The sequence below is a fragment of the Crotalus tigris genome, unplaced genomic scaffold, assembly GCF_016545835.1.
Source record: "Crotalus tigris isolate CLP2741 ecotype Arizona unplaced genomic scaffold, ASM1654583v1 scf7180000018073.2002930, whole genome shotgun sequence".
In the NCBI taxonomy this organism is placed as follows: domain Eukaryota; kingdom Metazoa; phylum Chordata; class Lepidosauria; order Squamata; family Viperidae; genus Crotalus; species Crotalus tigris.
Window position 1 is genome coordinate 850,915 of NW_024096808.1, and position 144,179 is coordinate 995,093.

General features: G+C 36.9%; 1 protein-coding gene across 1 annotated transcript; it reads left to right on the forward strand.

Annotated features, from left to right (window-relative positions):
* Nucleotides 1–50,767: 50,767 nt before the first annotated feature.
* On the forward strand, nucleotides 50,768–116,302 carry MAN1A1 (mannosidase alpha class 1A member 1). The gene is made up of 12 exons (XM_039347422.1): nucleotides 50,768–52,028; nucleotides 70,323–70,419; nucleotides 85,759–85,874; nucleotides 97,354–97,434; nucleotides 97,957–98,051; nucleotides 101,321–101,444; nucleotides 103,242–103,335; nucleotides 105,983–106,098; nucleotides 107,431–107,650; nucleotides 109,606–109,778; nucleotides 111,049–111,164; nucleotides 111,425–116,302. The coding sequence occupies exons 1-12, from the start codon at nucleotides 51,408–51,410 to the stop codon at nucleotides 111,543–111,545; spliced, it is 1,974 nt and encodes a 657-aa protein (XP_039203356.1). The 5' UTR covers nucleotides 50,768–51,407; the 3' UTR covers nucleotides 111,546–116,302.
* The last annotated feature ends 27,877 nt before the right edge of the window (nucleotides 116,303–144,179 follow it).

The following is a 144,179-nucleotide window of genomic DNA, read 5'->3' on the forward strand; positions in this document are numbered from 1 at the left end:
TAAATCCTTCTTTTGTTTCATTTCATTTTCATTGTAAGTCATACAATCCAATTACTCATAGTTCCTTAATATTTCCAACTTTGGCACACTTATCAATTGCCCAGAGTCATTGGGAATCCAGCAACATAAATACCAGTCTCCAACTGTATGGACAACATCTTGCTTGCAGGTTCTACAAATTTCAGATTGAACTTGATCATAAATCTCTTCTGCATCAATGATTGGAGTGTAAACTTGGATAATTGTGATATTAAAATGTCATCTATGAAGTCTAATTGAAATTGTTGATCTTACTTTTATTTTACTTTTATCTTTTTTTATAGTTTCAGTTTTTTTCTTTTTCTTTATATTTATTATTGATGATTTACATTTTACTATGCTGCTTATTACTATTAGCTACGCAGAATATTGTTTAAATTGATAGATGTCATGGAATGGAGTATGGATTCCCAGAAGAGAAGAGTGCAAGCAAGATGTTGTCCCAGGAGGGAAAGAGTGCCTTCCAAAGGAATAAGAAGTAGATCAGTTCAAATGGTTTGTGTGAGAGAAAGGGGATAAAGACAGCCTCTCCCTAATAGTTCTCTGAGCTGTAGATAGTACTCGGTGTAGCAACATTCTGTCAATAGGTGTGGAACAATAAAGAAATATGCTTGGAAGAATCCCCATGAATCTTTCTTTGGCTTTAGAGCCTAACAATGGGATACAAAATCTGTAAATAAATAAACAAAATGCCCCTTTCATACCTGGAAACCACCACTGCCATCTTAATGTGCAAGTTAAAAGTTACCTAAAAGTGGAATACGAATTTAAGTCCCTCATACCTAGGCAAATAAAAATTGAAGTATATTTATGAGACAGGCTGAGGGAAATGTGCAATGCTATTAGGAATAAGTAGTATGTGGATAAGTTTAGATTTTATATAATTTGGCTGATAGTTTGGTGTTTTTTAAAACATTTGAAAATAGCTATGGGTGATCAACACAAGACCAATAAATAGTCAGCAAACCAGATGGCCATTTTCTTTAGTGTTGCTACAGAGAATATCTTGTTCATAAAAAAAAAAGCATGCGAAAAGCTCTGCTTCCAATTACCTTCTGCTTTTACATGCCTTTTAAATGCTTCTTCCTAGCTAATATTTTCCCCAAGTTGTAGCTATTTTGGCACTGGTGTGTTATAACTGTATATCTGATTGCCTAATAGTGATTATCAGACCCCATTTTGATTAGCTTTTTCAAACAAAATGTGAGTGATCTCCCATCCTCTTCTTTGTCTGGAAAGGCTCCAAAGAACCAATCTACTCACCGGTTCTTCAGCCTTTGCTGGGGTCATCGTCTCTGCTCTTTCAGAAATATGTTTAGTTCATCATGCTTCCCCCAGAAGTCTGAAAAAGATTATTTAAAGGATATCTTTCAGTAGAACGTTTGACTTGGAGATTTGGGGTGTAAGATTTTTGTTTTGGAAAGGATTGCAGGTAACTTGACAGATCACATTTTAAACTGAAACTCTTTGATCTTTATTGTTCCTTAATTTTCAACTAATATGTGCAAGCTACCTTCTATATAGCAGGGGTCCCCAACCCCCAGTCCGTGGACTGGTACCAGGCCACAGCATGCCAGCAACCAGGCCATACATACAAGCAAAGCCCCATCCGCGAGATGCAGGCAGCACACAAAACCACGCATTCTCTGGTCCACGAAAATACCTCTCTCCACGTAACCATCCCTCGTGCCCGAAAGTTTGGGGACCTCTACTATACAGCTATGACTATGACCTTCAATTTGATCTGGCATTTTTTATACATGCCTTAGCTATATCATGTTCAGACTTTGAACCTACCTCACATAAAATTACTGCAGAGAATGTCCCAAAGATTTAATTAGTAAAAAATGTGGCAGGCAGATTACTAGGGCTATAATTCTGTGGACATTGAATTGTGGCAAGTTATTGTTTTATTGTTAGAGAATGAAATTCCAGCATTATATGCCAGGTTGTTGGTATTATTCTTCATCAATACTGCAAGACAAGAAATCAATAGACAGGTGGTCCTTGTTTAACAAGCATTTGTTCAGCTATCCTACTAATTTGCAACAGTGCTAAAACATTGGTAGTTATGACCAGTCCTCAAAATATTGGCTCTCCGTTGCAATTTGGGTGCTTGGCAACTGGCCTGGATTTCCAACCGTCTCAGCATCTCATGATCATATGATTGTGATTTGCATCCTCCTCTGCCAGCTTCCCACAAGTCAGTGTGGAGGCCAGCAGGAAGTCACAAGTTGCTATCACTTGAGGTCCTTGTTTAACAACCTACATAGTTTTTGCTTAATGAAAGCAATTGGGATTGCCAGAACTGCTGTCGCTGAGCAACAATATCATATGATGTCATACTTTATAACCTCATTGCTTAGTGATGGAAATTCTAGCCCCAATTATAATAATTAAACAAGGACTACATATTGTCCTCAACTTACAACCAGTCACTTAACATCCAAAATCACGATGACCTCTAAAAAAAGTTACTTATGACCCATCCACAAAATTATGACTGCTGCATCACTCCCATGGTCACATGATCCCAGTGTGGGTACTTGGCAATGGGCTCACATTTACTAATGGTTGCAGCACCCCGTGGTTACAGAATCATGTTCTGTGACTTTTTTTGCAATTTTCTGGCAAAAAATATCCATTGGATAAGCTGGATTACAACATGTGATCATCTTAACAATCACTGTGACTCGCTTAAGAACCATTGTAAAAATGGTAAAAAAGTTGAGGTTGCTCACATTGTGACTTGACTTATGACCACAACAACTTATAACCAAAACTGTAGGCTCAATTGTGATCAAATGGTGAAGATTTATACTATATTCGATGAAAAATTTGGAAATTTTAATCTTATTCTATTATTAATCTTATTCTATTATGCTTATAGATTCTTATTCTGATGCTTATAGATTCCCTGGTTATCTCTTATATATACAAACAATTATATATATATATAATTGTTTTAAAATTAAAAACAAAGGAACCGAACATTTCCTCTATGACAGAGATATAGATGACATCCCAAAGATATGTTCTTAAAAAATGATTATCAAAGCAACTTCACGACACAGCAAGTAGAACATGATGAGACTGTGAAAAAAGAACCCAGAATGTCAGATGTACATATGAACAGGAGGAAGGAGGGTAAAGAAAAGAAACAAAAAGTTGAGGTATCACAGAGAAGTATTTTATTTACTTAAATTGAAACAAAGGCAGAAAAGATGTGTGCATTTTATCCTGAGTCCCAAGGATAATTGTTCTGGAATTGGTTATTTAATATCTTAAAATGCCAATATGAAAGATTTCATTTAATTCGTAGTAGTCAAGAGAACACATATAACAATGTGTAAATTAATGACCTTATTATATTTTGCCCTGACTGTGAATCCATTAGTCACCTAACTCAAATGAACTCCAATGGATTATGCCATGGGCATTGGTACCAAAATTTTGCTAATAGATGTCAGGAAAGAGCATTAAGAAACACCGCTGCATTGTCCAAGCCACTCTATCTTGCCTTTTGGAATTGAGGAGGGAATGGGAAAACGAGGCTGAAAAACATAATACCCTGGGCTAGTTGTATATAATGAGGGCCAGTAAGTACACCAAGTATTCTTTCTTTCTATCCCATTTGTTGTCTGCTCTGCCTGGCAAATTCTATGATGAACTGTTCATCATTGAACCTTAAGATGAGGTCTATCAAGAACCAAAAGTAGGATAATGGAAGCTAGGCTGAATCTTTATCAGATGAGCTTTGAGTGCATGAAATAAAAGGAACAATGACTGTTTTGCCTTATCAACAGCCATATTTTTCTGTTCCAGAACTAAATTCTTTCAGAATTTGCCATTTTTTTTTAAAGTAATGCATGGCTGTCCCATTCACAAATATAACAACACTATTTCATATATCCAAGCTGCATTCAAAGTAGCAAAACCACTACTTTTAAATCTGCACAGATGTTCCAATTGTACTTAGTGTGCTGGATGTTCTTCAACAACAATTCCATGTTTTCATATGTTTCTTTTATGCGTGCAGCAAGCCAACCAGTACTGAAAGGCATACATTGCCATTGTGTAAAAATAGAAGATCTCTATAAAAATGGTATGTGATAGATTAAATTATAAGTTATATATGCTGTATAAGAAATATATAAGATATACCCAAATGTGTTCATGAAGCAATACGTTTGTTTAGGATCAAAATGAGGGCTCCTTGGTGAGGGCTCTGAGTTTGGTTGTTTTCTTACAGATGTTTCATTACCCAAACTAGGAAATATCATCATCAGAGCACCAAGGACCCCTCAGACTATTTAAATTTCTGAATTTAATACATACTCCATTTAATCCTCCAGGGAAAGATTGAAGGCAAACGAGGTCCAGGCAGAAGAAGAACATCATGGTTTCAAAATCTAAGGGACTGGTTTGGACAAAACTCAGCAGCACTTTTTCGTGCGGCTGCTCATAAAAACAGGATCGGCAACAGGATAGCCAATGTCCGATAACAGATATGGCACAAGAAGAAGAAGAAGAAATGTAATCCGTTTTTTGAATTATCAAGAAAGATACAAGTATATATCTGAGGGGAGGGGAGTGAAAACCTTGGATAGTGAGTCACTGCCAAGGTGTGGGACACAGCATTTACCCTTCCTAAATTCTCCTCATTTCATTTCTGACATCTACTTATCTATTAACTGTTGTTCTTCTCCCTAAGCGAGACTTTAATAAACTTTTACATTCTTTGTGGGAAATGACCAACTTCTATCTACTTGTAGCTGCTAAATTGTTAATATTCTGACACTAGCCTTTAGAAGTTTTCATTATTATACAAATTAATAATAATAGGCAAGGTGATGAGATTTAGAAAATGAATTAAGAGTATACTTTCAAATATGGCTACCCAGAGATATTGTTGGTGAAGGTCAGGGAATTGGGTCCATGTAAACAAATAAAGAATAAGACTTTTTAAATTTAATTCAGATATGCATTTTATTACTTATCTTTCCCATAGCCCCATACTCAAATCCCCTGCATATCAGCATGAGACTTTTTTCTAGCACATTTAGAGAGATGAGGAAGGAGAAAGAAGAAAAGTGTAAGTGGAGAACTTAGGATTTCAAGGGTTACTTTCAGGAGTTATTTTTTCCTATTAGTAATTGGAATAGTTCTTTGTCACCCTGACAGGGAAATCTTCTTGTGCCAGGAATAATTTTGTCTTACAGTGCATCTTTTCAGACGCATTATGAGGGTGAACCATTGAGCATTGAGAGGGGCCACAGGAAAGTAGGAGCAAACATTGCTTAAAAGAAAGAACAAAGTTAAAGAAGTTCCTAACTCTGCTATTTTCTCCATTGCTGAAACCAAAAGAGCCCACACATGAATCTCCTTGAACGGAGAAGATGGTTCTACAAGCAGGAAACAGAAGCAAAAAGGGGAAACAGACATGAAAGGAACAGCTCTATTGCTGTCATTTTCTTTCAACAAGTGAAATGTATGATTTTTTTCTCAGTCATCTGGAATTTCTCAAACAATCTCAGAGGCGTCCTTCTCTTTGTCTCCTAGAATACTTCTGAGAAAGTGAAGAGGCACTCTATCACCACCCATAATTTTTTTTTCTTTCCCATTTTTTTTTGTTTCTTCTTAAAGACATCTTGTCTCTACAATCATGTTTGCCAAATGACCTGTCTTATTTACAAATGGCAGCAACATTTATCATAATCAGACTCATGCTTTTCCCCGATTTTTTTTCCCTGCTTTCATTTTTGCATCTGCCTTTCAGCCCCTTCTGGGATAATTGAGGATAGTGAGGAAAAAATTTGGATCCAACTCACAAATTGCTGATGCTTTTTTTGAAAACAATATGGCAAAGTGGTTTTGGTTTACTATTTTTACATCATGTTCCTATCCTGCCCCACCTTCCTATCCTGCCCCACCTTCTGATGCTCAGAGCAGCATATTTCTTTAATCCTCCTCCAATTTTTCCCCTATAACATTAACCTGTGAGGTCCAATAGATTAATAGACAGTGGCTGCTCCAAGGTCAGCTTCAAAAGTTCCATGGCTGAGCAGGCACTTCCATCTTCCCAGCCCAACTCCTATTCTGTATACCAGCCATTATGTCACACTGGCTCCCACTTTTAAAAAGTGTCCTAAAGATTACTGGACCAGAGCTTATTTAACCTAATTTTTGAATAAATATCATTGGCTACATTCACATAGCATATTAAGCCATAAATCATGTAACTGAAGTCATACACTAAGTCAAATCTGAAAAAAAATCATGATTAGCATGATCGTATATAACAGATCATTTTCAATGTAATATTCTCTGTCGCTTTTTGTCTTTTAAACCCAATACCTCAGTGAAAAAGAGTGTGCCACAGAACTTAAATTAAAAACTGGGAAGAATATTTTAAGAGACTCGGTGACTGACTTAAATGAATAATTCCAAGTTCTGCCATTTCAATTTGATATTTGATCATGAAAATACCACTACAGTTCTTCTAGAGCAGGGGTCTTCAAACTTGGCCCTTTTATGACTTGTGGACTTCAACTCCCAGAATTCCTCAGCCAGGCATGCTGGCAGAGAAATTCTGGGAGTTGAAGTCCACAAGTCATAAAAGGGCCAGGTCTGAAGACCCCTGTTCTAGAGCCACAACTATGCAGCTGGAAACATTAACAGAAACAGCAAATGCTTTCCTTAATATCGTGTGACTACAGACAGGCAATGGCAGATTTCTAGCAACACATTATCCCACTCTCAATAATGGCTATCATTTTTGGCTGCATAAAGCCTGGGTTGCAGATGTCAGCTTGTTTCTATCACAAAATATAATAACTGCATCAGGACTGTAATAGATTGATTTATCACTATCATGTTTTTTATTATTATTATTCAGTTTCAAATGGCTATCATTACTAAGGTACTTTTAGTGATTACACACATATTTATAAGAATATTTTCTGTGGGCTTATAAGAAAACACCATTAGAGCCATGGAGTTTTCAGAGATCATTTGGTCTTTGTTAAGAGGTATGGAATTTCTCATTCCCCATTTATGATAATTGTTGCCTGTAATTGAGAGCATCTGTTGTGTTTACTGCACAAAGCCTTGCTTTCATATGGCTTTGCCATTTTCTTTAGGCCAAAAGCAGATTTTTATCTTAGTAACAGGCAAACTCTATGTTTATCCAAATGTATCATAGCAAAGAAGGATGCCAAGGGGCCCTACATTTTCTATCAATTCAAGGAATGAAACGGGGGTGGGGGGAAATTCACTTAGTTTGCTTTTTCATACAAATTGCACTCTTGTAAATATAGTTGAATAATTAAACAAGCATTCACGGTGAAAAGGTATACCTTTCTATCTTTGCAGACTTTAAAAATGAAATGATACAAGGACTGAATTCAGAAAAATTGTATTACAAAATTATAGAAACCAATCAGATTCGCCTACCTTTCCCCACATTTACTTCACAAATCTCAAGCTACTCATTGTTGTTATCTAGGTCTATGTTTCTTAAACTCTTTTTTCCAAGAACCTCTTCTCATTTTTAAAAAAATTATGTAAAGCTTTTGTTTGTGTGGGTTACATTTCTTTGTAGGTTTTAAACATAGGCTCTAGCAAAATTCATACAAAATCACTATAATTCATATTGGTGCAATATATTCTTTAATATTATTGGCACTATTTATCAGGAAATGTTTTTTTTATCTTTCTTGCAGTCATTGCAACCAATGCAACTGGCTTATATTTATTGTTATTTTTCACATTAAAATTAAAATTAGTACAGACTATTTATTTATTTTAAAAGCTTTGTAATACAGTGCTGTAATTTGGGCAAATGTGAAACATTCATAACTGTGCGCCTGTCCCATCCTCCCCTTCCCCTTCCTAAGCTAAAGGGATCTATCCTACTCAAAATAAAGAAGAGATGGATTAGATCCCAAGTAGGCTATCAGTAGAAGAGGATACAAGTCCTTCAGGGTTGAACTGTGGTGTCTTTGGTGCTCTCAGAACGTGGTTATTTTCTTGCAGACATTTCTTTACCAATCTAGATAACTTCTTCTGGGCTACAAAGGAGTGGGTTTTGCTCTCCATTTATATACAGTAGCTTGCCTTGTCAGAGTGCATAGGGATGTTGTTTTCTCCTTGGTAGTTCCTTGATTAAGCTGTTGTTTATTGCTTGATTGTTTGTCCCAGTTGTAGTTCCTTGATTAGGGTATTGTTTATTGCTTGTCTGGAGTTGTTTCTGGTGTTAATTCCTGTTTATCTTGATTGCTGGCAAGGAGGTGTTTTGATCTTTTGGTTTCTTTTTTGGCTTTATTGTTCTTTTGAATAGTGTGTAGATTGGTTTATCTTTGCCTTCTTTAATTCTGGATGTAGTTGCGCTAACGCAGACAGATCTGGTCTGCAACTTGGGGGTGCTCCTAGATTCATGACTCCGGCTCAAAGAGCAAGGGGCAGTTGTGGCTAGGAGAACCTTTGAGCAACTTTGGATTGTGCATCAATTGTGGCTTTTCCTGGATCAGAAGTCCCTGTGCTCAGTCATTCAGACCCTAGCTATCTCATGACTGGAGTATAGTAATGCACTCTACATGGAGCTACTCTTGAAGACCATTCGGAAGCTACAGCTGGTGCAGAGTGCAGTAGCACAAGCAGTTCTTAGGGTCCCTGGAATGGCCTACATAACACCACCTCCATGAGTTGTGTTGGCTGCCAGTCTGTTCCAGAGACTGTTTCATCCCACTGGGGTTGGCCTGCCACACCCATGCTGGCAAAGGAGGTATTGTGCAGGCCCTGTCAGCCCAATTATCCCAGCTGTCAAGATCTAGAAGGACCTTCTCTGCAACTGCACCTGCCCTGTGGAACATCTTGCCCCCAGTGTGAAGTAAGCCGCAACCCTCCTGACCTTCCAGAAGAGTTTAGACCAGCAGTTCTCAGCCTGTGGGTCACGACCACTTTGGGGGTCGAACAACCCTTTCACAAGGGTCGTCTAAGACCATCGTAAAACACATATTTCCAATGGTCTTAGGAACCGAGACACCGCTCCGCATCCATTTCCGCATGGCCTCCTCCGCCATTTGCAGAGAGAGAGAGAGACAGAGAGGCACTTTCACTTCCCTTCTCTCTCTCTCAGGCGGACTTACCTCCTGCAGGGCTCCTGATTGGCCCTGCGCCCAGGTGCCCCACCCCCTGGAAGAAGCACTCTAGGGCCTCGTGGCCTTGGAGCCACCCAGGGAAGCCCCGGGATCCCTGCTGGGAGTGGCCCACTGGAGGCTCTGCTGAGCGGGCCAGCCCTCCCGTAAGCCGCAGCCCAAGGGAGACCAGCCCCTGTGATCCCCAGCCAGCCCATCCATTGGACCCGCTGGCCGGGAAGGCACACCGGAGTCCAGGCTGCCGGGAAGATTACCTAAGCAAATTACCTCTGAAACTGGTAGAAGCAGGCCCTGCTCCTGCCATAAATATTCTCTCCATTCAGGAGTTACCTGAATCTCCCCTCAATGTGGCTGCAGAAACTGCCACAGATCACACTCTTACACGTGTCATGGGTCTTGTCTGGGTGGCCTGACAGAAGTCCAGGTACAGAGTTCCAGAGCTTTTAAGGGTTGCCTGTTGTGGGGCAGCAGGGTAGTTATCCCAGCCTCATTGAGACCTAGAATCTTGGTCTCTCTGCATGACGGTGATCCTGGCATTGTCAGAATGAAAGCGCTTGCACGCAGCCATCTCTGGTGGCCAGGGTTAGATAAGGATATAGAGGCTCAGGTGCATGGGTGTCAGTTGTGCCAGCAGTCATGTCCAGAAATGCCTCAGGCCCCAGTTCATAGGTGGGAGGAAACTATATCACCATGGTCCAGAGTGCATATAGATTATGCTGGGCCCTTTCAGGGGCAATTCTTCTTGGTTGTTGTTGATAGCCATTCAAAGTGGCTAGAGGTTGTTCCTGTTTCCTCCACTACTACTGCCAGGACAATCCAGATGTTGAGAGGCATTTTTGCAGCACACGGCCTTCCAGATGCTCTTGTTTCAGATAACGGTCCTCAATTCACTTCTTCTGAGTTTCAGGCTTTCCTTCAGGTCAACATGATCCATCATATGACTTCGGCTCCTTTCCACCCCTCCATCAACAGTATGGCTGAATGTATGGTGCGCATCACCAAGGATGCCCTCAAGAAACTGACTTATGGTGACTGGCATCACAGGTTAGCTGACTTTCTTCTTGCACACCACACCACACCGTGTACTTCCACTGGGAAGAGCCCAGTTGAACTCCGCTGGGGTCGCAGACTAATAACTAAACTTGACAGATTGCACCCTGATCGGGTGGCGCCTTCAGTCTCACAGCCACGGGCACCTAGGTGTTTGCAAGTGGGTGCTCCAGTTTGGACCTGGAACTACGGGCCCGGTCATCTTTGGATTCCAGCTGTGGTCTGCAAGGTCTCTGGACCTTTGTCCTACCAGGTGTCCATGATGGCCGCGTTCTCCGGCGGCACATAGATCAGCTGCATACGAGACTGGACTCTTCCTCTTCCACTCCTGCTTCTTCTCTGGGGGGGAAGAAGGGTTATAGTGTGCATGTTGAAGGTCGCTGTCAACAGTCAAGGGCAGATGAGGAGGCCGGGGGGAGGCTCCTCATAAGGTTCCACAAGTGTGCCCAACAGGAATTCATGGGGACAAGGAACAATGCCTACACCATTACTTACTCCAGCCAGGGAGTCACACAGGGGGTACCCACACTATTCACACATACACACTACAGCACTCCAGACAGGGAGACTAACGGGGGGTATCAAAACAAATCAAAGACTACAAGAGAACTGGCATCAAACCAAGGGAACTGGCCCAATTCTGCAATTGCTCCCAGAAGAAAGTCACTGGGAAAGGGGGTAGACAGAGAGGCGAATCCTGACTCTGGTACCTTTGGCACACAATGGGGGGCCATAAGGTATTGGGGCACCAAGGCTACCCCGGACAACCCTTCTGCGGGGTTTGGGAGTGAGGACCTATGTTCCCAAGGAAGGTCCATTGTAGACCTGGAGGATACCACAAGTCCACGAAATAATGAGTGGGACTCAGAGGGTCCAACCAGCCTATACTCAGGCAGGTCAACCAGGTACAGGGAGGAGCGAAGTCCTGGTCTGCCAAGCCCGATGGGCGAGCAAGCAGGCCAAGCAACAGAACCAAGAGGGGGCACCTAAACCCCGGTAATTGAACAGGGAAGCCAAGGGTGTTCCCAAGGTCCGAGGAGGTCGCAACAGGTTAAACATCCACCCAAACACCCTAAGGAGTTTGTGACGTTGTTGTCAAGTCAGAGGAAAAACAAGGCAGCAATGCTAAAAATAAATGGTGTAGTTTTGGGTTTTGGAGTGCTCAGTACCATAATTTCCAAAACAATGGCACAGCATCATTCAAGGGTGTGATCCAGGAGTAACATATAAAAATATCCACAGTCCATGCATTTAAATGATGGATTCAGATACCACGTCCCTTCAGAGAGGTCGCACATGTGTGCAGAGTAAGCTTTATCTGGGGGGAAGGGGTGTTGTGTCCTGAGCCTGCAAAAGCATGCTTGGGACATTGCTATGGTCCCGGGCACTTGCAAGCTGCCCGGGACCAGACTGTGTGGCGCCAGCCTTGCGTGCATGCACGAGGCACGAAAGCGCGCCTTTCCTTGTAACCATTTTGCCCGGGGATCCGGTCATAAGATAAGAGGCCTGCAAGTCTCTGAGTTCGTTGTTGGAGTGAGCAGAAGAGAAATAAAGAGCTGTTGGTTATAGAATGCGTACTCTTCATTCGCAATTAAACCAAGGATTAACAGTGTTGGCTGTGCTATAGTGAGTTGACTGGTCAGGCATTTTTTGATAAAATTGCATGGATATCCATTTTCTTAGAAGATGTTGTACAGGTGGTCTGTTTCTTTTTCCCAGTGTTGTGAGTTGTTGCAAAGAGTATACATAATACAATTTCTGTTTTCCTCATACAGGTGGTTTTAGTGGCTTTTTTAATATTAGGCTTACTCCCAAAGGATATGGGTGCTTTACAGATTTTTATTGTAGGACATCTTATGTACTAAAGCAGCCTCAAGAAATAAGAATGTACTCAATTAATATATGAAGTCCTTCCTAAGGCTATTTGTAATCCACTGTGCAGAAATGATGTGGAGTATATAAGATAAAGCAACAGGAACAAAAGAGAATGAAAATACTCATTTTTATGTGGCCTTTACCTACATGTCATTAATATATGCCTCCAGCAAATTACTCAAAGAAAATGAGCCCCGTAACAACAAACACAAGAACAAGAAGGATCTTAATCTCTTTTTAAATTTAAATTTTAAACAGGAGAGTACATATACATACACACATAGGCCTATGTGTGAACTTTCTTTGGATTACAATGATACATGATTAGAAACCAGGATTTCTTTTAACTTTTTGCTGGATGAAGAATATGAAACAAGTATTTGCTCCTATTTAATATGTAGGATACTGTAGTTGTTAGGCAGATTTTCTTTTGTTCATGAACTAAGGTGAAATGAGCTGAAAGCAGGCAATCAAATATGAAGAATACATAAGATTATACACTTGAACAAACTAGGAGTGTCATGGTAGTCTAGAGGGGGTGTTCTCACTTCACAATCAAGAGGCTGTGAGTTCAATCCTGGGAAGCAGCAGATATTTTTGTCTCTGGTCATAATGAGTAATTGTCTGCTGTGAACTCCGTGTAGGCACTGGGAAAGGCATCTGGTCAGTAAACGCTCAGCTCCATTCAGTCACCCTGACCCCACCCCAATGCAAGGGATTACAGTGTCATCCAAAGGGAAAAAAATACAGTTTAAATTAAACATTCATGGGGGTGAAATAATCAACTGGCACTCAACCATCAAAATCCTTTGATAAATACAGAAAGGGACATCTCAAATGAAATGAATTCCTTTCTATTCAGGCAGTTAACAGGCAGGAAAACAATGGTGAGATGAGCTTGCTTTCCCTTTTGTCTTACTGGTTCTTCATGCTTCTCTAATAAGATCAAAAGTTTACCTGTCAAAGAAATGTCAGTTGACAATCTGCTTGATAGAAATGCCAGTCGATATAACTTTAAGTCATTCCTTGACTTTGGACATAAAATGTTATGTATATATATGTAGGTCTTTGGCTGTTCGGGTTTTCTCCCGCGTAAAATTGGAAGTGTCTTGGTGACGTTTCGACGAAGTCCCATTCGTCATCTTCAGGCTGGTGCTTTCAGCTTCGTGCTTTGAGCAGCTGCTGCTTCAGCTGCTGCTCAAAGCACGAAGCTGAAAGCACCAGCCTGAAGATGACGAATGGGACTTCGTCGAAACGTCGCCAAGACACTTCCAATTTTACGCGGGAGAAAACCCGAACAGCCAAAGACCTACATACAAATACCCGCGAAAACCTCAGAAAACATACTATATATATATATATATATATATATATATATATATATATATATATATATTGTCAAAATAATGATCACCAAGAAAATATCTATCAAAAATAGACTTTTAATCCACCAAGCTTTCGTCAAATACATTTGACATCGTCAGGGTTAAAAGGCAAACGCCGGGGGAAGTCTTATATACAGTTGTTTAATGCCTGTTTCCGGCTCTTGGAGCGTGTCATCGGCCCCAGCTGATCGAGTTGAGTCTCAAGCGCACGCCCCACATCAGCATCTATCCTCTTTCCATTGCTAATTTGCATTCTGTCATACGTTACTCCGTTAGCTGTTTCAGAGTTGGGGGTCAGGATCTTTTTGTCTCCCCTGCTCATAACTCCCCCACCATCCCACACACGGCTTCCCTTAGGGAGCGGGGGTGGGTAATTATTTAAATTGCTTCCAATATCCCTGCAAGCCCCAAGACCACTTTGATCTTGTTTATCTATCCCTCGGGGTTGTAACGCAGGCTCATAGTCACCACCCATGCTATTCCTCCTCCCCTCCTCCTTCCCGTGAGTTCTCCTAAATGATCTACTGTTCGTTTCCACGCTCTCTCCCTTGCGCACACTCAAGATGTTTTCTGCCATTGTCCCATTGTCAGTGCCTTGTTGTTCCGTCCATTGTCGGTAAGCACCATTCCCACTCATCCCCAATTCTCCATTCTCACTCCGTACGGGGCTCTTCCCCTTTAATTGCAGTCGCTGTTTCACTCCGCAGCTTTGTGTTGAGAATGTCAGAGGGGGGTGCCTTCCTCTGCTCGACTGCGACCGGGTTATCATAATGTGCCTGGTAGTATCCTCAAAGGGGGATTCATCCTCGTTCTCATCGTCCTCGTTAGACTTTATTATATTCCGTTTTCCTTCCGGTTCCTCAAGCCCCACTCCATCTCCATTCCGTCCCAAAAAGAGTCTGCTCCCGGCGGATCGTGGCAAACCTAGCCGCAGTTGTCCGCTGGAGTTAGTCTGTTGTCGATCCGGGAGGGAGGAGCTGTCAACAGAGGCTCCATTGGTGTAATTACGCAGGGAGGGGGGCCGGGTGGTATTTTGATTACAAGTTTTTTGATTAGGTCCCCCCCACATGTTAGTACGGTTGCTGGCACTCCACATTTTCAGAGCTTGGTGCGCTGCACACAAGTCTACGCGCCGATTGATGGACTCCGTTCCTGAAAACCATGCCTCTTTCAGTAGGCGACCTCCTTTTGTCGTGTCGTTGGCCAAGATTTGGGCATTCTCAAAGTCAAAGCAATGGTCGTATTCTGCTACATGGGCCCAAATCTGCAAATGTTGTTCGCCTCATCTAATAGCCAACCTATGCTCATGTAGACGAGTCTTAAGTCTTTTTGAGGTCTCGCCTACATAATTACTCTGGCACCCCGTGCAGTTGATCTTATAAACTATAGCTGATCTCTCAGCGGTAGGGAACTGGTCCTTGGGGCGCATCACTTTAGCTCGTAAGGTCTGGGTAGGTTTGTGGGCTACCTGTATATTGTGGGGTGCCAGAAGCCTGGCTGTGGCTTCTGACACATTACTAATGTACGGTAGAGACACCCGTACGGTTCGTGTCCGGGGTTCCTCTCTTTACTGTCCGTTTCGGGGGTCTGATACCATACTGTGTCGCTTAATAAACCTTAGGGGGTACCCATTCATCCGGCATATGCGGAATAGATGTTTTCTTTCTTCTGCCTTAGACTCCATGGTGCTGCAGTGCAATTGCACCCGTTTAAACAAGGTCTTAATGCAGCTGGCTTTATGGGAGGCCGGATGGTTGCTATGGAAGTGGAGGATTCGGTCCGTATGGGTGGGCTTCCGATAGACCTTGGTGTTCAAAGTTCCATCTAAGGAACATTGGACCAATACGTCCAAAAAGGCTATCGAGCCCCGGATCTCCTCCTCCACCGTAAATTTAATGTCCGGATATATTGAGTTTAACACTCCCAGGAACCGGAAGGAAAACGGAATATAATAAAGTCTAACGAGGACGATGAGAACGAGGATGAATCCCCCTTTGAGGATACTACCAGGCACATTATGATAACCCGGTCGCAGTCGAGCAGAGGAAGGCACCCCCCTCTGACATTCTCAACACAAAGCTGCGGAGTGAAACAGCGACTGCAATTAAAGGGGAAGAGCCCCGTACGGAGTGAGAATGGAGAATTGGGGATGAGTGGGAATGGTGCTTACCGACAATGGACGGAACAACAAGGCACTGACAATGGGACAATGGCAGAAAACATCTTGAGTGTGCGCAAGGGAGAGAGCGTGGAAACGAACAGTAGATCATTTAGGAGAACTCACGGGAAGGAGGAGGGGAGGAGGAATAGCATGGGTGGTGACTATGAGCCTGCGTTACAACCCCGAGGGATAGATAAACAAGATCAAAGTGGTCTTGGGGCTTGCAGGGATATTGGAAGCAATTTAAATAATTACCCACCCCCGCTCCCTAAGGGAAGCCGTGTGTGGGATGGTGGGGGAGTTATGAGCAGGGGAGACAAAAAGATCCTGACCCCCAACTCTGAAACAGCTAACGGAGTAACGTATGACAGAATGCAAATTAGCAATGGAAAGAGGATAGATGCTGATGTGGGGCGTGCGCTTGAGACTCAACTCGATCAGCTGGGGCCGATGACACGCTCCAAGAGCCGGAAACAGGCATTAAACAACTGTATATAAGACTTCCCCCGGCGTTTGCCTTTTAACCCTGACGATGTCAAATGTATTTGACGAAAGCTTGGTGGATTAAAATTCTATTTTTGATAGATATTCTCTTGGTGATCATTATTTTGACAATATGAATACCCCCAAGAGTCGCATTTTTGTTTTTATTTCTAATATATATATATATATATATATATATGGGAAAATATTTTCTCCTAGACTTTTCAAAATACAAAACAATTATTCTGATTAAGTTTGGCTGAATTTCTTATTGTCTCAAGTGAATAGTATTAAAAACATGAAAAAGTGCATGTTTTTGCCTCTTTTAATCAGATTCTTTGAATCTTTAAATGTACTTCACTGTTACACAAGCCATTGGCATGAATGGATTCTGGCAGAGATAGAAGGACTATAACAAGATACAAAATACCGGATTCAAAGGTTTTGTAAATATGCGAGTTAAAAAAAATTCATAAATCACACTTCACCCAAATGGTCTGTAATATACTACATATGAAATAATCTCTGATCTAGTCACTAACCACTGAACTGTGGAATTAGGAGGTATCACAAGATTTGTTTAGTCTAACTCTCTGCAACGTGCAGGGAATCCAATTACTGTAAACCATCCTTGAAATATGGCTCTCCAAATTCTTAAATTATTTGTTAAAAATGGAGTACCATAACTTATAGGTAGTCTATTCCATTGTTGTATAGGTCTTACTATCAAAGAGTTTTTCCCTTATGTTTAAGTGAAATAGACAAGAATTGCTACTTCTATTTATTATTTCTGGGAATAGAAAATAATTCTTGACCATGTTCCCAATGGTACTCTTTTATGAACTTAAATACTGATATGTTTCCCCTCTGTCTTTTTTTTCTAAACTGAACATATGTTCCTTCAACCTATCTTCATAATACATGTCCTCAGTTTCTTGAATAATCTTTGCCATTTCTCATCTTCCTCTGAAGCTGTCAATGTCCTTGTGGTGCCTACAACTATAGAGAACTCCAAATGTGGTCTTCATGCTAGTGAAGTGTAGAATAAAGCAAGGATTTCACATGTCTTTGATGTAATGCTTATTCTAATGCAGCCCAGAATGGTATTAAAGATTCTATCAGCTGTCTTACACTATGGCTCAACAACCACACATCCAGATCCTTCTCCAATGTAGCCATAAATCCCAAACTTACATATATGATCTGCGTTTCTCCTCCATATATGTAATGTCTTTTTGAAAGATATCTCGTTCCTCTTGGACAATCTTCCAACCCATCCAAATTAGATTGCAATTTATTCTATCATCGTGGATGTTGGTTAGATCTTCAATTTTTGTAACATCTAAAAATCTGACAAGTAACACTTGACTGTTACACAAGTTCAACATAGAAATTACATCTGTTCTGGTTGTCTGGGCATGCTTAGCCAGCCAATTGTGGACTCATCTTACTGAAATGCCAAGTCATTGATAATCTCATAAAAAGTCATCAAGAACCTCATCCCAAAAAATTGGCTTAAATTAAAATAGATAATATTCACAGCATTTTCCTTACCCAATAGATACCTTATCAAAAGAGATTTGTTTCACATGACTTGTTTTTGACATTGCTGACACTTAGGACTCACAGCATTGCCTCTCAAGGTGCTCACAAATCATCTGGTTTATTATCTGCTGTAACATCTTTCCAGATATTGACATTAGATTTACTGATGGATAATTGTTGGATCTTCCTCTTTTTTTAAGGGGAGGGAACTGATTTGCTCTTCTCTAGTCTTCTGGCACTCTTCCAGTTCCCTATGAACCCTCAGAGATAATTGGCAGAGGCCCTGATAGTTCTTCAGCCTTCTCTTTCAGTACTCCAGAGTGTATTTCATCACGGCCTGAGGAGTTCAAGCCCACATTAATGTTGTCAATCAACTACTGTTATTAATAAGAACCAATAAAAGAAGAAGAACCCTAATATTTACCTCAAACTTTTGAAAAAAAAAAACCTGTCATAAACTTGTCAACTTATGTGACACAGTTAGTTTTCCAAAAATCTAAGTAATTGAAATATTCCATTCCAACCACTTCATGATATATTTTTGTTCTTGAAGTTTCAGTATCAGCTTTAATAAGTCTTCATTTACCTTTTCTAACTGATTTGGCAGTATACAATAGGCTCCAAGAAATTATCCACTCAGTTTGCCTTTTTATCATAACTCATTGTTTCAAAATTTACAAATTTGCCCACCATCTTGCAATTTTTGACACACAAATCCCTGTCCACACTTATTAAGTCTAATGTTCTGTGAGTGGGAATTATTCCACTATATTTCTGTATTTCATATTATAACAAACTTGCCATTGTGCATTGTAATATTCATATTATCTTGCCCATACTTCATCCATTAGTAAAATATACATGATAATGGGTTACACTTTCTCTGCTCAGTGTCTCCTTTCCTTTATGCCTGCAGTTCCATTGTTTCTTTGTTAAATTATTTGATTCCAAAACACTATTTGCTGCTGTATTTAATTCATTAGATGCAAATTGATTCCTCACTAATGGGCTTATGTATCCTACTTTCCTGTATTTCAGCCAAAAGCACTCCAAATCAAATCAACTAGCTATTGTTCAAAGATATACTTTACCCCTTAGTATGATGAATTCTATCTCTGCAAAGTACCCCTTCATCCCTGAAGTTTGCACCACTGCTGAAAAATCCAAATTCTTTCAGTTATAGTAGTCTTGCAATATGTTCTTTGAAAAAAAAATAGTTTTGTCTTACAGGGCTTTTGCTTTCAACATGAGGGTCCTGATGAAAACACCATCTAGGTTCCAAGATCTTTCACATTCCTCTCCAAAGCCAAGAAATTGCTCTTGATATACAGAGGTCCTATCTTGCAGTTTCATTTGTGTGAGGTCAGCAGATGTAATTGAGCTTTGCCAGTCTTTCTGTCACATCTTAGATTTGCTTCCAAGGACACAGCATGCATCTCAAGATGAAAAAGCCAGATGATAAATAGGAGATTCTCTGCCCCATAAGAGATGTCATCTACAGACATTACTAGATGGCTCCTGTAGCTCATTCACGATTGTAGAATCCGGAGACATTCATAGTTAGAATCAATGACCATGATCCAGAGGAATAATTATTCTTCTCTTTTTATTAAACCTGCATGCTTCAGGTAGATCTCATAAACTACTGCTTCCAGCAACAACTGTTAGAAGTTACAACAGTCCTGAAAAAACATTTTGCAAAAAAGGCACCATTTATGACCTTTGCAACATCTCTCTCTCAGACACATGTTCATCATTACACTTAGTACACATTGTCCTCTGCCTGACTCTTTTCCCCTTTCCCCATAGAAAGATTGTTTAAACAAGCTGTCTCTCCCTGCTTTTCTCTACAGTGCAGCTTTTCCCCAAAAGATTGCAAGTTAACAAGTTAATAAGCTCCTTCTGTGACCCTAATTAGCTTGCAGCTGCTTCTTGTAACTGACAAGACTTTAATCTCTTTCATAACTTTTGCTTCCTAAGCAACTGAGGATCAAAATCAGGAGTGCATTAGGCAAACAATCAGTAGCATTTATTTCAATGTGTATTCACTACTCTGTGCCTGCTTACTCTCTTACAATCCCTTTCTCTCCAATAATTGTTAAAACATAACTTAATTGTCTTTCTGCTAATTTTCCAGCACCAGGATGAGTATTCCACAGGGCAGGGGAATGGGGAAAAAGAAAGCAGAAATAAAATTGTAGACACAGTTGTAGTCACATGCTTTTCCACTTAAAGGGTGCATCACTTAGCAACTATCCCAATCGTGATCACTAAACAAGGATTGTAAGTCCCTGCTTCAGTTCATCCTATTATTCAAGATGTGTAGAGGAGTATGGCAGTTATCTTGAAGGAAGAATTCAACAATGGTTATGGAAACATCTGCTTAACCTGGATAGATAGAGGGGGTAAGGATTTTATGTAAGAAGGGTGAAAGAGAATTTCTGTCAGGCTTTCTAGATTATATTATTATTCGCTATGACAACAGAGTAGTTCTTGCAATATCTGTTTCCTGATCTCATCTGTCTCAAAAGACTGACAAATAGTAGTTATTTTGACTGAAAAAAATGTAGGGATGATGGGCTAGCCTCCAACTCATTGATCTTTGTCTTCCAAGCTTCCAGCAGCTGACACGTTGTCAAGGTGAAGTCTGCTTTATCTTTGAAAAACGGATGAACATAGCCCATCTATTGCAGGTGAGTGCCAGGACCCGATATCCTATATTTCCTATATAGGGGAGGGAAGCAGGTAGATTTGTTAAATTTCACATGCCATTACAGAAAAGTTTATTTGGTCCAGGAGATGGGGAAAAACTTGTTAAACAAATTCAGATTCCACCTTAATTATACTAGGTATAAGTCAATCTGCAGAATTGTTTTGGCAGGCTTTCTAGATCCTGTTGCACTAGCCCACTAGCAACAAAGATCATTCTAAAAATCCAAGTGGTTCTTGTTTCTGTTTGTGCAAATTTCAAATGACTTTATATCAGCAGGCATTTGGCAGCTGGCTTAAAATGGTCAGAAGTCCACTACTCTAGAAGTGACTTCTTCTCCCTTCCCCATATATGCCAGAATACCCCTGTAAATAGGTAATACATTGATTGGTCCTCAGATCTTGTTTTTTTTTTTAAACAAAAACAAAAGACAGAAGTCATGGCATATGCACAAATGTTTTAATAGTTATGTAAAAGAAAAGAATATTTTGCATCTGATGAATGCAGTGTGCGTACAACCTGTATCCCAAATATTTAGTGGCCAGTTTTATATCATAGCCAAAGCTATAGGGCTTTCCAGTACACAGTTTAATGTGCACCTTTGAAAAAGCTCTTGGGATCGACAAATTACAGTTCACTATGCCTTGAAATTGCCAAGCATATCCCATATTAATGATATCACTGGACAAGAAAGCTTAACCTTGGAAAGGGATTAATAGTAGTGAAGAAGATCAGCAGGATGTGCAGATTTCTAAGCTAGATTTCCCTTGCCTATATTCAAAAAAAAAAACTTTTTAAATAAGAAATGCCATAGATAAGAATACATGTAGCTGCCAAAGCATCCAAACCAGTGAGGTTTATTGAAAGATTGGGGAGTTCATGTCTGAATTCTGAAGGAGGCAGACTGTCTAGTTATGTGAACATAATTCATGAAAGATGCTGAAGCCAAAGTGCCGAATAGTAATTAGTCAAGCAATCATTAAAATTGGAGCTAAGTTGAAATTAGTGATTATATTTACATCCTGTCCCTTTCTCTGGAAATTCAAAATGCTACAGTACATGTGAAGAGCTCTCCTTTTTGTAGTCTCAAAATAAAACATGTAAAAGAGATAGTAGTTACTGAATGAGCTCAGTAGTCAAGTGGAATTTGAATCCAGGTTCCCAGTTTTATATTTTAATTACACTGGCTTGTTTTTGAACAAAGCTTTATGTAGCAACTAAGCATTTTCCCCAACCTTATGGTTTCATCCTTCTAAGTATAGTACTAGAATATTTTAGTAGCACATATGGACTGGGGACCAGAAAACATATATTGGTTTTATAGGCAGTGCTAGATACAAAGATAGGTCTAAAGAAGGGGTGATATTATAGACTCTCTTTATAGATCTATACGAATTAGAATTTGCATATGATTACACAGAGCAAGTAGGCATTTCATCAGATATAATACATCATGTGCCTAGTGAAATCAATGAGACCATTAGGATGTAACTACAGATAATCCTTTGCTTAATGACAGTAATTGAGACTGGAATTTCTGTGGCTAACCAATGAAGTCATAAATTATGACATCACATCACCATATCACTTAAAGATGGCAATCCTGGCAGTCCCCATTGCCACTATTAAACAAGGATTGGGGTTGTTAAGCAAAGGCCTCATGTGACCCTCATTTGTGACTTCCTGCTGCCTTCCCGCAAGCAAAGTCAATGGGGAAGCAGGTAGGAAGTTGCAAGTCCCAGACAACTTTGCAAGCAGGTCAGAGAGTCAGTGAATACTAAGCGGTGGGGTGGGGTGGGGGAGATGTTGCAACAAGTGTGTTCTGTCGGCAGAGAGATTTTTGCACTACACCATGAGAGTGCAGATAGTCTGAAAAGGTTTTGCCGTGAAGTCACAAGAGTGCATGTAGACTGGGGAAGGTGTGGTACAGAGCCACAGGAATGTATGCAGATTTGGGTGCCCTGTGGAGCCAGCAGGAAGTTGCACATCCTGGATAATTTGCAAGTGGGCCAGAAGGTTGGTAAATACTATCAAGTGAAGGGGGATGCTGCAGCGAGTGCATGCAGGCTGGGGACATTCTGCAGAGCCACACAACTGTGTGCAGACTTGAGAAGGGGTGCTATGAAGCTGCATGTGTGCAGGTTGAGGAAAGGATGATGTGCTTCAATTGCATGCTACTAAGGATGAGATCCCTGAAATTCGTGGGATCGCATATTCCTTAGCAGGACTCCTTGGGAGAACAAGCAGTGGGAGCAACTTGCAACATTTCCTGCAGGCTTCCCTATTGACATTGCTAGTGTGAAGCCACACAAAGGATGCAAACTGCAATCAGGAGATTATGAGGCAGTGCAAACATTTTAAGTGCAAGCAGGTTGCAATCACATGTTGCCTATATGAGACAATGGGCACCAGGTCGTCAAAGATAATAGGGCTTTGAAAGAAGAAAGGCAGGATTTCATGAACATTGTGTCTTTCTAGGGGCAAATTTTCTTCTATTTTCCCAGAGTCTTGCTTGTCTCCAGTATATCAGGAGTCCCCCACCCATAGGCCACGGGCTGGTACTGAATCTCAGGCCATTGGAACCAGGCTGTGCAAGCGGTGAGCAAGTGCACTTGTGTATGCAGCTCCACTTGTGGGAATGGTGAACCCATGCACTTACGTGTGAAGCTCCATTTGTGCAATCAGCTGGTTTCCTGCCCCTGCCACTTGCACACATGGAGCTGTGCAGGCAAGCGCATGTGCCCACTGCTCATAGAACCATCCCCTCTGCCCCACCACCACCACTGGGACCGCAAAGCTGGAAAGGTTGGGGGCTGCTGCAGTATATTTTCCCAGCTTAAGTATCAGCATTCCTTGGCCTTGGAAATGTTTTATGACTAAGCTGAAAGTATTAACTTTCCTGAGAAGATGTATATGGAGTAGGGGCTTTTAACTTGGCTCAGCTTCTTATTTAGCTTCTTACACATTCTCCTTGAAATGTGTCAAATAATATATAAATGTTTTTGAAATAAGGATAAAAGGAAAAACAAGAATAGGTCTGAGTACAGAAAAAGCCAAGGTGTTCTTCAGTAATGGCTACATTACAGGTATCTTAAGTCTGTTTTAAAAAAAACCTTACAACAGTAACACAATTACATTCCTAAAGCCGAGTGAGATAGAAACAAATAATATCCTTTTTGAGCTCTTCAAAACTCAATATGGACTATCAGTTTTGTTCTCAAAGTGCCAGGCATACTGATCACACAGCAGGAAATATATTGTTTTATTTTATGATAATGAACATACTTTGATTAATTGTTCATCTAAAATTGTCTATTAAGATTCTTTCCATGTTTATTGAGGAAAACAAATATAATTTGCCTGTGGTAATTATATAAGTAAATGTCATGTAACTCTGTCCAAAGCAAAACGCTACAGGTACTATCAAAAAGGAGGGGTGGGATCAGCCGACTTTAAGTATTTTTTTTCAACTTTTCCTCTGAATTTGGTCTGATTTCAACCCATCAAAACAACAAAAGCATTGACTTCCGTTATGCGTTTTCCACGCTAATCAATAACAGGCATAAATTAGACAACTTTTGATTTGATCCTAATAATTTTTTTTTTCTTATGTGCTAAAGAAGGCCCAAACCTGTGGCAGATGTACAAGCTTACTCTCTTTATTTTATGGAGAAAAAAAATAAAGCTGAAACCTGAAAAACCATTTTTCCTTCATAGAAATTCACCTTTGAGACGAAGCAATCAGCTCTGAAAATAAGATTTATCTTCCAGCTTTTGCACATTTCCATGCAAAGCTCCCAAAAAGGGAAGTTGCATAGTGATCAATGAACTTGAGTGTAAGGTAAGGCCACCCAATAATTGCTTTGGCATAGATTCAATGTTCACTGTACCATTCAACCGGCAATTCTAAAAAGGTCATAAATCAGATCAAATATATATTTTTTCCTTGGGACCGTTCAATCATCGAGATAAACTGTAAACTCACATTATGTTCTCTCCTCCTCCAATGCAACCAGAGAAAAGCAGAAGTTTCCCTTTTAAAAAAAAAATCAACAGCACATTCTAATTTTAAGTTCAAACATTAAATGCTGGCAAATTATAGATTTTCAAATATACATCACCATTATTGAGAAAGTGCTGATAAGATGAGAAGTTGCATGGTCATGTTAACTAGCTAAAATTAACATCTCATGCAAACACAAATATTTGATAGCTTCAAACAAGCCAATTTAAAAAAAAACATAAGCCCCTGTTATGTTTGATTATAGTTTGCCTTCAGGCAAAATGATAAGTTATTATTTACTTTAAAAAGGAGTGAAATGTTCCCTTCTATTCCTTGTTGCCAAGATTTCTGATATGTAGAGGTAATCCTCAACTTATAATTGGTCGCTTAATGACCATTTGAAGTTCCAATAGATCTACCTGGGAGATATTTACAACCTGCATTTGAAGTTACAACAGCCACCCCCATAGTCACATGATCACTCTTCATGCACTTGGCAACCAGACCATATTTACAGCCATTTGAAGTGTTCCACAATCACATTTTATGTCAGTTTTCCTGAAAACTGTCTTACTCCCAGTTTCTGGTAAAACCACATCTACAGCAAACCATTGGCTCATTTAACAACTGCAGATTTGCTTAACAACTGCTGATTCGCTTAACAAACACTGCAAGAAAGGTCATAAAACTCACTGGGAATTAATGCCACAAATTACGACCATGATGGGCAGGCCCTCTTTCATTCATAACTCAAGTACTATCTGTATTCTTTAATATACACATATAGTAAACTTCATCTTTGCCTCACCCTTTTCTCCCTTATTTTTTGGAGGGAGGGAGGTACTTAACAAGATGCCATTTCTGTGTAAATAATGCAAGTAGAATACAATACTAAGAGACAGCAAATACTGCTGAATAAGTTGTTTTGCTTGCATCCCATATTTATGTAATCTATCTATATACTATTAAAATTCTGCTCATGACCTTTAACTGGACAAAACATTGCATGATAGGGCAACAATTTTTGAATGAACCAACTCAAATAGGATAACTTACAGAATGTGTCCAAAATCTGGAACCCATGACTTCTAAGGGAACGTAACTTGGCAAAACCAAGTCTTCAGGACCTTTCTAAAGAGTGTCAAGGTGGGAGCCAATCTTTTTTCTGCAGGGATTATTTCCCACAGGGAGGGAACCACCATGGGAAAGACCCATCTTCTTGCTCCTACTAGATGAATCTTCTTAAGAGAGGGAACACATAACATTCCATCTCCCCTCTCCAGTGGATCAGGTAAATGTAACTAGGAAATTTTTTGCCAGATTCCCAACTGTTTTTCCACAAGCAAAGCAAATGGGGAAGCTGACAATAATTCCAGGCAGGCAAGAATTTTAATGATTGCCAGGCTATTCACTATTGACAGAGTTCACACATAACACCAAGCTATAATGTACTACATTCATTTTTGGGTTAGCATGGTAAATGATTCCACTCTTCATATAATAGCAAGATGTGCAAATAAGATGGCTATATTTCTTGAATCACCTAGACATTAAATGTTCCCTGAAACATTATCTTTTAACAGACATGTCTAGGAGTGAATAAAGTATTTGCTAGTCCTACTAACTAACCAGACTAGAGCTCAGAGTAGATTAAAGGTGGAGAGAAAGCATATGAAAATCTACTGATAGAAATTTGGAAGGATTTCCACACTAGTGATTTATAATGTCATCCGAGCATCTCCATGATAACAAATCACTTATGCAGACAGGCTTTATATCACCATAGGGATGGAGAGGTGACACTATAAATCACAAGTCAAGAAACAGTTCTAGAGATTCGAAGCAGATCAGCAAGGCTGTCTCACTCCCAATTGTTTAACATTAGCAAAGGCGAAATTAATATTTTCTAAATATGTACACAGAAAAAAGCTTGTAGCAATTAAAATATCTGTAGAACTGAGTTCTGCATTTGTTTTCCTATGAGTTCTCATTCATTTTAATGAATGAATACTGTATACTATAGAAATTAATTCAAAAGAGAAGATAATTTTGGAGAAATACTTAGACACGTGATTCTTGTACTTTTATAACTATTAGGTAGTCAATCAGTATATAGGAATGTTTTCTAAATCAAGTAATTTTCCATTAAACTGCATCCTCCCTGTCTTTCAACACTTTAAGCATACCCATATAAAAAACACAAGATGATACTATGCCGACTGTGTTTTTCACCCCAGTAATGATACTCAGGGGTGAGATTCAAATAATTAAACAACCGGTTCTCTGCCCTGATGACCGTTTTTTTGTTGTTGTTGTTGTTTGTTTTTTTAATTTTTATTAAATAACAAAAAAAGAAAAAGTTTAAAAACATTGAACATGATAAATCAGACTTGACCAACATCTCAGTTCATTCCTATTCATAATTAATTAAACTCTATACAAAAACATCACTCTAAACTCAATCTTAACTTATCTCATCACATTGACTTCCAAATTTTTTCCCCCACCATTTATAAAATTTATTCCATATTTGGTAAAAATCCATAACATCCTGATTTTTGAGTCTTTTAGTTAACCTATCTAATTCTGCGCAATGCCTAATTTTATAAAGTAAAATTTCCTCACTAGGTACAGCTGTATTTTTCCAATTCTGAGCGAATACTATTCTTGCCGCTATAACCACATGAACAAATAAATACATATCCTCTTTACTAACATTTTCTTCAACAGTTCCTAACAAAAATGTCTCAGGCTTATACTGAATATTTTGTATGCTCATTTCTGTTACCCATTTCCAAACCATACGCCAATACCCCTGTGTTTCCTTACATGACCACTACACATGAAAAAAGTGCCCCTTTCTTTTTTACATTTTCAACATAAGGCTGAGTATCCTTTATACATTTTGGCTAGTCTTGCTGGAGGGAGATGCCATCTATAAATCATCTTAGATGAATTTTCTTTATAGGATGACGCCAATGTAATTTTATTGTTTCGCATCCATACCTGTTGCCATTGATCCAAATTAATATTATGTCCTAAATCCATCGCCCATGTCACCATTGTTTCTTTAACTTGTTCTTCAAATAACCTGATGACTGTTTTAAGCATAAAAAAAGATATAACAAAAGGTAGTTTATTATTTCATGCAGTTAATACTTAAATAAGAACAATAAAAGAGGTACATAAAAGTAGATTATGTTATAAGAAAGAGTTTTAAAATATTAATGAAAAAATATTAAATTATACCTGACAAAAACCAATAAAACTGTTATTTAAGATATTTCCATATTACTTCTTGATTGGCATCCTCACTTGCAATTTTCTTCACTTTTATCTGAGTATCATGGGCTGTGTAATTTATCCTTAACCATCTTTTCACTATAGGAGTAGGATCCTGGTTGTGGTAGGAAGCCATGAGGTTTGTCGCACTAATCGTGCCGGTGCCACCACTCATGGCAGGAGGCTGAATGGTACAGCATGCCAATCACATTGCTGCCGCTCACAGCAGGATGCTATGCAGTGCATCATATTGATTGCACTGGTGCTGCTGCTCATGGCAGGAAGCCACACTGCGCATCACAGATTGCACCACTGCCACTGCTTGCGGCAGGAGGCTGTGCGTTGCATCACGCTGATCGCGCCAGTGCCACTGTTCATGCCAATCAGCACGACAAACCTTGCAGCCTCCTGCAATGAGCAACAGCACCAGCACAATTGGCACGAAGAGCCATGTGGTATCCTGCCCAAGCAGCAGCAGTGTTACAATCAGCACAAAGAGCAATGTGGCATACTGTCATGAGCAGTGGCAGAGGCACGATGTGCCATGTACCATGTGGCCACAAGTGGCCACAGAAGAACTCAGATTTATCATAACCGGTTCACTGAACTCAACAAAAAATTAGGTATTGGTTCTGCTGAACCACTATGAACCAACTGAATCCCATCACTGATGATACTGTTTTCTAAGCTATCCTGGAAAAGTTGCTGAAGTTCTCTTTCCCTTTGAAAAAATACTTCAAGATAAGACAAATATTTTCCAGGAGAAAATGTATGCTATGGTGCAACTAATTCAAATGACAATGAATTTAAATCACAATGAGATTAAAAATAACTTTGATGGTATAAATGAACACATTTTTGACCTAAGCTTACAATTTAAAAAATTCTCAGAAAATGATGATAATGAACAAATAAATCAGAAAATAGAACAAAAACTAGAGGAAAGTGATTCAAAGATATAATATTGGAAATGGAAGAGATATTTCATTTTTCAGAACAACAAAACAAACCTGAAGACAAGAAAGAAGATTTGATAAAATAGACAATAGCACTGTCAGGAGAACTACTAGAGTCTGGGAGACAAAAAATGGAAGGAGAAATTGAGGGAGAAGAAAAGTGGAAGCTTCTAATGAGTATAAATGAGTAAAACTCCCCCTCAAAAGACCTTACTCAACTTGTTTTTCCCATTCCCAACAACACCTATAAAAATACAGGAAGAATCATATGGCAAGCTGAATATACTGACTTGGAAAGCTGCTAGAGGAAAAGGCAAGAGCCAAACTCAAGAGAGATAATTTGACTTACCAGATGGAGTACTACATGACTAAACACTTGTTTGAATATTGTTAAAAGAACAGTTAAATTTTGGATACAAATGGGTTCTATAGTAAGAGAGATGTGATTTATAAGTAGAATAGTATGGCTTTATGATATGGAAAATATAAAAATAATGAGATGATTTAAATGAATGAAATGTTTTGGATATTCAAATGTAACCAACTTGGAGAAACTTATAATTGAAAAGAAATGTTTTGAAATACTGAAGGGAACCTAAGCTTAAACAAGAACAGATGAGAACCAGATTTAAGAGAGATGACTTGACATACCAGGTGGAATATTATAAGACCAAGCATTTGTCTAAATATGGTTAAAAGAATAGTTAAATTTGGTAAATGGTTTTACAGTAAGAGAAATGTGATTTATAAGTAGTATAGTATTTTTTTTCTTTTTTTCTTTCTTTTTTATAATATGGGAAATATAAAAATATTGGGATGATTTAAATGTATGAAATATTTTGGATATTTAAATGTAATCAATTCTGAGAAACCATAACTGACAAGAAAAGTTTTGATTACTGAGGGGAAACTAAGCTTAAATAAGAGTTCTGAAAACAGGACCTATAGTGATAAGATGATTTTTTTTTTGCAAATGCAACTGTAAAATAAGCTGATTAGAAAAGACATTACATACTAATATTACATTACATATTCTAATATGAAATATTAGAAAAATGTTTATATTTAAATTTGTATGTATTGATAGTATTAAGAATTATATTTGCTTGAAGTTGGCAAAAGGAGAACACTATTGGAAGAAGAGAGGACCAAGGAAAAGTATTTCTAGTTAATATGTTCATTATGAAAGTACAGAAATTAACTACTATTGATTGTTGTTAAATATTGAACTCAGACAACACATTGTTTTCTAAGCACTAAAGATGATTATTCTAAAAAACCAATAAAATATACTATAAAAAATGATGCATCATGGTCTATCATATAATTTAAGGTAATATTCTCTTTTCTATTTATATGAACACAAATTCCAAATGTAGTGAAGGAAACACAAAATTAAAGATTTGAAATTCATATCACATAATTCTGTATTGCCATTACTGTACCCTTATATTTTATCTTTTTAAATTCATGCTACTTTGCTTTTGTGTATAATCATTCCTGAAAGCTAAGTAGACCTGTATTAGATCATATGATTAAGTCAATAGCATGGCAAAAGAAAAATGCAACACACAATCAAAGCGCTAACTCTTAACAATCATTTTCATAGCAATAAATGACAAGAATGTTAACATTTCATCTACCCAAAATAAATGGTTCCTGTTTCAGTTTACTATTTTCAATAACTTGTGTATGCCAATGTCTGGGTGTATAATCATTGTATTTCCATTCTTACATTTCTGTTTTTTTTTAAAGAAACTGTTTTAGCTAGAAAAAAATACCAATGCTGTGCTCTCATGCCTTAAGGCTAAAATCACTTATACCACACTCTTATCCACTATGCAGCTCAAACTCATGCTTTGTAAGTAATGCTTTAAAATGGTTCTTTTTATTGTTCATTGGTTTAACACTAAGGAGTCAAGCGTTTAAAATATGCGAAAATGGCAGGAAATACCACCAAAAAAGTTGTATTGTCATATTTGTCTTGATAAATGTGTTTGTTTAGTTTGTATATCTGGTTTAATCCACATTCAGGGTTCTTATAAATATACTGGACTTGTCTGGATGTAACATTATACCACTGTTTAATCATGTTTTAATGAATAAACCAAGATCTGTTTTTCAAATGGTGGGCTCTCATACGTGAAATAATTTGTTTCATAAGAAGGCTGATGCAACCTTCACTCTCTCTCTCCTCTCATGGCCTTCTCTGTAAGTACAAACCTTTGGCAATGGCCAGGGAGTTGTCACATTACATACTGTCTGGACACTCATCAGCTATAAAAATGAAAGAAGATGAATGCTTTGTTCCTCAGACTACCTTGGCTAATCTTGGGCACCCTTAAGCAAGTGGGGGGGGAGCAGTTTGAGAAAATGTTGCACATTAAATACTGAGGAAATTATTCCCGTTTGGGTCAGAAAGTACCAGTACCAATACAGTATATACAAAATAACCTAAATTAACATGTAACCTTTCAAATATTATTTATAAATGCTGGCTCTGTGGAAGCTAAAGAATTAGTTAGGGACCACAAAATATGTAACTGGGATGGTCCATGCATTTGGAATCTTGATGCTAACACGAAGTTGATTATTATTAATTATATGTGTATTATACCAGCATCCTATAGAAGGAGGCAAAGATATGGAGGTGTAAACTAATTTTTCTTCCTTCCACGGAGGCAAGCATCTTATCTCTCCCACATTAAAATAAATGAATTTTCGTGAATGATGGCAGAGAAAAGCATTTCTTCATGCCATTCTTCAAAAAAAAAAAAAATTAAGAACATTCATTTCAAATGTTATTTTGAAAAAATTAAGAACATTCATTTCAAATGTTATTTTTTCAAGATCAGTATCTACATGGGCTATCTGCCAAGTAATTGTCAGTCATTTATGTTGAAAAGAACTAGGGTCATTTTAAAGACGAATAGAGAACACAGGCATTTTGTGTTTTCTTCTTTTCGTCTCATTTATTACAGAACTGCTACTTTGACAAAACACATAAGGAAAATGTACTATGCTGTCATTTTAACCACTAAAGGAACTTATCAGATAGCAAAAATTTTGTTAGCACTAGACTTCTGCCATTGGGGGGAAAAGGTTGAATTGTTCTCCTATAAAAATAAGTCTAGCCTCTGAATTTTAAATTGTTTAAGACAAAAAAATACTATCAGGAGGGGTTAAGTGAAAAATCTGCAGATGTCAGTTTGAGTGATTTATTCAAGATAAATAAACCATAGGCAACTGTAACCACCTGTGATAATAGATTATATTTTTGACTGAGCCCTTCACTCATCCTAACATTTTAGTTTCCTCTGTTGTTCTTGTTAGAACAAACTTCAGGAAAATGTTAGAAACGGAACAATAGCCCATTCTAGAAAGAGTGCCAATGTAATCTACAAATATGACAGATATTAGGAGTAATCTGTTACTACATTTTCAGACTAACAAATGTCATTTTAAGACATAACTTTTGTAAGCTATAGTTCACATCATCTAACACACTCTTATCAATCTATACCTTTTGATACCATTTGTTAGTTTAAAAAGCTGCTGCAAGACTTCCTTTTTGGGAACCAAAGGAAATATTTAAGAAGTATAAAAATACTTCTAATTACTGTTGGAAATATGAAAACCATGAAGGGACATTTGCCATACATGCTGGACTTGGGAAAACCCTCCAAAAATATTGGATAAAAAATATATAAAGTAAGATGACGAAGAGAATCTTAAAATATTCAGCTGATACCAAATCTGCCTTTTTACTATAATCTATGTACAGTCAACTAGAAAAGATTCATGCATTAGTTTTACATATAGAAACTGAAATAAGGCTACTACTATATGTACAAAGATGGGAATTTACAAAATACCCAATGAAGGAATGGATTGTAAAGTTGATAGAACTTGCTTAAATGACTAAAATGACTTGTCTGATTAAGGAAGGAAAGAAAAGTGTTTGCTTTCAAAAAAGACTAGAAAATATTTATCAAATGTTTGTTGAAAATGAGTGGGTGATCCCAGGATTTACTGATTCAAAATGGCTTGGGAACATTCATATAGGAAGATGGAACAAAGATATATAACTTGAGAGAGTAGAAATAGTAATAATTATGTGAATGTAACTACTCCAAAGAGATCAGAAACTCCTTCTTCAGATCTCGATCTTTTTTTTTGTCTTCAACTGTTATTCACTTTTTAATTTTTTTATATCTTTCTTTTCTCTACTTCTTTCTTTACATTTCTGTAGTTTTTAATCTCATGGAAAAATCTTTTTCGATAAAAATTATGTTATAAAGACTTCTGGTTTTTTGGCCACCAAAGACTAGCATGGCTTTCTACCTATAATGCAAATCTGATAAATCTGATAAATTCCAATAAATAGTGTCAGGTTAATCAATATATATTCGGGAAAAGCATGCTGGATAAATACATTATACAATAAAAGTTTGCTGTAACTTCTTCTTTATGAGAAATAGCTAGCAGATCTCATTGTTTTAGCCTTTGCAGATATTACAAGAGACAACTGAGCTTACTGGACAGCTTCTGTGTGAAGAGATCATTCCTTCAATCAATCAATCATAATAGAGCTGGAAGGGACCTTGGAGATCTTCTAGTCCAACCCCCTGGTCAAGTAGGAGATCCTGTATCAGTGGTGGCGAACCTATGGCACAGGTGCCAGAGGCGGCACTCAGAGCCCTCTCTGGGGGCACGCATGCTGTCGCCCCAGTCCTAGGCCTTCAGCTGGGTTTTATAAAACCTTTTCGCTTTAAGCCTCCGCCACCGTGTGCAAAAAAAAAAAAGGTTCAATCAATCAATTTCAACTTCTCGCGGGAAAAAAAAGATCTTGCAAAGTTGGAATTGATTGATTGAACTTTTTAGTCCCACCCAGTCTGCCATTACTACTGCAGCCATGCCCACCCAATGGGCCATGCCCACCCAGCACCCGATGATGCATAAGTGGGTTTTGGGTTGCAGTTTGGGCACTCAGTCTCTAAAAGGTTCGCCATCACTGTCCTATATCATTTCAGACAGGTGACTGTCCAGTCTTTTCTTAAAAACCTCCAGGGATGAAGCACCTACAACTTTTGAAGGCAATTTAGTTTCCATCCATTGTTTCTTGTCTTGCCTTCTGGTGCTTTGGAAAATAACTTGAATCCCTCTTCTTTGTAGTAGCCCCTCAAATATTGGAATACTACTATCATGTCACCCCTAGTCCTTCTTTTCTCTAGAATAGCCCATACCCAGTTTCTGCAACAGTTCTTTATATGTTTAATTACATATAATTAATGTGTAATTTTACATTAATCTTCACGCAGAAGAAATAACAGTATATTTCAAAACAATACCATAAGCCTTTAAGTGATGTGTGCAAGGTTATGCAGCCTTTTCATTCCCATGTTGAAGGAATGTCTAAAATTCCCTAGTGTCTTTTTTTAAAGATTCTATACAATATATACTAGTGTCAACCAAATGCATGTTGCTGAATTCTAAATATTTTTCCCCCAGAAAAACAGATTAAATTGCAATGAGGGCATTTGCCAAAAGTTTCCATCCATTTCAATAGAAATTATCTAGAGCTTCTTCTACAGAAACTTTAGCTGAATGAATACAGAATATGTAACATTAATATTCCCTCTGGGGGATTAAAACATATAGCCTCTCAATTTCCACTCATCAACGCATATCAATAGCTGCAATACATTAAATAGGATACAGGAATAACCGGTGTTTTCTTTCATGTCTTATAATAATGCATTTTGTTCGTTGGTTTTTCTGCTCAATTTCATTTTATTCTCGTTTTCCCAAAAATAAAACTGAAGTAAACAGTCTCAGGTTAATATCAGTCCATAGATCCAAAGTATCCCTGGTTTGCTTCTTAATTTTGATCTGAAGCAGTACCTCTGTGAAAAAAAAAAGTTCTTCCACATTATAAACATTATTCTGACAGTTATTTCATTCACTCTTTCTTTTTCAGATCCCTGGTAGGCCACCCTCCAAACCATTGTGTTCATATTGATTTATTTTGTTTTTCTATTTATCATGTCCAGCTTGTTAAAATCAGAGAGTAATGTACTATGAAATCAATGGATCTGGCTGCAATTATTCATGCCCTGGTAACATCTAAACTACACTACTGCAATTAAAAGCTGCCTTTTCAAGAAATTTCAGAAGTTTCCATCAGTATAAAACACATCAGACTGGATGCTTCTAGGGGCCCATTTTGTATAAACCATGTTATTTTCAGTAGAGAGTTTATATTGACTTGGAAAGCATCAAGGACTGAGTTCAGGTTATCGAAAAGATTATGTATACCCATAAGAACCTACTCAGGTGTTATATTCAGCTAAAGTGACCCTGGGCAGTCAGTTCTGTGTAATGGTTAAGACATCAAACTAAAAATCAAGAGACCTCAAGTTCTAGTCCTGCTTTAGTCCCAAAGCCACCTGGGTGACTTTGAGCCAGTTATGGTTTCTCAGACCTAGGAAGTCAACACTGACCTGAAGGGGCATGCGCGCACACACATGCACACACACATACACACAGGTGAATCCACATACACACACTTTCTATTATGATAAATTATATTACTAGTCACAAAAGCAAATCTCGTGGTCCATTATTTTTTTATTATTTCAATGCCTTTTTTGTACTGAAATGAGCTTGATTTTCTATTATTTCTGGATGCTTTTCATGGTGATTAATTTTCATTATCGGTATGATATGATATATGACATATGATAAGATATATGATATGATTCTACTTCAAAATATGTTTTATGCTATTGAACCTGGATGAGAGTAGTGCAATTTTCTTTGTCCTTTTAGACCTTTCAGCAACTTTTGATACTATCAATCATGCATACTCAATGTATACTACTGGACTCAACTGTAGAGATAGAGAATAAGAGAAACTATTTTACAATGATGTCATTCTTTTCTCTATAGACAGTTTTGGTCTGTTGTAGTGGGAGAAGTTAAACCAGACACCATCACCTATGGGCTATTACAGAGGTCATTCCTCAACCCCCTGTTTTTTAATGTCTATATCAGGGGTTCTCAACCTTGGCAACTTTAAGACTTGTGGACTTCAACTCCCAGAATTCCTCTGCAAAGCTGGGTGAGGAATTCTGGGAGTTGAAGTCCACAAGTCTTAAACTTGCCAAGGTTGAGAACCCCTGGTCTATATGAAACCACTAAGGGAATTACAGTTCTTGTATGCTGATAATACCCAACTATTCACTGGTATCCCTTACTAGTGGGAAAAAGCTGTTACATACCATGCCAATGCTGGAGGCTATGAGTTTTCTGTTTTGGCATGCTGACTGCCAGCCAATGAGAAAGTAAGTTGGATGCCTGCCACAGTCCAGTAAAATGAAAGCTCTGGAAGAACTTTCAGAACGAAAGAGTCTTTTTTGCCTATATCTAAAAACAGCAACTGTAAACATAGCCAAAAGCTTGGCCCAGACTGAGACAAGGCATCCAATAAAACAAGTGACAAATCCAAGGGAAAACACAGAATCTCAGTGGGCTGGAATCCAGAGTTCAAAGTGTGGCACGGCCAGGTAAATATGACAGGCTGAAGTTTGAAAAGTTGCTCTCTCAGTGTTTTCTTTCAGCCTAATAAGTAAGCCGAGCTGTGCTGAGGTGCTTTACTCCTTAAGTCTACTGTCCTGCTGGCCTGCTTTTTGGCTGATCTATCTGACCTGCAGAACTCAACCTCTGCTGTTAAGATTTTTAAAGAATGTCTCTGTTTGGGACTGGATGGATAACAGGAGGAAGGGGGAGGGCGGGCAGATAAGGAGCCTGGAGTCTTGCTGGATCTGCCTCAGCCAGAGTGAAATCACTGCCTTAAACACTGTTGGAATCATCCCCCCCCCCCCCTCCATGGGACTATTATCCCTAGATGCAGTTGGCTCTATTTCTTCCTCCTTCTCCTCACAGAAAACAAGACCAGCAGGGTCTATGGAGATTCTCAGCCATCCGGCTCATGGTTGTCCCAAGGATGCTTTTTCAAAAAAGCAGCTGGACTTTGTTTTTCCTTGAAGAAGTTTTGCTCCTCTTCCAGAGAACGAATTGAACTGAAGAAGCTTCTTGGATCATCTTCAGGGGGAAAAAAACTCCAGCTGCCTTTTGAAAAAACATCTTTGGAGCAAGTCCAGCAGCGTCATTACAGTGAAGGTCTGTAGGGGAGAGAACAGGATCAAATTAAAACCAAGCAAGATGGAATTGCTGTTAAGACATTGGGGTCTTCCTTTAGTCGGTATTATCCTTAGACAAGCACTACCACAGCAAGAGGAGGTTCATTATTTCAGGACCTTTCTGGAGCTATGGCTTGAACCATTGGAGGAGAAGAGGAGGCCAGCTTCAGCAACTGCATCTTTATCTGATGCAGGAAAATCTAGTGATTGTAATGCCCTCATCATCACCCACATAAACTTCTGCATCTGTTTTCCATAGGGATGCCTTTAAATTACCCAGTACAATTAATCCCGAATGTAGTGGATCATGCATTAACTAGCTCGGGCTGCTGAAGCTGCAAGCATATTACATCTGAATACAATAATAAAATATTGGGATGGGGTACCTAAATGGGAAAATTTGGATATTTAGAGATGACTAACATATGAAGAAATCATGACTGATAAAAAATGGTTTGAATTTAAGGGAAATTAAGCTTAAACAAAAATTATGAAAATAGGATGCGTGGTGAAATAGAGGATGGTTATAAGAATAATATAAGCTGGAAAAAAATGCTATACATAGAGATTATTATTATTTATACAAATATAAAAAATGCCTATTTAATCATTTATATATTGAAAATATTAAGAATCACATTTTGTTCAAGGTTGAAGGAGAAGGGAAGATCAAATAAATATATTATTAATTAATATACTAATTATGGAACTATCAAATTCAATCATTACTGACTGTTAATTAGTTATTATTGTCTTTTTTTCTTATTAAAATATAAACCAAGACAACACGCTGTACATCAGGCACTGGAGATTGTTATAGTTAAAAACCAATAAAATATTTTTTTAAAAAAAAAATAACAGAGTGGAAAGGACCTTGGAGATCTTCTAGTCCAGTGGTGATGAACCTATAGCACGGGTGCCAGAGTCGGCACTAGGAGCCCTCTCTGTGGGCACACATGCCGTTGCCCAGCCTTGCCTCCCCCTGTGACCCCTTCCTCTCCAGCAACCCCTATGAAGGAGAGTCACCCTCGAGCGTGGCCCACACGGAGCAGCGCAGCTAAGGACATGGCAGCCAGGCAGCATAGACAAGACTCTACCCTCACACCTCATCATGCAGTTGATGCTGCAGGGCATGGGCAGAGGGTGTGGCTGCCATAGCGCTGCTGGGCTGCCTGGGCAATCTGCACCGGGCCCTGGAGGCAGTGAGTGGTCCTGTGGGCAGGTGGAGCGGGGATGGGCAAAGCGGGGGCGGGCAGAGGGTAGAGCAGGGACAGGGCCAGTTTTTGGGCACTTGGTCTCTAAAAGGTTCGCCATCACTGTTCTAGTCCAACCCCTGCTCAGTATAGGAGGTCCTATACTGTTTCAGACAAGTAGCTGTCCAGTCTCTTCTTAAAGACCTCCAGTATTGGAGCATTCACCGCTTCTGGAGGCAGGTTGTTCCACTGATTAATTGTTCTAACTGTCAGGAAATTTCTCCTTAGTTCTAGGTTGCTTTTTTCCTTGATTAGTTTCCAATTATAGCCCCTACCCTGGTTTCTGGTTCAGCTATAAGAACAATTTAAAATACTGGTACTAAGCTATAAAGCCCTTCATGGCTTGGCATTTCAGTATGCCAAGAACTGCCTCCCCTAACTGGATTCAACCTAGCCTGTTGTCATCATGTAGGAAAGGGGCTCCTTGTTGTCTCACATTTCTGGGATGTCAGCAGAACCAAATTTAAATGGCATTGCTTCTTTGCAGTGGTGCCAACACTATGGAATGGTTCCTAGATGAGATCAGACTGCCTTCCTCCCTAATAACTAACTATTCCTAATAATTAGGAAAGTACTAAAATGGAGTTTTTTTCAAAGAACCTTTTACCTGCAACTATTGTTATTACTTTGCTCTCTACTTTCTACTGCTTCTATTGTCACCAGCCAAATGGTACACTGTTCCAATTTGATTGTTGTTTTCGTTAATATCTAATGGCAACAGGATAAGAAGCAAATCAATAAATGGAAAGCATTTTTAAAGTTAGTAGGGGGGGGTAAACAACCTGTAATAATTTAAGTATTTAACTTGTTGTACTTTCCTATAGAATTCAGATCCTAAGTGCCTCCTTCTTCAGGATCACCACTAGTCAGCTTAAGGAAACTTGTTTTGAAAGATGGCATCAAAAGTCTCAAGTAAAAATTTTGTTTTATCTGTTCCAAAGTGCAGCTCATTTTTTTTCCAGTCATTTGATGGATTTAAATGTTTCTGATTGCAACAGATTGATAAGGTGCCAGTGTTCTTTTCCTGAAATGGAAATATAAAGAAAAGGAAAATGTAGAAAGCAGAATATTCGTAGATAGAATAGGAAATATTTAGGACAAACTATGAATACTGCATCCCATTCTTTTGTGATAGCTAAAAATAAGCATTTTCGTAAAACTTTTATCTTTATAAACTCTCCCCAAAACAGCATCCAGCCTTCAGCCAAATGATGACAAGAAAATCTGACAGATTCCTATTCATATGCACCATAAAAATGAATTTATTATTCCAGTCAGAGATCAGGAAAGATAATAAATACCATATGGCCACTCACTAATAAAGAGACTGCAGAAGATAAACTTCACAAGAGTACAGAGGGTCTTTTTATACTCAAGGGATACTTCCTCCACAAAGAAACCGAACCCATATAACACAAATGACAGGGAGATTTAGGATTTAATGAGTAGCTTCATTCAAAATATTCCAACAGCAGGGTATTTTAACACAAACGATTACTGCTCCCATCCTGTCACTAACAAGTGCTAATGGTGCTTTATATTATAATAGCTAAGCACCTAAAATATCTATGATTCAAAAAATTCCCATATATGGTTCTTTTAAAGCAGGACGTGGGATCTACTGCCCTTATGTGGTTGGACTCCAATTCTAGCCTCATGGCTAGTTCTAAGTTAGCAACTGACAGCAAGTTTTCTAGCCTCTTTTTAATGCCTTTTGTCTACCTCAAAAACAAAAAAAAGACATAACTTTTATAGAATATTCAGATTTTTAAAATTTCACAGAGCAAACTCAAAATTCAATATTCTACAAAGTATTATATTCCATAACAACTTGTATATTATTATTATTAGGGGTCATTAAGTCAGTATTTAGTGACACAAAGATAAGTTTTCTCCAGGAGGCTCTGTCATTAAACTCTTCCTTCAGGGCTTACAAGGGAGCACCTATCACCACTAGAATTGAGCCCTTCTACTTTAATAGTAAACATTCTCTTCTTCTCTTTCCTCTTGCCTTTCACAACATTAGAGACTTCTCCAGAGAACAAGGTCTTATATAATGTGTCCGAAATAAGATAATTTGAGTCTGGTCATGTCTGCCTTGAGTGACAATACTGGACAGATTACTCAGAAGCAGAATTAGTTAAAGAATGTATTGTTAAATGGGCACAAAATTTTGATGAACCGGTTCTATTAGATACTTGGAAGATTATTTGGGTGAGGAATGTTAAATTTACACAAGCCCAAAATTTAAGGGAAAATTTTTATAAAATGTTTTAGAGATGGCACCTTGACCCACAAAAAATGTCTCGTATGTATCCTGACTTGCAGCCTAAATGTTGGAGATGTGGATGTTTGGATGCTACTTATTATCATATCTGGTGGTCATGTAAAAATATAAAAGCTTTTTGGATTAAGATATGGTGGAATATTCAAAGAATTTTTAGAAGAAAGATAAAATTTACCCCACAATTGTTTTTGTTAGGTATTGTTTCTGATTGTGATAGCAAAGAGATTATATTGATGTTAAATTTACTCACAGCGGCCAGGTTGTTAGTAGGGCAATGTTGGAAGAAGGAATCTTTGCCTACTTTGCAAGAGTGGTTTCTTAAAGTTTCTTATTTGGCGGAAATGGCAAAGATTTCGGCTTTCCTGAAAGATCAATCACAAGAGAAGTACCTCCTGGTATGGAAAAAATGGATAGATTTTATACAATATAAGTTGGATATAAAAAAATATTATTTAGTTTTTGAATAATTTATATTTAAAATTTAAGATAATTTATAGACATTTTTTTTAATTTTTTAATTTTTCTTTTTTATTTGATTTTTTCTGTTTCTTTTTTCTTTCTTCTTGTATTCTTTTTTTATATATTGTTGTTAATTATTTTATAATTTGTTTAATTAATGTATTTAGATTTGTTTATGGTTTATATGTGTCTTAAGATTTTTTTAAAAAATTTTTTAAGTAAGCCTGTATTCAGCTCTGGGAAGGTTGGGGGAGGGTAGGGGAGGGTTGGGAGGGTTTGGGGAAGGGAATTTTTTTTGTAAAACTTAAAAATTTTCAATAAAAAAAAAATACTGGACAGATTACCTCCATGATCAATTTGTTTGTTTTCCTGGGTAGTCATAGTATGTTCAATATCAAAGAGCAAAAGAGTCAATGTTTTTTTATCTTGTATGTTCAACATCAAAGATCAAAAGGGTCAATGTTTTTTTTTTATCTTGCTTCTTCAAAGTTCAGCCTTTGTTCCCATGAAGTGCTGCAAGGAAAACCTTTTCCTGCATAATTTTGATCGTTGTATGCATAATCATGTCATGGCATCTGAATATCTTTTCCAAAATCTTTTATCACCGACCTACCAAGCTCTAATATGCGGCACATGTATTCAACTGCTGGTTCTTTTACTGATAATAGTCAATCATAAAAGGCAATATCTTCATTGTTTCAAAGGGTGGTTCTTGTACTCGTTGTCATTGTTATAACTAGCTTTAGTGTCATTTTTTTTCCACTACACTCCTTATTTTTAATTTCTACTGCTTGCAGGTCACTTGCATTTTCTACTATTAGAGTGGTATTATCAACACTACACAAGTTATTGATATTTTTTCCTTCAATTTTAAAACCATGCTCAACTTCTAATGCAGCCTCCCTCAATATATATTCAGCATATAGGATTAATAAGCAAGGAGAAAGTATACATCATTTTTACCTCATTCCTTTGTTCACTTGGGACCAATCTGTTTTGCTATGTTCTGTCCTTACTGTGGCTTCCTTATCTCTATATAGATTTTGTATGAGAACAATTAGATGTTCTGGAATTCTCATTTTTCTAAGCATATTCCACAACTTGACATAGTAAGCATCATCAAAGGCTTTTCTATATTCAATGAAGTGCACTTTTTTTGTTACTCTTTGGCTTTCTCAATTACTGTATCCAGCGTGCATCAGTTTTAACATCACTTTTTTATTCTTTACTTTTTCTAAAACCAGCCTGAACATCTGGCATCTCCCTTTCCATTCAGGGCTTTAATCTGCATTAGATGATCTTAAGCATTATTGTGATAGCACATGAAATTAAGGATATTGTATATAGCTTGTGCAATGTTAAGCCCCTTTGGTATTGGTATATCAGTTGACCTCTTCCAATCTATTGGTCACGGTGAAGTTCTCCAGACTTGCTGGCATAATTCGGTTAGAACAGTTACAGATTCTTCTTCTGTTGCATGCCTTATCTCTATGGATATTCCATCAACTCCTCTAGTTCTCTGACTTGGAAATGGCTTCATCTTCTACTATTAGAGATTCTTTTAGATAGGGAATATCTTCAAAGGTATTGTGGATATTAACTTCACTGTACAGAACTTCAGTATATTCCTTCCATTTTTCTTTGATCTTTTTTTAACCTGTTACCTTCTCTTTATTAGTATTCTCTAGCATGCCAAGGCTAAGATGTCCTTCTGAATTTGATCATCTTTTGGAAAACATTCATATATTTCTGTTTCTATTTCCATCTTTAATGTCTTTGCAGATGTCCTGAGTAATAAACAGTATGGTCTTCTGACTGCTGGGAATAAAGTATATGCAGATAGTCCTTGACTTACAACAGTTTGTATAGTGATCATTCAAAGTTACAATGACACTGCAAAAAGTGACTTATGATGGTTTTTCACACTTACAACCACTGCCACATCCCCATGGTCACACGATAAAAATTTGGATGCTTGATAACTGGCATGTATTTATGATGGTTGCAGTATCCCGTGGTTTTTGCGATCTTTTGATAAGCAAAGTCAATGGGAAAGCCAGATTCATTTAACAACCACATTATTAACTTAACTATGGCAAGAAAGGGCAAAATTCCCTTAACTGTCCTGCTTAGCAATGCATATTTTGGGCTCAACTGTAATGATAAGTTGAGGTCTACCTGTACTCTTGGCACACGTTGCCACCATTTTTCATTCATCTCTTTCAGGAACACCTCTTCCTTCAACAAACTGAGGTTGCCTGTATGCCTCTTTGAAGCTTCTCTTGTTTTCTGTTTGCATTGATTTTTAATTATAATTATGTATTTCGTTTTCATGCTCTCACGTTCCCAAAGAATTGTTTTACAGGTGCAGCCTTTGGTACAACAATGGGTGATGAGTACACTGACAATTGTATCTGTATATTTTTAATATAAAATAATTCTTCGTTCCTGCAATAATTTTGGAAAAATGAAAGTGCCTCTTTTTTCAAATTACTTTTAAAATCCCCAGAAATAAGCTTTCCAACTGGAAATTATAATTTGAGGTTTTCTTAGCGGAAGAACTGACTTCAAAAAAAACCTAGTTTGGTTTTCTTGAAATAAGCATGTTGTTTTTTAAAGCAGAAAAATATGGATTTAAAGAAATGTGTTGTCTTCTAATTTTCATTAATGTGTTCTTTTAAAATGATTTTCTATTACAACTTTGTGATTCCCTCCCCAAAGCAGCCATTTTGCAATGGCTCAGATAGCATTTTCTCAAGCATCGAAACATGTCCTCAGCCTCAAAAATACTAAATGAGATACTTTATGTTGGAAGTTTTCTGATTCAAATTATCCAAAGGAAGAAAATATGTGCTCTTCATTTCTCATTATCTATCACATTCTGCTCCTCCTTTTTTTTAAAAAAAAAAAATCCCTCTGTATTCTACTTACATTCACATTTAGATGATCATGTACCTCACAACTGATTTCTGGGCATAGATGAAGGAAAATGCAATTTAATCTGCACTTCTCAAATAAATTCATGAATCAAGCTACACTTCTTCATACTGTATACATCTAAGAATTCTGCTATACAGTATAATTCTTCAACACAAAAACTAATAGTTTCTTGATAATCTTTTCTCCCCCCCTCCCCCCAAAAAATAATTGCATCACTTTAAATTAATCTTATTCATTTTTCCTGAATTTTCCAAGAAGATTCTCTTGGTTTTATTGGTGGAGATTAATATGTCTACTGTTTTTGTCAAAGATATTAAAAAAACCTTTGGATTCAGAAAAAGAAATAATATATGAGGCTGGTTTTTTTTTTTAGTTTGTTTAGAAAGACACAAGTATTCATAATGCCTAATCACACGCATCCCATTTACATTAATCAACCAGTGGCAAGTCTATTCCCTAAGAACTACTATCTCATAAGTGATTGCATTACCTAGATTTTACAGGACTACTAGATTGAAAATGGCAGAACTAATTTGAACATCAGAAGTCACTAGATCACTGTTCAAAATTACTTTCAAAATAACGTTCTTTCTTTCCAAAAGAAAAAGTTAAAGGCATACAAATGACCTCCTTGGCAGCAATAGCAGACCTATAGGTTCTTCAAAAGTACATGGCTCTTTTCTCTATTATTGTTCTTGTTGTCTGTGAGTAAGGTACAAGAGATAAAAGGAATTTAAAAAAAGATACTAATTAGATAGAGGCGTTTCTTCCTCCATGAAAAAAATACTTAAGAAACTTAGCTTATCCTTAGTATTGTTTGATTCATGTACTTACACTTCCCTAACTTGGAGAATAGAATATTCTAGCCTGTTATCAAAAAAAGAGAGTTAATCATAATTATAGAGGTAAATTAGATAGCTTTCATTTTCATACAAGTAAGAAAAGATGTCTGACAATGTGCTAGAGAATAGTTAACTAAACTAAAGTTGGCAGAATTTGCATGACATGTTGATCTACCAAGCACGGTTTGAAAAAGCACAATGGATGGGGTTAAAAAACAGTTGAGCCAAACCCAATAAACCACATTATGACAGTGCATAAGGCAAAATCAGACAATTGAGTTATGATACGCTCAACACTAATCTGATGAAAGCTTAAATTCAATAAAAAATATTCCCAAGAATGCAATCACAGCCTGTCTGAGATAGAAACTGCAGGGGTGTTAAGACATATGGGACAGCTTTGGTTGAAAACTGTCTTTCAGGCATGCTGGTGCCAAATCATGAAAACATCAAAAACATTTCAAATTTGGCTCAAATACAAAATGGAAACAGCACAGTCTGGGTTCTCATATTATGTTAAGTCATAATGGGATTTGTTTGAATTTTATTTAATACATTATATGAAATTTCCCATTACATTTTAATCAACAAATCATGGTTGAACAATAGTTTAAATACTTAGGCCAGGTATTTAAATAAAGGATTTACATGCTTCCAGAAACAGCCTTGTTGGGAAGTTCCAGCGCTATTAAGATAAAGCAGTAGGACTGGAATTCATTTTCTCATACCTATTCCATTAACTGTAGATCATATTCATTAAAAAAAATACATTCCATTTTTTTCACAGATAAATGCTCAGGATAGTTTATAGCATTTAAACACAAAATAACAATGTATAATAAAAACAATGGGGAAAAAGTTTTCCCCCACTCATATACAGATAATTTCCAAACTTAACAAATCACACTAAAATGATGCTTGAATAATAATTTTTAAGCACTAATACATGGCAGAAGAGAAGCAAATAAAGAGTATAATGAATTTCTTTTAGAAGAGCTTTGTAGTTTTTATGGATCCACTGGGAAATATCCTTTAAGTATAGTGACTCACTGCATAGATAGGAAGAAAACAATCTCTCACTGATCAAGCAATATTTATTTATTTAATTACTCAAGTTGCTATTTTAAACCACAATCAAGAAAAAAAGGCAAGAAAAAGTAAAAGAAAAAAAACCATATACAAACATTGTAGGATTGAATAAAAGTTTTAAAGTGATACTAATTTAATGTTGTATATTAAAATATCTTGTATCAAATTAAAATTTTAGAACCATTATTATTATTAACATCAATGCTTAGTAACTGACTAAAGCAGTCAGCATAATATGAATTATTAGGAATAAAGTACAAAAGTTTCTATCTTAATCCAAAAATTCTATCCTATTTAATAAATTAAATTTAAGCTAATATATTAAAACCTTGTGTTAGGAGAAATATAATAACCACAGAATTTAATTAAGAAGACATTCTGGAAACTATATAGAAAGAAAAATAGTCAAGAATTAGGTGTTCAAGGAATTTTTTTGGCTAAATGAAAGAGAAAAATGGATCAAATAAAAGAGAAAATGGATCATAAATGAAGAAACTGAAAAATTTGCGAAATATGGATACAAAATTATGTAAATACACTTTTTCACAAGGCATGAAGTTACATGAAGATATTTGGAATTCTTAAGCATATGGTATAGTGCAGTCTTAGATCGTTCTGATGATCACTCAAAATTACCAGAATGCTTATAGAAAACCCCAAATAAATAATATCAGAAAATGCTAAAGGCTTACCAAACCAAACCACAACTAGGAATACTGAATTAAAACAAATTGTAACTAGAATATACTTTTTTTTTCTTTCCAGATTAGAATTTTGTGTAAACTCAGGCACTATAGGTTTGTCAATAGTATTTTAATATTTAGTGTACAAATTCAGCTATTGTAGCTTATTCAATAAACACTTATTAAACAATGAAACAAACCAGGACTTTGTATGAACTTTTAAGTGCTTAACCAAAAACAGTACCTCAGAGAGGACAGCCGTGCATAAGCAGAGAATGCTTACTCTTTCTTTCATTTCAGATTCATAGACTGCTCTATCAAAACACCAGAAACTGAGCTCAACGTAGAGGAGAAGCTGGTGGTAAAAAAGGAAGCTAGTGCTAAAAAAAAAAAAAACATAGTGATCTACAATACAAAAAAATCATTATCAAAGAGAATATAGTCATTATTAATTTGAAAAGTTATGTTAGGAGTTAAGAGCTCTATTGTCTCTTAGTAAAATTCTACCTACAAAGCAACAGCTCAGAAAATTTGATCTCCCTTTAAAATGGGGAGAAAAGTAGGGTTATTACTGAGTTTTGTTTGCTTTGCTTTCCTCTTCACATACTATTTTGAACATGTGATTGAAAAATAGCAGCAGGAAGTCGCACATATTTTCAAGTTACTGTGCCACAAATGTGGTTTAGTTTCAAAGGCTTCAAAAAGGTTACAAATTTTTGGATAAACAATTCAGTAGCAAAGCAAAGAAACACAAAGAAATGCTCATTGAAAGGATGAATTAGAAATAAAATTCACCAAATTAAAAAGTTCACAATTTAAAAGCCTGGAGAAAGCCCCATTCACTAGTAATCACTTGTTACATCTGTTGCCAGCTAAGTAGGGTAAAGTGGAAAAGGAGTTTCCTCGAAAATAAAGAGGAAAAATTGATGCCCTTGAACATTTTACTTCCTTCTAACAGTTTTCTCCTGTGCATCCATTTCTTGGTTCACAAAACTCAAAAACTAGTATCATTTCTAATATAAAAAATCAGCATCCTTACCCCTCTGCTTACCAAATGCCCCTCCCATCATCGCCTTTAAGCCAGGAAAAATGCCTGACCATGGAATACATTAAGAAGCACTTGCTCTGAACATTTGTAAATTTGCTCATACAGATGTGAGCACTGCCTCATTTTCTAAGATTGCTGGAAGGGCAAATTTAGTAATACATAGATCAGCCCAAGCAGCAACTGTACTTGTGCACAGAAAGAAACATTTTAATCTGGTTACACTTTATGTTTTAACTACAAAGCTATATAGCTATTTCTATGTTGTATCGAAGCATTTAAAATTCTTGAAATATTCGCCGAATCAGAAGTGTTTTGAGTAGCAACCTAACAACTTCGGAAATCTTTCTCTGAAGAATCACTTAAGCTATTAAGTTTCTGAGAAGTGGAGTACTTCCTATTTTAGCAAATGAAAATAATTTATGATGCAAAGGAGGATAATGAAGAATTAGCATATTTTTACCTGCCCCAAATTTTTGAAATAAATCAGGCTGAAAATAAACAAAGAGAGACCTAAACTCTATTATGTTAATGAAGAGAGTTGGGGAATTCAAATTGTCAGTGATGTAGTTCAAATAGGAAAAAACTGTTTCCATGTTGCTACATATGTAATGAAGCCTCAGCTATGTTGGGGAATTCTAGGAGTTGAAATCCACAAATCTTAAAAGTTGCTAAGGGTAAGAAACACTGGTATATACAGTCGACCTTCCCTTAAGGTTCAAGGCAAGTATTATATTGTTATGCCTTCACATACAAGGTTTTACATAATTTCCATTCTTGGACCATCACCACGTAAAATAGAGAAGTTTCCAAGCCACTTAAAGTATGAAAGTCTCCGAGTTCAATTTCTGATAGAGGATTTGAACCTTCCACATCTGGAGAGTTCCTATAAAAAACAAAAATTGGTTACAAAGTACTTCCTGGTAGTCAGTATAATTGAAATAAATCTTACAAGAGTCTCACCTTTACCTTCTAATCTTCCTTTTGCCGTATTCTTTGATACCATCTACAAATGAACCCTTATACATAACATCCTGATTGATTGTTGTTCCCAGATCATTGTAAACCCATTCTACCTTTGCTGTTGTTACTGACAGATCACAAATACTTCCAGAACCCCACTGAGTATGCGCAAAGGTAAGCAGGAAACACAATGAGCAGTCTGTCTTTCCAATAAAAAAAGAAAGAAAGCACCAAGACAGATATCTACGAATGTATTTTTCACCAATGCAAGAGCACAGAAGGAAGAAAAAAAGCTGGGTTTCCCCAAACTACAGAGTAGTTGGTGGTTTTTAGTTTTTGTTGCTTTCAAAGTACCCTACTAGCATCCATCTAGTGCTGCATGATTGATAGGAACATGTTCTTAAGCAGACATGAGTCTAATTCTTCTCTAGTAAACCTCAATGACTTGCAATGAAAGTTAATAGAAGGCTGCATATCAGATGCAGAATAAAAATACAATTTACAGTTCTGGATAAGACTGACAGCTTGCACAATACAATGCTTATTCAATGTAAGTAAGATGAAATACAGTACAGATAGTCCTCAACTTATAACAGTTCATTTAGTGATCGTTCAAAGTTACAACAGCACTGAAAAAAGTGACTTATGACCATTTTCCACAGTTATGCCTGTTGCAGCATCTCCAAGATCATGTGATCAAAATTCAGATGCATGGTATATGATTCATATTTATGATGGTTGCAGGGTCCTGGCGTCATGTGATCATCTTTTGCAACTTTCTGACAAACGAAGTCAATGGGAAAGCCAGATTCACTTAACAACTGTGTTAGCAACTTAACTGCAAAGATTCATTTAACAACTGTGGCAAGAAAGGTCATAAAACAGGGCAAAACTCACTTAACAAATGTCTCAGCAACATAAATTTTGGGTTCAATTGTGGTTGTAAGTTGAGGACTACCTGTATAAGAAAAAACGGAGAGCAGGGAAAGTGAGATTTGCTAGGTTTATATTCTGCCTTTCAAAACTTCAAGGCATGATGTGGGAAACTTTATTTTATCCTATCAATTTGCTGGGATAAATTAGACGAAAATGCGTAATTGTCTAAAGTCACCAGTGAATTTCCACAGCTGAGGGTGGAACTTGTAGATGGATTTCCCATCCAGTCCTTTAACCATTATTCCTCAAAGCAAGGTTCCCCAAAGTGGTCAATATAGGTTTCTCCCCTCCCCCAACAATTGATGGGACTATAGAGCTGTGGTGGCACAGTGGTTAGATTACAGTATTGCAGGCTAATCTGCTGACTGCCAAACTTTGATTCCTACCTGCTCAAGGTTGACTCAGCCTTCCATCCTTCTGAGGTTGGTAAAATGAGGCCCCAGATTGTTGGGGGCAATAGGCTGATTCTGTAAACTGCTTAGAGACAGCTCTAAAGCCCTCTGAAGCGGTATATAAGTCTAAGTGCTTTTGCTACCCTAGGAGTTGACATTATTTGTAGTGCTTTTAATTAAATAGCATTCTTTATATTATTTCATCTTATGATTTATGATGAATGTATTTTTGTGAGGATTATGATCATGATTTATCACTTGTTGCTTGTATGTACACTGAGAGCTTACACACCGGAGACAAATTCCTTGTGTGTCCAATCACACTTGGCCAATAAAGAATTCTATATAAGTTTGGGAGTCAATAAGCTGAAGACTTTGAGGAACCCTGCCTTACAGCAAAGATAAAGAATCCCAGTTTTATAATAAAGTAGCTCTAATGTGCTTCATTGAGAATTCAACCCAGTAGGAGTAGTGAAAGAAATAACTCAATATTTCACTTCCTGGCACACAACCTGCATATTAACAACTCGTTTAGAGTTAGTACTCTTTTTTATAAGTGCCACGATGTTGCTAAAAGAGATAAACTTCGTGCCCCTCCCACCCCGTGCATAAAACAGATACGAAAAGTCTTAAGCCTTTTTGCGTTCCCAAATACTAAGGTTTCCCCCGAGTTTTGCGCGGTTAAACAAACGGCCTTTGCGTATTAATGTTTCTCCATGGAGCACCGACAAAATTCGCCTGAATTAAGGAAAGTGGGGAGCTAAGGAATATCTGGGGCTATGGGGCATGCCTCTGGCATGACGGGCAACCCTCACCGACGGGAAACACGAGGACTGCAGCGGCACCCTCCGTTCGCACGTCCAGATCCGAGAAAGCGCCCGGAGCCTCCTCCGTTATTTCTAACGGAACGTCTCCACGCCCACGTCCCGCCCGCCTCGCCTTTTAAACCCCGCCCCCTTTCTCCAGTAACGTTTCCCTGCTCCGCCTGCTCTGTGATTGGTCCAGCTTACTCCTTCCCCGCCAAAGGGGGGCCTCGCCTTCTTTCCTCTGAGCTCTCTCGGGTGGTGCCCTGCTGCTCTCAGTTCCGCACTCCGTGACCGGGCAAGCGATTGTTCTGGTTGGCACGGGTTAGGCGGTGCCTCGGCGGGAGCAAAGGTGCTCCTTTCCTACGGTCGAGCGCCCCGGGGCGCCTCTGGGGACCGCCTGCCCCTCCTCTCGTCGGGGACCTGACAGCCAGCATTGGAGGCGCCAGCATGGCCAGTCCTAGAGAGAGCAACGGCGGCGGCAGCAGTAGCCGCCCGAGGAGCTGACGAGAGTTTGCCCTCCATCACCCGTTCGCCGTCGGCCGCTTAACCACGGGTCGCCATCGCCTGCCTCCATTCAGCCCAGAGCTCCAGCCGAGCGGGAGTCGTGTTTTTGCGAAGAGGCGGCGGCCGTGGCGGCGGCAAGGGATTCGAGAAAACTTCCTGTCGCTGGGAAAGGACGACGAAGTTGCCCCCGGCAGCGGCTGCCCGAGACGACGGGCACGGGCTAGTCCCGCTCCTAGCCCGCTCTGAGTGAGGCGGCGGCGGGGGCGGCTGCCGCAGGGGAGCCTTGCAAACGGGCCGCCCCGCGGTTGTCCCGCGGCCGTCGTCCTCCTCTAGCCGGAACTTATCAGCGGGGCTGTCATGCCAGCCGTCAGCCTGCTGCCGCTCTTCGGTAGCCCCGCGAGCCCGGGCGCTTTGGGGGGCTCCTTAGGCGGGGGGGCCTTGGGGGGCCCCGGAGGGCGAAAGGTGCCCGGCCCCAGCGGTGCGTTCCGGCTGACGGAAAAGTTCGTGCTGCTGTTGGTCTTCAGCGCCTTCATCACGCTTTGCTTCGGGGCCATCTTCTTCCTGCCGGACTCCCCCAAACTGTTCAGCAACGTCTTCTTCCACTCGACCTCTCTCCAGCAGCCGCCGCCGGGGCCGCCCGCCCAGGGCGATGCGCACCTCCCGCCGCCGGCGGGTGCGGGGAGTAGCAGCAGTTTCGGGGCTGGCGCGGCGGAGGAAGCGGCGGAGAACTTGGCCAAGATCCGCGAGGATCATGAGCGCGCTTTGCGAGAGGCGAAAGAGACGCTGCAAAAGCTGCCCGACGAGATCCGCAGGGAGATCCACCAGGACAAGCTGAAGCTTCTCCTGCAGGACAAGTTGGGCAGGGGAGAGACGGGGGCTCCCGGGTTGCCCGACCTGCCTTTCCGCAAACCTATCGGGGCCGTAGGAACTGAACCCAGCGATCCCGCCGTCCAGCAGAAAAGAGAAAAGATCAGAGAGGTGAGTAACTACTGCAGGCACTGAAATATACAGCCCTCGTGATTTCTTCCCCCCCCCTCCCCACGACCTCTGGAGTGGTCGGTCTCTTTTCTCTTTCTCCAAGGGTAAGTTGGTTTGTTTATTTGCACTCTTCTTAAAACCTTTTTCTTGCTATTCGCGACCTTCAAGACCTGCTTCCGCCGCTTGTTTGCAAGCGAATTAACAGCTATTGTGCTTGGGTGCGGTCCTGTGATGGACACGACATCTTTTGACGTGAGCAGGAACTTCTAATGGGGAATGGATGGGACACGTGTCGCTCTTGTAAAATTGTAAAATTGACAACGTGGGCAGTCTTTGGAGAAAGCAAATTGTACCAACCCTGTTTCTCAAGACCTTGGTCCAAAGCTGAAACATGGTGACAATATACACTGATTTAGCTTTAATCTCTACAGTTGAGAAGCCAAGGCTAGAGAAGATGTGATGAGGAGAATGGTGTCAAAGCCAGAAGAAGGGAAAGAAAGAAAGAAAATGTCTTGTGTTTTTACTTTAATTTTGCTATTAGAAACAACTACTGCTAGAAAGTTTTTTTTGGGGGGGAAAGAAACAATATAATACAGTATAATATGATAAAATATTTCTGTGATCAATTGTCGCTCAAGATTTCTATCCACAACTGTAACATTTAATGGATAATATGGGGGGGGGAATTATTGAAAAACATAGCAGCTTTACAAACTAATTACATTTGCATACCAGTCTCTGAACCAAATTTGTTTAATATTCCAAGATAAAATTAAAGAACTTAAACCTTAACGACATGTTTTGAATTAACAGACTCATCTGTAACATGTTAACTGGTGGATATCATTACCTTAGAAGATAAATATTGCTAAAAGTATAGTACTGTTTGACAACCGGTAGTGCCCGTTTTCTAATGCTGTAAAGTTTAGAGTACTGTCCTCGTCATACCTTGGAATTCTTGGATGTCTTTCCCATAACTAATATGTTCCTATCTGAAGTAAAGAAGAAGTGTGATATTGTTGGCCACCTTGAGTGAATTAGTGTGCTGGGGAAACAATGGTAAAATAGTATTTTAAACTATTATTGGGAATTATACTGTACAGGTAAATCTCATGTTTGTTCATTGAAGGGGTACTAAAACCTTTAAAGCTATAAAGAGTTTTCAAAAAGCCTTTATATGGAATAAAACACCTGCAAATAAAGTAAGTTATGTAGCAGTGAATATGAAATGAACAGGTAGGTATTTACAGGTAAGAGTGATGAATGTTGTAGAAATTATTTAGACTATCCTGCACTTGCAATAAGGTCTATTTAGTGCAAAAAGATCTAGTTAGCATGATATATTAAGCAATATATTCCATAAAATATTTGTGCAATTAAGTACCACTTCATTAATGCTAGGAGTCAAAAGTGCTGAAATAGAAGAATTGGATGAGCTCCCAGGAAGGTATATCTATTATCTAGAACAGTGTTTCTCAACCTTGACGATTTTAAGGCATGTGGACTTCAACTCCCAGAATTCCACAGCCAGCAATGCTGGCTGTGGAATTCTGGGAGTTGAAGTCCACATGCCTTAAAATCGTCAAGGTTGAGAAACACTGATCTAGAACAAATTGCTATGCAGAATCTGGCTTGTGCTATCTATAAAGTTATGTCATATGTGACGATTCAGGATATACTGTAGGGCATTTGACCTCTGATTTATAAGATACCTATTTTCTGAACTTTGGAATAGTAAATAAATCTGATAAAAATGTTCCAAAGGTTGCATGTAACATTAATGATGGATTACATGCATGCCTGCTCAAGTTTTTTTATTTGGGAAATTCAAGATAGTTAATCTCTACAGTTGGTTACATTTATGAGATTAAATTGTCCATTAAATCTGGAAAGTTTCAAATTAAAACTGCTACTGTTATCAGTGACTACTCCATGAATCTGATATTATAGAATTGTAATACTATACCTGTGCTGCATATTTATATGATAAAGAGCATTTTTCAGGCATTTCTGTCACCATCAGTGAAAGATGTTAAAGCTGTCTTCAAAGCTTTTAGAGTCATTTTCAAAGAAGTTGATGAAATTGTATATGTTGTGTTCCAAGAATTTCTGCCTAGAAATTTTTTATCTCTTAGAACAGATTTTCAGAGTAGTGTAGACTTCTTCATTTAGCTCTTTATCTCAGGAATATGCAGTGTGCCAGTACAACATTGTACATTCTAAAATGCTGCCATCATACTCTCTAGCATGTGGCCACTGTGAAGTTTACAAAAAGTAAAAAACATAAAAAGATGCAGCTGCTCTGTGGATGTGCATTTTAATTATAGATGAAAATACTGCATATTGATTTATAATATAATCTAGAATCCTATCTGTAAAATTACAATAGCAGGAGAATTCCCCAAGTGTAAGAAAACAGTTCATTTGTTAGTTGTTACCTGGTAAGAAGCACAACTTAGAGGTATGCATAATTTGAGCCCTCATTGAATTTCATGAGGTCTCTTAATGAAGCTGGAAGAAGATATTATGTGACTTGTGGGGCAGTAAATTTTTATTGTTGCTCTAGAGACAGGCAAAAAAAAAAAAAGAGCCTGAAGAAAATCTGTGCAGACTGTTGAAGGAATAAAAACATTTTAAAATCAAATCTCAGAACATTGTGTTGCCATTTCAGCTGGTTTTTTGTGGTCTTTCTACTGTTCATCAGGGGTTCCCAACCAGGGGTGCTCGCACAGACGATATTCCAGGGGGTGCGAAAACTTGGCCTTTCAAAATTATAATGTATATGCATAATTCGTTGCAGATATTTCGAACTTTTGTAAGGGGTGCGAGAATATGCGGTGTGGGGTGTAGAAAAGGTTGGGAACCACTGGAGTAGATGAACACAAATGTAGATTTTCATGCATGTGCTGTCATCTACTGCAGGATATTTTGCTTGTTCAACAAGTTCAACATTTTGTCATGAAGGCTTTCATTTTCTTGTTAGCATATTTACCACTGGAAAAAATGTAAACTCTATTTAAGCAGTTATCTAGCTTGAATTCTCTTTAAGTGTAATCTCATACAAAATCCTGAATAAGTGAACAAAACATAACCTCAACTTCAGCATGTTTGATGTCTATGTCCCTGAAGTTTCCTTTACTTTTTTGTCAGTTTTAGAGAAGTAATTTACACTGCTTTTTTTGGCATGGGAGAGAGAGTTTTTTATACTCAGGAGTTAACTGTTGTAGAACTTGTAGAAGTCCCAGGTATTTGCCATAGACTGTAAAGGTCTATAAAATTTCCAAATCAGTGAAAAATACTTTTAAATGACCTTCATCAATCTAAAGTCACTTTAGATTTCACTATGATTGCTATCTGAATAACAATGAAAACTAGTTTTAATGGATTAATTGGAAAAAGGGTTTGTCCATTATTCTCCACAGGGCTGGTCAATTGAAAAGCATGTCATTACAGCAATCCAGATAACTTCATTTGCGTTACCTGTGTCTGCATGATATCAACATATTATGTCAAGAATATCATTTCCATAATGCAGTTATATAAAATGATGTAAACTGCTGCAGAATTTTATTCATTGCATTGACATCTGGGAAATGGACGTTGCAGTGATTTTGTTTGGCCAGATTATCCTGTGTGTAATTGATCTATAGATTTAGTAGCATAATTGGCTAAGTGATTTTGCAACAGCTAGAGTATAAAGCATTCAGGTTATAAAAAAGCTTCCCCACTTGTTTATGTATCTGACATAAAGTTTTTCTTCCTATTAAATTTCTACATTATTTAAAAGTTGCCAAGTTCTGGGATCAGTGTAGCATTCTGAGACAAAAATATCTTATATTGAAATCTAGAACTAAGTATTTAGCTTTAGGACATTATCTATCTAAAGGAAGGATATTCCATTAATATGGGCTCCTTTAACTTTCAGCTTTCTACCATGGCAGGGTTTTTTTATGATTCAGTGGTAAAAGTAACTTTTTTCCAGATTTTGAATACATTTCACTAGTACTGCTTCCTGCTGGTTTTCTTTCTTTCACTAGTACTGCTTCCTGCTGGTTTAATTTTTGGTAACATCTCTTCGAAATGTACAATACAAGCATATTGCAGTCTTGAACACAGTCATAATAAAGCTATATGATACAGTCTTATTCTGCTCATGTAAACTTTGAAAATCTCACTTGTTCAACAAAGCTTTTTAGAAAGGATGCATTGAATATACAGTGATTGAAGAATATTTTAGAGTACACTCCTTAGTAGTGCTAGCTGAGACAAAAATATTTCTTTTTTTTTAATTATAAAAACAAAATAAAACTCCTTAAGTTTGCTTTCTAAAGGCTATTGTTTGGGCTACAGTTTTATAAGGTTGCTAAGGCTATGAAATTAATAGGGTTGTGCAGAACCACAGGGAACGTTTAAGTCATGGCAAAACTGCAAGTGAAAGAGTTAGTTTTCAAAACTTTGTGGCAGATCTCTTTGAATGAAAATTCGGAGCAGCCTAATGAAAACCTTCCAGCCCAGGTTATCTGTTTATGTATCAGTTTACCAAATAAATAAATAAATGTATATGGGCAAGTGCAATGAACGTTGCTGCTGAGACTGCCAATTTGTCCCTGAAGTGAAGCAGCTTACCTCATCGCAGTCCCAGCCAATTCTCCCAGTGATTTGTACAGCTGTAGCATAAATGCCATAGCATTTGGAATCTTAAAAAAAAAAAAAGCTAATCTAATCTTGACAAAATAATAGCAAAAAGAATTTAAACTCTAGTAACACAGTATTTTAAATTTCAAAATAGGATGTTTTATCATCAGAGCAAAATGAATTCTACATGTTTTGACCTGATTTGATATTGCTATGTGATAATGTAATTATATTTCCATTTGACTAAGCCATCCCTCCCCCCCCCAAAAAAAACCCATTAAAAATAATGTAGATACTTGACCCTCCTTTTTAACTATTTGAATCTGTAGAAACACAAATTTGTCAGGAAAAGTGCAGTAGAATGGTATCAAATACTCCATCACTCTAATAATTCTTTGTTCTCCCAAGATATATATAATCATATGGATAACTGGGTAAAACCAAAGACCACTGGAGTGATTGATGTTTATTTTTGCATATGCAGAATTAGAATTGACTTTTCTCTTCTTTCCAGTTGTTTGTTCCTCACCTGTGCTAGAAATAGATTGTGTAGAGGTCTAGAACTAGAAAACAGCGTTGCTGTTGTTGTTTCTGTCTTAAAGTTATTGTTGACTCCTGGCAACTGCCTGGACCAATGCCTGCAGTTTTCTTGGCAAGATTTTTGAAAGTGGCATGTCATTGCCTTCTTTCTAGGCAGAGAGAGTAGAAATGGCCTAAAGCCACAGTGGCGAACCTATGGCATGCATGCAACAGGTAGCACGCAGAGCCTCTCTGTGGGCACGCGCATCGTCATCCCAGTCCTAGGCCTTCAGCTGGGTTTTATAAAACCTTTTCGCTTTAGGCCTCCGCTGCCATGTGCAAAAAAAATAATCAATTTCAACTTCTCGTGGGAAAAAAAAAAAGATCTCGCAAAGTTGGAATTGATTGATTGAACATTTTAGTCCCGCCAAGTCTGCCATTATCACCCCAGCCATGCCCACCCAATTGGCCACACCCACTCAATGGGCCACACCCCCGGCACCCGATGATACATAAGTGGGTTTTGGCTTGCAGTTTGGGCACTCGGTCTCTAAAAGGTTTGCCATCACTGACCTAAAGTCACCCAGCTGGCTTCTTGTCTAAGGCAGGACTAGAATTCATAGTCTCCCCATTTCTAGCCTGGTGCCTTAACTACTATATCAGACTGAGTCTCGTAATATAGTTTAGGATGATGCTTTTTTAGGAGCTAAGTAAAATTACTTCTAAAAATATTTTAGACAAGAGTTTTACTCTATATTGAACCAAGTAAACCACTTAATTATTAGAAATAAAATATCACAAGGTTATTGACAATGACATAATATTTCATTGACTAAACTTCATCTGCAGACATGTTTAAGTATTTTATAATATATTTCATTAGCTCTGGCACTGCTAACTGCTGAACAATTATTAAAATACAGCTTTTCCAGAGCTGCGGTATAAAAGGAAGACTTAGGCTTGCTTACATGGTTCTTGTTCTCCACCCATCTGCAGCTTTGAGAAATGCAGTGCATGTATAAGTTTACAAGATTAGAAGTAAAATGTCAACATTATTATCATTGTTAAGCAATTGTTAACACATTTATAATAGTGGTTTATCTATGAAATTTATATAATTTGTATAATATTCAGACTCAAATTGCTAAAATAATTGAGTAACTTTAAAGTCTTGCTTAATTATAATAGTTTGCAGGAAAGATTAAAACCATAATAATCCAAAAATCAAATTCATAAAATACTTCTTTACCAAGCACAAGAACCTCAGTTTTCATTCAGAAATGAGAACTTTAGTTCATTGCTACATTATATTTTCCCAACTGTAAAATAGTTTCAATGTTCTGTCTCTTGCTATCACTGTGTTAATACCTTTATACTTCAAAAAGGAACAATCTTACTTACTTCCTTTTCTTGACAATGCAACAGCTGATGTACCCAAGTCAGCAACTACCCACAGTTTACACATATTTGTTTCCACAAAATATTTCTGTATAAATCATCATTGAGTTGGTATTGACTTTGGAGGCCTATTATCCTAATAATATTCTTTTCTGAGATAAACAACATAATACACAGTCCAGAAAAAGAATAAAATAGGAGGCAACATTATTCAGTATACTTACCTGCATCATATTTCCAAATTTTGCTCTTTGCTGTCATTTTTCAGACTACTGCTATAAACCTCTAAACTAATCTGCTTGTGATTTTTGTATCTAATCTTATTTTATGACAATAATAGCATTGTTGGGAGAGAAGCAATCTTCATAAATATGTTTAACATCATAAGTATAAGGAACCCACATTTGTATTTTAATATTTCTCCTGAGATGTTATCTACACCTGCAACTTTTTCTACATTCATGACTTCAGTTTTTTTCTTGGACATTATCATTTATAGAATGTGTTTCAGTTCCATTCTTCAACATATATTTATTAGTCCAATGCAGGTCTCTAAAATGTACCTCCAGTATATCTTACTTAAGCTTTATTTCAAATAATTTAACCATTTTTGTTTTAATTCTCTTCATTTTGCCTTATTAACCCACTTTCAAAATCCCTTTTTTCCCATCAAATTCTGCATTTTTGTCTCTTAATTTTAATCATTTTGTACTTGTCTATAGCCATATGTTTCTGTAATTAATAAAACATTTATTTACATGTGTTTTTTTTCTAATCCTTAGCCTGTATATTCTACTTTTACTTGTTTCCTTTACTTTTTTATAAGTAGGGGAAACTTTTGTAAAAAGCCTTCCCAGTTATCTGAGATGTGTTGTGATGTGTGTGTAAAGCTATTTTTCTTTCTCATTTTATAAATCCGTGTTCTTTACCACACACACCTTATACATTCCCAGCCTCATTCTTTATATGCCATGGTCATCAACAGATGGCCCTATGAATATTAACCTCCACTATCCGTCATTCCTCTGGTCAGCCAAGATTTTGACATATTTCTTCTCTTGACTCTTCCACACAGGAGGAGGAAAGCTAAGAAAACTAAATAGCATCATGCAGTTGTCACTTTTGTTGTTGTTATTCTGCAGCCACAGTCTCCTTTGTTTCGCTGTAAATAATTCTGAACCACTGTTATTGGTTCCCAGCTTTGGTCCTAACTTGTTAAAAGAAGCAAATCCGAGTAGTGATAATAAACAAACCATGGGCAGAGCCATCTGGATTAATTACTCATAACCCACTGGGAAGCAGAGTCGGGTAAAACTGATCGAGTAGTATATAACAGCATGCTTTTTATTCCTGGGTAATCTAGAATCCTGTTCAACTGTTTGTGGAAACACTACCATTATCACTCTCTTGTTAATAAACATGAAATAGTATTATCGGGTTGTATGTTAATAAATGTGATATAGCATTATACCCAAAATGTTTTCTGTTAACCACCACTTTTGGAGTATTAGGTTAATTGTATTCTTCTATAGGGAATATGGATTAAAATTTATCTTCTTCCATTCCACACAATACTGAGATATTTTTTTGGTGCCCAGACTCAGGAATCCTAACTACGCATGTATAATTGGGCCTTCTATTTTTGATAGTACATACACTGCTATCTGCTATAAGAATGGAACAAGAAAGAACCCCCCCCCAAAATAGATTTTTATGATATTTATTCATATGGATTTTTACATTTTACATCCATGTTTTTTTTAATATTGCTTTTTTATCTCATTGTGCCCTACCCTGAGTTGCTTTTGGTGAGATAGATGGCTGTATAAATTTGAATAATAAATATGTCAGCCCAAGCTGTCCTTCTGCTCTATACCAATTATAAGGCAAAGGGCCTTTTCAGCACATTTTTGCTGCATGCATTAAAAAAAAAAAAAAGAGTTAATCCTTTTATTGCTATATTGATTAGGTCAGGACCTGTGGCACAAATGAACAGAGTGTTATAAAAAGTTGGATTGTTACTAGATGGGATTCTTTGCGTTGCCAGGAAAAGATCAGCTATGGATAACCAGATAAAGTATTCCTCTATTGATTTCATTAAATTATATTGGCCTTTGTGTTATTTAATAGCTGTTGAATTATATTAGTTTTACCTCTTTGGATCAATGAGGACAATAATGTTAGAAAACCATTTGATCCATTTTTTTTCTAATGGCACATATCTAATATGCACACTTGCACACAATTTGATTTGAGTACAGTGTACTCAAGTACCTTGAATACTTGATAAAAAAAACCAGTATCTTCTAATAAAAGTAAAACTTGTCTCCATTGATCCTTATGCAACAAGAGCCACAATATAACAGTGCTGATATCATAGGGTAGGTTTCCTGGGAATTTTCTGAACTTTCAGCAAATTCAGTGGATTGGCTTTCGATTTTATCTTCCTTTACAACTTCCACCAGATGAAATGGCTGCTGTTGGCTGGCTATTGAGGGAACAGCCTGTTGGGCTTATTTTTCTTATTGTTGTCAGTACTGGTAGCATGTTTCTGCTTCCTTTCCCATCATCTTCTACCCTTCCATGGCTGAAATTTAATCCCTGCAGCAAAAGGCAATCTGGGAAAAAGAAGTAGACAATTTTCCTTCAGATTATCTTTAAGAAATAAGGAAATATTTTAGGCAGAAACTGCATTTACATTTTAATTTCTTTGGTCTGTGCATGTTCTTGTACGATGATGCCCTTGTACTTCTAACCATCTACTGAGTGTCCAGATTAGAGCAACATATAAATCGCATCAAGTAAGCAGGCAAATAATAAGCAAGTCAACAATATTATATATACTTTAGTCTTTTATGCACATGCGAGCTTTTCATGAAGATACTTTTTTGCTTTCAAATTGTAACAATTTTTCCTGAGAAATTCTTAGAGGCCAGTAAAACTCAGAACCTGTGGTGGAAAGTGCAGTTGGAGAAGGAGTTGGGGGGAATCTCAGCAATCACACTGTAGCTTCTCTGAAAGGAGACAGCATGCATTCAAGAGAGCAGTCCAAGATAAGAGAGGAGGAGATGGCTCAGAGTAGTCACACCCTAGAATCTCCCAGGGTATATCTATTAAAATTAGAAAGCTATAGCTTTAGCCTGACAAGATTCTATTAGGTGTAAAATAAATAAATAAAGAATAGGGCTCAATTGGATTTGGGCTTAGGCCTGACAGAAGATGATAGAATTTTAACAGCCCAGTGCTACCTTATGATCTTCAGACTTTTGTTCTTATTGTTAAGCCAATTTTCCAGCTGCTGTATATTGTAAATTGGTTCAGCTCTGTATTTTTGGTCCTGCATATTTACAACTGTGTAAGTTTTAAAAATTAAGTGTCTTTGTGTTTCTTTTTTTTTTTCCTAGTAAAGTTTGATCTTTCTTGCCCTCTTGTGAGATTGGGAGTGGGAGAACAGCTGATATCTCTACTTTGTACTCTCAATGCTACATGATAAAGGGGCAATGCTGTAGCAACTATTTCATTATTTCTCTCTTATCTTCCAACTAATCAGAAAAATACTGGTTAGTAGAGAAGACACTAGGGAGTGTCCCCTTGGAAGATGGGTGATAAAATGGCTACTAAGCTGCTACTTCTACGAAGGAGGCAGGGCCACAATAATAAGAATCCCTCAGAGAGTTGATTGGTATTCTCTTGTTTTCATGGATTTTTTTTTTATTAAAAAGAGTCTATTTCAGACAAGTTTAATTTGGATCCCAGGAGGATGCCATTAATAATTTAAACAGTGTTATTTATTAGAGCAACAAACAAAACTTAGAAAAAATGGAGTAAATAACCACACATCCATCCACACAAATACTTCATAATTCTAGCATCTGGCAAAGCAATAAAGGCACACATCTGCAATATATTTAAGTGTTCTGGAGATTACCGCCTGCACGAAGAATGAGCAGTGATAATATGCCTGCAGCTTGTTTAATGTTGGCAAATCCTCCTTCCTTTTTTTCCTAATCTCCATTTAGCTGTGGTTTATTCATCATTGTGAAAAAGACAAAAGCTGTGTTTGTGTTATTAGAGCCAAGCTGAAATGTGCCTCCTTTACAGCTAGTTCACCTGTGAAAAGCAACCTGACAATTATTCAAAAAGCAGAATGCTGTGCCTCTACCTGCTCTCTCTCTCTCTCTCTCTCTCTCTCTCTCTCTCTCTCTCTCACACACACACACACACACACACACACACACACATACACACACACACACTTCTACCTCCCACAGAGCTTTTGGGTGGCAGTAATAACCCATGATGCTTGCCTTCACATATAAGATTGACTGTTGCTACTGTTACATTATTATTAAAAAGTGCCTCCCTTGAAGAAGGGATATGGGGGTTAATGTCATTAAGCACAAGTAAAGATAGTTCAGAGATAAGGAAAATGCTTTTTATTTTGATTAAAATGTATTCTGCTCACCTTTGAATTAACTTCTGTCGTGTCATTATACAATCACAATTTGGTATGATACTTTGCTGACATTAATGATACTGTAATTTTAGTATGTCTTTATTACAAAAGTTCTTCAGATTTGGACTAATTCTTTTTTAATAGCATAAATATTTATCTTTGAATATTTAGTATAGATTAATTATGTTGCCTCAAGTGTTCTTCTGTTTTGGGGGGGTCTGCTTTATTTTTGCAAACTTATTTTGAACTTAATTCTTACGACTGACAATGATGAATTTCAGTGATACCATTTCAGATATATACATTCACCATTCGCCATACTTATTTTTGTGTGTAGTGCCTTTAATGTTTTGTATAGCCCTTAATAGCCCATGTGGCATCATTTAACAGACCTTGACTGTTCTAAAAGTAGCTGAGCAGGTTTAGTACTTACTTGGGAGACTATCAGGGAATCACAGGTTGGTAAAATAGATCGGAAGGCAAAAAAGCATCCCAGAAATAATAACAACTGCAGTCGCCTGGAGATAGTATATAATTAAGAAGCTTGACTTTCCCTTATTCCATAATCATTCATGAAAGAAAGAGTAATATACCTCTTCTAAAACTTTTGTATATTCTGTGAAAGACATTCTTATTGAAATAAGATAATAGGTGGAATTCAGCGATATACTGCTTTTAATCAGCAGAACAAAATAAAGGCAACTCTCCTTCCCCAGTACAGTACAGCCTTGAATCCTGTCCTAAAAAAAGAATTCCCAACCCCTCTGGTAGGATTTAACATTTCATTGGATAATGATTGTAGAGCAGACATGTCAAACTCGTGACATCACATGACGTCGTGCAACATATCGGGACAGTTTTGCCATTGCCGGCAATGGGGTGGGCACGGCTTCCGGATGACGCATCCAGCCCATGGGCCGGCAGTTTGACACCCCTGTTGTAGAGGAAAAAAGCATCCCATTAAATGTAGTCTTTATTTAGAGGCTGCTTCGTTTAGCATCTGTCCCATTTAACAACTTTTTCAGTTATGACAATGATGGAAAAGTAATTTTATGAACAATCCTCGCATTTACAACCTTTGCAGGTCTCTGAAGCAAAAGAAACCAGAAATAAGATCATAAGCACAGCTGGCTTTCACTTAGCAACTGCTTCATTTAATGACAAAGTTGTCAGTCCCAATTGTGGTCACTAAATGAGAACTACCTGTATAGCTACAGTTAGATGGAACTCCAACATTGATCCATAGCTGGAGTCCATCTAAAGTACTCTATAATTGTTTCTTCTCCTGCTACAACATAGTGAACTCTCACAAAATAAGTCTGATATCATAACCAAATCTTCAACCTCTTGCTGAGTCATATCCCTCATGTATGTTGATTATGCTTCTCACACTTAAGACAAATTTTCAATTACATAGAAGCTACCAGTATACCCTATCTTGTTCTGTCTCTTGTTTGAGAAAAAATGGAAGCTGTAGCTGATCTGGTGCCCTCCCCATTGGAGAAAGTTGCCGTAATGTGTTATCCTTTATGAAAGTGGTTCTTAACCTGTGATCCACAAACACTGGGGGGGAGCACGATGTCATCACATGGGGTCCGCAAAGGTTTGAAAAAATTTATGATTTTAATCTTGAGTTAAGTCTTGGGAGTCCATGACCACAAAAGGTATTTAAAGGAGTTCATGATGAAGAAACCACTGCCTTATGACATTGTAAGGTATGACTGGTGGGAACTGCACAATGTGATGTAAAGGATATGAGAGTTCAAGAGTTCTACAAGATTTATTCTGGTTCCAAACACTTACAATATGTTAGAACCACAAATCATTTGTCTGAAACCTAACTAGAAATAGTGGAGATATGGTTCTTGTCAGTTTGAAATAAATCCTATATCAGCTCTTCTTGCTACTAAACTACTATTGAGTGGCAAGCAAGGAATGGCCATAAATTTGCAGTTTAAGTATTGAGAAGACATTGGACTTGGCACTTACTGAGATAATTGCAGTGGCTTGTTAGGTCTGTAAGACTCTTTTCTGTTCATTAGAACAGATAATAAAATAACTTTTTGGTTCCCTTGAAAGCTACTTGATGGCACAGAATCAGTCAATAGACTAAAATTGCAAATAATTTTATGTACAAAACCTCAGTGAAAAGCAGAATAATTCAACAGGCTAAAGAAATGCACAGTAAATAATCAGCTATAAAAGCAGTACAAAAGAGAGATTTTGGTTCTTATTTTCTGAAGAGTTAATTAAGATTGAATCCATTTGCATTTTTAAATCAAGTGGAAAGGCGAAAATTAGCTTATAGTTCACAATTTTAAATGGATGATCTCCTCAAAGGTCATCTCCAGAATAGTTGCTGGGGTATGACTAGACAGCTTCAAATTGTCTTTGGCAGGCTGTGTAAGCAGAATTTGTAAAGGAATATAAGCTAGGTTCTAGGAAATGAGCCACTGAGCCTGTAAATGGGAAGAATAAATGGGAATTGCAGGTCATCTTCAGCAGGCAAGTTTAAAGGGAATAGTACAAATGTAGAATTGAAAATGACCAGAAGGACCACCTTAAACCAGCTTCCAGCAGTTTGCACACACACCAATTAAAATATTCACAAGAAATGGCTGATTAGCCTCTTTTAAAAACCTGCAGAATTGGAAAATCCACAATCTCCTTAAGTAGACTGCCTATTGTGGCACAAATCATTGATTGTCAGAACATTTTGGCTTATAATTCAACTAAATTTTGATAATTGCTGCTTATACCCAGTATTTCTGGTTCTAGTTGCTGTGGGCTCTTGAAAACATGAATTCGAGCTGGAATTCTGAGTGGAAAACAAGACAAAATAAAAGCTGGCTGCTCTTGATTGCTTGAGGGGAGGAGGGGAAGGGGAAAAATGAACGGAACCTGTGGTCACACCTGCATGGCAGTATGTTTGGGTTTCCGCCTGAGAACATCCTGGTATATATAAATAACAATTATACGATTGTGACACTCATTCCAAAAAAATATATAACAGGAGTGGAGCAACAAGCAACCATACTTCAATTGAAAGATTAGATCACGGAAAGAAGGGCACCTCAAAAAACCAACAGTTAAAAGAATAGTAAGGCAAAGAAGGAAGCCCAGTGAATAAGAACAATACAGTAATGGATACAAGAGATGTAGAAGGTATTCTGACACACAGGAACCCAGAAGCAGAAGAAAATACTGTAAAACCTTGTGAAGGTTCTTTGCTCTCCAAGGACTTGGACATGTCATAATGTAATAAATGTATAGAGAATTAATTTATTACAAAACACATCCTCCCCAAATTACAGGGTTATCTCCACACTTCTAGGCTTTACAAGGTGATGTCGTCACATGAATATATCTTCGGTTCTTTAATACTTAGTCTTTTAATACTCAGTTCAAACTAAAGTCTCAAAGTCTTTAAAGTAACATACAGCTTTTGCCTTTCTACAAACGTTCTTGTACGAATTGGGATGAGGTGCTGTTTCACTGTTGTTGCTCCTTTTCTTATTGCTTCCAAGCTCCAGGCAGGACTCCTACCCGGATAGGCTGTTCAGCATAGCTTATGGTCCCAGCGGGTGAATGAAAGTCCTCTTGCCTGCTTGCCTCTGGCCAGTCTATAGATATCGCCTCCACTTCCTTGTCTAGGCTATGTGCATTTACTGGGTGGGGAAAGCTGCCCTTGGAGGGTTTGCACGTTCTTGAAAACACCAGGATATAAGTGTATGAGTGCATGTCCGAATGGATGACGGTAGTGCAGGGAAAGTGTTTCTGCCTGGATGCAGTTGCTTTTTCCAAAGCATAGGCAGCAATCCCAACTTCACTCCCTCTGCTAAGACTTCTGAGCAGAAAGGGGAAAAAAATACATTGCAGAACAGGAGGCAAATTAACAAATCCACAAGGGGCAGAAAGGATGCAATTGTTCCTTGCAAAATGGGTAGGAAAATAGATATGCAAGATGGTGACTCACTAGCACAAATGTGTTCAAAGTGAAACCAGAGGTTTAATATATATTCTCAGGTAGGAGCAAAGGTTATACAGCAATTTAATGCAGTGGTTAAGGCATCAAGTTAGAGACCAGGAGACCAAGCATGAAGCCAACTGGGTGACCTTGAGCCACTCTCTCTTTCAGCCCTAGGAAGGAACAATGGCAAAACATTTCTTAAAATCTTGCCAAGAAAACTGCAGAGATACGTCCAGGCAGTTGCCAGCGGCCAGCACTGACTTTTGATCTTAACCTGTATTAGCATTGTAGTCTCCTGGCTAACATGACATTGCCTTGTGCTAAATAAATAAGCACTGACTTGAAGGTATTAAAAAAAGGACCAAGGATCAGGGATGTCTGAACCCCTCCCAAAACATACCAAAGGCACTGATGATTTTTCAAATGTTCAGCATTGGGGGGGGGGAAGTGTTTCACAGTGCATGGGAACATGAACAAAGCATCTCTTATCAGATTGCTAAAGCAGCCATGTCTTTTCAGAAGAGAATGTGCTCTGAAAGCTGTTCCCAGATGGTTTGTCTTTACTTTGTAAAGAGAAAAAGGAAGATACATGGTCCGTAGACTAGCCAGCCTGCCATCAATACAAAAGAAACTGATTCTTATTTCTGGTGAAAAGATTCTTTTGCACAAAAAGGATACTGGAAGTTTTGCTTTGTCCTCCTCACTCTCATCTTCAACCTCAGTTATGATGTCTAGTTTTGGGCTCTGCACTTTAAGGATTCAGTGAAACTTAAACCAGGGTGAAAGAAATTGGGTCTGTCTACCATTGAAAAAAAGAAAACTGAAAGGCCATATGCTGACACTATTCAAATATGCAAAAGGGTATAATCCCAAAGACTGTTCTGTATCATCCCAGAATAACTAAGACAGAAAAAAAATGGATCCTTGCTACATGATTGCAATTTCTATCAGAACATTTAAAAAAACCTCCTAATCATAAGAGCCATTTGACAGGAGGATCCATTATACACCAAAATGATTGTCTGCCTTTCATTAGTACATGAGTATATTCGTGTAGAGGCTAGGCAGACATCTGATCTAGAGAATCAGATGTTCGGATTGGTTTAATTTGAATTTCTGTACTCAGCAGGACAGCCAAGTTTAATAATCTAGCTGAATATTTCTGATTCTGTCACTCTAGGTAATTAGTTCTTCAGTCAAACACTTCACTTAGATGTTTCATTCAAATACATTTTTAAATGAGACATTGCGGAGTATTCTTGAAATCCAGCAACAGTATAATATTTCTGACTAACTGATTTTGTACTGCAATATTTTATCTGAATCCAAACTTTTACTGCAGAATGACTTAACAGAGTGCATACATTGCCAATTTTAAATATAATATGTATACCGTTTTCCATCCAAATTCAAGCAGAAGCAGGAAATGATATATATGAGTTGAATATAGCCAAACTTTCTCTCAAACACAGGTTAATAGACTTTAAAGAATATATAAGCATGGAAGATTTGATTTGATTTATGGAAATAACCTTATCTAGCATCTTTCTGAGAAAACATTTTTTTTAAAAAAAACTACTTTGGTACTCCATTAAAGTTGCTTTCTGCTAAGTTGGAAATCAATTTAATAAGCTTGAATTAGAATGCCAGGGTGTTTTGGAGAATAGTACCTGATCACTTAGCTGATTCACTTCTCAGATTATTTTGTTAATTCAGTATTCCTTAGCTTGCTGCCCTCTAACATATAACTTTAATTTATAGAATTCCCAGAATAATAAGAGGATACCAGAATGAGAAACTTTGCCTTGGTTATTTAAAAAATAACTTGAGTGAGACAATCTCTGTACTACTGAGCTGTTTTAGCTTTAGCTTTATATATCATTTGGGACAGTTTAGCCCAAATGATATAGCTTAGTCCCAACTGATATATAATGCTTGAATAAGCACACCTTTAAAATACAACATGTGTGTGCATCTGTGCTGTGCTGTGAGGTACATGCAGGAAAACATTATGTACTTTAGAAATGGAAAGATAATACTTGAAATGAGGACACAATTCTAGTGAGGGAGCTTAGGTTTTAGGATTAAAACCATCCCAGTTTTTCCCAAGTGCTAGGAAGCTATTGCTTCATATCCTATCAGTGCTCCTTTCCCTGCTAAAGAAAAACAAAATTAAATCAATCTTGGGAGAATGGGAACTGATGGCAGAGGGCTCTCTCTAAGAAGAGAGATCTTTCAGAGGGCAAGTGATACATTTACACCAAAGTGTGGTGAATCATGATGAGACTCTAAAATATATTCCTTTATGGAAAGGAATGCTCTTTTGCACAGAGGAAGCATGTACTTCTACTCTCTGGTTTGTGAGAGGAAATGAGAGTGGTGGCTATATTTAAATGTGAACATTCATATCTGTTATTCAACACATTCCAAAGGCAGCAGTATGAATTCTAACCTATATATGAAAAATAAATATTTAGGGGATGCAATAGGAGGGTTGAGGGGAATTTGCAAGCATTCTGGTGTCTGTATCTGGCCTGTGCATTGTAAACTTTATTAAGCATTCTTTCCAAAATCTTGGGATTTAAGCATCCCAGTAGATTGTAGATATTTAAATTATTATTTAAAAAAATATTTTCATTTAGTATCAGTCTAGTGAGGGTATACATCTTTGAGCCAACAGATGCCATCTTGCTGATTCCTAATTTACATAATAGTACTCAAAAGTTTGTGGCAATGAAGTAGGATACTTATAGATTGGGAACTACTGATTCATGAAATGATGTAAAATAAGTATTTCTACTTATAAAAGGATGTCATCCAAGTCTCTGCCTGTGTTGTGAATTAAACAGCTATGAATTTACTGGGGATGTCCATTGATTTTTCTTTTACATTGCTAAATTATTTCACTAAATTCTGCTATGTTTGCTAGAGTTTGGATTTGCTTTATGTCATCATATGCTGGAGATGAATAAAATATCAGAATGTTATTGTTTATTGGTTTTAGCCAAGAGAGTTAAACAGAAATTCTGTTTTCCATCTGTTAGCTGAACTGGGAATATATGATTCTCCATTATATATTTCTAAATAAGAATTGGGATTAGAATGGAATTAGAGCAGGTCCCTGAATAACTGAGTAACTAAAACAGCAAACATCAATATGATGTTGCTGCTAATAATGTTTTAACATTAGAATATACCTATAATATAATAATAGGTGTTTAATTAACCATTGAATGAGCACATTGATCTTTGGTTATATTTCCTGCTAGTTTTCTTGCCAATTCCAAATTATAATCCTGCTTTCATGTCCCACCAGATGATGAAACATGCCTGGGATAATTACAAACATTATGCCTGGGGATTAAATGAACTGAAACCCATCTCAAAACAAGGACACTCGAGCAATTTATTTGGTAAGTAATATGTGCTTTCTATTTAATGACATCAGCTGCTTTACTATTTTGAAGCTAAAGATTACATTAGAAGTGGTGTTCTTGATTAGCTGGTGTGATATGTTATTGAAAATGTGTGTTTCTTTATCAAAGTTTAATTCTCTGGTTGTATCATGTTTACTGTTAAGAAAATTAGCAGCACTTGCAGGAAGAGTGAGAGGCAACGTTATTTTATGTTCTAAAGTTGGCAGAAAAATCTCTAACCTGTTATATCTTTCCCCTTACATATTTTGCTACAAGTTTTTATACATTCCCTATGCATAAGTAAACTTTAAATCAGCAAGATAATGCAAACAAAGGAATTGATAGAAACTGAGTTCCTGATAAGTTTTAATGATCAAAAGATTGAGCTCTTAACACATTCAAGGACAGGACTACATGCAATGAATGTATTTATTAAGATATAGGCACTTAACAATGTCTTAAATGTAAAAAGAAGAATTTTTAACAATGCATGTTTTTGATCAGGTAAAATCAGTCTTAGCTGAACTCCGTCTGAGAGACTTAATCATTTCACTGGTAGAAGAAATTATATGTTCAGATCATTCATATATTAAAAGACCATTTGCCAGAAAATGTTACCATGTACTACGCACTTGAACAAAATCTATGTTGAAGTACATAAAAGGTCAAAATGGTGGTGGATAAAGGGCTTTCCTAGTTTCTACTGGGCATCTTGAGTTATAGACTAGGTAAACTGGGTGGCTTCTACAGTATTGCTTCTTTGCAGTAAATAATAATAATAATAATGTTGAAAGGGACCTTGGAGGTCATCTAGTCCAACCCCCTGCTCAGGCAGGAAACCTTATGCTGTTTCAGACAAATAGCTGTCCAGTTTCTTCTTAAAGACTTCCAGTGTTGGAGCATTCACTGCTTCTGAGGCAGGTTGTTCCACTGATTGTTCTAACTGTCAGGAAGTTTCTCCTTAGTTTTAGATTGCTTCTCTCCTTCATTAGTTTCCATCCATTGCTTCTTGTCCTGCCTTCAGGCGCTTTGGAAAATAGCTTGACTCCCTCTTCTTTGTGGCAGCCCCTGAGATATTGGAACATAGTTATCATGTCCCCCCTCGTCCTTCTCTTCATTAAACCAGACATACCCAATTCCAGCAATCGTTCCTTATATGTTTTAGTCTCCAGTCCCCTAATCCTGGTGCAAACTACAATTTTTCATCAAAGATTTCATTCTCCCTCTGCTCATATGTCCAATTCCATGGGCTAAATTAACAAAATATGGAAGCAGTACCTTAGGGGGCTGAGTATCCATCAGAGGAAGCCCATTGACTGAGAGTATTAATAAGCATCTATGAGAATTCTAAGCATGCTTTCTCGATTTGGATTTCTGAAGGGACATCCAGTATCTGGGACAGCCTCTGTCGAGTCTGGGAAGCATTTAAGTGAGCACAAAACAGTTTGAGATGCACTGCATATTTGGCAAAGATATCTGCCAGTACATTTCTAATAGCATCAGAAATACTCCAATGAGACAGAGAATGCAGGGAAGAGCAAGGCTTCTAGGAGACTTTTTACCAAGGAGACATGCTTAATAGGCGAATCTAAATTAGTTAGAAACTGTCTCAGTTTCCATAAAGCTCAAATTATGCATAACTCCAAAGACATATCAAGAATCTACATAAATATTAGCAGATTTCCCTTTGGCTAATTTAAAGGCACATGTTAGCACATCTAGCTACTTGAGTCTGGCATTTAAGCAAGAGAGAAGAAATAGCGTGTGATATCAAAAAGCTGATGGCCCAGAGCAAAGATCCACAGATTAAAGGGCAGCAGCTACTATGCCCAAGCATGGAGAAAAAGCAAGAGCAATGAGATCTAACACATTTGCTGTAGCAGGCCAGTGATCTGTTTTGTTCCCTGTGCTTTGGTGTTGATAGATTGAGCAAAGGTACAGAGTTCATGGCCAAAGAAGGTGGAAGGCTTAAAGCAGTCGGGAATTTCTACAGCAAAAATAGAAACAAGCACAAATGTTAAAGCCAGAAAAGAGGATTTTGGAGCTTCAGAGCCGAAGTTTTCAGAGGAGTTGGTTAGCTCTGCTATGTTGAAAATCCACTGGCAGCAATAGCCCATTCTCCAAAAGTGTACACTTCTGCCACAGAAGTAGACAAGAGAAATTTAAAATGGGATCAATGTGAGAAAGAAGGCTTGCCTTGTGAAATACCGTGACCTAGATAAGGCACAGAGGTTTTTCAGAGCTACAGCTTGATGTTACAGACCTGGTCCTTTCGCAGCAATAACAGAATGTTTGTGTCAGTCTGGCAAGTTTCCAGAAGAAAGAAAGCCACAAGGAGATCATCAATATACTGAATTAGAGCAGAAGATACAGGACAAGATCAAACAGATTCTATAGGTACTATACATACAAAACAAAGGTGATTATTAACATGAATAGGAACAGAAAAGAAAAGTTTACAATTCTGGTAATTGAAAAGTTAGGAGCATATATACAAGAATGCTGATCCAGAATAGTATTGGGGTTTGGAAGCACAGGAAAGGTGGGTATCATACCGTAAGTCTATTTGTCATTCTTAGATGCTACACAAAGTGCCATTTATTACTCTACCACCATTTTTAAATGAGCAAGATTGAAGTGTTGCTTGTAGTGATTACAGTTATACCCTGCTTCAAGAATACGTCAGTTACTGGTTTAATTCCTTCCTTAGCTTCTGGGTTTAAGGGATACTGCATTTTCCTGGTTAATGGGGGGGGTGTGTGTTTGAATCAATTAAAATTTAAATTTTAACAGGCTGGACTGAAAGTATACACCCCATTTCATTAGGATGTTTTGTCCACAAAATATCCGTGACTTGCTTCAACTTGTATTCATCTAAAATATAAGGCTGGCTTTCCTCCCGAAGAGGCATTGCCAATAGAACCACTGTTGCTGCTTCATCCTGGGAAAGTATATCTAAACAAAGTCCATTTGGTGTGCAATATGTGATGGTTGTTAATTCGCAAAGCCAGTCCCAATTCTAAGCCCATTTACTACAGAGAAATATTGGGAATTCTGATATCCTAAGAGTAGAATAAAGAGCAGGAGTATTTAGAAGGGATAGTTTTTCCTCCTATAGTGCAATCAGCAAATGGCTCAGAGACAGAAATAGACAAGAGGAGGTGAGATGCTATTATTTTCACCCGCACACATCCTTGGGCTATTTTTTAGGAAAATTTGTTTCCAAAGCCCAGGATTTCCATAGGAGCAATGTGATCCTGGGGGGTTTGACCCTGAAAGGATAAGTCTGAAGGCTTGTTTCAAATGTTGTTGCTTGTTATATTTAGAGGTGTCCTTCCTTTTCCTTGTCTATTAGTTGGAAAGTGGAGAGCCTACAGCTGACTCACTTGAAGAGCCATCAGCAGTGTCTTTAGCTTTTCCTTTAGTTATCTAGAAACTTTGAGTTTGAGTGGCCGTTGTAATAATCTTATTAAGGTGTTCTCCTTCCAGCCCAGTAAGACATTTTAAATGCAACCTCTACAGAAATGTTACTATAATTTGGGCAAATTGCTTTAAGTTAGAGAGCCCAGGCTGCTGTTGGATCATAGTTCTTAAGCAATCCAGGAAATCAGCTGAGCCTTCCCCTTTTTCCTGCCTATACTCTGTATTTTGTGCCAATCTTTATTAAGGGGACAGATTATCAAAATCTAAAATGGTTTTTCTGTTTTCAGGGGGGAACCTTTGAGGGTGTTCCATAAGGCAAGCACCATAGTAGAGAAGGCCCACCTCTTGGGACTCACCAAGTGAGCCCCCCAGTTTGCAAATGTCACACAACATGGAGGTGTGCAAAGGCCTTCCTAGGCATGACTGCAACCTGCTCTTTGAGCAGGAGTGATAAATCCAGAAGGGTCTCCAGATTGCTTACTGTCTAGGACAGTGCAACTCCACCCAGAATCAAAGATGGAATAAGCATAACTGGCAGGTCTCAAAACCTCATCCTTATGTAAGCTCACCCAACAGCCTCATGTAGATGTTGAATAAGAGCAGAGAGAGAACCCTGAATTCTGCAGTGCCCCCATGCTCACATGATCAATATTTTTTAGATATTTGGCAGCCCACCTTTGGCACACTTTGTTAGCAGCAGGAGCAAGAAAATGGCAAAGATTAGCTGGGACAGCAGGACAGTTGAGGGCCAAAAGGACACAGAGGGGGGAGAGATAGGTGAGTGGGGGAAGTTGATGTAACCCCTGCAGTTGTAAGTGTAGTCGGGCTGCCAAGAACCCAACTTGTGATCACAGGAGCAACTGCCGCAACTGTAACTTTGAGCATGAGTCATAAGTTGGTTTTTTTTCAGTACTGTAGTAATTTCAAATAGTCATTGAATGAATGGTTGTAAGTCAAGAACTACCTGTATTTTAATTCTGGAATTGGGAAGAGCATATTTCTCTTCACCATGCCATATCCCCTATCCCCCTACAGCATTTTGGTATAGGTTTTGTGTATTTCTTTTTTTTTTATTTATTAAAAGTTTTTTAAATTTTACAAAACAAATCCCCTCCCCAAACCCACCCTCCCATACCCTCCCCCATCTCCCCAAACCTCCCTAACCCTCCCCTAGGCCTCCCAGAGTTGATTACAGGCTTATCCTAAATATTTCAAAAAGAAAAAAAAAAGAAACTTAAAACACATATGAATCCTAAACAAATCTGAATACCTTAAATTAAGTAGATTATCTTCTCTAAAAAAAATAATAATTAAAATCATTAAACACATTATATTATACTCTAAACTTTCTTTGAACATCTATACCTATAATATAAAATCTAATATAAATCATAAACAAATCTAAATACATTTAGTTAAACAAATTATACTCCCTCCAAAACACAAATTTAAACATTACTTGAAACTTAAAACATTAGAATAAACAAGTTAAAACTTAAAACATTAACATAAACAAATTATACTCCCTCCAAAACACAAATTTAAACATTACGTAAAACTTAAAACTTAAAACATTAGAATCCCCTTATACACATTTAATCAAATTCCATCTTGAAAATAGTAATAATAATAATTACTGATATTATTATCATTCTTTATAAACACCCTCTAAAACACAAGTTTAAACATTACTTAAAACTTAAAACATTAGAATTCCCTTATGCACATTTAAATCTTTATCAATAACAAACTCCATCAAGAATAAACACATTAAACATTTAAATCTTCACCAATAGCAAATCCCATCCACAAAAAACACAGTCCTTATCAGTCTCCATTATCCATTTTCATTCTCCATCCTTATCATACTAATATTATTATTATCAGTCTTAGTTGTCCATTTTCATTCTCGATCCTTATCAATCTTAATTTTCATTCTCCGTCCTTATCCTTATCAAGCTCAAAAGAAATGCTTTGAGATCTTCCTTGAAAGATTGCTCCAAAATTCCTGAATCTCCCAACGACTCCGAAGCCAATACCTGTGAGGATTCCTTAAACTCTTTATTCTGTTGGTCTTTACAATTATGTGTTGCACGAGTTGTCCTCTGCCCCCTCTCAGCTTGTTGAAACCCCTCAAGCTGAGATTTCCCATTTTGCATTTCTTCAAACAACAATTCCACCCTTGAGGATTGCTCCAAAGGCTTTATAAATCTTGCTTCTCCCGCAGATTCAGATACCACTAAATGTGAGGCTTCCTTAACCTTCTTCTGTTGCTGCTTTTCTTTACAGTTGTGTGCTGCACAAGTTGTCTTCTGCTCCTCAACCTGAGCTTGTTGAGGCCTCAACAAAGATTCCCCAATTTTCATAAATATAGGCTCTTCAAACTGTAATTCTACATTCTTTTCTTCCAAGGCTTTAAACTTAATAGATGGCGATGAACATAGCCCCAGGACCGAAGTATAAAAATCTTTTGCTTGAGCAACAGTGTTAAGTCTATAACATGTCCCCAGGTAGTTCACCACCATTCCAATCGGAACATCCCATCTAAACGAAATTCGTCTCTTTTTAAGTTCATCTGCTAAGAAAACAAAGTCCTTTCTTCTTCTTAAAATTTTGGGTGGGATCTCCTTTAAGATTATGACGTCTTGTGAAGCAATTTGAAATCTCTTCTTATAAAAAGCTTGTATGATTTCATTGCGTAAAGATCTTTTTCCAAAATAAATTACCACATCTCTTGGCAAATTCTTTTGCACTGCCACCACGGAGTTAACTCTAAATAATTTTTCAATTTCACTAAATATTTCCTCCTTTCTTTTATTCAAAATCACGGCAAAGTCCTTTGCAACAATCTCTTTCAGATCTCCTTGCAAAGACTCTCCCAAGCCTCTTATTCTTAAGGCATATTCCATTTGACCATATTGAAGCATAAGAATCTCATTTTCCATTTCTTTTTCCATACTTTCAATTTTTCCCTCCATTAATTCCACTTTTTCAGCTACTTCTTCCACACGGGAATTCAACTTTTCAAGAACAGAAGCAACTCCTTTTAAAGCCAAAACTATATCTTGCCTCAAAGTCTTATTATTTTCCTCTAAAATCTTTTTCATTTCTGCCCTGATTTGAATTATAACATTTCCCATCATATCTTGCAAATCCTTCACAATTGTTGGCTGGGCCACAGAAGAGGGTGGAACTATTGATTTAGGAGCTATAGAGGTTCCTGGGCGCTTTGGAGCCATCTTAAAAAAAGACTTACTCCTTCTTAAAAGTTACAAAAATTCCTTCAAAAAAAAATCAAAACTCCCTCAAAAGAAAAATCATTATGATAAAAAGAAAAAAGGGAGTTAAAAAAAAGGGGAGTTAAAATATCCATTCCAATCATTAAAAAGAAAAGGAAAGAAAAGGGGGAGAAGAAACATAAAAAAACCTGCCTTTTAAAAGTCTTAAACACCAAAAAGCCAGACTGTTAAAAATACAAAAAACAAAACTAAAAAGTTAAATAACAAAAATAATAATGCTTCTAAAATCCATCCAGTCATTAAAAAGGCAAAAAAAGAAAGAAACCGATCGCCGTTCTAACTTCCCCAAAAAGCAAAAACAAAAAAAAAGCCGGAAAGTCTGCCGATCGCCATTTTACTTTCCCTTTCAGCACAAAGTAAAAAGTAAAAGGAGAGAATATAAACATAAAAATAAATCTTTAAACTTAAAATGCATATAAAGTCAAAGAAAGCAAAAAAATAAATCCTCTAATCAACTCTGTCCGCTTCTAAAAAAAACTCACCAGATCACTTTAAGCACGGAGGTGTTTGCAACGGCTTGTTTTGTCCCTAGGGACAAAAGCAGCTGGGAAGCGGAGACAGTCTGAACTCCGTGGGAGCACTCTGTCACCCCCCCCCAAAAAAGGGGGGTGCATAAGAGGCTCTACCACTATTCAGACAACCCTCTACCCCCCCCCTTTGCCCGGGAGGGGGATTTTGAACCGCTGAACAGCTGATGTCTGCTGTTCATAGCGGTTCATTACACTTACCCAGGAGGACGACTACAAAGTAGCCGCCATCGCCGTGCAGATCCACCGGAAGTCCTCGGTTTTGTGTATTTCTTGTGCATTTAGTCTGATACACATTATGATTATTGCACACCTAAGAAGATTTCTGCATGTTATAATTGTAACAATTGGTTTCATTGGCTCGTGTACAAAGACAAGGAACAAAAGTTTTTTTCCATGGTGTAGTTCAGGAGTAGGCAACCTTGGCTCTCTTTTTTTGACTCGTAGCTGGCTTAGGAATTCTGGGAGTTGAAGTCCACAAGTCATAAAAGAACCAAGGTTGCCTACCTCTGGTGTAGTTCATTCCGAATGCAAACCCATAATTATGGATGGCACTATGAATCACTATCTTTATACTTTATATTAATTTTTGTATAACATTTCTATATGTATAATACTTCTAAAATTAAAATTCATAGTTACATAACAAATAATTTAGATTTTTTTATCTCACTTTTTTAAATAACTCAAGGCAGCAAACATAGCTAACACCCCTTCCTCCTCCTATTTTCCCCACAACAACAACCCTGTTGGGCTGAGAGAGTGATTAGTCACCCAGCCAATTTTCACGCCTAAAGTTTTCATGCCTCGCAGTCTCTTGGTTTCTAGCCTTGAGCCTCAACCACTAGACCAGGGGTAAGCAACCTTGGTTCTTTTATGATTCATGGACTTCAACTCCCAGAATTCCTGAGCTGGCTAGCTCAGGAATTCTGGGAGTTGAAATCCACGAGTCATAAAAGAACCAAGGTTGCCTACCCCTGCACTAGACCAATGATGCAATATTATTAAGGGAAAAGAATATCACTGAGTGAGCGTCATAAATGTTTATGTTTCAGTTTCTGTTTGTTGTATCTTTAACAATAGCCACTGAATTTAAAGTGTTTCTTATACAACTGTGCACTGTCATTCTATGACAAAAGATAAAAAGCTGAACCTTTGCAAGCTTAGTGTTTGAAATATATGTTGTCTAATACTTCATAGGGTTCTCCTATTACCAATCCTAATATCCTTGCTAAAATTATTAAATATCATAATTACTGTAAATTAATTGTAGTGGATGACTGTTTTGATTAGCAATTCAGAACTGCTACTTTTCCTCTTACTTTAGAACTACAGTCTGAAATGTCAAGGTTGAAAATTAAATGTCAGCCTCTTTTTGGTCAGGTTTTCCATAAAATGACCTTCATACACTTTATTCATTTTTGGCAACACAACAAGTAAACAAACCAATAAGGTTCAATACCATGAGAGGTCCTTGGTGTTCTCTGAGCTTGCTTGTTTTCTTGCAGATGTTTCATTCCCCAAACGAGGTAACATAATCAGTGCTAGACTGCTAGTAAAGAGTGCTGTTTGCTGTCCATTTATATTCTAGTGGCTTGCCTGTCAGTGTTGGTGTGGGTAATCTTAGAAATTCTTTGATTAGGCTGTTTGCTGTTGGCTTCTTTGGCAGTTTCTTGATTGGGGTATTGTTACTTGATTGTTGGTCTGATGTTAACTTTGGAGTTAATTTATTCTGATCTTGGGTCCTTTTGTTCCTTTTTGGACTGGGTGATACAGTCTATAGTCTATAGTTCATAGTCTATAGATGTTGTTAATGTCTATGTGTCTATTGGTGGCTGATTTGTCAGAGTGCCTGGCTTCTAGAAATTCCCTGGCATTTTTGGACTTGGCTTGATCTAGAATGGTTACATTTTCCCAATTGAAACTATGGTTCAATCTTTCTATATGCTGTGAAATTAAAGAATTTTCATCATGTCTTCTGACTGCTAATTGGTTTTCGTGGATGTATTCTGCCAGTCTTCTGCCTGTTTGTCCTACATAGTGGTTGTTGCAATCCTTACGTTGTATGTTGTGAATGATTCCTGTTTTTTCTTCTAGGGTTGTTGGGTCTTTTGGTGTGCTTAGGTTGCTTTGAAAGGCTTTAGTTAGCTTGTGTGCTATGCTGATTCCATGTGGTTGTAGTTGCCTATTGGTGTTTTTTGAGATATTCTTGATGTATAGGGTTTGTGTTGGTTGTGCTGTATTGGGTTGAATGGTCAGGGAATTTTTAATAAAGTTGCATGGATATCCATTTTGTTGGAATATGTTGTATAGATGCTCCATTTCCCTTTTCTGCTGTTCCAAGTTGCTGCAGTGTGTTTGGACTCATCTAAATAAAGTCCTAACGCAGCTTCTCTTGTGAGAGGTTGGGTTGTTGCTTTGATAGTAGAGCACCAGGTTAGTATAGGTGGTTTTTCTGTAGACTTGTGTTTCTAGTTTGCTGTTGTGGTCTTTGCTCATCAGGATGTCCAGGAAGGGCAGCGAGTTGTCGTTTTCCTCTTCTCTGGTAAACTGGATTCCTTTAAAAATTACTATTAATTTCAGTATCTCTGTTGCTTTCTGGCTTTTTGGAAGGAGCCTGCTCATACTAGTTGGGAACAAATGTTAGTGAAGTGTTTCCAAATTTGCCAGCTTTTAATTTTATAAAGAAACATTTTTAGAGCAAAATTGCCGCAGCCCCATTGGAGAAGTGCCAACATTAATCACAGAATCATAGCATTGGAAAGAGCCTTTTAAGTATTGAGACCAAGCTCAGTTTAGAAATCCAGATTAAGGCATCTCTGACAGATGTCTCTCCAGCCTTTGCTGGAACACACCCAGCAGCAGGAAGATCACTTTATTTTCAAACAACTCTTACTGTTAGGTAACTTCTCTATCACCCCAATTTATGGGACACAGAACAATGGTCTCAAGTTAACAAATAGGGAAATTCCAGTTGAATGTTACTGAACATTTCCTAATAGTGTTACTCACCAGTTGATCGAATTAACTAACCTGCATTGATCTGGCTAATTCTTTCTTCTTTATCCAGCAAATGCTGCCAAAATATTAGCTAGGCAGTAAACTTTGTTGCACAGTGTACTTTGCTGCAATATTTAACAAGTAGATAATCAGACTAAAATTCTAAGTTATTTGGGTGTGTAAAATTTTAAAAAGATAGCTGAGTTATTAAAAGGAATGGAAACATAAAGTGTACATAATGCTGGACCAGAAATGCTTTGTATGTTATCCGTTTATCATCAGGACACCCTACCTTTCAAGATGACTAATCATTAAATGCAAAACAAATAATTGTCATTGAATAAGTGTCAGGATAAAAGGCATTAAAAAGGCAACTCTTCAGCCATTTTTTCAAAGCACCAGCATTTCAACAGTTGGGTTCTCATGGAGTGTCCTGCAGGCACTCTCCTGCAGGACATTCTGATAAGAGCAATGTGAAAACACAGCCAGCTAACTGACAGTAGTCATGAAGTCTAGCAGCAACCAACACACCTGGATGTGAACTTAACTCCTAGAGAGGAGCTGAAAGACTTTGAAGTAGCTGCCCTAGATATATCTGCTTGCATGTTTTCCAGGGAGAACAGAACTCTCTGAACCAAATTAAGAAAGAATAAAGGGGAGTTGAAGGAGAGGAAACCATATAACAGTGGTTCTCAACCTGTAGGTCGGGACCCCATTTGGGGTCGAACGACCATTTCACGGGGGTCGCCAAACAACGCAGTCCACCATTTTTTCCCCCTTTTCTTTAGCTATGCTACTCCCTTTTATTCTTGAATAGAGTCTAATTCTATTGGCTTTCAAAAGCCAATAGGAATTGTCCAGGCTGTCTCTGCCCTGTTGAGCCCGCCAAAAGTCCCATTCTGCAAAGGGTGCTGCACCAGTTGAGTAGTCCTCAACTTACGACCGGTTGAGTAGTCCTTGACTTACAACCAGTTGGGGGGCGTGGCATTAAAAAGGTTGAGAACCACTGATATAACATCTATGTCATTGCTCTCCCCAGCTGTACTCTAATGAAAATAAAATCATTATTCTTTTATTGGTGTGCGATTAACTTAGAATTTAGAATTAGAATAAAATCATAGAGTGAAGTGCTCATTTTCAGAGTCCCATTTCCCATATCTTGAGATGGGTATGTTGAGATTTAAGAGGAGAAGGTTGAAAGTGGACCCAGAGTATAACATTATAGAAAAATACAGTGGAAAATAGTGCTCTTGCTTTTTTCTTAATTTCTAGAAATAGAGGAAGCCGCCTTATATCAGTATTCCAAGTAGCAGCTCAGTCTACTTTACTTGGTTTCAGCTCTTCAAAATAATTGCTTCCAAATGTGATTATTTTATCCATGAAACTGCCAAGTCCCTTATTTTTCTTTTGCTAAATAGTGGCATATGCAACCAGTGCTATATAGCTACTAAGTGTAATAAAATAACATTAAGTCATTGTATTTTGTGGTTCCACAATACATTTGGTTTTTTGAATAATTTTAAATGAAGAGTGCATTCTACAGAAATACATTTAAAGAATTGCAAATTTGAAAAAGGGCAGATAAAAAAGAAAGATAGAATAAGTTACTTCTCCCTTCACCTCCAGCAAGCATAATCAACCTTAACAATGTATCACTATCTGTTAAAATACAACCATTCATGTGGAGTCTATAAATCCATCTCTAGATTTTCATCTCTTCGTATTAGTAAAAAAAAAGTCCAGTGAAAGTAAAAACGCAAGTATTATGAACTATATTTATTACACCCAGTTTGAATCCTCCCATTTACATTTATATCTATTTCCATTTAAACAAATTTAAACAAATCCCCCTTTCCTCTCTTCAAAGTCCAATCCCAGTAAGAAAGATAAAATGAAACATTACAAAAAATAACCATCATCATCTAGTCTCAATCAAAGGAACTAATAAACTACTGTAATATGGTTTAAATATCTTTCTCAAACAAATTGAGAGCTTTTTAGAATTTCTTTAATTGAAATGTTTGTAAATATTTATAGAGAAATCTACATCCTTTGCATTCAAGAGATCCAGACTGCATGAATGACTCTCCCTCACATTTTTAGTAGTTTCCTATATTTTTTAGATCCTAATAATATAAATCTTATATATGTTTATTTAACAGTAAGTCTTACAGAATGCAGTGGAATTCATTATCTAGTAAATATGATCTAGATCCAGCCTAAGGAGAAGGACTGGAAATACTTAAAATTAAGACATTAAATATTAATATGCTCATCTATCATGCCAGTTGTTGGCATACATATGTGCTTCCTAGCAATAGGTGCCTGGAAAAAAAAATAGATTTCATTAATATTGGTTCCTTTCCAGTTACTCAATTTATCTTGTGTAATGTTCAATCATTGTAATGAACAATTAGCTAGTATAATTAAATTTCTATTTTCAGGACTGTGAGTTTCTAATGTCTGAAAACCATTTGGTATAAAAAGTACAGTACTGTACTGATTTTTTTGCACATAATATTGCTCTGCATAAGCTTTCTCTTATCATTTTATTATTAGAAAGCCTGTAATTCTTTATCCACATATGGCAGTATAATATAAAAAATGTCTTTCATACATAAGCACTTTTGGTCTTTCCATATGTTTAGTATCCTCCCTAATGATGTCAGCTTTCTAGCTAATCTTTCTCCACTCTGCTCAGCTGTGCCTTCTTCTATATTAAATCTCTTCCCTCTGACCTTTCAACTTTGATCTCAGTGCGTCAGGAACATGCAAGTTTTCTACTTCCAGAATACAATGGGTTTTTGGGGAGATGTGGGGGGTGGGTGGGTTTACAGGCAGTTGTGCATTCAACAGATATTGTGAGTTAGGAATGATTAAAGATTGTCACTTACATAGCATCTGTTTAAAAAGCTGAACTCAGGGCCAAAAGATATGTGAGTTCTGCTCAGCATGACACAGTTAAAGGTCAGATGACATTTAGTTCTTTGCAGACTATCACTGCTTTTAAAAATGATTAAGAAATGGTCAGTAAATTGAATTGTTTACTGGCGCCATAAACTGAAGTTTGTATTTATAACCTTTAAACTACTTAAAATCCAGTAACATTTCCTTTTGGCAGCTTAGATAGATTCTAAGATTCATTGGTAAAGCAAATAATTTTGTTTGCTTAATAATTTTATTCTATGTTGATTTTAAATAGAGTTTTTTCAGGTAGCAAATATGTTTCGTAGATAATTTTGTTTTTTTACTTTGTTTGAACTATGATGTAAGATGTTTTTTGAAGAGCAGAAGTAATCAGAATCTACCTTCCCAACATATCTTTAAGAAGCATTGCATATTTCTGAATAAAATAAATAACTACATGATGATATTTTCCCAGTTTTCACTCAAATTGTTACAAACTATTTTATCGAGCACTGTATAGGAAAACAATTTTGATATGAAGCAACTCTGGGCTTATACCCAGAATAAATGGTAGATTAATAAAATGCATATGGATTGATCAGTAAGAGTTACTTCTGTATGAATATGTGCAAGATTTAAACAGAACATAAAACTAAAAAAATATTGCATGATATACTGAATTCATGTTTTTACATGAATTGCAGTATTCTCTTTGCTCAGTATGCATTGATCTCAATATTTACTTCCTACTTTAATTAATATATCATTGCTCAACTAACAACACAACTGTTTTCTCATAAATATTAGTCATGCTTTCTACTTGAAGAGAGGGTGCAATGGCTCAGTGGTTAAAGATGCTGAGCTTCCAGCTGACAACCCAGGTTTGAGAGCTAAGTGCTGTGCGATGGGATGGGCTCCCGTTAATGCCCCAGCTCTACCCATCTAGCAGTTTAAAAGTATGCAAATACGAGTAGGTACCACTTCAGTGGGAAGGTAACAGCATTCCATGCACCTCAGCGTATAGGCATGCTGGCCACATGACCGTGGAAATGTCTTTGGACAATGCTGGTTCCCTCAGCTAAGAAACGGAGATGAACACTGCCCCCTAGAGCTGAACATGATTGGACAGGAGAAATCTTTATCTTTTCTACTTGAATTTTTGATAACTCATTCAGTTTTTCCCTTACTCAAATTTAAGGTATTATTGAGAAATTGAAAGTTTCACATACACAACAGATCTGGAACAGTGAAATATTCTTGATTTTGATGTATTGGTGTAAGATATTGATGTAAGATATTTGCCAGTGGGGGGTCAATTAACTTGGGTAATACTGCCAGAGAAGTAATACTCATCATTTCTAGACATTTTAATGTGTCCGTATTGCCACAAATGTATTTTAGATGTATTTTATCAACCATTGAATGTTTATTATCAATCATTGAGAAGCTTTGATAATTTAACAAACAAATGAGATAATAGAATTTGTTAATCAGAATTAACTAGAACTTTTCTTCCTGGAACTGATGGTTAAACAATTAGAAAAGAGCCACGGAACTTTGTTTTTATATATGAGATTATTGAAGGCATAAGCATGGAAAAAATTGGCAATACCTACAACGGAGGAATAATAGAACTTGCAAAATGTCGGTGGAGATTCTCAGTCATCTAGGTCATAGTTGTCTCAAAGGTGCTTTTTCAAAAGTTTTTTTCCTGTTTTTTTCTTTTTGAAAAAACACCTTTGGGATAACTCGCTGATGTTTGGTTAAGGAAAACACAATAGCTATATTTATTGGTAACTGGAAACCCATTGTGGGCTTTTTGTGTAAAAATAAAAAAATGAACCTATGATTTATGGTTTTGATATCAAATAGGATAGATTATAGAAAGAAGAGAGATATAACTACTATGAAGAAGATCATAAGCTTCTTTTTATCTTTATATTTTTTTTCTTTCTGCACTTTTAGCTTTTTCTTTTTTCTTTCTTTTTCTGTTTTTTTATTCTATTTCAATTTTTGTAAGTTCTCATTATTATTGTTAATAGTATCAATACAAATTATACTAATGGGCTAGAACAGTTAACTAATGGTCCAGAAATTTACACATGAACATTGCTATAACTTCTCTCTTCACAAAGAAGAATAAAAGGACCTTATCAATAAAATTGCTGACTCTCTTTCAGGTAATATTCAAGGAGCAACTATCGTTGATGCCTTAGATACACTGTATATCATGGAAATGAAGGAAGAATTCAAAGAAGCCAAAGAGTGGGTAGAAAAGAATCTTAATTTCAACGTGGTAAGTATTAACCTGTAATGTTGCTTGTGTACACACAGTTTGCTGATGTGACTGGAAGAATGTTCATTTGTCTGCATTTGTTATCATTCTTAAGAGACACAGGCAACTTCTGTTAAAACTGATAAAAAGGTTAAAAAAATTAAATCAATTAAAATGAAAAAGATTAAACTAAAAACCAAGATAATAAGTGATGTGGGGATTATCTCTATCCCATCAATCATTTCTAGTTTAGAGCACCCCTATCAGCACCAGGCAGCCAGCTGAACCAGATTTAAGTCTTTTCTGGAAGGCCAGGTGTATGGAAGCCACCCTCATCTCCAGTGGGAAAATATTCTTAACTTTCTCTTCTGATTCTGCAAACATTTATTTATTTAGAATGTCAATTCCCTTCTGCTGCTTGAAGTACAATATACAGATAGGTGATTGGATCATTTTTAAGTTTCAAACTTAAAGTTTGTGAATGGGAAAGCAGAATATGAAAAATAATTGTGTTGACATGAGATTTGACAGCAGCTATCATCAGTTCAAAATTTCTAATCTTGTATATGTTTTAAAGAATCAGTGTTGCCCACACATTTCAGAACACTTAAATTGGCAGAATATCCTTCTCTCAGAAATAAAGCAATGCCTGATTTATTTCCTACATGATTTTTATGAAAAGATATTTTTGTCATTATTATTATTATAAACATAGAATTTATAATTACCTATGGTAAAATGATTTTTGTATGCTTAACAGTGCAATCCAACTGGGTTCAATAAGGTTAATTCATGGAGGGTATGTGTAAGATTATAGCTATAACAGTGTTTATCTCCTTATTCATTCATCCAATTTCTTGGCTTCCAAATATCTACTTGGGCAGCTTTAAAATAGAAAGGGGAGAGGAAAAAAAATCATCTTAAAAACAGAAGACAGGACAAGAAGCAATGGGTGGAAACTAACCAAAGAGAGAAGCAACCTAGAACTAAGGAAAAACTTCCTGAACAATTAACCAGTGGAACAACCTGCCTCCAGAAGCAGTGAATGCTCCAACACTGGAAGTTTTTAAGAAGAGACTGGACAGCCATCTGTCCAAAATGGTATAGGGTTTCCTGCCTGAGCAGGGGGTTGGACTAGATGACCTCCAAGGTCCCTTACAACTTTATCATTATTATTATTATAACAATTAAGTATACATCCAGAGAGAGCAAATCCAAAATGCACTCACTTCATCCTGTGATTAAAGGAATCCAATCACAGATTAATCCAATGCCTGGGAGAAGGAGGGTTTTCAGGCCTGTTTCAAGACAGTTGGGTGGGGGTCATAGAAAACTCCATACCATAGGAAATGTAATGGGATATATAACCCCAGCTGTATTGATATGGCCTCCTCCTAAAAGAAAAGTTTTGAGATAAACAAGAACAGCCAATTCAGTTTGCAAATTAAATGAGAAAAAAAGTAAGTCCCACAGTGATCTTTTTATAAAAAATTGGTTTTGCTCCATCAGCCTGTAGTGTATGTAGTAGCAAGTACTTGAAATCTAGAAAGAGTACAATCATTAAAAATAGCCCTCCTTGTTGTTTGAATCTTTGGTCATTGTATACACTCAGTTATAGTGATTTCTTATCATCACTATGCTCCATGAAAAGACCTTAAAGACCAGATTAATGACAGGTTATCATGGAGTAAATCTATGTCAGGCATGTCAAACTGCCGGCCCGCGGGCCAGATGCGTCACACCGAAACCATGCCCACCCCATTGCCAGCAATGGGGAAAAAGTCCCAATATGTTGTGCGGTGTCACGTGACATCGTGAGTTTGACATGCCTGATCTACGTGGCCACTAAGTGTTGACAATGACTTGATGGCACATAGTCAATAATTTACACACAGGCACACACACAAATGTGTTTGTGTGCTTGTGTGTGTGTGTATCGAATATGAAGTATTTAATTTGAACTCAGATTTTGCTTGACCAAAATGGTGCCAGTCTGCTGGCATATAACTTCAAAAAAGCAATAGATGAGTTTTAAATTGATGCCTAAGAGAAGGCTAAATTTTGAAAAAGGTATACAGTCCTTGAGTTGCAACCATTCATTTAATGACCATTAGAAGTTGTGATGGTGGCGGAAAAAGTGACTTCTGATCAGTCCTTGCATTTATGATTATTACAATGTCCCTGGAGTCACATTATCAGAATTCAGGTGCTTGGAAACCAGTATGTATTTACAATGGTTATAGCATTCCAGGGTCAATGTGATCACAATTTACAACCATCCCCAGCGAGCTTCTGACTAGCAAAGTCAATGGGGGGGGGAGCCAGATTCACTTAGAGCAGGGATGTCAAACTGCCGGCCCGTGGGCCGGTTTCATCATACCGGAGCCGCGCCCACCCCATTGCCAGCAATGGCAAAAAAGCTCTGATACGTTATGCGATGTCACGTGACGTCACGAGTTTGATATGTCTGACTTAGAGACTGTGGTAAAAAAGGTCATAAAATTGGGAATTACTCACTTAACGATCACATACTTGGCAATGGAAGTTCCAGTCCGATTTGTGATTGTAAGTGAAGGACTATCTGTAGATATTTCAGGAAAGGCTATAAAGATTTAAGTATTACATTGGTAAACCTGGTAAAAATATAGAAAGTGATCTTTAGCTGTTAAAAGAAATCAGGGAAGCATAGAAGGGAGACTCAGAGTTCATACATTTAAACTTAGCTCATAATAAAGAAATTATTTTGATACCTTAAATAGTTATGCTTTAAAAAAGCTAGATTTATAATCAATTGGCTACAAATCCTAGACCGATTTATTTAGTTTATATATCATCAAGTAAAGATGAAGTGAGGAAAGCTAAGGCTCAAAATGAACTAAGGCTTGCAACCAAAGTCAAAAATAACAAAAAAAAAAAAGCTTCTTTCAACATGTAAAGAACAAGAAAAAAGTGAAGGAAACAATTGGTCCATTAGTGGGTGAAAGTGGCAAGAAGGTGACAAGCAACAAGGAGAAAGCAGAACTATTTAACTCCTTTTTTGCATCTGTCTTTCCACAAAGAGAAAAAACAGACCAACCTATCAAAAATAGTGCCATAAAAAACAAAATAGAAATACAAGTTAAGATAGGCAAGAAAATGATAAGTGAACACCTGTCCAGCCTAGACGAGTTCAAATCACCAGGACCAGATGGATTATACCCCAAGGTTCTTAAGGAACTGGCAGATGTGATCTCAGAACCACTGAACTATATTTTTCAAAGATCCTGGAGCACAGGGGAACTACCAGAGGACTGGAAAAGAGCCGATGTAGTTCCCATCTTCAAAAAAGGGGGGAAAAAGGACCCAGGAAATTACAGACCTATCAGCCTGACCTCAATACCTGGGAAGATTCTGGAAAAGATAATCAAACAATGAATCAGTAAACACCTACAGGCAAACCAAGTCATTACTAAAAGCCAACATGGGTTTGTCAAAAACAGATCATGCCATACAAATCTTATTGCATTCTTTGACCAAGTGACAAAATTAGTGGAACAGAGGAATGCTGTGGATATAATTTACTTGGACTTCAGTAAGGCATTTGACAAAGTAGACCACAACCTACTACTTGATAAGATAGAAAAATGTGGGTTAAACAGCATCACCACCAGATGAATCCGTAGCTGGCTGACCGGCCATACTCAGCATGTGGTCCTCAATGGAACCGCATCTACATGGAGGGAAGTGTGTAGTGGGGAGCCCCAGGGCTCTGTTCTGAGCCCAGTGTTCTTCAACATCTTCATCAATGATGTGGACGAGGGGATAGATGGGGAACTCATTAAATTTGCAGACGACACCAAGCTGGCAGGAATAGCCAACATTCCAGAAGACAGGCTTAGGATACAGGAGGATCTGGACAGACTTGAACACTGGGCGCTATCTAACAAAATGAAATTCAATGGTGAAAAAAGTAAGGTTCTACATTTAGGCAAGAAAAACCAAATGTACAAGTATAGTATAAGGGGTACCTTGCTCAATAGTAGTAACTGTGAGAGAGATCTCGGAGTCCTAGTGGACAATCATTTAAATATGAGCCAGCAGTGTGTTGCAGCTGCCAAAAAAGCCAACACAGTGCTAGGCTGCATTAACAGAGGGATAGAATCAAGATCACATGAAGTATTAATACCACTTTACAATGCCTTGGTAAGGCCACACTTGGAATACTGCATCCAGTTTTGGTCACCACGATGTAAAAAAGATGTTGAGACTCTAGAAAGAGTACAGAGAAGAGCAACAAAGATGATTAGGGGATTGGAGGCTAAAACATATAAGAAACGGTTGCTGGAATGAGGTATGTCTTGTTTAATGAAGAGAAGGACGAGGGGGGACATGATAGCTGTATTCCAATATCTCAGGGGCTGCCACAAAGAAGAGGGAGCCAAGTTATTTTCCAAAGCGCCTGAAGGCAGCATAAGAAGCAACGGGTGGAAACTAATCAAGGAGAGAAGCAACCTAGAACTAAGGAGAAACTTCCTGACAGTTAGAACAATTAACCAGTGGAACAACCTGCCTCCAGAAGCGGTGAATGCTCCAACACTGGAAGTTTTTAAGAAGAAACTGGACAACCATTTGTCCAAAATGGTATAGGGTTTCCTGCCTGAGCAGGGGGTTGGACTAGATGACCTCCAAGGTCCTTTCCAACTTTATCATCATCATCATCATCATCATCATTATTATTATTATTATTATTATTATTATTATCCATATGGACTTCTTATGATCAACAACAATAAAATTATATAACACCAAAACTACCATTACAACAATGTAATAACTCAAGTTATATATAATATATATAATAACTCAGCCTGCTTATCATCTCCTTTCCCTCTGGAAAAGCTCATTTATGTTCCTTGAGGAAATACCATCCAACAACCACATTTGCTTATCCCAAGTTCTTGGGAAGGACTCAATACATGAATAATAATGCCAAATCCAGCCTAAGCATTTGACTGACTGCAAACTTCCCACCCCCAATAATACAGGATGATAAAAGCTGGATGTATGGTAAATGGCAGATGCAAGTAAATGTGAAATCATATACATGAGGCTAAAACCTCTAACTTTACATACATACTAATGGAGTCTTGCTGTGGGCTTGTTTGATGAATTTGAGTATGCTGAAGGAGCAGCTTCTAATTCTGAAGAGGAGGAGGAGGAGATGATGTGATCCATAGTCCTTATACAAAAGGAACAAAGAACAAAGTCATTCAGTGAGGCCCCTCACAGAAAAAGACATGACTCAAGAAAATAGGCATGTCTCAATCAGAGCTATAAAAAAAGAGCTTTGACTTCTGTTGTTAAACAGCTTTCCAATCTCAAGACCTAACCTGTATGGAACTTTAGCATCTAAAGTCAGCTTGTTTGTTTTCCTGCCCTCTCACATTCTTGCACTCCAATAAAGTGTACCTGTAATTACTGACACAGGACAGGTTTGAACTGTCTGTAACATATCATAGAAAATGTCTTCAAATTATAGCAGATAGTTCACTGGTGATGTCAACTCATTGTATATGGCTGCTATGGGGGAAAAAAACAAATTTTATGCTAGGGGTTCCTTAAGAAAGAGATCAACAATAAAACTGTATTGTTAACACCGTAATATCCTTATACAAATATGAGTTGTATGTCTGTATCTGAAGTACTTTATATAGTCTGATTGCCACAGTTGGAGAAAAAAGGATATAAGAAAATACACAAAAAAGGGGGTAACTAAAATCATCAAGGGTTCAAAATTTTCCATATGAGAAAAACCAAGAATGTCTGGCGGTCTTTAGCTCAAAAAACAATAACTGAGCAAGGGCAGAGCCGTCTAATGAAGCTGATTCAAAGAAGCTTTAGAATTGACAGGGAAGGAAAGTTATTCATACAGCACATAACAAACCTGTGGAATTCATTAAGGGAAACTTGGTGATTACCATGTAATTACCTTTACATGGTGATTTAAATGGCTTTAAAAAGGCTTTGGATAAATTCATGGAGAATAGGTCTAGCCAGAGCTATTGTTATTGAAGATACAGTGCTAATTCTTAGCAAATACCTCTAATTACTGGTTGCTGGGAAAGTGATGGGAGGTGGGTGTGTCTGCTGCTTGAGAACAGCCCAGAGGCATTTTGTTGGCCAATGTGAGAAATAAAAATAGAAATAAAGTGAACCTTGACCTGACTAAGAGCTGTTTGTATGTACATGCAATATTCAGGCAGTGAGACTAGAGTTAAGGCTCTTCAAGCTGCAATAAATGCTTTTTTTTCCAAACAAAACAAGACATGACACTGACATATAACTTATTATGAGCAATAAATCAAAATTTTGTTTAGAATAGCTTCCTACAAATATAAGTGAGGATTTATTTGAGAAGCAGAAGTTGGCAACTCTGAGAACAATTTTCATTAAATGTGTCCTATTCTAAAGCATAGTGATAATTGTTTTCAAAATCTGATATGAGTAAAACAGCATAATTTTCAATTAAGCACACATTGATTTCTTAAGATTGCTGATGGCAGTTCCATGTCTCATGTTACATATTATATTTATTTATTATTTTTATTTATATTCTAAGATTCCAACTTAGCGCATTCACAACGCCTAACAACAGAAACTGTTAAAACAGCAACCAGTATAATCATTAACCTTAGAACAATCATTCAACTCAAAAGAATCTTGAGGGACTCCATAATTCAAATGCTATGAGGAAACAGCCATTTAAATAGAATTGAAAACCTCTAATACAGTGACCCCCTCATCCTATCTCCAACCGTCTATCCAGAAGGTTACCACCATTGATGGAATCCAAAGTTGTTGATAAGTCTAGCAGAACTAACAGAGATCCACTTCCCCTAGCTTGGGTTAGGTTATGTTGAGTCTTTAAGGTGATCCCACAGAATAGGAGTGGGCAATTAATTTTCCCAAGTGTCTACTTGAGAAAGTGGTACTGTTCGGGAGGCCTACCACCTCCCATCATCACTATGGAGGGCTGCCTCCCCCCAATGGACAGGGACAGTCAAAGGGCCAGATGTGGCCCATGGACCGTAAAATGTCCGCATCTGCCATGGAGCAAGCAAAAAGTCTGCCAAAGATGCTACCTAGCCTGGTAACAAAATGTTCAGAAACCAAACCACAAGCTCAGAGAACAAACCTTCACTCTCATCCTATACCCGAGCTACAGATATTTCGCCACCATTGCAAAATAGATTCTGTTCCATTACCAGACTTCAACCCACATTGAAAAAGATCTAGAAAATCTGTATCATCTGAGAGAGCCTGGAGTTGATTGGCCACCGATAACAAAGGAAAAAGGAAAAGCATATTAGCCACTGACCTAGGGTTGTTTTCATCGTCTGGGACCAGAATTGATTTCTTCAGAAATGGCCTGAGAATTGCCTCTTTTGAAGAGACTGCAACTGCATCCATCTCTCTGAGGCATTTATAGCCTTTGGTGCTGGCCAAACAGCCCCTCCCTATTAAATTAAATAAGCCGAGAAGGGCCAGAATTGAGTACGTGTTGGTATTTCAAACACTTCAGCTCAACAATAGAAACTCATGCAATAAAATAGAACAGAGTGGTGCTCTGGACACTTCCGCTTCTGGAGTTGCCTTAAATGCAGAGACTGCATGCGGTATGTTATACTGGAATCAAGAATAGGGAGCTGGCAGTGAATACAATTCTTTTACCACAGTTAATATTAAAATTCTATTACCCTAATGTTTTATATCATAGTTTTGATGTATACATTGTATGCAAAGCAATACATAATAATTTATGTACGCAAATGTATTCCTTAGATTTTTGAACATATTCCTTTTGCTAGATTCTGCTCAAACTTGTTAGTCTGGAAGAGAGCATATATTCACCTTTCACCTGTATTCCAAGATCCAAAGTATTTCATTTCTGAAATTTAGTTCATTATTAAAAGTTATGGCAATCTGACTGAGTATTCATTAGATTCCCCCTCCTTTTTTATAACGCTACTAACCTAATCTTACACCTTTCTGATACAGATTTTCTAGGTATAAGATTATTTTTTCCCACCCACATGATTTCCCATGGCCCTCCTAATGGTTTCAAGATACCTGTGCTCAGGGCTTTTTTTGTCATAGAATGCCCAGAACGGAGTTCCAGCACTTTTTTGGGATGGAACCTTGTAGGGGAGGCAAGGCGGGTTGTATAACGTGTGTGAGTTCCAGTACCTTTTTTTTTTTTTTTTTTTACAAAAAAAGCACTACCTGTGCTAAAGATAAAAGTTTTCATATCAGCCCTGGATGCTATTTTTTTTCTATGAGTCTCAGCAAACTGAAGAATATATTACGCCAGAGTTGAGATTAATACAATTATTATTAGCTTCAGGAAACTGGCTAAATGTTTATTCAGAGGTAAAATTTAAAATGGTAGTATCTTCATATGGTTCCATAATTCATTTCAGTATTCATAATCATTTAACCTATGATAAAGGGTAGTACCATCTAATTATCTGTTAGAGGAAGAAGAATTGTTTTCCATAATTTTCTTGAGGGTTATATTAAATTATATAATATACAAAATTTTTCAAAGTGCAGAGAAAAATAAAAAAGAAGTAAAAAAGAAAAACCAAACAAATTCTCAGCAAGCATAATCAACATTAACAATTTCACTCTGCCTTAAAATGTAACCAAATATTTCCATACCTCACCCCTTTTTCTATAAGCCCATCTCTGCATATTCGGCTCATTCTTAATCAAGAAAAGTCCAGAAAGGGTTATCAGAAATAACAAATATTATATCTCTATTTCCATTTAAACAAATTCCCCCTAATCCCTCTCTTCAAATAGGCAAAATCCAGTCCTAATTAAAAAGAATCATAACAAACATCTAGTCCCAATCAAAAAAGCGTTAAACATCACCAGAAATAGTAACCCATTATTAATATATAAAAATAACGTATTACAAATAAATCCATTGCAGCAAATTAAACATTACCTAAAGTAATTATCATTTTTCAGTCCCAATTAAAAAAAATTAGATATCATCAGAAATAGCAATCCATTATTTTAACCATAATTAAGTGAACCAATAAATTTCTCACATCTGATTTCTCGTATTCTCTACACTCGAAATTTTTATCTTTGGCAAAGTCCTTTTGTAATTCCAGTATAGTAAATCCCCTCATATTCCAATATAAGAAAATAATCCACATTGTTTCTTATTATTTGTATATCTTTTTAAATTTTTAAATCATCATCCAATTCCATTTATTAAGCCAATATTTTCATCTCTTTCTTGAAACTTTTAGTTTTTGAACCTACCTTAAAGTTCATTTCAGTTTTATTCAATGGGATTTGTTCCTCTTCAATAATACCTTTTGATTTGTTTCTAGAATTAAATAACTCCAAAACCTCTTGGACCTAAACATAAATATTTCCTTTAGTTCAAACTTTTCTTGCCAGTTCAAAATATAAACAAAAGAGTTCTTCCCAGGAGAGAGGATCCTTTTAATTAACTTCAAAGTCTTTCTTTAATTCAAATTCACCTGAACCTATAATCAATTTAAAAACTTTTTGAAATCAGCACTGTAATCATCCTTTTGCTGTAGTAAATTGCAAAGAAAAAAATACTTATAAAACTTGAAGCACATAATTTTCTTCTAAATGGATTGAAGAGAAACTCACCTAATGAATTCCACAGTTCTGAAGCTTTTTAAATCTTTAAAAACCATAAGGAAAAAACTCTCCAAAGTGATTCCAAAGGTAAGGTTTGGGGGAACTTTGAATCCATAAAAGGCTACATTGGCAGCTCTGAGCACAATGGATTCCTATGACACGTAACTGATAGCAAGAGTCTACAAAAACATCAGTTTCTGCTGTCTACTCACAGAAAAAAAAATTGTCCAGAGTATATAAGGGTAATCCCAAAATCTCTTCTTGATCCAGAGAGAATTTTTGACAGTCTGGATGCAATATCCATCTGCGTTTTTGGCCACAATATTTCTCACAATCCAATGAATGTCAGTTTGCCAGTCCTCACCAAAAGTGACTCTTGAGAGGAGGAGGAATTGATAATCCATCTTGTGAAAAGTGTGGGTGCTTCTGGAAGTCAATAGTATAGGGAAATTTACATTTTATATTAAACATGATTTTAAAAAATATTTTAATGTGGTTACTATAAGACAGGTATGTCAAACTGCTGGCCCACAGGCCGGATGCTTCACGACAAAACTGCGCCCACCCCATTGCCAGCAATGGAGAAAAAGTCGCGATAGGCTAAGGCCGAGGGAGGGATCATACGCATCATAAATCATGAGTCCCTGCGCACCTGCAAGTCCAGCTCACCCTGAATGCCTTCTTAATTTCCACTTGTTTTTCTTGATCTTCCTTTAGTAGCTTAGGGTTTTGTAGAGAGCTTAAGCTTGCAATAAATCTTTATACTCATTTGAACTGTCTAGATCTTCTGATTTCTCTGGTACTTGACCGTTTCTCTTTTTTTAAGGGATATGAGGATAAGCGTATGAGAATTAGGAGCAAAGGACACAACTGCCAGTTTTCCACTGAAAATCTTGCAGCTGATAAATAGTAGTTGGGAGGATTCATGGAGCAACAGATGGTGAACCCCATTTATATCAAGAATATGTTCTGAGCATATTGGATATGTGGGTTGCCAAAATTAGAAGGAAAATTCTGTATCTTATTTGCAACAGTAGATTCTGTGTGTATGTGTTTGAGTGTGTGTGAGTATTTGAGTATTTATTGGAGAGGATAACTGGTTAACTGGTAAAATAAAAGTTTCTAAATCAAGACTGCACATAGCCTCTTTTCCCATGTTTTTTTTTTAAAAAAATCCAAGTAGTCCTTGAGTTACGGTTGCAACTGGGATTGGAATTGCCATCACTAAACAAAGTGGTCATAAAGTGCAGTGTCACATGACTGCATCTCTTAGCAGTAGCAATCCAGGCAGTCCCAGTTATCACCATCACACCAAGACACGTGGGTCATTAAACAGGAGGCAGAAGTCCCAGGTAAAGAATGCATGGATGCCGCAGAGAGATGGCGGAGGCACTGGGACCACAGGCTATACATGAGTTGGGGGGGGGGGTGCAGCGGTGCAGCACAAGCTCAGGAAAGTAGGGGAAGGAGAGCACAAGGTGGATCAGTATAGGTGAGTCACAATAGTCTTTGGGTCAGAATCAGGAACTGTACGGAACTGGAAGCAAGGGAGAAGTGAGAGAATAATTCGGGTGCAGAAAATTATAAACACACATAGCTGTAAATCTCAAATTACTTGATTGAATTCCCTTTAGTTGAGATATTCATTTAATCTCATAGACTAACATTCCATAAATAAATTTGTAACAGTCTTTAGAGGAATGAAGCATAACTTCCCTCAGTATTATGCAAAATACAGATACTAACAGTATTAAGAACAATAAGAGAAAGTTATTACATGTTTTGTGTTCACATTAATTTATAGTTTAAAATATATTTACATCTCCAGAACGCAGAAATCTCAGTTTTTGAAGTAAACATCCGTTTTGTTGGAGGATTACTTTCAGCATACTATCTTTCTGGCGAAGAGGTAAGATTGGATGTGGTGTTTGTTTGTTTAGTGCCTTTGAATCATTATTGACCCCTGGCATTCGCCTGACTAGTTCCTTAAGTCTTTTTGCCCAGATTTACTCTTGTCTCATTCCTTTGGCTGAGAAGGAATGAGTGTCGCCCAGCCTACGGCAGGACTAGAACTCACGATGTCCCAGCTTCTAGCCTCAACCCTTGTTTCTTCTGTTTTATTAAAATAATCCTGTTTTTCTCTGTGTTATGAGTTGGTCTTTTGTTAGCTGACAGGCAAGTTTAGTTCATAACAGTTTGAAGTATCATCTCATGCTCACCCTTATTCCCATCAAATATTTTTTAAAAAATAAAAGTGTAATTAATACTCTGTTTTATATTAACAGAACCTGATTTAGCCAAATTGCCAAATATTTCTAAAAAGTTTTGGAAAAATATTCTGAATTTTATCTGAAATTTCAGATTAAAATATAGAAATCTTGTGTTCATTTTCTCCTGTGTTGCATAACTCTTTATTTATTTTCATTTTTAGATATTCCGAAAAAAAGCAGTAGAATTAGGAGAGAAGTTGCTTCCAGCTTTTAATACCCCCACAGGAATCCCTTGGGCATTATTAAATATCAAAAGGTAAAAGCTTACCATTTAACCTACACTGAATAAGTTAATCTTGCAGACCAACTTTCCTGTATTCCTTGTCACTTAAGTTCCTTGATCCCCTGAATTGCTACCAGGTAGTCATTTCTCCTATGTTTTGTTGCAAATTGCAAGCACAGCTGATTTTCAGTGTAAGTCAATAGGAGCAGCAGGGAGCAAGACAGAGGCTTTCCATTACTAGCAAAATCAGGTCCATCCTGGGGACATGGCCATTTTTCAGTCAGGCCATTAAACTTAATATTTCCAGCTTTCAACCCAGGGATCAGTGAGACAAATAGTTAGAAAATCTTGCATATATCTCAATCCATGATTGTTTTTTAGAACTGGAAGCAATGGTGGATATTCCAGTCTTCCATGATACTAAGTCTGATCCAGGTCTTGTTGCCATACTGAAGTTAAGCTGTATGAATGGAAACAATAGCTTTTGGTTCTGAAAACAAACGATGAACATGTGCTGTAAAGGTCACAATTAAGTATATGAACTGGAACCTTTTCTTTCCCAAATCGCTGTTCCTGAAGCATCACTCATAACTGCAGAATCATCTCAAATAAAAGCTGTTTCTAAATCTTCTTTCTTAAAATTTTAAGTCCACCATTTTTTTCATACAAATCAGCTACATTTTTTCAGAATCAATGTTGTTCAATTAACAAAATGTCTAAAATCAGCAGTTGGGTCTATAGCTCAGGTATATTAACTCTACTAGAATAAAAACAAGTCACATCAAGAAAGTTTTAAAAACTCAACATATAAAAAACAATTTCACATAAAATAATATGAACTAGAATGAGAAAGATGCTTGAAGGAGGAGGGTTTTAGTAACCTACATAATTAGTAATCCAGACCTGGAGTAGGAACTATTTGGTATGGGGGGTGATATTTCCTGCACAACTCCCTATAGTTTTAGTATAGAGTTCCTATGCAGTTTTGGGCGATCAATCACAGGTTTTGAATTGGTAGAATCATAAGACTACCCTAACAAAGTAGCTCTCTAATTATAGAGCTCTTTATTAAGAGAAGGGGATTAGCTCCCTCCTTACTCTTCTTTGCACTGACAATATTTTTATACAATGTCTTGGCATGTCTTCTCAGAGTTTATTGTATGAGTTTTGCAGCTGTGTTTCTTAGTTCTACAATGTTTAATTAATGTGTCTGTTTTGGTTGGAGTATTCATACATTTAATTAATAGCCTGGGCACCCTTCTTCCATTAATCAGATGGAAGATATATACTTATATACTTATTTATCAAAATAATATTCATGGAAATCTCATCAGAAGTGTGTGGTCTTGAAGCAAAACAAAAACAATAAAACATTCCTGGCTCCATAATTTCCTAAATAATACGGACGATACAATATTGGTGGGCCTCATTCAGAATGATAATGAGGGTGATTACCAGGAGGAGGTAGAGAGTTTGATGAACTGGTATAATAAAAACAGCCTGGTTTTGAATGTAGGACAGTATCTGAGGGGCTGCCACAAAGAAGAGGGGGCCAGGTTGTTCACCGGAGCACCAGAGGGAAGGACGAGAAACAATGATTGGAAGCTTATCAAAAAGAATTAAGGAGAAACTTCCTGACAGTGAGGACAATCAACCAGTGGAACAGCTTACCCCCCGGAAATCATGGACAGTCCATTGCTGGAAGTTTTTTAAAAAGAGACTGGACAATCACCTGTCTGAGATGGTATAGGTCCTCCTGCTTGAGCATGGAGCTGGACTAGAAGACCTCCAGTGTCCCTTCCAATTCTGCTCTGCTCTGCTCTACTCTACTCTACTCTACTCTACTCTACTCTACTCTACTCTACTCTATTCTATTCTATTCTATTCTATTCTACAAACCAAAGAGATTGCTATTGATTTCAGAAAAGGCAGGCTCAGCCATATACATCTGTATTAATGATTCAACTGTGGAGGTGGTAGTATTAAGGTTCTGGGTGTGCAACTGATGAAAAGGTTAGTTTGGTCGCTCAACAGTGAAATACCAGTAAAGTGGGCACAGCAGAGCCTGCATTTTCTGAGCTGTATGAGAAGAGCACATCTTCCTTCCCCTATCCTTATCATTTCCTATAGAGGTACAATTGAAACCATCCTGCCATATTGTATTAGTGCATGGTTTGGAAATATTACTGTTTTGGACAGAAAGGCTGTGCAGAGAGTGGTGAGAATAGCAGAAAAGATTATTGGTAATTCACTTCCTTTTATCCATATAAGCGTCATTTGATCCGGGTCTGCAGTATTGTCAGTGATGCTACACATCTTCTTCATGAGCACTTTTCTTTATTACCTTCTGAGAGGAGGCTTTTATGGTATCCAAAGCAGAACAACTAGATTCTGTAATAGCTTTATACCATATAATATCAACCTTGTTAACTGTCAAGACTCTTTTTTCTGCTATGTATTCAAAATGGAATGTGGTGTGTGTGTGTGTGTGTGTGTGTATGTGTGTGTGGTTTGTGTAATATTAATCATATAATCATTAATATGTGATTATATTAATCATATACATATACATTTTGTGAGCGGGCATCAGAATTTCATTTTTTAATGTGTGCCATTGTGTTCACAGAAAAACGTGACAATAAAGGTTATCTTATCTATTTCCCACCCGTTTTTCTAAGTTCAAATATTGTGGTCAGAAAAGTGCCTAAGGTCTAGCTATTTATAATTTTAAAAAATCCAGGAAGATAGAAAAAGAAAGAAATTTTAGATATCAAGAAGTAACTAAGAAGAAAGATTTTCCAGAGAAAACCCATTCAAGTACTTTCACGTTCTGTGGTCTTTTGAACATCAATATGTGAATGTGTAATGGTTTCTCAAATTAAAATTATTGTTAACAACATTCTTAGGTTTACTCTATTTTTATATAGGAACTTCATTAGAGTATTCATAATCACAAAAAATGATGCAACAGTACACCTGCCCTGGGAGTATTGATGAAACTTGATTCTTAAGTAATGATCTTCTCTGGCTAATTAACTAACAATACTGATAGGGGAGAAAAAGCAAAAGAAGATAATGTTGAAATGTTCAAAAGAGAAATTCCTTTTGAGCTGACAGTTATCTTGCTTCAACAAATAGTTAAATACAGATGTTGGACTCCAATTTCCTTCAATCTCCTTTGATTCAAGGATGAAGAGAGATGGGAGTTCTAAACCAGAAAAAATGTAGACAACATTCAATTTCACACTACTTTAAATTAAATTTCTCCACTTCACTTAACTTTACCCTACCTTTTTTTTTAGTGGCATTGGTCGAAACTGGCCCTGGGCTTCAGGTGGAAGCAGTATTTTGGCAGAATTTGGAACACTTCATTTGGAGTTCATACATTTAAGCTATTTATCTGGAAATCCGCTGTTTGCTGAAAAGGTTAGATTTCTATTTTAAATGGCCTATCAATTGCTAACCAAATATCTGGAATTTATACATTTTTTTATTTAAGTATAGATCCTCTAGACATAATAGTTTCAAAGTTTCTTAAAATTATAGTGACCTTAACCTTGTATTACTAACAAATGAAACTTTGAGAAAGTATTCATGTAACACTAAAACAAGGTTAGCATTAAAGTAAAATCTCAGATTCACATGTTTCTCTCTTCTACCCTTGCAGCTAAAAGAATTAACTCTTTGCCTTTCTTGGAGATCTTATTCAACAAGAGACTAGTTTAATTTAAATATTGATTAGACCAAAGGTTTTGTACAATAATTTCACTTTTTAAAAATTGATGTTTTATTTACTTGCCTTTATGTTTCAATTATATTTTCTATTTATATATTTTATTTTAGCTGTCCTCCATCTTATTTAATAGTGGACATAAATAAATACTACTAAAGTAAAATAAAGCAGAAAAAGAATTTGGGTGAGGGTTTTCTTCAGATAGTTGGTTTGAGCACAGACAAGCCAAGGTTTGCTGATAATGAAACTAAACTCAAAAGCTTCCTTCCCTATTAGTTACATGGGAGGAAAGCATAGGAATGGTAAGGCTCAGTATGATGGGGTATGGTAATCAATTGACCGTAGCCATGAGCTATAATAAGACACAGTTAAATGAAATAAGGTAAGATCCAATGAAGTGTGTTAAAATAGCCTATGGTGGAATAAAATAGATTAAAATATAGTGGATAAAATAAAGATAAAAGAAAAGGTAAAATAGAATGCAAAGGTAAAATAGAATGCAAAGATACGAAATGACAAAGTTGAAAAACAGTGTGTGCTTAAGTGAATTCATCACCATTGCATGCAACTCCAATGTATTCTACAAAACATGTTTTTTTATTGAACAGGCCTGACTATAAATGTAACAGTTCTAGTGACTACATACAGTATACATTTGTGCTTTGAAGGAAATAAGATAATCTTTAACAAAAGTCCCAGTGTGTGGTCCAGTCAAATAATGTATATAGGTACAGGGCCCTTGCTGTGGCATATAATTGACAATTGAATAGAACATGTGCAATATCTTCTATTGCTAATGCTCCACAAACATGTTCTCTCAAGACATGGCACTTGATAGAATTATCCATATTTGACCATAGTATATAGATGCTCAAATCTTGCTCTAGTAAGGGCTATCCTGTGGTATTGAAAAGCACAGGAAAAAGACAAGAGGCAGCCAAGGATTCTCTTAGGCTCATTCCACATTTCTCTTTATATTCATAAGCAGCATCTTGCCTGTGCTTCCATAATACTTGTTATGAACAATAGTCTATTCCAGTCCCTGAGCCAAGAAGGTACTTTCTAACTTTTGTGTTTGTAACATCCAAATCTATTACAGCTTTAAATGTGCTTTGTGTATAATCATAGATGTGGCTGTACGGTAAAAGATATAGTAAAAGATACAGTAAAATGAGATAACTTCTCCAAATGGAACTAAGTTATGTATTCAGTATTGATCTATTTTTACATTTCCATCCATGTCGGATATGTTTCCTTTAAAAAATATTGTTGATAAAGATCCATTACACATGTGCTTTGAGCAGATCCATTCCAGTGGAATATGTATCATGAAGGAAGCTGTTGCTTGAGTTGTTAATTAGTACCTTGAAGAAATACTTTTAAGTTATAATAATATTATGTCCAATATTTAAAGAATATTTTTATGAAAATGTATTATATGCATATGTTTATGTTAAAAAAAACCTCCATTTTTTTTTGTTTTGAAATAGGTTATGAACATTCGAAAAGTGTTAAATAGATTAGATAAACCAGAAGGACTTTATCCTAATTATTTAAACCCCAACAGTGGTCAATGGGGCCAGCGTAAGTACTTCTGTTTAATATAGTATCACAAAAGAAAAATATGTTTTTTAAGTTAGTTCAATTATGCTGTCAGTTTGGGTATTTCTCCTTGAATGATTGCTGCAGAGGTTAGTATTTTGTTTTCTGAACATTTGAAGGTATTTATTTTATGTATATAATACTGGGTATCTTAGCATCTTAAGTTATGGATTTTCATGTGCTAATTGTGGTAGAAAACTTGTCCAATAAAGCCAACAACTAGAGAGGATTCCAAATTATTGTTTATTTCATTAAACTAGCAGATTGCAATGAGTCGTTGATCTGTTACACCCTGAAGATCCAAGAGCAAAGGCTACAGTATTACATTTGTTTTGTATAAAATGTTAATTAACAACAGCCCTGTGCATGCATATACATTAGTAAAAGACCTCAGCTGAGAAAGAATTATTTTGTAACTCATAAGGATACTAGGCAACAGAAAAGAAGAGACAGGTACTGTATTCTTAATAGTATGAAAACTTCTTTGAAAGGAAACATAATCACTATGTTATACCGTACAAGTTGTACCAATTCTCTGTTATTCTAACTGGCTGTACTGTACTTTACTGCAGGAGAGATAAGGAAACACAGCAGTATGCTTCCTTAGAAGTGTGAACTTTAGAGCCAGTTAGTAACAGGCACAGATTAGCACAGTAGTAAAAAAATCCCATTCTTTTAAAAAGTGGTACATAAGAGATACAAGAAAGGAGATATACTATTGTATTAGTATGATAATACTATGTTAGTATATACTGTATTAGTACGAGCAAATATGTTTTTATTGATTCACATAATTAAACTCAAGTTCTTATTGAAACTCTCTACGCTGATAAATAAAACCCTTCTAAACCAAAGTTTTCCTTTTTATTTATTTTTATTTATCCAAGTCATATGACTGTCCATCACAACTAATGATTCTGGACAGTAAATAGCGTTAAAATAAAATAAAAACAATTATAAACTTTACAAAAGTTAAAATACACAACCAAGTAACATCAATCCCAAACACTTGCATAACCAAGAAGCTTGTTCCTGAATACTCTCAGGGCCCTGGACCCAACAGAGAATCAGGTTTTCAGGGCCTTACAAAAAGCCAGCAAGGTCGAGACCATTCTAATCTCTGGAAAGAGAATGTTTCACAAGCAGAAAAAAACACACATTTTTTGGCCAGCGGGATTTGAAGCACACCCATCCTGCCTGACTGGAGTGGATGGGTGAAAACAAGTGGGAGAGATGAGCCCTCAGGTAGCCCAGCTCTAGGTCTGGAAGAAGTTTAAAGATGTCAACCAGCACCTTAAATTGTACCCAGAAGCACAATGACAACCAATACAGCTCATGGAATAGTGGTGTTACATCCACAAAATAACTGGGTGTGTTGCTGCATTTTGTACCAACTTTGATAAAACATTTTGAAAATTATTAAAATCTCCAAAACATTATCACGGCAACTGATAAATATTGAACTGGGAGAGAAGAACATACTTAATGAGGCATTTAAGAACATGTTACTGTGAAACCAGCAAGCTATATCTTTGGTTTTATTGTTATTTTTTCTGTCCTTTGAGCTAGGCTTTTTTTTACTTTAGAAGTAAATTGAAAGTGATTTGAAGCATCACAGGTCAGTTAGATTTGTTTCAAGCAAAGATGGCTATAATAATAGGACTTATTATTGATGAGTCTCTGCTTGTGCTATTTAATTTGCAAATGTCAGGATTTTCTGAGGTAATTTATTTAGGAAACTGTAAAGATCATTTATATGGTGCTATTCAGATATAAACCTTCACCCTAAAAATACATTTTTTTATTATTTGTTTGTTGGAGCTCTCATTTTTCTATTAATTGAATTCATGAAATTTTCTTTACAATGGAGAAACCACTCTTCATACTTCTATCTTATCACATAAGGTATCTTTGAGAAGGGAAAGCAAAAGTAGCATTTTTAAAAAGAAAATGCCAAATTACAGGTTGTTAGCATAAAAACTTTCTTTAAAGAAGAAACCTTTAATAAGGAAAAAAAAAATTCTGTGCATGTCTGTCCTTTTTTAGAGGACAACCTACCTCTCTTCATTTTTAATGGCCATAATTTGAGACCTTTTAAATGTACAATAAGTTGTCCTTTCTCCTCTCTCCCCAAATAGCATGCATATAATTCTCTTTAATTTAAAGCTATATTCAGTTTGCAAAAAAAATCAAAATCCATTTTTTAATTATACCATTTTTAGGGATCACCAAAATAACACAAAAGTAATTGTTTACATTCTCCAGAATTCTTAACAGGTCAAATTGTTATAAAAATCAGGGAATGCGGAAAAGGGAGAAAACACTTCATTATAACAGCAGCTTAAATTATTCACAAGTAAAAAAGAATGGATCCAACCAAAATAGGTTTGTTGGGGATTAGGAATTGCTTGTTTCAACATGGGGGGAATTGGGCCACATATTTAAATCCTTGTTATGACTACAGAGCATCATGTTTTGAAATAGTGTAGTCTAATGGGATAGATATATCAAAGAAGATACAGTAGAGCTTGATAATGTGGCTTTTCTATAGTATTTTGCCATTAATTTTTTTGTCTTTGGGATTGTGTGTATATAACATTCCCAGATTGCTCTTGCACTTTTTTCCCAGATCATGTCTCTGTTGGAGGACTTGGGGATAGTTTTTATGAATATTTGCTGAAAGCATGGTTGATGTCTGATAAGGCAGATGAAGAAGCCAAGCAAATGTATTATAACGCTGTTCAGGTAAACACTATAGAGAATTTGGGACACTATTATATGTAACTGTGAAAGCAAGTATTACGATAGGGTTTTTTAAAAACGTTTTGACTCTATATACTCCTTTTATAAATATAAATATTAAGTAACTTCACCTAAAGATTTAGTATACTTTTCTGTAAATGACAATGTTATAAAGAAGCAACTTTTTAAATAGCAAGCAAATTAAAACAATTTTATTTGTATAATGAAGATGGAAGTTGCGGGTTATTGGAGATATTTAGGTTTAGTTCATGTCTTTATATAAATCAATTTAACGAGTTGGACTATTGCTTCTTAAAACAGTTGAATCAAATCACCTAAAGCCAGTCTCCAAAGGATTATTGCATTGACAAAGCAGTTCTTCCCTTTACTGTGGCAGCTACTCCATTACATGTAGTGGCTTTTTAGGCATTTCATGCTTTAGAAATGAAGAAGAGAAAGTGTGAGAAGACAGTGGAAAATGAATTAGGGTTTTGTTTTGTCCCAATGTGCCAATAGTTTACATTTACCCCACATTTCCTTTTATTTGCCATTCTATTTGGGAATCTTTTTGTTGCAAGACTAACTTGATTTTTCCACCCTTACCTGGGCCAGCTCACTCATCATTCTGAACTCCAAATCATTTTTGAACAAGTTCCTTGTTCAACTAATAAGCTCAAACATCTCTTTAGAAACTTCCATTTCAACAAAGCCCACTGATTCTGTTTGCTTTTCTTAAAAATAATCTAAAATTGAAAAATCCATAAGAGGATCTGTTTTCCTATCCCACACCTTAATCTGCTCAAAAACCTTTGCTTAAGGGCTTTGTCATACATTTTGGGCTGGGTTGGGTTGGTTTCGTTTTGAAAGTTTAAATTTACTTGTCTGGGTTTACATATCACAGTATGCCATGATATTTTAGCCATGCTCCTTGAATCAATTATAATTGACTAAATTCACACAACACCATTCCAAGCAACCCATATTATAGCTTACTATCATGTATGACTTAGCTATTGTCTACCAAATCACCCCATTCTAAATACTTGTTAATACATTCAGAGTTAATTCAAAGGTTTTTGAGACAATGATTCCCTTTGTCCAAGTTGTATTAATTCTTCTATATTAACAACAATTGCATTCTGTGTTCATTAATCATGTTTTCTATACTTTGGCTGGAGTAGAGATAAACTGAGCAGTCTATAACAAAATGGGCAATTCCCCAACTCATTTTTAAGTGTTATGTTTGGTGCTTTCAAGTATGTGAAAAATATTTAGATACCTATATTATTGTAATTATTTATTATAGATTAATAACAGTTTTTTTAACTATTCTAGTCCATAGAAACCCATCTAATCAGGAAATCCAGCAATGGTTTAATGTACATTGCTGAGTGGAAAGGTGGCCTCCTTGAACACAAAATGGGTCATCTTACTTGTTTTGCTGGAGGGATGTTTGTTCTGGGTGCAGATGGAGCACCAGCTGATCAAACTGAACATCACATTGAACTTGGAGCTGAAATTGCCCGCACATGTCATGAATCTTATGATCGTACAGGTAATTATAAATTGTTGAGTGCTGTTGTTCTGACTTTAAAATGTTGCTTATTCCTGTACTTGAATTCAAGGCAGTGTATTTGGCTTTTTCCAATCAAACTGATATCAATTGTGTAAGACATTTTTATTACATGTAGTTCCTACTTTTACATATAATAGAGTTAGAAGTATCCTTATAAAGTTTTCCATCTGTATAATGTACTTTATATTTGTAGGGGAAGTAGTTGGATTGCTTATAACAGAAATGAGAATATATGGCCCTCCAGTAATCCCAGCTAGCATGACCAATGTTGAGAAAGCTTTAATTGGATAACATCTAGGGAGCCAAATGTTACCCTCCCTTGCCTGTGACAGTGTTGTGCTTGGAATTAACAGTCTGATGTGAAGATTAGTATTAAAATTTTCCAGAATGCTGTCTAAAAATACTTGGTTAATATATTCAGAAACGGAGTAATACTATGTAGCAGAGAAACGGAGAAATTTTCTTAAATGGCTAATTGTGTGCACTGAAACTTAAGAGGAGACACTCTACGGACTGTAACACATCTGGAATCTTGGTAGATCAGAGAACCCAGAGTAAGAGGGAGAGGAATGTTTTTGCCATTCCCATTCTGATTGTTTTTCTTTTTAAATTCTTCTTCCCATGGGAGTTAATGGGAAAGAAAATAACAGACTAAGAATAACCAATTTGGGGGCCTATCATCAGACATCTGCCAATGTAGGTATCAGTCCATAGAACTTAATGAAGGTCAACCCAACTCCTTTACTGTAGATATATTGTCACAAAGCCATTCTTCATCAGTGGTGCAACATATCCATATCATTCTAATCTTTTCCAGCCATAATTTTAAGTAACAAAGGGAAAAGCTATCACGTTCCCTCACTCATTCTGAAATGCTAAAAAGTGTGCAGTATGAAACCTAGGTTTGCCACTGTTGAAATATAGCAAATTTCACAACCATCAATAAAATAAATATAAACATGAAAACATTCATGACAATAGGCATGCATGATATATTTCAACTCCATATATTTAAACATTTTGGTTTGTTTAATTTGGGGGTCTGCAGGTGCCATGGTGGGTTGTTGGGAATTCTGTGTTACCAGCTCCTGCCCTACAGCTGTCACATTTCTTTTTTTAAAATCCAATGTATTCCCCAGAATTTTTTGTTATATTTTGATATCTGAGTTTGATTTTCCTCGTTTTTGTTTTAATTTGATTAGTTGTGTAAAACTTACAAGAAATTGATTCAACAAAAATATGTTTTGAATACAATAAAACAATGTTTAGGAACATTTCATGGCTCTAGATCAGGGGTGTCAAACTGCCGGCCCATGGGCTGGATGCGTCATCCAAAAGCTGCACCCACCCCATTGCCGGCAATGGCAAAACCGTCCCGATACGTTGCACGATGTCATGTGACGTCGCGAGTTTGACATGCCTGCTCTAGATACCATTACACAATTTTGTAAAATGTTCCAGCTAACGCTCCCAAAAACATTTTTCTGTATTAGACCCTACCACTAGAAAAAGTATTTATGATTGCTTCAAACATTGTTTTTCTTATATCGGAATATTTCTCAGCTATTAAGTGCCAGAGCACAAACATCACACAATTTCCTATCATGTTGAGGCAAGAATCCCATTAAAGCTACTGTATAATGTAAAACTTTACAGAGTTCTTCCTCTTCTAATTAAGTAGAACAGATCTACTCACTTTTCATCATTTTTCTGCCTACTGTGGCCCTTCAGATTTCAAAACTGTTGAATGGCTAACAAATGTTTACCAACCTCCTTGTACAACAGGACAATCCTGTATTTTGGAGTTCAAAATTACAAGATGTTATATAATAATAAAGTAATTCATATATATTAAGATATTGTTCTTTGCTAAAACTTTTGAAAAGGCTTCATACCAGCATTGATAAAGCTGAATACTTTAATATTGTGTGTAGGTATGAAATTGGGGCCAGAAGCTTTCCGATTTGATGGTGGAGTTGAGGCAATTGCTACCAGACAGAATGAAAAATATTATATCTTACGACCTGAAGTTATAGAAACCTATATGTATATGTGGCGATTCACTCATGATCCCAAATACCGGCAGTGGGGTTGGGAAGCTGTAGAGGTAACACATTTAAGTTATTTCTTTGAAGTATCTCATAATTTATATATTTGCCATTTTAAAGAGTTATTTGAATTTAGTGCATGCAGGAATATACTGTTTAAATGGATTAGAAATATAATTGGTAGGCTGTGATTTATCTCAGACGGATAAAAGTCATTTGAGAGATTTCAACCATTTCCCATTTCTTATATCTACTGTTTAAGAAAAAAGAAAGAAAATGATAATTTATTATATTTAAAACATATTTAGCCATAGTTAATACAATTTTCATTTTTAATTTCACTTTTTTCTCTGTTTTTATCTTTAAAATCCAATAAATTCAAAGGAACAAGATGGGAAAAGAAACATTTGATTAATATATGATTTTCCCCCTAGTATTTGTAATCTCCAGACATTTCAATAGTTTCAGCTATTATTGATATAAGATGTCTAGACAAGATGATCAAGACAACTTTGAGTACAAACAGAATCCTTCATATCTAACAGAATTAAAATATCAAATGAATCCTCATCCTTTTTCTATCATCAGAAACCTTTTTCATCTTGAATTATAACCAGAATTTAAAGCTTCATGGTTCCTCAAGAGGGATTATAATCACTTTCTTGATCAGCATCAGTGTGGGGTTTGTGGCTCTTAATTTCTTTTTCCAGTTGTTGCAATGGAGTCTGCTATGAAAAAGACAACTACTAAAGACTACCCATCTGTCAGTTCCTCATCCAAATCCCAGTTAAAATTGTTCTCATTATTATCTTAATTATTTACATATGTTTTTATTTTCATTTAAATTAAGGCTACAACTTGTTCTACCAAAATGGATGCTTTGTCAAAATTGGAATAAAATTACCAATTTAAAAGGATAAAATCGATATGAGAATAAACATTTATCATGGTGTCTAAATAATGCAGTATAAAAATGTGCATCAGTTAAGATCTGTAGAGCAAAAGGTACCTAATGGAAACAATACGGGTAAACTACACATAATTTATTATTGTTGTTTATTCAAACAAGTCAGTTTCTGAATTAGAAAAAGGCAATTTCTTTGTTGCCATAAAAATAATGGGAGTTGTAGTAAGATACTTATTTTAATTTGACTCCAAATTTCAGTGCAGCGTGACTGAAGTGTTTTATGCAGAATATGCTATTATTGTGATAATTGCTGTAAGTTTAAAATTATGAAGTGGTATTATAGTGCAAATTACCCTACAATGTTTTGCACTGAGAAAGGTACTTATAAAATACCCTATTTTTTTTCTTTTTTTAAAATTCAGGCATTGGAAAAATATTGCAGAGTAGATGGTGGCTATTCTGGCCTGAGGGATGTTTACAGCAATCGTAAAAGCCATGATGACGTACAACAGAGTTTCTTCCTTTCAGAAACGCTCAAGTAAGCAGTTGAATAGATTTTTAAATGAGTTATGAATTAATACTTTGCTAGGTTGGAGCAGTAAGTAGCTCAAACGTCATAATTAAAATACAATCACCAGTCTCTTTTTCCCAGTGGAAGTTTGGATACTTCTCAATGAAATACTAAGCAAATTCTTAATATAATAAAGTCTCAGAATAAATAAAATAAATATGCTGTATCTGCTATGTATTTATAATTTTATAATGTATTAATAATGCATTTTTGATATTCTTTTCTAGGTATTTATATTTATTATTCTCTGAAGATGATATTCTTCCATTTGAACATTGGGTCTTTAATACAGAGGCTCACCCTTTCCCAATTATTAAAAGAGAAAAAGAGGAAAAAGAAAGCAAATAAAGCTGTTTTGAATTTTCTTTGGGTATATTATATGGCTGTTAATGTTCTAGCTGGCATTTTTTTAGTTTTAAATCAGGTTCTGTTTCATGTTTTGTTTGTTTTTTGCAGTCTGCTATCAACCTGGCAATTTTTCTCAAGGGACCTAATATTATTAATTTTAATTATTAATATTTATGTTTTCCCAGCATGTCACATGTCATCTCTAGATTTTGTTGACCATCAGTATAATAAGTATTTGGTCAAACAGAATACAGAATTCATTGTGTTACTTACTTTTTACTTTATGTTTAGACTGCAAAATTGTTTTCTCCTCTGTGAGGAGATGTCTGCTTTAAGCTGTAATACTTTGCTATGTTGCAAAAAGCCATAAAGAATTAAGTATGAAGAGCTTTTTTCTTTTTAAATCTGCTCCAGTGGGATTTGTCTGAACAGTGGAGACAAATCTAACTGTGACAGCCTTATGCGGGTCTATCATTAATTGGTAATCAGAATACTTAGAAAGATATACTATTCATATAAACCAGATATTGTTTTATCTTATCTGTATATACCATTACATTGAACTGTGGCTTGTCTTAGAAGCCTGGATTATGAATTCTTTTTCACTTATTTGCATATCAAGCCTAACCACAGATAATTTTGGAGCCCATCTATTTCTTTGTCTCTGAATTTGTTTCATAAACAACTGTGAAATTGGGTTGGTTTTTGGACATGGTTTCACAGACACCCTTTGAAACTGCACAGTTCTCAAAGCCTGTCTTGGTGAAAATAGAGTTTCAGCAGTATTTTCAACGAAAGGAAAAATCTGTTTCCTGTAAAACTTTAGTTGTTATGCAAGATGAACTAATCTATTGTGTGATATCCTTTTTGTGCTTTGAAATTTATCCTATTTAGTCCAATTCTGCGAGTCTGTTATTGCTATTTCCAACATTCCATTAACTTCATCTTCCACTTGACAGACATTGGGCACAATGATGTGGAAAGAGGAGGATAATATACCTCAGCGGTACCATGTTTTAGAAGTTCACACTGTGGCTCTAATTCTCTTTTGAAAGAATTGACCACAGTACTTTAATGCTTTACTGCAGGGGGCAGGGGAACCTAAACTGTTCCCTAGTTTATCAAAGTGATAATGTTGACTGATTTAGTTTAGTTTAGTTTAGTTTTGGAATGATCCTTTTTCCTGTTTACATTTGGGATGCTTCTGTAAATATTATAGTTTTAATAAGCAACATTAAAAAATGTGAGTAGGGATTGATTTTATATGATACGTCATGTTTAGCAGCCTTCATGTAACAAAGCAAAATTTTGTTGAAAAGAAAGCTGGGAATTGGTGTACAACAGAAGGGAACCTGTTGTGGTAGCCTTTCTTCATTATGTAGCTTTTAAAACTGAATTTTGGCTACCCTCTAGCCCTAAAAGTTTCATTGCAGTCCTAAAAATTGTATTTACTATACCGTGACACAGCCTCCTATCTGGACACTCAAATTAGTGCAAGCACGTTTATGCTGTCAAATTTAGCTATCTAAGTTTTGAACCAAGGTAAGATGAAACATTGCATAAACTTACTCCCTGATCCACAGACAACCTGATGATACATAACATTGTGAGTGTCTGCACTGAGGTGAGGCTTTTCAGAACTTGCTACGTTCTCAGTACAAATCATTTCCTCTGCAGTATGGCTTAGTCATGCTAGAGTGCTGCTGCAACATCACATCTCTATTTATGAAGCCTATGGATGATCATATTGTGCTAGGTTCTAGGCTTGGCTATAATGATGATCTGGTAGTCTGAATAGGGAGAACCAGAAGCAATAATTCCCTTTCATGCTCCTGCCCTCCCAATTTTACCTGAATCTTTTTCTGTGTCTCTCTGTCCTAGTTTGCATATTAAATTTCACACACCGTCCAAATCTTAAAAACTATTCTGAAAATCAAACATGGCAACTAAAAAAAATCAGCAAGTAAAATAATTGGAGGAACAAGGACATTCATGTATATTTGGAACAGGACTGTTACAGCTAGCAAACCATTATTAAGACATTTTTGTAAAAAATGATGTCATTTCTCGATTATATAGAATACTACTAACACGCTTATAATTTTGAGTATCAAACTGCTTCTCATTTGTTAGGCTCTTGTATTTTCTGTTTGGTTCTTCACATTAAGTTTTTTAAATGCTGATTTACAGAAAAGCAAATACAATTTCTGTTATGGAACATTGGGAGAAATTAATTTCTGCTTTATTTTTAGATTCAATGCCAATATGTATGACTTGGGGGAAAAATACAAATTACATCACAACCCATTTTTACATAGGGACAGTTGATTTTCTTGCCATAATAATGGAATAAGTAGTAAGGTTTCTTCTGGGTTACAGCAAGTATTATATTACAGATGTAACATAAAATTAATTACCAAATAACATTAACCTGTTTTATCAGCAAAGAAAGATAGCTTCTGTAGCTGCTCAGCATGTTAACTAGTAAGACATATATGCAGTATATAAATACACAGAGTGAGAATCAAACTATATACTGCTGTACAGGATTTATTATTAATATTATTCATCCTGTTACAAATCTACTGGTATTGATTGACCAAAATACTTTTAAAGTCAATGCACTTTCTGAAAGTAAGTGTAGAAGGGCAGCAATCATTTGTGTAGCTAATAATGTGCAATATTATCGGTTCAGAGGCATCACATTTTTTAAAATAAAAATTATGTAGCAGTTTTAATGTAAGAAAGTACAGTTGATTTCTAGTTCTTAACCTTTATTTTTCCAATTAAAGTGCCATTTTTACTTTCTTTGGGAGCCACCATTGATGGCAAAAGTCTGTTACAACCTCAAACCTTGAAATCCTTTTCATAAAACACACTGTAAGTTATTATTCCTCCTTATGACGCTGTGCACTGCCATGACTTGCCTTGCATCATCCAACAGATGATAGTTAAGTTCTTTTAGTCCTGTTCAAGAGCTTTTGAAAAACACATTTTGTTAAAACTTTTTAATTTCCTAAGAATAAACTCATAAAACCAGAAATGGTTACCTGATATGACTATCTCTGATGCAGTACTTCATGCTTGTTTTGTCAGTTGTTTTCCAAGACTCTACTTTTGGTAGGACCATCAATAGTCCTTTATTGTTTATCTTCCACCTACAGTATATCATGAACATATCATGTATCATATCATATCCTCACTGTTATATTTACGTGAAGATATTTGGAATAGCAAATAATTTGTTCCCCCTTTTTAAGGCTGTAATCCAAGGGTTTGCTTTTTTGTTGTTCTTGTGGGATTTTTTTTTTTTTTTTTTTTGGTTAATATAAGTGTTCCAAGACTATATATTATTGGACTCAAATATCTTTCACAGAAATGCTGTGTTAGGTATCCAACAATCCACTTCCAATACTATACCAGCTTGCTCCCCAAAATGTGCCAGTTTAAAAAAAATAAATACAAGGGAATTATTTCATTTATTCTCTCTAATCATTATATTTAATTTGTGAAGCTGATATTGGCTCATATGTGGCATTTCCCCTCCTCTCTTTTCGCTGCCACTCCAGCAAATACTGCATCTGGGTGCCATTTGGGGTAAATTGAACTCTGACTTGCTCACATGTAACCTTAAGGTATAATAGTCTGATTTCAAGTTCCCATATTGTGTGAACTTAGCCATTGTGATTTATTTAATAAATCATAGGCCAGTGACCCATGGCTTAATGTCTGTGAAGTTAATATTTTCTTGTAGTCATCTCTGTCTGCTTCTATAAATCAAATGAAAAATGATTTTAAAAATTATGCCCAACCCCCTTTCCATTCTTTAGAGGCAATTGCGCATAATCTCCTCAAACGTTTTTGAGGAGTCCTCAAAACGTTTTCGAGGAGTCCTCAAGTGTTTTTATCAATTTCATATTTCTTTTTAAAGAGAGTTGTAATTTTCTCATGGGGGTTATTATTTAAAAGAGCACAAAGTTTCTATAGTTCTATAACTTAGAGGTAATCAGGTTATATGTACAAGCTGCACTAATGTATCTTTTTTGTAAAGTGATGTAAGTAGACAAGAAGATTGTATGTCCCTTAGAATTGCTAACTATAAAAGAAACATTGTTTTATATCTTCAAAACGGCAAAGTCGAGTTTTACAGAAAACTGCCAAAGTATAACGTTTCAGATTGATTGCCATTTTAAAAGTTATTGCTAAAACCCTGAAATTATTTACAATGGTGTGAATAGCTTCAGATTATTTTTTTTAGAATTTACTAGCAACGTCACACAAGCAACTTTGGGATTCTCTTTTATCCTTCCAGAAATGACTGAATTAATGCTGATCACTGTGTATATAGTTTAACAATAAAGTAACTCTATTTTTTTTAAGTGTCTTTTCCAGATTAGACAGCGTCTAAATTTCCATTGCTTTTTAGCAAAAAAGCTAAATCAGCCACATTGATATGCACAGTGTGGCTGTTCAAATACTTAATATACAAAACCCTGGAATTTCTTAATTTAAGTGCTATGTGTGTTGTATGACAGCTTTGTAATCCCAAATGACACTTCGTTGGTAAAGTGAACTGATCATGCAGTCATTTTGTTATAATGTTTTTGTTTGTGCATATTCCACTTAGTCTTTTTCCACCTTTATAGAAATAACTGGTTACAAGAGATCAAAATGCTTAATTTTTAAGAACTATATTTGTAAAAAAAAAATCAATTGTGAATAAAGTCTTTTAATAAATGCTTTCATTTGGCAATGTGTTCATGTATGTATGGTTATTGAAGAGGCACAAATAATAAATCTGCAATAAATGGAGGAAGATCTGGGCTAATTACATGGAGGATAATGTGTCTGGTGTGAAAGGTCAATTTTGGCACTAGATAAGGGTAAAATGAATTCAAGAAAGGTTAGACTTAGTTTTGTAGCTACGTAGAGATTCTAGGCTGATTCCCCATTTGACTCCACCCCCAGGGTCTGCTACTCCTACACAAAACTAGGTTTGCTGGTTGATTATTTCACTAAAACACATAAAAAAATGAACATTAAGAGCCGAGGTGGCGCAGCAGTTAGAGTGCAGTACTGCAGGCCACTTTAGCTGACTGTGTTCAGCAGGTCAGCAGTTCAAATCTCACCGGCTCAAGGTTGACTCAGCCTTCCATCCTTCCGGGGTAGGTAAAATGAGGACCCAGATTGTTGGGGGCAATGTAAATATATATATATACATTGCTTACTGGTGTACACCGCTTAGAGAGGCTTGCACTTAAAGCGGTATATAAGTCTCATAAATAAATAAACATATAAACTTCCTAATCCATGACACACAGTCAACAATGTACAACAAATATTGCAAATATATTTCATTGCATTCATCCAGAATCTAAGAACAGGTTTTTCAAACATACTACCTGAACATTTTCATTTCACAATTGTATTGTTGAACTATTTAATCACCCTGTGATTAAATTGCCTTATATTGCCTTTGATAGATGACTTGGGTCAGTAGCATTTAAAAATTTGTAAACAAGCTATGAATCTATTCACAAAATGGAATGGAAATTGTGATTATTATAATGAAAACTCTACCAGAAGGTAAATTCATGACATTCACACCTAGCTCTCCAAGCACCTCAAATTTCTTTTCCTGTGCTCAAAACACAGGGAGGTGGTGGAAAGCTAATTCTCAGAAATTTGGACTGAACTTAGTGAAGGAAAGACTTGTGGGGATCCATCTGAGGTCCAAAAAGGAGTTAGGTTCAAGTCTTAGTTCAGAAGACTTCAATCGCTGCAGGTATATGCTGAGCTCCTTTGGAGAAGTAAAAGGATTGTAAGGCCGACACTGTTTTTGTGCATTTAAAGTGAGATTTGCATTTACTGTAGCTTGGAAGACAATCCCCAGATATTTGAAGGTCTTGACTCATTAGCAAGTCCTATGCTAAAAAGTGTATTGCCTAAGATCTTAGCTAAGGTTATTCAGAGATTACAGTAGGAAGTTTTGGTAAGAAAGGGACAATGTCACTCTATCTTTACAGGTCATATACTCATGGATAGAGCTTAGACGTCACCTACCTACGTGGATAAAAATCAATCACTGAAAGTTTATGTCTTCAATATAAATGGTGAATGCAATACTTTAATATTAAAAATCTTGGCAAAAGTAGAGTTTTGTTTCTAGCATGAGGGGATCCTGATTTTTTAATATAGTGATTAGTGGAATTTAACATAAGAAAGGTTGTGAACCTCTGACATATAGCAACATTCACAAATTTTCTGCCCCTCTTGTAGATGGGTTAATAGAAGTCAGAAATGTGCAACTGCTCCCTCGTTAACGGTTAAGCTTGGCCTGTGGTGTACGGGGAAGCTGTAAGTAGAGCCGGGGGGGGGAATCAAAACTCAAATTTGTCTCATTTCATTTAAATGAAATGTAATTGCAATTAAACAGTTAATATGACTAGTTATACATGTTTAATAATTTCCCTCTGCTATTCAATTAAAAAAAATTGGGATGTGAGGGTGGGGATAATACCTTGTAGCCTTACACTTTACATTTCTGTGTTAAATGATATCAGCTAATAGAGCTACCTTCCAAAGAAAAAGAAAAAAGAATGATCATTAACATAATTAGTAGTAAAATGAAACAATTAAAATCTGCCTATTTGATAAATGCAGCACTCAATTATTCCAGCCAAGACACAGCTCTCCCAAATCATTGAGTAAAGTCATAAGCTAGGTTACTAATTAACATAAATCAGTCAACATTTTCTCTGACCCATAAAATCATTACAAATATGAGATTGCTATTTACAAGCCTGCTAGCTATTTCAGCAGGCTTGCTTCAGTAGAGAGCTGCTTATCAGATTCAAAAGCAATAATTTTTAACTTCAAATAAAAAGAGCCCTTTATAAATTGTGATGTGGATACAAATCTTCAAGGCTTGCTCAGGACCCATGGATTTGGTGGGATGTAGGGGACATGATGGCTTAGTGATTAAGATGCTGGGCTTGTCAACCAGAAGGTAGGCAGTTCAAGACCTAGGTACCATGTGATGTGGTGAGTTCCCATGAATGTCCCACTCCTGCTAACATACCGGTAGCAGTTTGCAAGCATGCTAATTGCAAGTAGATAATAGGTACCACTTCAGTGAGAAGATAACAATGTTCTGTGAGCCTCAGCATATAGTCATGACAGCCACATGACCACGGAAACATCTTCAGACAATGCTGGTTCCCTTGGCTAGGAAACAGAGATGAGTACCACCTCCTAGAGTCAGACATGACTGGACAGGGAAAATCTTTTTTATCTCTTAAATATGGATGAAAATGGGTCTCCACACAAAGCATCAATAATTGCAAATAAGAGGTCTGTACCTGTGTATGTGAAAACCTTTTTAAAAACACAGATACATCGTATGCAATATTTTGGAAGCTATAGCTGCAGACACACATAGTGAACCCCCTAGCAATTCATGGTTCTCCCATATCCCTTTTCCTTTTTGTGAAAAATGACATCTGATTTCTAGGATTTGCGTTATAGCAATAGCAATAGCACTTAGACTTATATATCACTGCACAGTGCTTTTATAGCCCTCTCCAAACAGTTTACAGAATCAGCGTATTGCCCCCAACAATCTGGGGCCTCATTTTAACCGACCTCAGAAGGATGGAAGGCTGAGTCAACCTTGAGCCAGTCAGAATTGAACTCCTGGCAGTGAGCAGTGAGTTTAGCCTGCAGTACTGCATTCTAACTACTGCACCACCACAGCTCCTATTATCTGTATGATTGTTTGGTTGTGGTCAGGATGAAATCCTCACCCATGAAACTCTGCAGATGAGCTTAGTCCACTCACCATTTTTCATTTTATTCTATCTTACACAGATGATAAAGAGATGAAAGAACTGCTTTGAAAAAAAAATGCATTAAAGATAGGGGTTTTTTTTAAAAAAAAATGCTGAAATAGCAGCGACTCAGATGACTACATCAATTCCCCCTTCATCAGTCATTTTATATATTAATATCTTTTTACCTGTCATTTTCTTGTATTAAATCCCACTCTTTGAAAGACTTAACCTTCAAACAACTGTTACTGATTTCCAACAACAACTACAATCACATCATTGTTTTCACATCACTGAGCACTGAAAAGCTTAAGTTCTCCCAAGGGGATGTCGACTTGGCCAACCTTGATTTTCCATTTCTTGGCCTAGAATGAATTAAAAAAACTATAAAGGATGAGGTCCCTTTCAGCTATTGCCCAAAAAGGCTGAACTTAATCAAGAATTTGGAACAAATTATAGGATAGACTCAACATTTCAAAATCACATTGCTCAGGGGGGCTGCCAGAAAAAAGAACAAAGCTCTTTTTGGTATTCTCTAAACTCTCGCAAGGTCCTCCAGGTTGCTTTTATATTTCTGTATATGGAATCAACAGAGGTGTCAGGAGGACAGATGCTGACAGGTCAGAGGGGAAGAATGGGGCTTTACAAGAATAAGGAATTAATTGGAAAATGTAAATGGAACAAACAGAGGAGCAGATGGGACGGGAGTTGGAACTCCTTTTTAGGTTATATCCCCAAACATTTAGTTTCAAAGGCAATTTTGTTTATATAACCCAAAAATTATGTACTGAGCAATGCTGCAATTAGAAAAGATACACAGATAATGTACATTGAGAAGACTTACATTGTTAATATAACCCCTTCTTTTTTCTGGAAATTCAGTTTAATCTCTTAAGAAACAGTGCTTTCTAGTTCAATGAATCTGAACTAGAACCAAAGAGAGTTTTCAGAACACAATAAAATAGGTCAATGGGGGAGGAAATGAGACCACAAAAAGGTCAATTAATTCAATCATTCCATCCTCAGGAGGTTAGATAAACAGACCAAGTCATGCATAGGGTTAAACTACTACCCATCAGCCATGAGGGTTCACTAGCTTTCTTCTGTCTGTGATCATGCAAACTGTGTGGGAGAAGTTGAACACTGGTAATTAAGAGATGGGTAAGATTCCACCCTAAAAGTCCTCTACTGGGGCTTCAAGTGCACAACCATTGGTGGGTGAGCAGGGGGGTGGAGTGGGACAACTCGCTGAGGCCAACTGGCTGTGGCTAATTTGCTGTAGGACAACTTGTCGCAAAGCAATTTAACAATTCAATTCTATTATTTAAAATAAATTGTTGTCATTCACATTTCATTCTGTCCCTGTTTTTGCATCCCTTCTTTAATGATTCTGTTCCACCATTTCTTTGATATTAGTGTAACTCTTGTCCTGTGGCAAGTTGGCCATGGCAAGTTGTCCTGCAGTGAGTTGACCACGGCAAGTTGGCTGTGGTGGACTGGTTGTGGTGAATTGTCATAGACCCAACTCTAGGGGGGGGAGGGAGGAATAGTTGCTTTAACTTAAAACAAAGAAAGAAAGAAAAATGACAGCTTGCAAGTTCCTGCACAGCAACTGGAAGAACTAAATCAATTACAGCCCAGACCCTGTCAACCCAAGTAGTGTGCTTCCACACTTCACAAAGATGAATGTCTGACCAGAAGAGGTGGTTACTGAATTGTTTATTTTGTGGGGATGGAGATTTTCTGGAAGAAGAATGCAAGGGGACGTTGATGTTGTGCTTCATATTAACACAATGGGGTATTGTTTATGGATTCTTCTACATCTGATCAGCCAGCTGATTTATAGCAATTATTTGGATAAAAGAGAAAATGGAAATATTTTTTTTTCTAACCTGATGCTGAATAACCACCTTGGTTCTGGCAATAAACATTGATTTTTTAAAAAAAAAAAAAACTTTTTTTTTCTACTGCTGATCTTAATTTTGCTGCAATTATGGGTGGAAGAAATAACTATGAAGATCAGACCCCTGGACACAATTATTTTCCCTTCCAGCAATCTTTTAATATATGAAGAAATTCACCTTTCTTTTTATACTGATTTCAGTCAGGTAAAATATTGTATCCTTGTAATATAACAAGATATAAATAAGCATTTCCCCAAATAAACAGTTTTTTTCAAAAATATAGAAATTAATGAGTTTATTGAGCAAATAAGAAACTATGGGTAGCAAGCTAGGAAGAAGGCTAGATATTAAACACAATTATTATCTAATCAGTTTATGCATATTAGTTTATTAAATTAAGATAAGATTGATTGGACAGAGACAATATCATGCTCAATCCTTGATATTTTTAATGCCACTGGGTAATGCATAAGAGTGACATTTCTCCAAAGGAAGCAGTGATTGTATATGGTGTAAAGTAGGGCTATCAAATCTGAGCTTCAAACATCTGGATGACTCCTAAGGTGCCAGCAAAGAGATACAAGAACTTTTAGAGATTTTTGCAGCCCAGATGCAAAAGACAAGGAAAAAAATTGATCAGGATATCTGAGCTAGAATATTAGCTCCAAAAAGTTAGATATAAAATAAGCGATGAACAATTTGTGCAGAAATCTAAACTTTTCTCCACATGCAAAGTTATTAATAATTCAGCTATTTTTACTGCTTCAGTTTCTCAGCTGTCAGTGTGACATTTCTTGTCAGACTTAACAGGTCAATGGGCCTAACATGTCTTCACACACAAATGAACAAATCCCATACCTAAACTTAATGCTTTTCATACAGTGAAGCTTCATTTTTAGAAGACCAGCCATTCCTATACATAGACCAGGTGTAGGCAACCTTGGCTGTTTTATGACTCGTGGACTTCAACTCCCAGAATTCCTGAGCCAGCTACGAGTCAAAAAAAGAGAGCCAAGGTTGCCTACCCCTGACATAGACTATTCACTAAAATAAAATCACTGTTTTCCTTTTAACGGAACAAATCTTGTACCATTAACCAGATTTTTTTTAGAATGGCAACAACAGTATATTTTCAGCGAAGCAGACTTCCCAACAACTGTAGGAAAATATTGATCCTATATAGTTTCTGGGAATAGACTGAAACCAGAAATAAAGATTGAGATTTTTTTTTTTTTTTTTGAACACCAAAAAGAATTTAAACAGTTCAATTTCTTTGGGGTAATAATAGTATTCATCACTATAGTTATAATAGTAAATTTTCCTCCAAAATTTTGAGGGTTAAGAGAACTGATCTGGCTTAGCCTTAATGATGTTCTGCAAGATTTTCCTTTATTTGGTTATAAAGAGTTATCTTAAGAAATATCTAACTTAATTTACAATAGTAGCAACAGAGCCCGATGCTAGCCCATTTGGTTTAAAAGAAACAGCAATGTTCTGCAAGAAGCCAAGAGATGAAAAAATATTTTGCATAGGACTTGATTCATATTGTGGTTAAAAATCAATATGTTGAAGGACACTGAAAAGAATGGAAGTATGCAAAATATTCTATATAAATCCTAATATATGTCCTAAGTCCGGTGCTGCTCATCCTGTTGATCCATGACTGTTGTGCTAGGTTTGCCACCAACCAAAGAGCCGAGGTGGCGCAGCAGTTAGAGTGCAGTACTGCAGGCCACTTTAGCTGACTGTGTTCAGCAGGTCAGCGGTTCAAATCTCACCTTCTCAGCCTTCCATCCTTCCGGGGTAGGTAAAATGATGACCCAGATTGTTGGGGGCAATGTAAATATATATATACATTGCTTACTGGTGTACACCGCTTAGAGAGTGCTTGCACTTAAAGTGGTATATAAGTCTCATAAATAAATAAACCATATTGTGAAGTTTGTAGATCATACAAAAGTAGTGGGTCTTATTCATGATGACAATGAGGATGCTTACCGCAAGGAAGTTGAGGGTTTGGTGAACTGGTGTAAGGAAAACAGCCTAGTTTTAAACACTGGAAAAACCAAAGAGATCATTGTTGATTTCAGAAAAGGCAGGCACAGCCACACTTCTCTGTGCATTAATGATCCACCTGTGGAGATGGTTACCAGCATCAAATTCTTGGGTGTGCAGTTAACAAGTAGGCTGGCTTGGTCGCTCAACAGCGAGACACTGGTGAAGCGGGCACAGCAGCGCCTGCATTTTCTGCATCACATGAGAAAAACACATCTTCCTTTCCCTGTCCTTACCACTTTCTACAGAGGGACGATCGAGAGCATCCTGTCATATAGCATCATAGTCTGGTTTGGAAGCACCACTGCTTCAGATAGGAAGGTGGAGAGAGTGGTGAGGATGGCAGAAAAGATTATTAGTAGGTCCCTCCCTTCCATCCAGGACATAGCACAGAAGCGTTGCTTGAGCAGGGTCTGTAAGATTGTCTGGGACACTACACATCTTCTTCACAATCTGTTTTCCTTGTTACCTTTTGGGAAGAGGCTCTGTGGTATCTGAAGCAGAACATCCAGATTCAGTCACAGTTTTGTTCCATACAGTATTAACCTTGTGAACTCTCAAGTTTCCTCCTTCCATTATGTATTCAAGATGGACAGTGATTAATATTTATATGATTTTATATGTAAGGGTGTAGGTCTATACATATGTTGTATATAGTATGTTTAAATGTGTGTTATGTATGCGTATACTTTAGGAGCAAGCAACTAAATTTCATTTTTAATGTGTGCCATTGTGCCCACAATAAAAAAACAATGACAATAAAGATTATCTAAATCTAAATATAAACCTGAAGGGATCTGATTAAACTCCTGACTGGGACTAAAAACAATCCATGTCAAGGGCCTCTGCTAGCAGCATGCACAAAAGTCAGTCATACTTGTGTGAGATGATCCTATCTAATGAAAATGAGATTTAATTCATGCAGATGCATGCTCAAGTGGGTAGACAGCTGGCAGATCAGAGCCTGTCTCCTCATTGCAACCTCTTTTTTTTGAGGGAGAAGAGCAAGGCAACTCTTTTGCATAGGAGCAGAAGCCTGATCACATGGCAGTGGGTGCAGCCTACAAGTTTGTCCACCCAACCAGCCTAATCAGGGCTAGGATCTAAACAGACAAGCTAGTCCTTGATGCCATTGACAGTGGTATTGGGTGGTTCAAGTATAGTCACAAGAAATATGTAAATACAATGATACAAGGTTCTTGAATTATTGGGTTGGGTACAGTTAAGCATTGAATAAAAACATTGCAATAAGAAACAATATTTCACCCAACTACCATTTAAAGTGGTAGATTTATCTTTTCAAGGAGCCAGTTGTGAAGAAAGGTAGTTGGCCAATTCAGGTATTTGTCCAGCATTACTAGCATGACTCACTCCATGCATCATCAATTCTCAAAGAATACTCTAGGGAGCCATGAGCAAATTTGAGGGGGGTTGCATTCCCTCCCACTCTACTTGGACACAGGCAGTGAGTTGATGGCACCAGAAGCCATATGGGGGCTTCAGGTATCAAGATGAGCCTTCAATGTTTTTTCTGTTCAGTATCGACAACGCATGCAGCCAGCTCAGTGTAAAGAGTCACCCAAGCTACCAGCCAGGTTCATGTCACTCTTGCTTTCTCTCACCTTCTCCCCTCTTTCAAAAATGGCTCTTCCAAGGCTTCTTCCTTAGAGTCACCATGGCAGATCCTGATGCTGCACTTGCATACTGATTCTAGGCGGCTAGAGCACACTTGGTATCCCATCATGAGGCATTATTCTCCTCAAAAAAACAGAAGACTATATCATGGCACCATAAAGTTGGAGAACCTCTGCTTTTCATTATAGTAGGCAGTGATGTGATCATCAAAATTAAACCAGAAAACCATCTGGTATTTCTTCCATTGAGAACAAAAATAAATCAGCATTGATGAGAATAAGGGACATTTTTATTCAGTTTGCATTTTTATGGTAACCTACTCAATTGTACAGTTTTAAACCAAACAAAACTGAAACAATAGTAATCTTTTAAATGCATACTTCTCCAAATATAATTATGCTGTTGTTGTTTTTTTAAAAAAAATGCTCGCAATACTGTATATATTAGGAAAAGTTGCTGGCAGTTTGGAAAAAATATGTACTAAAAGATGAACAGGTATATATATATTCACATGGATTTATCTCCACACACTCTCACAAACTGCACATTAATGTGGAAAGTGAAACTGTCAAACTGAAGATTTAAAAAAATGAAAAACTGAAATGGATAAATTTCCATTTTGAGTCATGACTACATCACTAGAAAAGGGGAAAAAATGAATAACCACACATGCTTTTGTAGTTTATAATTCACTGAATTATTCAAATGGATAGCTCTTTGCTGCCATCACCTGACTTTGTGAAATCATTCAAGCCTTCTATTCTGTAAAATACTGTTGACTTTCAGATCCATGTTAGAACATCTTGATTAAGCTTCTGCAGAGATGATTAAAAGTACAAGATTTTAAGATGTTTCTGTCTTCATCAGCAAACAAGATGATACAAAAGGTAGATGAGGGGGAAGAATTGTGATATTAGAGTCATGACGTCTATATGATTGAAAGTCTTATAACCTACATAGTTATCTTCTTTCGACTGTTTCCTTCTTCTTCTGGGTGATGAATTAATTCATGCCAACATACCTTTTTCTCAACATCTGCTATTTTGGACCCATTCAATACAAATAATTAATGACTGTCATACTTAGCTTTTATTTTCCTAATCATGTCATTTCATTCATGGGCATGATAAATCTTTACTTACTCAGGTCAATTTGAGAAAGTCCATCCTTATGAAAACAGTGGCTTGGGATTTCTCTGAAATGATGTGTCATGCTCAAATGAACACTGAGCTAGAGGTCTGACTGAAACTACAATTAATTTTTGCTTGGGACTTTTTTTAACAGATTGTTATTCTCTTATCTCTGCTGAGAGTGGGGCTGGCTTTAGGCTAAGGCTGAGTAGGCATTGGCCTAGGCAGGGGGTGGGAAACCTTGGCTCTTTTATGACTTGTGGACTTCAACTCCCAGAATTCCTGAGCCAGCCTTGCTGGCTCAGGAATTCTGGGAGTTGAAGTCCACAAGTCATAAAAGAGTTCCCCAGCCCTGGCCTAGGATGTCAAAACTTAATGCTGCACCTCTTTCCAAAAACAAAGGCTATTTTAATAATGCAAATCTTTCAACTGACAGGAAATGGCACTGAAGGAAGACCCTCTAAAAGTATCAGAGGATCTTAGCCACTGCTTTCATTGAACAGTCAGCAAGCGATATCCAGAGGGGCATTTTCACAGAATCATCTCTAACTGGCCCACTTTAGAAATCACGGAGTTACACAAGATTGCAAACTTCGTATTTGACCAGAGAGAGAGAGAGACTAAAATAGGAGGATAAGGAGAAAAAAGAAGTAGAGAAAGAAAGAGAGAGAGAGAGAGAAGGAGGAGGGCGGAAAGGAGGGAAGATATACAGGCATTCACAGCCTTTAATGAACATAATAAGCGAATGCAGTACTGGAAAATTTAATCACAACAGTTTAAATCTTTTCAAAGTAGAAATAAGCCCTCCCCCCAAAAAGAATTAGAGTCCTTTTTAAATTAAAACAAATACTGTCTAGCTCATTTTCAGAACCCATAGCCTCAGATGAAACCCAAGTGCAAGCAAACAACTACAAAGTATCAACTTGAACAAACATTGAAGATAAGCTTAACCACAGGAATGCAGGACCAGCTATGGGCAATTAAGACTGACAGGATTAGAATGGAAACACAGAAAAATACATAAAATTAATGAAAGGCATCAGATTCTTTCTTGAGACGGATTAACTTTTAACCTTTTTCCTAAACAAGATTGGATAAAGAAACTAGCCCATCAATAGACACTGCTCCACGAATCAAGAATGCCAGTTTGAAAACTCAGAAATTCAACGAATCAAAATTGACAATTTTGAAAACAGTTTATTTATTATTTATTTATTAGCAGCAGCAGTTAGAGTGCAGTACTGCAGGCCACTTTAGCTGACTGTGTTCAGCAGGTCAGCGGTTCAAATCTCACCGGCTCAAGGTTGACTCAGCCTTCCATCCTTCCGGGGTAGGTAAAATGAGGACCCAGATTGTTGGGAGCAATGTAAACATATATATATATACATTGCTTACTGGTGTACACCGCTTAGAGAGTGCTTGCACTTAAAGTGGTATATAAGTCTCATAAATAAATAAATAAATAAATAAATAAATAAATAAATAAAGACACACATTTGTAGACTACTCTTTCTAGCTAGCCAAGAAACTTTGCTGAATATCACTCATCTTAGTTTCTTGCCATTAAAAGACTTCTTTCCGGCAGCTCTGCTTCAATTCAATTAATTCTCCAAAGCGCTGATCGTTGCGTCCCGGCTGGAAGAATCCCCAAGGGAGGGGCTCTTTCCTCTCCACAGCACCATCAGTTAATATGATCTAGGGCAGGGGTAGGCAACCTTGGCTCTTTTATGACTCGTGGACTTTAACTTTAATGGCTGGCTCAGGAATTCTGGGAGTTGAAGTCCATGAGTCATAAAAGAGCCAAGGTTGCCTACCCCTGGTCTAGGGATACCATAAACCCTGGAGCTGGCATTGGGTGTAGATGGTTATCTTAGGTAGCAAATCTCTTCACCCTATGCAAATAGTATCTCAGGAAAAAAAAAACTGTAATGTTTGCTCTTGATGCTTGTACTTTATACATAGATCTTTTTAAAATAGCATCAAGTGCCGAGGTGGCGCAGCAGTTAGAGTGCAGTACTGCAGGCCACTTTAGCTGACTGTGTTCAGCAGGTCAGCGGTTCAAATCTCACCGGCTCAAGGTTGACTCAGCCTTCCATCCTTCCGGGGTAGGTAAAATGAGGACCCAGATTGTTGGGGGCAATGTAAATATATATATATATACATTGCTTACTGGTGTACACCGCTTAGAGAGTGCTTGCACTTAAAGCGGTATATAAGTCTCGTAAATAAAATAAATAAAGTGTAGACCATAACTACAAGATTAAATGCAGCATATAATCCAACTAATGTAACTGTTTGGCAGGCAGTTTAATGCAGAGATATGACCGTGTGTATTTGACCTTTGAGCTTTAGAAAGCTGCAGTGACCTCCTTTGTCACTGAATACAGCAAAAGTCTAATACAGGTAGTCCTCAATTTATGACCACAATTGAGCCCCAAATTTCTATTGCTAAGTAAGACATTTGTTAAGTGAGTATACAACCTTTTTTTGCCACAGTTGTTAAGTGTATCCCTGCACTTGTTAACTTAGTAACCTGGTTGTTAAATGAATCTGGCTTTCCCATTGACTTTGCTTGTCAGAAGGTTGCAAAAGGTGATCACATGATCTCGGGACACAGAAACCATCATAAATAGGAACCAGTTGTCAAGCATCTGAATTTTAATCATGTGACCATGGGGGGATGCACAGTCTTAAGTGTGGAAAAAAGTGAAAAGTTACTTTTTTATTGTTGTAACTTCAGTCACTAAATGAACTGTTGTAAGTCGAGGACTAACTGTAATACAAAATAGAGGGGTTTGTACCTTTTTCCTTTTCCACCTAATTTATATTTATGCAGAAAAACAATGGAAGATATTGAAAACCAAATGGAGGATTTTTCATGAGCTTTCAGGCTGTTCAACCTTTTCTGCAGAGGAACAGGAAATGTGTTTGGAAATTATTTCAGGCTGTGTGAGTCAAAGCAATAGAATGTTTCAATATGTCACCAGCACAAATACCTTAAAAGCAATTTCATAAAGTACATTTTGCTTATAAATGGCATCAAGACATTTTTGCAAGTCATCCAGAATGTGCTAGTCTTCTCATTTGACTTACCCTCTTCCACTCTCCTCGGTTGTGATCAGTTTTTATCTTCATCTTTGTTTTTAATTTGCCTGGTTTTCATGGAGCACTTACACTTTGCCTTATGATATTTGTAAGTCTAATGTGCTCTCTTGTATTTATTCAGTTCTCAGCAGAAAATTGTTGTAAGTATTAAATCACTCATTTTGCCAAAGTGCCCAGTGCGGGAGACAAAAACCTGGCAGAAGTGCAAGGAAACAGTGAGTGGACTGTTAAATGCCAACTCTCCTTTCACAGGGCTGGAGTGTTAATAAGTAGGCCACAGGTTCCCACAGCAGGTTAATACAAAATTATCTTCAACTCTTAACCGAAAGAAGTTTTAAAAGATGATCATTCCTCAAGCTCTCTAACAAAACAAAGCATGATGCAGAAGCAATAAGTAGCTGTAGTCTTTCAGCTGTTGTTGAACCATAATTGCCAGCCTACCTCACTGTTGGTTACAGACTTCAGCCTGATCAGGAACACCATTAACGATCTCTATTACTGGAAAGCAAGATATCGGTGTGTATAGTATTGTTGTGCAATCCAGTGGTTGGAACAAAGTTTGTGCACGCTAGGAAATTTTTAAAATGTGAGGCGGATAAGATTGCAGAATACAGGAAAGAGAAACAGATTGCCTTTGCTGTTAAAGAATGTGAGAATCACAAATTACAGTTTAATTACCCTTTAAATGTCAGGAGTGGGGTGATACAAAATAATGGTCGGGGGAGCTGGTTCTGGAGTTAAACAGAGAACTAGCTCAGAGCTGTTGAAAAACAAATAAATTTTAGGTGCAGCAAAAACAAACCTAGAAGAAAAAAAAATAACAAAAAAGGGTGTTGAGACCAGTAAAGCAGGGAACTGCTTCTCCTTTGCCTAACTCACTGAAGGACTACTTGTGAGTAAGCAAGGAAGAAAGCATTTCTCCTCAAGCTCTTTGCAGTTGACATTCTACTCCTTAGAGTGATTTGTTACATTTTTATTGCCTAATTGTTCAGAAATTCAAGCTCCCTCCTCTTATTTTTCCTTTAATAGCAACCCAGTAGGATCAGTTGGACTGTAAAAGTGACTGGCCTAAATACATCCAGTGAGCTTCTGTGACTGAGAGTACACTAGCACACAGGTCTTCCTTCTTCCAATACAACATGTTGTGGTTTTCACATGTACTGTACCTTATTGGAGAAATTCCCAAGAGTTTGTTCAAAAGCGGAAACCAGCACACAATTCCACTGAAGCAGAGGTTGCTTATTATATTACTGGAGGCAATAGAACAACCTTAAAGGCTAGGGATTCAACTACTCTACATAGATATATTGATTAAATATATATTATAATTTGCACATATCAAATCATTGATTGGACAATGGTGGGTCTGTTAATATAGGTGGAATACTGGAGCAAATACAATGGCTTTTTGGAGTGATGTTTTAAGAAAAATGTTTACTGAGTGCTTATAAATATTATCTCCCAGATATTATCTAATGTCTTTGTTTCACAATTTTTACTAATCCGTAGTGTCTCAGTCATCATGCCTTTGTGCCTTAAGTGTTTTGTGGGTTAGCTAATAGTTTATTTTCCCTAAGAAATTATATTTGGGAATTGGGTGATTTATCTAACGTAATGCCATTTTCCTACTGTGTGTGTCTGTATGCAGTTTCTTTAAAAAATAAACATTACAAAAAGTTCATAGCAAGATATAGGATATTTTACTTATTGTTACACACACACCCTCCCCCCAAAAGAGGGAGATCATTCCTTTAAGCCTCCTGTTAAATGAAAGATTTGCCAATAGGATGTGGTAACTAAATTCTAAGAAGCTGAAAGAGATCCTGTTAAGAAAACTCTAGGGGAAAATCAGCTCCTTGCACAAAGCACCATGGGGTAAAAGTTGCATCATATATCTATTTATTTATATTTCATGTTTCTAAACTGCCCATCTGTCTCAAAGAGGGGACCTGGAGTATTTAACTGGAATAAACCCATCTGAACTTAATCCCAGGTAAATTTTATAGGAAACAGCCTACCATTGTTTCCAAACAGATGAATTCTAGCATTAATGATCACTGATGTTCTGCAACAAGTTACAAGCAGGTTTGTTATAACTTTCTAAATGACAGAATCGAAATCTGTCATTTGCTCTGTTCTATCCATGCTAATGTCTGTAGAGATGCAGAAGAGAAAAACCAGATCACATTTTAAAAGGCACTATAAGAATCTATATATTTGATATTTGATTCTACACATATTAACTGCGGCAAGAATTGCGTTTGTGCAATACTGGAAGGAACGTAATATACCACCAGAGGGATTGATCATTCAGAAGATATATGAATGTGCCAAAATGGATAAACTCACTCTAGAACTAAAAGAAAAAGACGACTCAGAATTTTACACAGTTTGGGAAAAATGGTATACATGGATAGATAATAGAAACAAAAATTGGAAATATACATAAGGCTCTTGTGAGTTAGATATTGAATGTATATAGCATATATATTATATAGAATGTTGATCCTAAGTGTATAAAAATGACACAGTCTGCTGAATATATATTAGAGTTGTATAAAAATTATTTTTTTAAAAAAAGAATTTATATGGTCCTTTTTAGAAAATATACAAATGTTATATTTTGTTCAGTCTGAACTAATGCTAATGATAAGAATGATTGTCCATTTGTTTCCATTGTGGACATGGGTACTGTATGTTTTGTATCAGATATGCAGTGTGGAATAGGGTTGTTTAAAAAAGATTGATCCCCTTCCGTATATTTTAAATTTAATAATGCAGCATTATATAATGGACTTTTCAGCCACGTTAATGTTCTGTAACATTTCTGGGAATTTTCTAAAAGGGTTACAAAAGCAAATCACTGTTTTTTTTTTATAAAATTTAATTAATGGTTTCAATTCCTTCAGATTCTTTGTGATTTATATTGTACATAATAATTTCAATTAATAATTATGATTTTCAGCAAGAGTTAGTTTGGTGTAATGCTTAACGTGTGGGCCTAGACCATGAGTTCTAGTCCTGTCTTAAGGATGAAACCCAGCTGGGTGACTTTGGACCAGTCACTTTCTCTCACCCAACTCACCTCACAAGGGTTGCTGTTGTAGGGAAAATAGGAGGAGGAAAGAGAATTATGTATGCTACCTTGAATTACTTATAAAGTAATAAAATGGGGAAAATCTAATAAATAAATCAAAGCTAAATGGGTGTGCAATGTACTTAAGAATTCCAATCATGTTGCTTCTGAGAAAAGGTTGTCTGCTAAAGGAATATTAGAAATGTAAAATTAGAACTTCTCCCTTTTTCTCTCTGTAAATTTAAAACTGGCAAATCAGATTACAGTCCTGCATGTAGTACCACCCTATTTTGTGCAGATAATGTGTGCCGCAATGTGTAATGTGAACCAAAAGAAACTGAATTGAATAAAACAGGATTTAGTAGCCACAGAAAAGGATGTCATACAAAACACAGCCAAGTGGCCTTCCTCTGAGTACTAATTACAGTTAATCCTAAACACAGTGGTGACCATGCTGGTGGGGAAACAGGATCTTCTTAAGAAACAGAGTGCTTTTCTTCTTTGCTGAGGGCATTACACAGGATTTCCACAAAAGTATCCTTTTTTTTTTGTCATTGTCTCACAAAACAAATAGCAGGAAGCAAAAGGCAAGCCCAGACTGTGTTCTTTGTTTTCAGTAACATTTGCCTGACATAGTTCACACCAATATTCTAGAGAGATGAAGAAATTAGAATGTCTAAAGAAAAAAGAATATTAAGCTAATTTCTGAACTTAATATTATATACTTTAAAGAAGTACAGTTACCAGAGTTTATAGTTTGTTATAAAGTTTTCAGCCTTTTAGCCTTGTTCTGAGAATCTCAGCAGATACTTTCTTTATTAAATAATGTGTGGCTGCAGCTTCGGACTTGCTGATGTTAATGGAACAAGAGAGGCTTACAACTTCACAAGAATGATAGATCACATGCTTGTCTACAAAACCACAGGTTCAGGCTGCATTATCTAGAAAACTGGTGGGAGAAAGAAAGAGGGAGGAACTGAAATATAGATAGTCCTTTACTTATAACCACCAATGACCCCAGAATTTCTGTTGCCAAACAAGAGGGTTGTTGAGTTTTGCCCCATTTTACGACCTTTCTTGCCACAATGGATAAGTGAATCTCTGCAGTTGTTAAGTTAGTGACACAGTTATTAAGTAAATCTGGCTTCCTCGGTGACTTTGCTTGTCAAAAGGTGACAAAAGGTGATCACATGACCCCAAGACACTGCAACCATCATCAATATGAAGCCAGTTGCCAGGCATCCAAATTTTGATCACGTGACCCTGGGGGGATGCTACAATGATTGTATGTCTGAAAAACGGTCGTAAGTCACTTTTTCAGTGCCATTGTAACTTCAAACAATCATTAAATGAATGGTTCTAACTCAAGGACTACCTATAAAGCAAGACTTTCCCATCTGAAGCAAACAACAAGACAAATCTCATATCCACCTTTTGCTTCCACCCATGGGGGAGGGGCTGATTGTTCTAAAAGTGGAATTTTATCTCAACAGAGCTGATAGGACCAGATCCAACATACCTGTAGGCAGCAGCTCTTTTGATGATAAAGATCAAACTTTATGTTAAAAGATACTGTGTACACACCTTGCCATAAGGTCTATTGTAAGGGCAGATTTGGAAAGATCCCTACTTCCAACCCTATAGTCAAATAATATGAGCAGTACTCAGCTACCTCAATCGGTGGTGGAATTTGGTATACAGTAATGCAGTGTGGTTTTGATACAGCCTTCTCCAGAAAGGTACAACCTTAGTTCATATAGAATGCCTTCAAGTCAGTGTTGATTCCTGGTGAATGCTTGTACTAATCCCTGCAGATTTTCTTGCAAGATTTTCAGAAGTGGTCTGCCATTGCCTTCTTCCTGGGGCTAAGAGGGAATGATTGGTTCATGGTCACCCAGTTGGTTTTTGTGACTAAGGTGGGATTAGGCCCATTCCATTCCTAGTCCTTAATTTCTTGATTGATTGATTGATCTTATTCCTTAAGCACTAGATCAACGGTTCTCAACCTGTGGGTCGCAACCCAATTTGGGGTCGAACGACCATTTCACGGGGGTCACCAAACAACGCGATCCGCCATTTTTTTGTCAGCCGGCGCAAGGGGCGCTGCCGCGCATGTGCGCCACGCAGGAGGCGGTGCATGGGAGCGGTACTGCGCATGCGCACCACGCAGGGGGCGGTGCATGGGGGCAGCACCGCGCATGCACAGCATGCAGGGGGTGGCGCCGCGCATGCGTGCCGCGCAGGGGGGGCGCCGCCACACATGCGCGCCGCCTGCTTATGTCCGGGGTCACCGTATAAAAAGGTTGAGAACCACTGCACTAGATCAAACTGGCTTGCTACATGAAATCACAAATATTAATTTTTCACTGGATTCAAATATGAAATCTATCGATTTTGATATTGGACAAGGTTTGTTAGAACGCACAAAACACAAGAGCCAAGGAAATAAATAACTTTGTTTTTTGTCCTCCTCATTTGTGGCTCACCAAATTCCATTACACATATTTGTTTAGAAAATATCTTTGAAATACAGATTCCTTGAGAATATGATTTCTTAAATTTAACACTGAGAGTATGTATAGCATACAGCTTGTGTATAAGAACATGTGGCAAAAGAAGCATCAGATGCTAGCAGCAATTATTTTTAGAGGCAGTCATTTAAATTTCTCATCACAGAAAACAGATTTGAACTCTAACCTCATAATTTGTCTGTTTACTGCACCTTGAGAGGAATTAGCCATTCAAGGAGACCTCCCTATTATTAACAGGCCATTTGTCAATGTTTTTAACATTGCCCCCAGAAAAGATGACAGAAACAGCAGGAAATGATAACTAATGCTGGTAATTTTATTTTGCATATTCAAAAACAATGTCATTTAGTGGCTAATAAGCAGCCTCTTAAATAAAATCTTGATTCCCCTGGCAACTAGATTAACACAATTTCATCTGAGATTACTGGTGGTAGTGGTGATTAAATATAGTAAGTATCATCTTCAAACTGTTTCATCTTGTTAGGAATTTGATGGAAAATTCATGAATGCCTTTGTCATTTCTGGTACATGAGATAGAGACTGTCAGCCTGTCCTGAACATGGCTGTCTCTACATAATTTTGCTGAGCAATTAGGTTCTTTTACTTTCCACCAGGGCAGAAAAATAAACAAAAATAAGGCTAATATTTTTTCCAGTTGTCACCAAATGGTTATGATGGTGAAAAAGAAATGTCTATGAGCCCAAAAAAAATTCAGCTGCGAGAATCATAGTAGATCTTAGTATCTCCTACAAAACTACCCTGAATCACTGCCACCTGAAGCCCCCCCCCAAAAAAAATCATGCTGCGGAAAAGTCTTATCTTTATCCAATAATATCTACAAGTATAGCCTTATGCAGTTTTATATGACTCAGAGGCAAACATTCCCCTACATTGAAGTATGCAAAAGTGTGAATTTGGCAAAATCAGACAAAACATATATAAATATATAAATATTAAAATGCAAATATATATATATGCATTTAAATCCCATCCTAAACTAGTAGATCCCCGCTTACAACTGCCATTGGGATCAGAACTTCCATTGCTAAGCCAGGCAAATGTTAGTTGTGCTTGACTTTACAACCTTTCCTCTCCACCCGTCGTTAAATGCAAAGATCAATTGTAAGTCACCTGTTTTGGTGCTGTTGTAACTTCAAATGGTCACTAAACAAATCGTTGTAAATTATAGTGATATAAAAATTACAGAACACATAGGATACCAAAACATCAACTGCAAACTATCTTTCCAGATACTGCACAATTTTCTTTTAGGAGGCAAGGAGCACTTTAATGCCATTGAAATTGAGTAGAAAAATCTCTCCAGCAGCCCCAGAAAATTGCTAGCTATACATAAAGTTTCAGGAGCACAGCAACCCACAGCTCCTTAGAAACATAATATTTTTGCAGTTTCCCAGCTGTTTTACCAACAAGTCTTACTGCTGAAAGTTTTCTTTCCTTAAAATCACTTAATGAAATAAGCCCCTTGGAGCTGCACCAATGTGAATGAATTTTTAACTGGATTAACTCCAAGTACTTAGCTGTTCATTGGAAATGCTTTGCACATATATCATTTGATGACTAATTAGAACATGATGTGGTGATTTGCACAGAATGCATGAATGAAATCATATAGAGGAAATCCAGTCACAGAAATTTCCTCTTTCCTAGATGTGATGCTTTTTTGACTTCAAACACTTATTATTTAGTCATAAAATGCAGAACAAAGAAGCTATTTAAAAAAACAGAAGGGATTTAAGAGTTCTACGTAGTTCTATAAATTGGCCTATAGCTTATGGACATTGTAGTTTGCTAGATTCCAATTTTCTGTCTCTAACATAGCCATGGCCAAGCCTTCTCCTCTGTGGTCCAATCTGAATAAGTTCTAAAACTCTCAAGCATTGAAACAAAGATATTGAGAACAAGGGAGATGACCCTGAGAAAAATAGACAAGAACCCAATATATAGGGGTTGAAACATTTCTTAAGTCCTGGGAATCAAGATAATGTTCAGAATAGACTCAAACGTGTTCCTCCTTGATGCACTGGCTATAAAAGAAAAGGGAGGTAAAGCTCAACCAGGTTTATAAGATTCTGCTATAGACTTTCTCAATATAGTGTAGCTCTAAACTTCCTAGGCAGTCAGCTTTCAGATCTGATCCTCCTTGTAAGGCTGACAAATACTGCATTTTGCTGTTCATTTTTTGCTCTGGTTAAGTATAATAAAGTTAATCAAGAAGTGCTTTGCATCATACCCAATTGCCATGCTATGAGGTTACTTAGCTCTAATAAATTTAGGTTCCAAACACCATCCCTGGAAGTGGAGAACTCTTCTTTGGAGATATTTAGAGAAGCTGGATGGCCATCTGTGAGGGATACACTAGTAGTGGATTCCTGCATTGAATAGAGAGCTGGGCTAGAATCTCTCCCATTCCACTCCTTAGGTTTTTTGTTCCCAAAGCCAGTCAGTGTGAATATCAGAAAGTGATACTAAAAAAATCTATGTATTACCAAGGAGTGTTTACAGGAACAGTGTGAAAAAAATCAATCTACTACTAGTAGATAGTGGCATATATATTTTAAATATTATTCTGTTTCATCCTTTTTGGTAAAGAAAACTTTTGGGAAATCGGCATTTGTGATTGTTTGCAATATACAGATTGCTATGTAACTTTTTCTAATATATAGAATTTCAGATACAAACTTCTCTAACATAGCTTTTTTAAAAGCATATACTGTACACTTCTTTAAATGTACAATTTCCCTGAATATTTGATTTTAAAATATATATAATTTCCCCAGATGTATGCTAAATCTAGACCTCAAGATATGCTTTTTGCAGTGATGATGATTTTGAACAAAAATGTTAGAGGAACAGAAAATGTTCCTAAGACTCCTAGGAAGTAAGGATTCCACCTGCCCTCTCTCCAATAGCAATTCCTAAAAGTGTCAGTGGGCTTTTCATTTAATTATTTTTAAAACTGCTTCCAGGTCTCTGGAGTTAATACATGCTTAATTCAGATTTCACCTGAGGCCACATATCTGGATGACTTGCTTTAGTCTTTGTTATCCAAACTGAAATATTTATAGAAATCATGTTTTGTCTTGCTCTTGACAGCAGTCTGGCTTCCTTGTATTCATCCTGTCTTAAGTTGTTTCATTGTGTTGTCCTCATTTACCTGTTGATATATTTACCACATTTCTAGAAAGGTCAAATGGCACAAGGGCGCCTGTGGTGCTCTTCGAAACCTCCCATTCTCTTAGAGAAAGGACGATAGCTCGGGTGGGCTGGTTTATTTAGCATTTTCTTCAGTTTATTATTTTTCAATCTAGCCTACAACCAGGATGTTCCCTGATGGTCTCCCTTCCTAGTTCTTATCAGATCCAGTTTTACTTAGTTTGCTCAAGGAACTAGGATGAGTAAATTTGTCACCTAATTTGATCAAAGCTACAGACAATTTTTAAATAAACTAGCTCTCAACTTGTAATCTTACACGTAGCTATGTTATCCATTATCCATGTACAGTTTTTAAAGGTGCAGTCTTAAAGAAATTTACTATGGAAACTGTCTTCTAAATACCTTAACCTAAAATTATGCAAATCTTTCTTCATAAAACCTGAGCATTTGCCACATTTTGGAACTTCATTCCCCTGGAGCTTAGAGTGGCACCAACTCTCTTGGCTTTCAGGAACTCTCTGGAAATTTAGATTTCTCATTGGACTTGAGGATTTGGTGATATGGAAAACTTCTTCAATAGCTGTATTGAAAATGATGTATCGATGGGATTCTGCCACTGATTGTTATTTTTTGTGTTTTTCATGTGGAGAGGGGGTTTGTTGGCTTTGCTTTTTTTGTTGTTGTTTTACTGATGGCTTTTATGCTTCTGCTAACTGAATTGCTTTTTGTGACATGGGTGGAGAATAGAATAGAATAGAATAGAATAGAATAGAATAGAATAGAATAGAATAGAATAGACTTTACAAATGAGAAATTTTACAATTCAAGTATAAGGCAAGGATTATTATGTTCCTTTATATGCAAACAGTCTTTCTTGGTTCAGTGAAATCTGTTTCTAGTAGCTAAACAAGCGAGTGGGCAGTTATTTCAATTCTGCATGTACAAAGAGACATTTATGACATATTTTACTAGTCAAAGTAGTTTCATGTCAGCTTGCTCTAACCCATCTTGAGCATTTTCATTTAAACAGAAAAGCAGGGTAGTTAGTTATTATGGCCCTTCAAAACTGCAATTAACCCCTCGGCAGAACCAGATGATCTGAGGTGAAAAACGCGGTAAAGTCTAAAAGATGTTCTGTTTTAGATTCTCTCTTTCTCTGCTCTGAAGCATTTTTTGGCAGACTGTGTGACTCTTGTCATATATCAAAAACAGAACAATTCTCCAAGGGAAGAATGACGAAAATGGTTGTCTTTCCATTAGGCTGGAATTGAATGAATCTTTCATCAGTTCACTATGTCATAAGAGGACCACAAGGTTACTGGAGTACAAAGCGATGAATCTTTCTTTAAAGAATATCCTTCTCACTCCTGACCAGTGCTTTTATATGAGTTTTCTGATGAGTTCAGATATCCCAGGAATCAATATCGCATAGCAGCAATCACAGCAGTGCTCCAAATCTCAGTCAGATATAGGAGATTCATGCCTTTGGTCTGTATGCACTAGGGCTAACTGTGGTCACTATTCTCTGTACAGTGTTGTAAATAGTTTTACTAGTTTAGCACTTAGAACTACAGATCTATGTATCAAAATAGCAAATTAAGTACATTCAATAATAATAACAACAACAATACCCCAGACTTAATTGTCCATAAGAAAGACAAAAAAGTCTGGATAGTGGACGTGGCAGTGCCTGGAGACAGCAGAGTAGACAAGAAAGAACTGGAGAAGATAACAAAATACAAAGAAATAGAAAGACTGTGGCAAAAGCAAACAAGGGTAGTACCAATAGTAATAGGCGCCTTGGGTATAATCCCAAAACAACTGGAGCACCACTTGAATACCATTGGCATTGACAAATTCGCCATTAGTCAATTGCAAAAGGCAGCCTTACTAGGAACTGCTTCCATCCTGCAATGATATCTATAATACCATCAAACAGCCACATCTGGCTAACCCAGGTGCTTGGTAAGGACTCAATAGGTAGACAAAAATGCCAAATCCAGTCTGAACATCTGGCTGACTGTGTGATGATCAATAATAATAATAATAAAGTTGGAAGGGATCTTGGAGGTCATCTAGTCCAACCCCCTGCTCAGGCAGGAAACCCTATACCATTTCAGATAAATGGCTGTCCAGTCTCTTCTTAAAAACTTCCAGTATTAGAGCATTCACCGCTTTTGGAGGCAGGTTGTTCCACTGTTAATTGTTCTAACTGTCAGGAAGTTTCTCCTTAGTTCTAGGTTGCTTCTCTCTTTGGTTAGTTTCCATCCGTTGCTTCTTGTCCTGCCTTTAGGCACTTTGGAGAATAGCTTGACTCCCTTTTCTTTGTGGCAGCTCCTGAGATATTGGAACATTGCTATCATGTCCCGCCTCATCCTTCTCTTCATTAAACTAGACATACACAATTAGAGCAGCCGTTCCTTATATGTTTTAGCCTCCAGTCCTCTAATCATCTTTGTTGCTCTTCTCTGTACTCTTTCTAGAATCTCAACATCTTTTTTACATCGTGGTGACCAAAACTGGATGCAGTATTCCAAGTGTGCCTTACCAAGGCATTGTAAAGTGGTATTAATACTTCATGTGATCTTGATTCTATCCCTCTGTTAATGCAGCCTAACACTATGTTGGCTTTTTTGACAGCTGCAGAACACTGCTGGCTCATATCTAAGTGATTGTCTACTAGGATTCTGAGATCCCTCTCACAGTTGCTACTATTGAGCAAGGTACCACCTATATTATAACTGTACATTTGGTTTTTCTTGCCTAAATGCAGAACCTTACTTTTTTCACCATTGAATTTCATTTTGTTAGATAGCGCCCAGTGTTCAAGTCTGTCCAGATCCTCCTGTATTTTAAGTCTGTCTTCTGGAGTGTTGGCTATTCCTGCCAGCTTGGTGTTGTCTGCAAATTAGATGAGTTCTCCATCTATCCCCTCGTCCAAATTGTTAATGAAGATGTTGAAGAGCACTGGGCCTAGAACAAAGCCCTGGGGCACCCCATTATACACTTTCCTCCATGTAGGTGCACATAACTAATCATTGGTCAGACTGTTGTGATATTGTGATAAGTAAATGTATTGTGATAAGTAAATGTATGATTCGGTGTGAAATATACAGAAAGAAATACTAGCTGACCATAATTTGTTCAAATTGAACATTCTGGTCTTTGATGCTCTTGGAATCTTTGCTTTATTGTAAATCCAGAAAGCGATCCTTTTAAAATACGAATGTAAAATAAAACTTTCAGAATCATCAACGTTTCACAAAAGCTCCAAAATTTATTTATTTTTATTTATTTATTTATGAGTCTTATATACTGCTTTAAGTGCAGCATTCTCTAAGCGGTGTACACCAGTAAGCAATGTATATTTTCTGTGGCATATAATTAAGGTTCAAATTTTATGGAAGCAGCCAACTTAAATTAATGGGCTATCAGGAGTTGGTAACTAACAAACACTACAGTAGTTGAGGAGTAGTGAGGAGTGGGTGTATACATGGATAGATCCAGGAATTCATTATCATTTTTGTGTCTCCTTGGTGGAAGGTTCTTTGTTGCTGATTTCGTTTAGTTAAGTTTATAGCTGCCTTGTATTTCTCATCTCAAAATGGCCGAAACCCACTATTTAGCAGTGCACTCATAGGAGATTCAGAGGCCCAAGATAGGTTTAACCAAACATGGCGTCCAAACTCTTAAGAACACTTATGGTTTGTTAATGGTCATCTTATCTGAAACATGGATTAATGTGTCTTCTGATGGAGTGATGGTTAACCTATGATTAAATTCCCCCTCCTGAGTTCTACTTCAGAGGCAGAAGTCTCTTTTATATTCCCTCTACCCCTTCAGTGAGGGAAATGGGGGAACCAGGTAGTAAGAAGAAATTTAAATCTTCTCATCCCACAGGCTATTAGGCCATTGCAGGACACAAAGATAAAAGGAAGTGTCAGCCAAGTAGTTACAGTAAGGGTGCCCAGAGTATCAGCTAGTATTGAATGCAACTAATAATCCATAGCTGGCTGACGTTTCCTGCATCACTTGATACAGCACCCATAGGGAAAGCATTTACAGCCTATATGAGAATTGTGCGCATTTTCTGATTCCTTGTGCTTATATTCCTAAGCAATTTCCTTTGTTCTATGATGGCCCGGCTGGAGACTTTATCAAGATATGGTTGGCTTTCATCTAGGCTGGTAGATTAACTGAAAGTCTACTGGCAATTTATTTTTTTCAAGCTGGTCGTCAAACATTTGAAAAGCTGCTATGAGTATATTTCAACGGCTTAATGGTTTAATAATCATTTTAATCTGCAGGGGGCAGCAAATACTCACAAATTACCAGAATCCTTAAACCAAGCCATTCATTGCACTACATAGGAACATTTGTTTTATAAATTTATTACATTCATTGCACTACACTTACACATTTGTTTCCAGAATTAAATAGCTAATGTAGCATCGAAAAAACAGGATCTTTGCAGAAATATAAACTATCCATGATAATTTCAACTGATCTATAACCTCGATATAATGAAACAGACCCTGCATGCCACAATCACACTTCTTTGATAAAATCTGAAGATACCAAAAAATGACATCTTAAAAATCCTGATCACTCCCATGTCTCATCACTTAATGTATTAATTAAAGATTTGGCTGATCAAGCTTTCAGGCTACTTATATAACAGCTGAGTTCATATAGTGTAATAAATCTTGGCTTGTTTCAATATGCTTTATTAAATATATGTAAAATGTCCAGCTATTTCATTTGATTGCATTGCTTTTCGAATATTCAAACTGATGCTGCTGAGGGCTAAAAATTATTGCCACAAGAGAGCACTTGCTATCATACTATTCTTCAGGGCACAGCAATAAATCTCAGTTCTCCAGAAACTTTATTACATCTTCTGTTAAGGAGCTTATAGCAGAAATTTAAGAACTTGAAATGGTTAAATGGATAAATAAATGTCTTTATTACAGATATAACAGAAGAGAGGGAGGGAGAGAGAAGTTTGTGCCTCAAATTAATAGTTATTGCACTAAGACACTTAACTAGCAAAGATCTCATTTTGGTAGCAGATGCTATATAATTCCTTGAGATGGGTTGCCTTTTTCCCCCCATAATAACAATGTTCATTTTGTGCAATGAAGATACTCTTTGGTCCCACCAGCAGTATTTCACAAATCTTTTAGCACTGAGACAAAAATAATTGACAGATATTGAAATGTCAGCAATTAAATACAAAATTTAATTAAAAATACAGAAACTCTTTAATTGATTTGACAAGTAATGATGTTTTCCGTTTCAGTATAATGAAGGCTTGCACTGCGATTATACAGTAAATACAATGTTTTATAACTGTATTAACTGACAGTTACTTCCCATAGTTATAGATGTCAAATCAACTTACAGCTTATTCCATTTTTTTATCTTCTTGCATGCAGACACTGCATATGGAAAGAAATATACTTTTGAAAGAATATACTTTCAAAATGACAAGTAAGAATAGAAGAGGGAATAGATTAAGTATGTGAAAGGACATTTGAATTCAGAATAATTTGTACCTTTGCAAGTTTAAAAATAAAATAAAAATACTTTTTAACTACATAGTGAAATATTAATTAATTACATATATTAAAAATGTATTTGTTTAGTAATTGTTTCAGCTATGAATTAATACATTTAATGCTCTTTTCATTTCAGTATCACTTCTCCTGAATCATTTGCATGTCTTTTTATGTATTTAAATATTCATAATTCCATTCTGACTTTCTTTATACAATACAGTAGTACTCGACTTAAGACCACAATTGAGCCCAAAATGTATGTTGCTAAGTGAGATATTTGCTAAGTGTGTTTTATAACTTTCCTTGCCACAGTTGTTCAATGAATCATTACAGCTATTAAGTTAGAAACCATGATCACATGACTCTGGGACACTGCAGCCATCATAAATATGAAACAATTGCCAAGCATCCAAATTTTGATCACATGTCCATGGGGATGTCATAACTGTGAAAAACAATTATGCCACTTTTTCAGTGCCAGTGTAAATTTGAATGGTCACTAAATGAACTGTTGTAAGTCTAGGACTACCTGTATATAAATATTTCAGTTAACTGAAGGCCGTGATCTGGATAAGAGAGTTTTTAAAATGTTTTCCTGAAAAAGAATACTGTTATTTATAAAAAAAAATCTTCT

Bases quoted from the DNA above. Each gene is read 5' to 3' on its own strand.
- MAN1A1 (XM_039347422.1), top strand. From the start codon at position 51,408: ATGCCAGCCGTCAGCCTGCTGCCGCTCTTCGGTAGCCCCGCGAGCCCG. The intron at 52,029-70,322 runs GTGAGTAACTAC...ATGTCCCACCAG, and splicing joins AAAGAGAAAAGATCAGAGAG to ATGATGAAACATGCCTGGGA. The intron at 103,336-105,982 runs GTAAGTACTTCT...CTTTTTTCCCAG, and splicing joins CAGTGGTCAATGGGGCCAGC to ATCATGTCTCTGTTGGAGGA.